Raw genomic sequence first — 135,929 nt, 5'->3', positions numbered from 1 at the left:
ACTGACTGAGTGCCACATAATACCCTAGTGGGGGTTGGGGAGCCACCTCCTGCTTCTGAAGTGTCATCTACAGCCTAGTTACACTTGCCTTAATTCTAAGTCTTGTAGATGTGGCACTTGTGATTCTCATAGCAGCACTATTAAGCGTGTGCTACATATGCTCATCTTGCAGAATGAAGACATAAGGGTTGAGTAACTTCCCAACTTTACCCAAATAGTCCATGGCAGAGCTGGGTCCAAACCCAGGTGATCATGGCTCCAGAGCCCATCACCCTTACCTACCCTGACATGGGCAGGAGATGATCCTGCAAACAAGGATGGAAGACAAAGATGGAAAGAAAAGAGGGGTGGGATGAGGAGAAACTCTACCCAGGACTAGAGCAGAGGTGGAAGTGGTTGTGGTAAGTTAAGAAACAACAGTCAACATTTACTCTGCAATTAATAACTGCCCAGTATTGTGCCAGGCACTTTACATGAATAAACACTTTCCTCTTCACAGTCACCTTGAGGACAAGGTATGACTTTTATTTCCATTTTCATTATGAGGAAATCAAGGCAGCATCAGGTCCACTGAATGCCTGTCTATTGCATTCCACATTTGGAAATGGCAGGAAATCTGTCACCATGGAGTCTTAACATTGTACAAATTGATGAGCATTCAATTCAAGGATTTTGTAATTCTTTGTTTCTACTTAAGACGTGGCACTAAATATCTTTGGTCACACCTCTGAGGCCAATTTGCCAGGGCCACCCAGTGAAAAAACTGCATTTGACTCTAGATGGGCACTTTGTGGAGGAGGTCAAGGCATTGGATCCCAGCCTGTTAGGCTGCATCTAAACCTAAAAGTAAGCACCTTTCAGAGGGAAGGGGACAATGAGTTAAACACCTGTTCCTTTGGAGTGAAGAGCCAGGTAGAATAGTGTTAAGGTAAGGTTGCAATAAATCACAGAGTTGATCTTAAAGCAGGAGATAGAAACTTTATTCACCAGCTGGCGGACCAGATCCACCAGCTGACAGGCCAAGGGGCAGGCTGCAAGTCTACACCCTTAGACCCTCTCCCAGTGTTTGAATACACCCTTTATAGTCCAAAACCATCTTAACTCCCTCTAATCATGTTAAAGCATAAGTTGCTATTGCTATGATTCAAACCATAAACAAATGTCATGATATCTAAAATCATAAGAAGAAAAGGAAGTGGGCCAAAATGTCCCTAGTTGAGTACAAATTAGAGAAGGGTCACTAACATCTAGCCAATCATTCTCTGACAGGGTACGTTGTCCAAGAAAAACGGGAACCAAAGACAGAACATGTTCACATTTATAAGAATTGCCATTTTGTGTTGTCAAACATGCTATGCTAAGCAACTGTTGATGGGTACAGAAGTGGGGCTTTCCATGGAAGAAGTATTTCTTATATGACGTGGAGTCTCAGAGCAAAATGGAGTCTGTTTGATCATTGCCCATACAGCCTGGCCCACAACAACAGAAGTACCTGGAACCAGAGTTTATTCCCTACCCCACCCACCCCACCTCCACCCAACTTCCCTTTCCCAGGTTCCACCAAATTTATTCCATTTGGGGGGGCTGGTTTGTGGCTCAGTGGTAGAGGGCTTGTCTTGCACGTGTGAGGCCCTAGGTTGTACCCTCAGTGCCACATAAAAAAAAAAATAAACATTCCATTGGAAGGAAGCACCTGATTTTTAAAGAGATGGGCTTGGGGGAGCAGCAGTCTGAGGCAGAATCGCTCTAATTATGTGCCCTTCAATGAGGTGATAGGTGAATAGAGGCCCTGGGGTTTTCAGTGTTGGTGCCCACCTGAGGATTTAGGCCACCAGGTAACTTGAAGGCAGGAGCGGGAGAGGCAGGTGAAGTGGCACAGAGTGTTGAAGAGGCCTGGTCCCGGAAGACCTGTGTCCTGGTCCCTAATACCTGCAGTCCCTCATGTTAGTCCTTGCAGTCATATTTAGACACAGGGATGCCTCCAAGCCACCCTGAAGTACCACTGACACCTTGTGGAAAGTCTTTGAACTTCTCTGTAAACTTCCCAGAAGGGCTGGCACAGTAACTAGCATCATGGTAACAAAACCATGCCTGTATTTGCTCTCTAGCCCCCCATTTAGCTCAGGAGGAGGCCTCATTTGTCATTAAATTTAGGTTCATTAATGTTCACGACCACATAAGGGGATAATTTCTTCACCACTTAACAGATAAGACACCCAAAAAGAAATAGTGGGGACCTACACACAGGGCCACGCAGAGTGGCAGACACATGACCAGTCAGGGTCCCTTTTTTCTCTCATACTACCTCCACAGCCTCTGTCTCAGGATGCAGGCTGAGCCTCTGTGCTAAGTGACAAATGGCTGGAACACACACATGTATGTGTATGCACCAGCACACACACACACACACACACACTCACATGTATGCACACACATGCAGGAACCACATACCTGCCCATAGGCTCACACATATGCATACATACACACATTCACAAACACGCATGCACTCAAGGCTTACACATTTATTTGTTGAACTTGAGTCTTTGAACTCTTCTCTCTGGGTGGCCTTGTGCCAGGCCCCAGAAACCTATTTTCTCCCCTAGGAAATATGACTTTTTCTCTCTAGCAAATTTGTGACCCAGAGCATGAAAGCCAATGCAAACTTTTGCCAGTAGCTGTCAAAATGGAAATGACTGATAACACTGTCATACAGCTTCCTTACCTTCAGGAGAAGCTGTGCAGCAGTGGTAAAAGACTGCCCTTCCCTCTGTGCTGGATCATCAAGGCTCCCCAGATCTTCATCAGCCCTGGGAGAGAGTGCAGAGTCCTAATCATCTTCCCCACAATGCAAGATCATTCAGAGCCCTCTGTAAGCCCTGGTCATGGGAGTATCCATCCTGCTTAACATAGTGTCAGGAACATAGCGAACACTGAAGAGACATTTGTGGGAGGCAGGCAGGCAGAACACCTGGGAGAAAAGCCCCCAAATCCAAGTGAGAGAAGAACAACAATGAAACTTTGGTGCCATACATCACAGAAGCTGAAGTCTAACCAGCAATGTCCCTGGACCAATGGCCACCATGGAAAACAGAGTTTTAAATACTGCACTCACACACATTGCAAGTATAACTGCCCAATATCTCACAATTCCTTCATCAGATGCATGTTTGGGAGGTTTTTATTCTCCTATCTGTGACTTGTGCTCCACACCATGATGTTTAATCTTACTTCAGGCCCAGAACCAACAAAGCCCAGTAATCATGGACTAAAACTGTGAGCTGGAATATATCTTTCCTCCATTAAGTTGATTTTCTCAGGTATTTTGACACAGCAACAGAAAGCTAACACAGTTCCCAACATCAAGATATGATAAATGTTTGAGGTGACTGTTATGCCAGTTAACCTGATTGGATGATCATAACATTTGAAAATATGACTGGGTCATTGTATACATGTTTTGAAATATCACACTGTTTCTCACTAATATGTACAACCACTATGATTCAATAAAAACCTAAAATTAGGGCTTGGGTTGTGGCTCAGTGGTAAAGCACTCACCTCGCATGTGTGAGACCCTGGGTTCAATCCTCAGCACCACGTAAAAATAAATAAATAAAGTAAAGGTATTGTGTCCAACTACAACTAAAAATAAACAAATTAATAGCCCTAAAATTATATATATCTATGTGTATACGTATATGCATATAGATATATATCTGCACGTATATTGATATATTCATATGTATCCTACGAACATACATATTCCTATTCAAATAACTTGTGTAGTTTCTGTCTCTTCATTAGACCCTGACTGTTCAAGCTCCCTATTAGTTTAGCAGAACAAGGAGATGCTGAGTACACCAGGAATGCAGCTGCTGGAGTCCCAGGTCTGGTATATAAAGCAGAATGTGGAAAGGGGTATTTGGAGCTGAGAGAAAATCACTATCTTGAGGGCTGATAATAGAGGATTGATAAGGATAATTCAGATGAACATGAGTTCGCAATCAGCAGAACCCTATTATAGAAAATTTCAGAATAAAATACTTCATGAGAAAAGAAAATGATCCTAAATGAGAGGTATGAGAATTACAGAAAATTTAGCAAAAATAATGATAAATATTGGGCTAAATATAAAAGAATATTGACTGCATGAAACAGTTCTATCTTATGAAGTCAACAACAACAACAAAAAAACATGAAGTCAGAAGGAGAGGTGAGGAATTTTATTAGTGAGCTATTTGTCACCGTGACCAAAATACCTATTAAGAACAACTTAAAGGAGGGAAATTTTATTTGGGGTCATTGTTTTGGAGGTTCTGTCATGATTTACTGACTGTAAAACAGAAATATCATGGCAGAAGGGTGCTGTGGAGAATAGCTGCTCAGCTCATGGCAGCCAGGAAACAGAGAGAGAGAGGGAGAGAAGAAAGGGCAGGGGCAAGATACAGTCCCCAAGGGCAGGTCCCCAGTGATCTACTACCTCCAACTAGGCCCCACCTACCTAGAGTTTCCCACCACTTCCCTATGGTACATTCAGCTATCGAAGGATTAATCCACTGTGGGGTCAGAGTCCTCGTGATTCATCCCTTCCCAAAAGTCCAACTCTAAACCTTTCTGCACTGGGGACATGAGTCTTTGGGGACATTTCAGATCCAAACATAACAGGAGAGGTTGATCAATGGGTCCTGAGTTACAATTAAGAGCAAGAAGCTCCAGTGTGCTATTGCCCAGTGAATGATATGAATAACAACAATGTACTGTATGTTTCAAAAAGCCACAAAAACGATATTGAAGTTTTCACCATGGGGCCTTTGGAAGGGGTTAGGTAGGACATCTATGATGAAATTAGTGTCCTCGTAAGAGGAGACATCAGAGAGTGCTCACACTCTCTGGCAGGTGAGGACATAGAGGCAAAGTAGCTGTCTACAAGCCAGAAAGAGAGTCCTCACCAGACATGGAATTATCTGCACTTTGTTTGCAGGATTCTAACTTTTATAAATGTGAGAAAATATGTGTGGGTTGCTTAAGTCCCAGACTGTGGTATGTTGTCCTGGAGCCTGAGCAGACTAAGACAGAGGCAAAGAAAGTGAAGGCCCTCATGTTATCCCAAAGAAAAGACAGGGCCTTTATCCAGGCAGGACGTCTCATACATCACAGAAGTGGCAGTATGTGTTCCAGTTGGTTCATGTGTGAGCTACACTGGCTATTAACAAACATTTTTAATTGCCCCAGAGTAAATAATTGATTAACTTTAGACTTTGATAAATTAAGTTTCATACTGTAATTTTTAAAGATTTTTTTTAAAGAAGCATTATACTGTCGATACAGATGTTTTATGGGAATTTATATAGATGTCAGTACTCAAAAGCTGCATGCCAGTGGTCTGCAAAATAAAATGTGTTGAAAACCTCTGAGTAAAAAAAAAAGAAGCATTGTATAAGGTCCTGATTTTTTGAAAGAAGAATTTGCATGGATTTTTAAAAAAGGTAAGAAAGGAAGAAAATGATGAAGCAAAGAGAAAGCACAACCTAAATTGTTATCTGAGAACAAAATATATTTCATATTAAACTTGAATATTTCCCATGAAAACATAAAAGCTGTCAGAATGAAGAACAAATCTGAATCATTGTTAACAAGAGAAAATATCTAAAACATATGGACACAGAGTGTTGAAAGTACCAGAAAAGAAAAACACACCAAGACAATGTTAATTAAGAGAAAGAGGGTGCATTAATAACATTAGACAAAATAGATTTAAGGCAGGGAAAGTACTAGAAAGAAACTAATGTCATCATGATAAAAGGTTATCCACCAGAAATATGTACTAATTAGGTTAAAAGAACAGACTTCAGACAGCCTAGATGTTCAAATCCCAGCTTTGCTTGTAGTATTTGATATCTTCAACAAATTCCTTACATGTAAAAAAGGAAAATGATAGTACATACTTTTTAGGCTGGTTGTCAGGATATAACTGAGTTAATGCGTATTGAAGCTTATCAGAACAATGCCTGGTATGTGTACACAGTGAGCATTTCATAAATTAGACCCAGTAAATATTGGCATGGATGTTATGGCTTGAATCTTGAATGTTCCCCAAAGGCCTATGTGCTAAAGGCCTGGTTGTCAGTCTGTGTTGCTTTTGGGAATTGGTGGAACTTTTAGGAGGTGTGGCCTAGTGGGAGGAAGTTAAGTTACTGGAGGGAATGGCCCTGAAGGGGATTGTGGAACCCTGTTCCTTCTTTCTTTTTAATTCCTGGCCTACATCAGGTGAGCAGTTCCTCTACCCATGTTACAATCATGATGTGCCTCCTTGCTATAGGTTCAGAATAATGAGAGCAAGTTACCTTGGATTAAAACCTCTGACACCACGAGCCAAAATAAAGCTTTCCTTCTCATAAGACTTAGGTATTTTGTTTCAGTAACTGAAAGCTGATTGACACAGTAAGCATTATAATTAGGGTTTAGTATGTATATATAGCATATACATCATATAAATAGGTCATTAATTAACAAGACTAATAACAGGCAACAAAATATGTGAGGCAAAGGTTGACAGAATATACATGTGAAAAAATACTTGTCAAAATTCTTAATGTGTGTGCATGTGTTTGGATACATTCTTTTAGTGATTTAAAAAAAATCAGTAAGGATTTAAAAGATAGCAATACAAAAAAAAAAAAAAACAAGACCCTTAATAAATACACTGATATAAAACAGTACATCCAAAAATTCCACTTACACTATTTTCTAAAATTGGCCATATACTGGATCTTAAAGTAAATCTCATCAAATTTCATACAACACATGTTTGAAATGATGTCAAGCATGTTATTCACTGCAATAAAGCTAGAAATCAAAAATAAAGACATAAGCAGAAAATTCTCATATTTGGAAAGTAAGAACATGCTTCTGAATAAATAATTCACAGATGCAAATTAGAAACTATCTTGAACTGAATATTAATTAAAACACTGCGTGTTACAACTTACAGAATTCAATTAAGCAGAAATTTTTGAAGGTTATAGCCATAAAAAGTCTATACTTGAAGAGAAAAAGAAAAATTAAAAATAATGAACCAAGCCTCCATCTCATAAAACTAGACAAAGAATGGAAAAAAAAACCTGAAGAAGGAAATAATAAAATTCTGAACAGAAATAAATTAAATTTAAAACAAATATAATAGAAATCAACAAAGCCAAAACTTTTTTTGGCAAAAAAAAAAAAAACTAATAAAATTGAGAAGCTTCCAGTAAGACTGATTAGGGAGAAAGAGAAGAAACAAACCTTTTTCAGTAATGAAACAAACAGAGGTCACTAGAGTTATTGCTGGCATTGAAAAAGATAATTAGAAGGTATTATGAACAACTCCCCTGCTCCTGCCAAAATTTGGAAGAAATAACTGAGCAATTTATAAATAATAGAAATTTATGTCTCGAAGTTCCGGAGGCTGGAAAGTTCAAGCATGATTTGGTGCCATCAAGGGCTGCTCTTTGCTCCACAGTTGGGGCCTTGTTTCTGGGTCCTCTTATGACTGAAGATACAGATGCTGTAGCCTCATGAGGCAGAGGGGAGAAGGCAGCTCCCCTCAACCTTATCTATAAGAACTAATCCTATTCAGCCCTCAGGACTCAATCACTCCCCCACAGGCCCCACCTAAACATTGCCGAAATCCAGATAGGTTTCAACTAAATTTTGGAGACCCATCACAAGCCATCTAATGTCTAGAGAACTGTAACTTACCAGAAATGAGTCAAGAAGAAATCGAAAACCTGAGGTGTCCTACAATACTAAAGAAATCCAATCAGCATCAAAAAAACCTTTCTACAAAGAAAAGTCTGAACTTAGAGGGCTTCACTCTTGAGTTCCTCCAAACCTTAAATTTAGAACTTCAAAATCTGATAATAATTTAAGAAAGGAAAATTGTAGACTAATCTCATACATGGGCATAAATACAAAATTTCTAAGAAAAATATTAACAAAATAATGCAGTCTGTAGTTGACAGATTAAGGGGAAAGATCATATGAACATGTAAGTAAACACAGAGCTACAAAATTCAACATCTATTTATGATTAAAAAAACATAAGGGAACTTTATTAACATTATGAAGGTTTTAAAATAAAGAGTAGAAAAGAAGAAACATTTCAAAAGATATAGAATTATTCACCATACATATATGAGTGTGGATACATGTACATGAGTATGTAAAGAATATTTAACATAAAAGAATATAGACATTTTTTTAAAAAAAATGTGTTTGAACATATCCCAGGCAAATATAAACCAAGGGAAAACTGTACATCATTTTAGTATCAAGATAATTTTAAGCCCAAAATTTGAAAAATCAGAAATAAGAGAATATTATTTTTTAAAAGAAAATTAAAAATTGAGTTAGAGATTTTAATATATTCTTTTTGTAACTGTTAATCAAGCAAGCAAATAATAACCAAAGGCATGGAATAATATGCCTAATAAGCTCATTTAATTAAATATTAGAGAAAAACATCCATTGCCTTCAAGTACACACAAAACATTCACAAATATGGTTTGTATATAAAACTAGGAAGTAAGGCTCAATATATTCAAAGGATCAACACTATTGAATATGTTCCCCAAATGTACATGTGTTGGAAACTTAATCCTCAAGTTCACATGTGAATGGCTTTTGGAGAGGTGAGACCTTTAGGAAGGTGAGGCCATGAGGGTGGGTCACAATGTTGCATTAGTGCCTTTATAAGAAGAGGAAGAGAGGCCTGAGCTAGCATGTGTGTTGTCTCACATAGAGTACCCTGAACCATGTTATGATGCTCCAAGAAGGCCCTCGCTGGACAGCAGCAGCATGCTCTTGGACTTCCAGCCTCCAGAACTGGAAACCAAATGAACGTCTGTTCTTTATAAAGAACTTCTCCAGAATTTCCTTATGGCAACAGAAAACAGACTAAGATACCAGGCTAAACACTTGCTGGGTATGTCCACTGAGCAATCCACTTAAACTGGTGGACTTAGCAAGGCAAATGGCCCTTCTCAATGTTAGTGGGCATTGTCTAATAGGATGAAGGCATGAGTAGAGAAAAAGGAGAAAGGTGCCCTCTTTGCTTCTTGCCTGCTTGTTTGCACGGGGATATAGAACTCACTTCATCTTCTCCTGCCCTTGGGACTGGAATTATACTATATTCCTATGTCTCCAGCTTGCAGACAGCAGAACATGGGGCTTCTCGGTCTCCATAAAATTGTATGTCCTAATTCCTTGTATAAACCTATAGATAGATAGATGATAGACATGGAGATATAGATATGTAGATATATTGTCTGTGTCTCTGGAGAACCCTTAGTAATACAGCCCCCATGGGGAGACAGGATATGATGGTGAGCAGGAACTATGTCTTTCATCTCTATATTACCATGTTGAGTAAATTAAAGAAACTTTTTACATTTAAAAGTAATTAGAAAACCATTCAGATAAGTAAACATTCACAAGGTTAAAGGTACTGAAAAGGCCTTCAGGAGAGATTTTCCTTCAGTCTTGTCCCCTGAGATACATAGGTGGCCTCCCTTGAGGTTACATGCCACAGAATGACATTTTGGTCATTGTTTGTGTGTGCAACAGAAGTTCCAAAAGAGTCCAGTGGAGCCGAAAAGTCCCCATTGCCTAGTGACATTGCTACCATCATGATGTCCCAGAGCAAGATTTTCTTCATGTATTTGTGGTCATGCAGAGGTAAACACACCAACTTTGCTGCCAGTCTTTAAAAAGTGTAGAATATACATCTATGACCATAATACTTGATAATCATGAGTGATAGTATTACTGTTCTAAGTATTTGATAACCTAAACCTTTTATCATTATTTTAGAATATACTACTTCTACTTTTAAAAAAATGTTACTGAAAACAATATTTATCATCCACAGAACTCTACTGAGCAACAATACTTCACACCTTGTGTCTTGATTGCATTCAGAGGTTATGTCTTGGTCTTATGATTGACCTAGAACACCTAGGTTTGTGTAAATGCACCCTAGGATATTCACACAACAAAGATATTACATAATAACACAATTTTCAGAATATATCTCTGGTTACTATATTCTTTAAAAAAACAAAGAGCATATAAACATATTTTCCACTCCTTTTTTTCACTTTAAAACTATATCCTGAGCCAGGTTATGGGGATGCATGCCTGTAATCCCAATGACTAAGGAGGCTAAGGTAGGAGGATCGAGTTCAAAACCAGCCTCAGCAATTTATCAAGGTCCTGAGCAACTTGGCAAGATGCTGTCTCAAAATAAAAAAAATAAAAAGGGCTGGGGAAGTGGTTCAGTGGTTAAGCACCCCTGGATTCAATCCCTGATACCAATAAAGTAAAATAAAATAAATCCTGAAGATCATGCTGATTAATTGCAAACCTCCTTGTTCTTTTTACAATTGCAATCCCACTGTGTAGAGTATGATTTAATCAATATTCTGCTGCTAGAACAGTGGAATGTTTCCAGTCTTGTTATTTCAAATAATGCTGACGTGAATGTCATTTTGTGCTTGTGCAAATACATATCTGTTGCAGTTAACCACACTTATTTCTGCTCATGGATCTTCCACTTCCACCAGCAGAACTTAGTGAGCTGAGTGGTCTCTGACCCTGAAGTTGGTTACCACTGGTTTAGCAGGGGATGCTGGCTGGCTCCCCAGCCAAGACCTTAGCTGGCAGGAGACCCTCATATGTGACTAAATTATGGTGGCCTTTGCTTCCTAGACAGGCAAGGGCTGCAGTGCAGAAATGGCATTCCAAAAGGAGAAGCTTCCTCTTCTTTCAGGGTTTCAGCTGTTCAGCAAGCAGTTCAAAAGGTTTCCAGGAGAGGGAAACAGAGTCCACGTCTTGATAAGGAGAAACAAGATTCTGGAAGAGAATGTAAGTCCAAGAATACTGCTGTCACCATTTTGGAACAATCCAGTCCACCTCGGGTATATTTCTAGAAATGAAATTGTGTGGTCTTGGATAAGTACAGTTTTAATGTTAATAGAGGTTTCCTAAACTGCCCTCCAATTAAATTGTACCAATTCACTTCCAACAGCAACATATGAGAAATGCGAATTCGTTTAATGAAGGCGCAGAGGAGGATTGGACAGAGAGGACTGGGCGAGGGAACAAGTTGAATGACTAATTATGAAGCTGTTCTTCTGAGGACGCACTTCCGTCACCTGGACACGGGAGGGCAATGTTGCCCTACGGAAGCGCAGGGAGTCCCTCCTCTGAAAGGCTTGAAGCACTTCAGTGACTTTGGAGGGGAAGGAAGAAAAAAACAAAAGAAACTCCCCAACATCCGAGTTAGGGATCATTATCCCTAACTTGGATGCCTTAATATACTATTAAAGGGAAGGCAGAAATGGCAGCTTACCGTTTCTTTTGCTTTTGACAGTGGGCCCTTGCCCCTTGGATAAAATCCTTTTTTTGGGAAACCACAGGCGACCTGTCGGTCAAGCAGCAGCCGGGAGGCCCTGCTGCAATTCTTCCAAAGGTAGGTTTCCAAAGGGTTTTAGTTTTAAGCCCATGAATGCCCACACTCCACCGCAGCCCTGGGAAAACCAGAGAAGCTGGCTGCTCTGCAGGGGGAGAGGAGGTGGGTCCGGTGGTCTTTGAGTGGCAGCCCCTTTTCCATCAGCCCCTGCCGCACTCCCAAAGCTGGACCAACTCCTCCTCCCTGTCCTGGGAGGTCAGAGGAGCCTGAGTGGGACATCCCAGGGGTGGGGGAAGGGATCAAGCAAGATTTCCCCATCCTCAGGGCTCCCACCTGGCTGACCCATGGAGCGTCTCTGTCCACTGCTGCCTGTCTCTTGACAGCCTGTTCTCCAACACTTCACTCTCCTATGCTCCAGGTATTCCCCCAGGGGGTTCAGAGGTGCCTGTCAGAGCAAAGCAGGGCACTTCCACAGTGCAACTTAATGGCAGGAGGATTCCATCCTGCACCATTTCTAAAAGATCAAGTGAGAAGGACCGATATCCCCGACCTGTCTTTGTCTGGGATGTTGGAAGTCAACCATTGCGATCAGGGTGAAACTCCTAGAAGGACCAAAAGTCAGGCCAGGGCAGCAACACCACACTCTGGAAGCTGAACAATCGGTTTTGAGGCCAGATTTGGAGCAGGATGGCCTCTTGAGCTAGCTCGGCAGCCTGACATTGAAAGAGGCTATGTGGTCCCCTTCTTGGAGTACACCACTTCTGGGATTCCAGTGGGGTCTCAGCCTGTCACCTTCAATGCAGCAGCATAGCTCAGAGTTTCCAGGCAGCTGCAGCAAAGCAGCTAAGGTCTCAGGCTGACACCAACTTCCTTCTTCAGAGTCCAGACAGATGGGATGGCATGGGGTGGGGACTGAGCACAGGAGCTCTTGTCTGGCATCAGGAAGTCCTGGCTTGGAATCTCAATTCTCTGACCCTGGGCAAATGACTTGTCCCCTGTTTTCTGCCTGTAAGATGGATGAGAGTTGCCATTTCATTGAAATGGTTTCTGTGCTCAATGAGATAGAAAATGCATAAGTCATAGCCAGGTGCTGGGCCTAGCAGGATAGCATGTGGCTACTATCCACACTCTTCTGGCCCTTTTCTGACTTCACAGCCCATAGCTAGAACACTACCCTGCAAAACACTCCTTCTTCCACACAAGGCACACAAGCGAGCATTTTGGTCACACTCCCTGCAGACTTACCCTCTGGGGGCCACAGATCTCCTTCCAGCAGCCCCATCGACACTTCTTTTCCTGCCCTGCTATGCATACATCTGAAAGCCCCTGGGGACGCAGTGATGCAGTGATCAATTTTAATGTTCCATGTGTCCCTCCAGGGCAGTATTTGAAGATCCAGCATACAGTGATCTGTACTTATAGGGCCCAATCACCAAGCCAAGACATGCTGGATTGCAGGGGACTCTGGCTTGTTCCCTCATCCCCGGGTGAGGCCCCAGACCCCAGAAAGGTGGGCTGGTCCCCATTTCCTCACCCGGGCTATACTTGTCACTGCTCCCTGAAAATATCCACTGAGGAGCTAAGTACAGGAAACCCCACCCCCTGTTCTCTCCAGTCCTGGAGGGAGACATTTGTCCTAACCTACTTTCACAATCTCTTCCTTCCAAAGGCCTCAGAACAAACAGGCTGCTCCCTTTCAGCACATGGCTGGGAATGAGTCCAGCAGGAGATGGGGAGGGGGCAGGCTCTAGCTTCAGTCTGCTTGGCCACCAACTCCCTGTAACATCCTGGGCCACCAGGGTGAACACAGATGAGGGCCTTTTTCAGAGCGAGGTCGAGGGCCCATCAGGGTGTAAATGAGTCTCTGCCATTTGTCTTAGCAGAGGGCAGATAATCAAGAACAATTATTCCATTTCCCATTTTAAATCAATGAGCTGAATGGGAAAGCCAATCCCTGGGTCGGGCCCCTTCAGTACCTTTCAGTTGGTGCCCAGGGAAGCAGGGTCAGGAACAGTCTGATTGCACTTGAAGGAGAGAAAAACTCCCCTTTCCACCGCCCTGCTCAGTGTGTCAGACCATAGCCAGCCCCCAACAAAAGCATCTTTGTGAAATGCCTGACCCAGAGAAAATCAATGCAGGCCTCTGTTTCATTTAATGTGTCCTTTGATGCTGCTGTCCCAGTAGGGGCCAAGGGCTGGAGTTCCTGCCACTGTTATTCATTGCCTCTCCCATCTCCATGGCTTGCTGCAAGAGGGAACTTTCATGCAGTCGGGAGCTGACTGCATGTGGAGGGAGATCCATGAAATGAATAGAAGAGGGAAGAAGTCAGGGGGAAGGAAATATGGGCCAGGATAGAAGACAAAGAAGGCGTAAGAGTGTTGTGGTCAGGGAGTTCATGAGAGAAGCCCTGGGAGACTGGAAAATGGTACTGACTTGCAACTGTCTGTCTGAGGCACACCAGCCAATATTTCTGCTGCAAGAACCACAGTGATAGAAATAGAGTAGAGAATAATGATCCAGTTAGGGAAGACCCATCCAGTGATTGACACTGATGGGCCCAGCCCTTGGGCAAAGGTCACAACTCTTTTCCCCAGGTAGGATGACCAGAGATGAAATGACTTCCTAAATGATCTGTCCCAGGTCTGCTATGGTTTGAAATGTATTCCCCAAAGAGCTTGTGTTGGAAATGTAATCTCCAATAGAATAGTGTTGAGGTGAGTAAGCTATGAGGGCAGAATGAATGGATTATTGCTGTTATCCATAATGGCAGTGATCTCATTAATTGTAGGAGCTGGTTTATTACAAAAGGTAATAAAAAAAAAGTTCAGGCCCTTTTTAAATCTCTCATCATCCCTTTGTCCTTCTGCCTTCCACCATGGGATGATGCAGCAAGTAGGTCTTCACCAAATGTCTGCACTCTGATGTTGGACTTTGTGGCGCCTAAAACTGTAAGCCAGTACATTTTCTGTTCATGATAAATACCCCATCTCGGGTATCTCATAATAGCTGCACAAAATTAATTAAGAAAAGGACCATGAACTCTCCCATGTGTTTTGTGAAGCCAAGACTCATCAAAAACAAAACAAAACAAAAAACCCAAAATAAAAAACAAACAAACAAAAAAAACCCAAAACATATGAGAAGCATGAGTTGTTTTGAAAAAGTATTAAATTGGAAAACCAGATGTGGCATTAGAATGGCAGTTCTGCACCCCTGCACCTGAGGTCTGAAGGTGAAAATGAACAAGTCATTAGCTCAACCATGTGGGGAAGGCCCTGTCTTCCACCAAGCAGGAAGCCGAGCTCTGGACAGTCTGATGGACCCGGGGGGAGTGGGGATGCTGGACCAGCCCCAAGTCCATATGGCACCATCAGTCATCTGACCCACATCTCAGGTCACACCACTGGTGGCACCCTTGGGCTCCTATTATTGAACAGCAGAGTCTCTTGAACTTCAGAGCACCTAATAAGTATCACTCTGGGGTAGTGGATACACTGTGACTGCCAGGGTCCCATGTGCAAGGTTTTGACTAATAATTTTGAGATGGGGCTCAGAATTCTGCATTTTAACCCATATCCCAGGTAATTTTGATGTAGGGGTTGTGCAAACCAGCCTTGGAGAAAACTCAAGTTTCAGCTTAGCAAAGAGGACCTGGCTCCTTCCCTGGTATTCAGCAGCATCTCAGCTCAAACACAACATTATAACCACTTCAGGGAAGGTTTGGTCCTTTAGTTATTTTCTAGGGTTTCTGTACCCCCAAAGTTGCACCAGAATAGAAATGGAAGGCTTGGGAGGAGAGAATATGGAGCTACACACTGATAACTCAGGAGAGTTGAAGGATGGCAGGAGCCATGGTGATGTGCAGAGACCATAAGGACCACTGGCCAGAGTGAGGATGAAGCCTGTGTAATGATCGATGTGCAGGTGGAGGGAGGCTTATAGAGTGACATGGTGAGCCACTCAGAAATGGGGAAAAGAGGGACACAGGGTTGCTAGAGCTGTGACCTCATTCAAATGCAACACAGTGAACTGCATTGATACAGAATGGTTGCCAACAACATGAGTGCCCCCAGATGGGGAACAATCCAGGGGCCTTGATGGCAAATTGTCTAGGGTGATTCACTATGCTACTTTCTGACCTAGACCTCAGCACACATCTCACTAAAACTAAATTGCACCAAATCAATGCCCAAGTCTTTGAAATGAGCTGAGGGTGAATGATCAAGATCCTCGTATCTGGACTGTCAAAGGGTTGAAGGTGCATTTTGAGCCACTGTCACATACATCACAAATGGCACTGTCTTGTAATGCCAAAGGCATTCACACTTTTAGGACATGTATGCAACATATGCTTAAACTGTTTGGCTTCTATTTGAATTGGTTTTAGGCCAGCACAGCTGAAGCACATCTTAGAATATTAAATACTTTAAATGCCACTTTGTGGTAAGTGCCACTCTCAACCGGCATATTTTCTTAATTTTTCCTCATGGTAAATCATCTATCAACCTACCACCCCTAGCAAATCATAGTGCTGTATTTGAAGCTAATTATTCAAATCCCAGGTGCACAGGGTAAATGCAGTAGGGAACTTAAAAGGCTACATATGCAAATATTCACAGGACAGCCCTATTGTGTTTGGCAAATATATGTTACAGGTGTCAGCTATGGGGCAGGGGGAGTGGGGGAAGAGTATGCTTTGAAGGAAAATCTCTTTAGCACTGAAGTCCCTATTGGGATCCCTCTACAAGTTACCTATACATTCCAAATTAAATATAGCATCTCAAGCTTTGACACACCTGTTAGCACTCTTTTCAGAATACAAAAGTATATAGTATGAGGTGCTGCAACCATGTGAATTCTTTCTACTCTAAAGCTAAAAGAATCATGTAGCAAGGACATCACATAGTGCTTTTCAAGCTTTTAGGTAGTGGAACCCTTTTTGCAAATTAACCCTAATAAGAAAATTTAAGTATTTTAGGGGTGAGGGTAGTGTAGCTCAGTGCTAGAGCACCTACCTAACATGCATGGTTCTGAGTTCCATCCCCTAACAGTTTCAAAAGAAAAGAAAAAGAAAAAAAAAGGGAAGTATTTTATTTGTATAACTTATGTTCCTGAATCTAAATTTATAGCACTCAGTGAAAATATTAATGATTATTCAGTGAACATAAAAATTGAGACTGGAGTTAAGGCTGACACTTTTTAAAAATGTCTCAACTCTCTAATTATTAACATACATGGTTTTACTTGCATGTATCAGAAAACATTCTGATTCACAGAAATAAGGAGATACAAACAGCAAGTGTTTCACAGTTCACCATGCTACCCTTGGATACCACTTAATTAAGATCTTATAAGCTTTATTTGGGGTCCTTGCAGAAACAAGAGCACCTGGCAGAAAAATTAAACTGCTAGTTATCTTTTATGATTTGTATTCAACACCAGCCTGCATTTTAAAATTTACATTTAAAAGTAAACATTGCATACAGTATATATGAAATGAGCTTTCTGGGACTGAGGTCTAATCTATTCCAAACCAACTCTCTACAGTTATAAACTGAACAAAATATACTTCATAACTATTGGTGGTATTAAATAGAAGTAAAAATAGACACTAGAGGGGAGTTGATGCTTGGAAGAAGGAATATCTTTGGGTGTGTTTCCAGATTTGGGTTGCTTTTTGACTGAAGGCAAATCTCATTCTGCCAAGCAAGATGGCTAAGCTTGAATAGAAAATCTTCAGTCTTTCTGGCTTAACCCACATTTTGCTGGCTTAAAAACTAACAACAAAACAAACAACCAAAAATAAACAGGACCAAGTTTGGAGGGACTAGAGCAGATATAAAGTGATAGAGGACCTCAGAAAAGAGAACCATAAGGGGGGATCCAAAAGTTCTGTGTACAACTCTTCCAAGGCCAAATCCTAGCAGCTTAAGACTAAAAGTACTTGAAAACTTTCTGCTGCTATCCCTAGCAGAGTGTATAAGGACAAAGAGGTCAGTGCTTAATTCTGGCCATGTTAACTGACTTCCTTAAAGAAAAATGAGCATGTTTCAAAGGAATATAACAGAATCCAGGGTCTCTAAAATGCATCTAAATTCTAAACATAGCCCCAAACTACTAGGCATGCACTCAAGAGAAGAACCAATAAACATATTGAACCTAAAAATGACCAAATGTTGGAATTATCAGGCAATAATTTTAAAAGAGATAGCCTGTGCTGAAAGATGTAAAGGAAAATAAGTTTATAATAAATGAACAAGTAGGAAATCTCAGCAGAGAATTTAAAAAAAAAAAAACCAATAAGAAATCCTAGAGTAGAAAAAGAACAATGTTTGAAATAACAAATTTACTAGATGTGCTTAAGATCAAATTGTAGGGCTAGAGATATAGTTCAGTTGGTGGAGAGCTTGCCCTGCATGCACAAGGCCCTGGGTTCAATCCCCAGCACCATTAAAAAAAAGGAATAAATTGTAGATAATAGTCAGTGAGCCTAAAGAAATATTAATAAAAATTACCCAATCTGCAGAACACAGAGAAAACAATTAAATTGAAAGTGCCTCAAGTACTTGAGCCAATATCAAAAGGTTTAACAAACATGAAACAGGAATATAAGGAGAGGACAGAAAGAATGGGACACAAATTTGAATTAAAAATGTCCAAATATCTCCTAAATTTTATGTAAGACACACTGATTTACAGATTACAGTTCAGTGAACCTCAAGCAGACCCGCCCTCCCTCCCCCCAAACACACAAACCACATTTATAGATGTGGAACAATACTGCTAGTATATAGCAGGGGAAAAAAATCTAGTTACTATAAAACTCAACATAACACCCAACACAACAAGCAATTTCACTGTTAGTACTGTATTTCACATCATAATCATTACCACTGCATTAACATGTATTTATAAGTATTCTTTGTATCCTAATCTTGCACCCAAAATTGTGAAGTGATAAATCATTTTAAAGTAATTCTAGCACAATTTTTTTTGAAAGCTTCACATAATGGTCACATTTCACTTTTTTGAAAAAAAAAGTGACAATTACATGGTATAATATATTTATCCAAGATATATGATGGGGAGGTCCAGAAAAGACTTATATCTTACCCAAGAGAACAGATAAACCCATTGTGTTCCTACACTAGAATATGACTAAGTGATAAAAATTATAACTATTTATACAAGTAAAACATGAATATCAAAAACATTATCATTCAAAGCATCCAAATGCAAAAGAGTACATGCCACTTTTTCCTCTACATGAAAATCTAAAGCAGGCTAAATTAATCTACAGTAAAAAAATTCAGTCGGTTGTCCTGACACCGGAGATGGATAACCAGCTTCAAAAGGGTATGAAGGAGTTTGCTGAGGCCACAGTAATACTGTGCATCTCGATTTGCATTATGTAACTATGCACTGCTAACATTCACTGAATGGTATATATGAAGATGTGTTCATTTTACTCTGAAGTATGTTCTACTAAAACATATTAAATAAAAACATTAAAATCTAATATAATGATATGTACACTGAAGTGTTCAGGGGCAAACTGTAAGTTACCTTGAAATGCATAAAAAATGAGATGAATAGGGCTGGGGATATTGCTCAGTTGGTAGAGTGCTTGCCTCACATGCACAAGGTCCTGAGTTCAATCCCATGAGATGAATAGATATGAACAGATGGAAGTTTATTGAACATCCTTCTAGTAGGTTTCAATTTTTGCACAATAAAATGTTGGGTAAAGAAGAATGTTAAGTAATTCTTGAAGGCCCACTGTGAAACAGGAGGACCAGTTTGAAAATATAAGAGTTAAGAGACCGAAGAGCTTTGAGCAACTAGCAATGCAAGCAAGGGCCTTTTCCCATCTTTAATATGAGGCAGCTGGACTAGCACTAAGATGTCTTCTAAATATATGAACACAATATACCTAAGATCCTTTCTATATATGAGTATTGTCTAAAGCATCAAGATATTGAGATTAATGAAAAGTCAACAGGCTATACATAGATTCTCTGTACATTTCAGTTATGGTAGACATATTACTGTGGCAGCATTCATTGGCTTAACTAAGGGGCAGGAGAGGTTCCCACCATCTCGTTTCTGTCCCTCTTGTGGTACCTTCTTCCTCTGGGTCCTTCCATCTCACTCATATTTTAATATTTTTGCATGATCACCATACATTGTCCTTTCCTCCTTAAGGAAAGTAAATGCCATCCCTCTATTGAGAAACTCCTTTCCCTTCTCTTTGCCCCTAACTTCTGCTCATTCGTAAGTCTTAGCTTCCATTGGTCCACAGACTAGACTTCGTCCACTTTCTACCTCACTCCCAATTAGAGTACATGTAAAGTGATCGACATTATTTATTTGGCAATATGGAATGTCCTTATGATATACTTCAACTTAAGATTTTTTTATTTAACCTTATGTTGGTGCAAAAAAAATCCTCATTAAGTAGAAATCATCATCGTTCAAAATTTGTATTTGGATCTTTTCCCAGGCTAGTAATATGTAGTCCAATTCCCTCTCTTGATGCTGGCCATGGCAGTGACTGCAGCTTCTGGCCTGCCTTGCAATCACAGCAGGCAAGAACTGATAGCCTATAGTATGCTGTGTTGCTAAACTGGGACGTGCAGTAGTTTGGATGTATTAATGCATTTTCAACTTAAGACATTTTCAATTTATGATGGGTTTACTGGCATATAACCTCACTGTAAGTCAGGGAGCATTCACAATTTTGTGACTATGCTTCTCATGAGACAAGAAGCTCCACAAAGGCAGGGACTGGCCTGCTCACTCTTCCCCAGCAAGGGACCTGCAGATGATAGTAACAGCTCCCATTCACTGAGTGTGCTAGATGTCAGGCACTCTTCTGAGTGCTTTTACAGATTCATGCATTTCAACTCCTATTAGTCCCTCAAATATTTGTTGAAGCCTTTGATTTTGTTCTAGAAATGACAATTATTCAAAAACTATTTGTTAATATTGAATGCCAGGCACTGCATGCAATAAACAGAACAGAGTAAATCAGAGTTCTCTGCCTTCTTCACTGAGCTCGGTCTGATGGGCCATACACCCAAATAAAGAGAAAGTCATGTCAAATAACAAGTCCCAATACAGAGAGGATATACGAGGTATGTGGTAAAATACTCCATGTTCTTAAAATTTGCACACAATTTACCTTTTGTTTAAAAAGTAACTTGGAAATCCATCCATTATCTTATCACTTAACAAGGAGTTGCTCATTGCCTAGTTAACTGGGCACTGTGCTGGGGCTCTCAGATGCAAGACAAATAAGGATGACACAAAGCACACAGTCTGGTGGGAGGTTACACAAAGAACTAACAATATCATGTGACGTGTTAGGGCAAACATATCTACTGCTTGCATCATCAGTCCAAGGCAGTTGTTACAAAGAATTAAGTTCCAGTCTGTCTTTCCTAACAAGACAAAACATACCTACCCAATCTGGATTCTCATTACTCCCAACATGAAATTCCTTCCCCAGGTTGAGTTTCATATCATGCATGGTCCCCTAGTTTTCCTCATATGTGAAATAGAATGCCCATCTTAAAAGATTTTAAGGGGTAAACAATGAATATTCACAAGCAATGGATACTACAGGGTACTAGTCATTATTATCATCAGACCAAATGTGGCCAAGACCCTCGTTGCCCCAGCCTTTAACGTCTGATCATGTTGCTTCTGTTCCCAGAATGGCTTCTTCTAACTATACTAGTGCTTCCTTGTAGTACTCACAGAATTCAATCTGGACTTACAGTCACACAAAAATTATGCAGAAATTTAAGTGGAATCATTGTAGAATGTTCTGTTATCTGATAATGAACATGCTACATAAATATCTTATACAACTTCCAACTTCCTCCTAAGAGTCAAACATACAACAGAACTTTGTAGGGTTAAAAGTGTAATTTTATTTAGATGTTACTTGTACATAATCTATAGTAAGATATACAAACAGATAAAAATTGTTTGACAGGATCTTTTTAATACCACTTTAAATTCAATTTACAACAGCATTGGTAATACTGCAAGATGACAGATACTCTGCTTCATAAAACAAAAATTACTTGCTACTCTGGCTGATACATTCCCACTAGTCTGTAATGGATTAAAATGTATCATGTATTTTAGTCCCAAATCATTACAAAAATGTTACAACCTAGCCACTTGGTGCTCATAAAAGATTTCGATGTGCTAAAAATTTACTGAAATGAAAACATTAATTTTCTAATAGGATCCTATGTAAAGAAAATCAGAAGTGTACCAAATCTTATGGTTTGGGGCTAACAATGCAAAAATCATTTGCCTGCTGTTCAGCCACATCATGCTTGTGCAGTGACATGTGGATTCGGGCATCTTTCCAACCTGTCTGCCTGAGTCTGTGCCATGAGGAAAATGCTTATGAGATATTCAACTTAACACACATGGAGCAATACAACTGGGGAGAATTTAAAATAATCTTAAAATTATAACTATAATTTAAAATGTAAAATTTATAGAAATAAAATATACTGTTAAATGATTTTCTCCATTTGTTTTGGTAAATACTTTTTAAAAATGGAAATGGAAAATTCAAACTCTTCACTTTGTTCTTTGTAGGGAATACCATATTAGAAGATTTAAATTTAGACCAAACCAGATTTGTTGAAGATACTCTAAAATAATCTAGACTGGATTTTAGTCATTTTCCATTCTCTTATAGGTAATAGAACACAAGAGGGCAAAAGCTTTCTCACTAGTCATAAAAACAAATTAAAAATAACTTTTTTATTTAAACTACAGGAAGACAACTAGTAATTAATAGGCTCATGAATATTTATGAATAAAGTGCCACTAATTTTATTGTAGTAGGATATAAATAGAAGAAATTCTGAAGTGAATAGTAGCTGACGGTGCTCCCTCCATCCAGAGAGGAGAATGGCCAGAAAACAAAGAAGCATTGCTAAATCCAGGTTTCTGATTATACAGAATACTCCTAACTCAACAGTAACAATGAAGGCAAACTATTACAATAAACAAAAAATAAGACTAAAACTGGTAAAAGTACCAAGAGTAATGCCAACACAGTAGTCTGCATTGGAAAAAAAGAGAAATTTAGAAATTCACTAATAGTTACTAATATTAAAAAAAAAATCATAGTGACAGCCAGGTAGGGCCTGCTCTGGAGGCACACCCCAAGCAGCTGTGCAGCAGAGAGGACTTGAATGCACAGCCAAAGGAGAGCCTTGGAAAGTGGGTATAGACACGAGACTTTGCAGTTTCAAAATCTATGTGACCAAAACCCAGTGTGCAGGCAGGCATCATACAACAACTGCCCCAAGTTAAGAGGTATCCACACAGAGACACAGGGTGATGTGGGCAGCTGGCTGATTTCCCCAGAATTCGTGAACAAAAATCATTTGTTACAACATTCTCCCATCAACTCACACATCTCAGCCGCAGCTCAAGATTCTTTCCTTTGTTGGAGCTGAGTTCCTAGCACCTGCAACCTATTGGAAGTACTGCAGATAGGCACAACTCCACAGCAAGTGAAGGACCTTAGCATATTTTTCATATCTACAACCCAAGCCTGGGACAATTATTTATTCTAAACAAGCATTTGTCCTTATCTAGAATTACAAAGTAGAAGCTGTCATTCTTGAGTCTCCCTGGTAGTATGCCTGAGCCAGGTCTATGGGATCACCATGTGGAAAGGGGAATAGGGTGAGTGGAGGTGAAAGCAAGGTGCTTTGCCACCACTAGGGATCAAATCAAGGTAATCTTGTGAGGTACATTTTTTAAAATTTAATGTGCTAACAACAATATGAAAGAAGAGAACTGTGTGCTTCTAGGACAGGGCAAAGGCCCTGCATGGGGCTAACCCCCAATCTGCCACAGCACCGTGAGAAGTAAATAGCTGTCACTATTTTTCACTTAAATGTAAGCTTTTAATATTCTGACCAAATGGAGTGGGTTGCCTTTGCACGCAGGGCCACATGTGGTAGCTCTGTCTAGCTGGGGGCTATACTCCTAGATGGCTCACAGCTGTTCTGGCTGCCTGGTGCCCAAGCCATCAGGGCTAGCCAATATTTTAAGTGTGAACCCAATGTCCCTAAAAGGGAAAAGGACCTTGTGTTCATTTGCATTACAACTGAGCCGCTGAAACTTCATACAAAAATCACCAACAAGCATTTATTAAGTGAATATCCATAGGAAACCAGCCTGAAAAGGGCCCTTCCAATTTCACATTTGACAAGTGCATGAAAAGGCAATGAAATTATTCAGTAGAACATTTGAATTCACTCAGTAGCTACCAAATCAAGAAACTGAATGCAGAAACATTTGATTCTCCTGTTGTTAGACCTTTCCCTCTACAACCAACTTCTTCTGAAACACATAGTAAAAATGAAAAAAAAAAAAGGCAAAAGAGTGTCACTTACTGATTGGAAGACATCACTCTTGACACAGTCATTAATCTTGCCAAGACCTAACACCAGGCAGCTCACAGACACACAGCAAGTCTACAGAATCTTAATGATCAATAAGGGTAAAGTAAATATTTTCATGGCTAAGAGGGAAGCAAGATGCTGTTTTCAGAACAATGCAATAGTTACAGCATATCTCCTTGTGTGCAGCACGATGTGCTATATTTAGTGGCACTTAAGTATTACACAGTAAATACTGAAAAAACCCAGAAATTTTGGATGTGAAGAAGCAATATCACATTATTAATACAAAAGGTGCTAAGCTACAGGATTATAATATCACTATTTGGGTGCTGAAACCATCTGAAATCCCCAGTGAACTTCCACACACACTGTACTGGTGGTCCACCTGCCACCGTCCCTGTATGGCCTTAGTCAGACCAGTCGTTCTTGTCAAACTCAGAGTCGTCATCGGAGTCGCTGTACTCTACAGTAATGCGTCTGGACAGGATTGTGGCCACGTCGTTTCCAACAGGCTCCCGCTTGGCCTCTTGCTCACGTTGCTCCTGAACCTTTTTCAGCTGAATTCCTAGAGACACGACATAGGGGTGAGAATTAAAATGTTCTGACGCTCCAAAAGGAAAGAAAACTGAACAGGGCTACTGGACTTGGTTTTTCTAAGTTTAAGGACAAAAGGTTTTAGAAATTTGAGGGGAGAAAAGAGTGTGCAAAGTCCATTTTAAGAAGATTAGTTGTGACTAAGGTGCACATGAACACCTCAATGGAAAGTTCTAGAGCCACACTGTTTCATATGCCTGCCACTAGTCTCTTCTCAATTCTTTATCATGATATGCACACCTGACAACTACAAAACAACTCCTAATATTTAAAAAAAATTCAAACAAGCATCCTTTGACTCCAAAAAATCATTTAATGTGTAGAGCTATCATTTGAAGGCAACAAGGTTGAAGTTTGCTAGAGACCTAAAGAAATCTCTCTATAAGGAACGCTGTGTATGTGGGGTGCTCCACTTACCCATCCTGATGGCAGCAAGGAGGTCACTTCGAGCATCACTTATCGGGGGCTGTGCAGGCTCAGGACGCTTTGCCTCAGCTACAGGGGGGCCATGCATTGGGGAGGATGAAAGAGAAGAGCCGGGGCCAGGAGGGCCTGGTGGGGGAGGTGGTGGACCTGGAGGCGGTGGTGCTGTGATGAGGAGCCCAGCTGAGGGCGGATAAGGAGGAGCTGCATATGTGGAACCAGCTGATGCAGGAAAGGAGGGCTGCATGGGGATCTGGAGAGGGCTGACAAAAGCAGTTTGTGCTGAAGGAATCATGGGTGGAGGTGGAGGAGGAGGTGGTCCTGAAGGGTTGTAATACTCAATTATCTGTGCCGGGAGCATCCTAATAAAGAGATGAAACAGAGTCACCAATGTAACAATAAAGGGCCATGTCCCCGAGTTCTAATATGCCTAATCAAAGAAGTTCCCCCAGACACAATGCCCCCTACCAGCCAGACTTCAGTCACTGCAGAATGCACATGCCCACTCTGTGGTTCTGTCATTTTACAGTCCTACCTTATTCATTATGATGAATGCAAGACTTATTGAAACACACACACATACACACACAAACACACAATCATTGAAGAGGAAAGCAACTTCTGTGAATACTAAAATAATGTAGTTGCTGCAGAAGAGCAATGGCATCCTTCATCCTGGGCATCTCAAAGGGCTTAGAAACTTGTCTCCTGAGGGCTGCGTGGCCAACCAGATGAGGAAAATCCTATATTCTCTAGCCCAGTTCCATGGAAGCCCTGGGACCACAGCACCCAGTAGCGTGTCAAAGGCTTTGAAAAGTTCTAAGCCAAGAAATCAGCTGATTTCTGCTCAGTCAAGGGTTTTCCCAGTCAACTGGACCACAGGCCCTCTCTGTGCCTGAAAGCAGCACTCTGGGAATCCTGGTTCCACCAGGGCACAAAAAGAATAGCCAAGTCTGTGTGGTCTCCCCTTTGAGGGCTGAGAACGTACATTTAGAAAGTGACACCAGTGCTCTGCGTAAAGAACACACATTACAGAAGCATATATTCAACTTCTCTGGGTACTGACTCTGAGGGCTAAGATAAAAACAGAGCTAAAGAAACCCTATTAAAGTCAAGGAGGGAGCTTGATTTGATGAACATGTGAAAAGGAAGATCTTTTTAAAGAGGTATTAGAATTCTAACCCAGACAGAAAAGGAGAGGGCCTGGGGGAAGAACAATCTAAGGGCCCAGAGGTCAAGAAAGTTTATAGAGCCAAGTGTGAGAAGTGATGTTACAGGATTCAGTCATCCGTGATAAGCATTCTCTATGGTTCACCCAGGACCTGTAGCGAAATTTGAGTATTTGAACAGTTTCACAAAACAGCATGTCATCCTTTATCAACGCCTGATTTAAAGATCCTTTCAAACACATGTAAGTATGTATGCAAAGAGAACACATATACAGGAACACAGCTGTCAACCTGGAATTTAGCTGTAATAAGGTAGGGTCAGTAGCACACCTACTTTATTTAACAGAGTAGGACACCACTGAAGTGTCTACATCCAATTAGTCTTGACTATATTCTGGTATCTAAAATATCGAGGTTAAAATTCTTCCACAATACATTAAGATTCAAATGCAAAAACAAGTAGCAACTAAAGTACAAGAAATACTGATTTACCCATAATCTGCTGGAGCCATTGGTGCAGAGGCCTGGGACCCCTCTGGGGCCTGGAGTGGTGGTGGTGGTGGCGGCTGCTGAGGTCTGTTTAGGGCCATGTGCCTCACCGAGGCAGAGGGGGGCCGGTACTCGTGTTCAGGGGCCTGGTTTGCAGCCCCATGTGATGGAGCATCACCAGCAGTGTAGGAAGGGGTGACCGGCTGGGGATGCAGAGAATGGTTGGGTGTAGCCGGATAAGAGTAATCTGTAACATCTGATGCATGGGATCTGACATTGGAGAAAAAGGAATGAAAGAAATTTAAATTGTTTAAAAAATTTCCCTTATCAGGCAGAAGCATATATATGAATAACAACATTGCCAAGGCACAGAAATCAGAAATTTATTTCTTTAACTATCAACTAGGTCTAGTCCCATGAGAGCTTCCAAGCAACAACATAATTACTATCTTAGCGGCAAGCCCCAGTGTTACATGGATTCAGATTCACAGCTTTGAAGTGAATAAGTCAGACAGACCAGCAAGCAGGAACCAGCAGAGCCTCATTTTCACAGTATTTCATGTACTTCTTTTCTAAGAGACAAGACTACAAGATGAATCTCATTTCATTTAGAAACAGCATCTCAGACAGGATTTCGGTGGCAATGAAACTGACAGTATGTAATTAGAAAATACAAAATGGCAGGTGAACTGGGTAAATATTAACAATAAGAACAGAAAGAGAAATGCAGAATGTAACAAAGTGAACCATGTTTTTCATAACAGAAGCAATTATTTAACCCAAAGAGAAAGAAGCAATGTGGTACACTATGGAAAGGCCTTCTTGCTTTCTTTGAACACATAGTCCAGTGTAAAACTCTGAAAATGGAAATCACATATTAGTGAGAAGAGTTCAGAAAAATGCCAGGTGCTGGATGCTGGCTAAGCCCCAGAAGGAGAGGATGGACTTGAATATATGGCAGCAGCTTGGCCACAGGCATTAGTAACAGTCACACACTCCTGGCCTGGGTTACTGGACACGTGTGAGTAGGGACTGCACATCCTCTCATGACACTGAAGCAGGGGGTGGCCTGAAACTGGGAATCCAAAGAAAGAAAATGACAAACCCTCTGGGCATCCTGTCCTCTTTCGTGCTCCCTGCCTGTTCCAGTTTCCTTGCGTCACTCATAAATTCAATGCCCATTTTCCTTCTCTCCCACTCTTCTTTTCTTGTTCTGACTTTTCTCACATGTACTTGCTGGTTCCTGTTAGGATTCAGCTTGTGTTTCTCTCTCTGAAGGAAACAGGCAAACACATTGGGAATGTGAAGGAAAGAGGGAAGACGATACAAGCTGAATTTCCATCTCTAGGATTTTAGAAAGAAGCTTCTGCTAACTGGAATTCTGTGTGGCATAGAAAAACTTGCTAAATCAAAAAGTCTGCCCCAGCTTTCCTTCCCTAATTGCGGTATAATAATAACCAACAACTCATTTTCCTTCCTTAATTGCAGTATGAATTCTAGATTATGGTGTGCACCTGAGGATGTCTTCTGAACTCTGCAAACTTCAAGCAAATGCATTAAAAATATTTTTAATGGGAGAGGAATCTGGCCTATATTTAGACTTAGTACATTTAAAAAACATAAATACCTAAAATTCTGGGGTCATTGATGATTCATGCTAAGGAACTGTGTCAGTGCACCATTTTTTTTTTTTAAAGGAAATAGTCATCCAGAAAAAAAAAAAAATGGAGTGTAAGTGCTTCTTATGAGATGCATGGCAAGAAATTGTAAATGTTGTGGCATAATTGAAAGTGCTATTCTGGTAAAGTTGTTTTGCAATGTAGAGCCAAATGAAGCCAAGAAAAGGGGGTTAACCAGATGGACAGACATAAAAGCAGAAGAAACAAATGTTTGAAGGAGAAATGAGAGCAGAAGATTTCTACAGGGCAGGACTTCGGTGAAGAATGGCTACTGCAAGGACAAGATGAGAGGAGCAGAAGGGATTGGTCAGCTGAAGAGTGAAAGATCAGGGAACAGGGAGATGATAGTAGCCTGGAGGAATAGGAGACTAACTCAGGTGGGAAGGTGGAAGTTGGCTAGGAGCTATGATGTCAATGTGGAGGTGAGTCGGGTGGTCCTGAAGCTCTCTGATCATCAGTAACCATCTGCTGCAGAAAAGAAAACTGATGGGTGAAGACAATAAAGAAACAGGACGAAGTCAGTCCAGCATGGTGGGAAAATCCAATAAATTTCCAGGGTTTTTAAGGTACACAGGGTCAGAGCACCAATAACAGGGCCCAGAATTGATGAGAGAAAACAAGGATGTTACACATGGAGGTGTAATGCTTCCTGAGTACACTGAAAGAAAGGAAAGAAAGCTGGTTATCAGGAGTGCAAGCATTTCATCAATGCTCATATCTTAAATTCATACTTAGAAATAAAACATGTCTGACAATGTTCAGAGAGAGGGCAAAAACTTAAGATCAGCTTATGTGAACTAGGCTAAAGTATATCAGTTACATTAATGGCTCATACACATCATGAAACTTGATATTAAATTATCTTCAATATCTTAATACATTGATGAGGATACAGCCATTAAAAAGTCATGTTTCTAAATAACACTTAAGACATAAAATATCATTTTTTAAAAGCTAAAAAATGGTGATTCCAATTTTGTAAAAGAAAAAAAAATATGCACCAGGACAAAAGAAGACTAAGGAGAGACACACCAAAATGGAAACAGTGCTTTTTCTGGCTGAGGAATTATGGTTATTTATAATTTTAATATCTTTTCCAAAATTTCCAGGTATAATCAGTGTATCTCATTTCATAATAAGGAAAAAGTTTAACACTCAGTAAAATAAAAATATAAAACTTTTAAAATTAATTTAAGAGATATATTCCAAGTTCAATGATGAATTATATAACTTATTTATCTCTTAGTAAATAATGTATACAAAAAGTGAGAGGCCATGGGAAATAGTATGAGACAAAACGAAATTCTGAAGAAATAAAATGAACAATTCTATTTGCTTTTTGAAAAATAAGAGAAAGAAGACTTATCTAAGCAACACAAATACAAAGTCAGATACTAAATAATTCAAATAACCATCAGCTTTGTGCCCAACAAAGAATAATCATCTTTGGAATAATCTCATCTCAGATGCTAGAATGAGTATCAATCAATCAACTGAGATTTTTAAAAAAATTCATCAGTTTTCTATTTGCATCTGTTAAAAAAGATTATATGTGGGAAAAAACAAAGTATTAATTCTTCATGAATAAATAATAACAACTGTATTATTTGGGAAAAGAAAAATGCAAACTGACATCAGTGGGAGATATTAAATTCACATATTCTTCCCTACCCCAAAGAACTAGAAGCAGAACTATAGCATCATTTTAACTTTTGACAGAAATAAACACATAAATATTTAAATATAAGGCTAGAAGTCAGTGAAAGCTCCAACAATTCTCTAATATTTAATAGATGTCAGCTGTAAAAGCTACATGCCTATAGTCCCCGAAGACTTAGGAAGCTGAGGCAGGAGGATCTCAAGTTCAAAGCCAGATTCAGCAACTTAATGTGGGCTTAAGCGACTTCATTTCTCAAAATAAAATATATAAAAAAGGGCTCATCTAAATGATTTGGTACTGGGTTTAATTCCCAGGACCAAAAACAGGGGAGAGAGAGAGAAAGAGAGGGAGAGGGAGGGGGAGGGGGAGAGAAGAGGGGGACCTCAATCTTTCCTCACATCCTACCAATGAAACACAGATCTACTTCAGTAGGAATATTTATGCCACTCTATCTACCAAATAAATCTCGGCAGCAAATATTCAGTTAGCACCTTCTACATGTTAAAGTCTGCTAAGACAAGCCACAAAGATAAAAAGAAGAAGAAAAAGGACACAGATAAAACACAAGATCCAGGTTACTGCTGTTTTTTGATATATTCCTGAATCACATAAGAATTTTCTATTCAAAACTTTAAATGTTGATGACTTTGAGAGTCTATGCAAATGGAAAACTACAACTTAACAAAACCAGAAGGAAGAAATTAAGTCAGAAGGTTAAAATTGGCTAATCAGTTTTTATCATCTCTTCCAATGACTCTCTTTTGTGACAAATGTGACCTACTAATTCACACCTGAAAGAAACATTTGTTCTTAATCACTAACATTTTAAAATAAACTCCACCAGAAATTTTCTCCTGAAATTAGAATATACAAAATTAGTTATCTAAAGTAAGAAATCATTTTTTCTTCATCATTCTTCCAGAGGATTATCAAAATGCTCAAGAAGGTATTCCTGAGTCACAGCAATTACCACTTGCTGATCAGTTTTAGATAACAAGTTACCAAAGGAAATTCAAAACTCAAAGCCAAAAATAAAGGACTAAGTAATTATTAAAGTAAAATTGAAGTCATTGGCAGTTACTCCAAATTTTGAATTAATGTTAACTATCTCTAGATTAACTGAAGAGTAAGTTTAAATCAAAGAGATTTTTTTAAAAATCAGATAAAGCAACCCAATTTAAATTAATACTGCCTTAAGGTAATAATAATCAAAATATACATAAGTAAGTTTTAAGGAGAGTTCTGAAACATATTGTGTGTCATATAAACCCCAAACTGCTGGTATATTTCCAATTGTAACAAAACCAGGTAGCATACAGTGGCCCCAAGCATGGGGTAGGGGGCTGTGACACACACACACCTAGTGTCTGGGGACAGAGATCCCTCGGAAGATGCTCCGTGGTGCACACTCTGAGACAACCTGTTGTCGGGTCTAAGCTCTTTGTCATATGCCATCATATTCCACTCCTGGTGCCTGTTTCTGGCTTTTCTAACCTTTTTAACCTCACAGGTGGTGCCATCTATACGCTTTTGCTCCTGACGTCCAGGAAAAGAAAGAAAGCATGCCAAGACAGAAGGGAAAGGAAAACAGCAGGTTAAATGCAGTTACAATGCATAGGAAACAAGCTTGGCGCACACACAAGAGACATTCACATTTTGATTACCCTACTGTTAGGAAAATTCTAAAGCATCATACTTGTTCCCAACAGACTCAACAGAAAGTAACTGAGACTTAGTTCTTTAATCTAAATTTAAAAAAAATGTTACTGTGCTACAACTGCTAGAGTTGCTTACTATGATTTTTGGTAAAGAATGTGCACTTCACTAGGCTGGTAGCCTGTTTTAAATGTACCACACACATAAAATACTGGCAATACCCTTCAGAAAAATCACTTCCCACAACTAAACAAGTTCGCTTAGATTGTTAACATGCAATTATCTTTCAAAGAAAACAATTCAGAATTTTCTATTCCCAATTCCTAAAAGATTAATATAGAATATTTAACACTGAAACTAGCTTAACACAAAACAAAATAAAAACTTACCTGCCCATAGAGTCATTCTTGCTCAATCCCTACCTGACAGCAAAATGTACTGAATAAACACTTAAGTCCTATGCAGGTCCTTCTTCAAGTGGCGAGGACAGTTACTCCTATGGATATATCTATGAGTTCCTGCTGCTTCCCTCATAAGATTATATGATCTTTAAGGACAAGAACTATGTGCTCTTACCTCCTATGCTTCCCTCTTAGGGACCTCAACATAATGAGTACACACTCAATAAATACTGGCTAAATGATCAAATCCATGCTTTAAGAATGAGCTTCTAGAGCTTACTGCATCCCAGGCACTGGGCCAGGCTCGACTGACACAAATGGCAAAGAAAGAAAGAACAATAAGGGTCTCTGCTCTCAAGGAGCTTGCAGTCCAGCAAGAAAGCCTACAAGATGACACAAATAAATGTATCATTATAAAATATGATAAAATATAAATGTATGTATATTTTTAAAACGTATTTTATATAAAATGCATATTACATATACATATTTTATATTTACATACTTATATTTTGATATATACAGGTATTTATATGTTTAAATATATGTACATATATCTCTAACACCTTCTAGTCTGAAAGACAGGAGGTGTCCTGCTGGGACTTAGGGATCAGATTTGCAGCATGAGTAGACATTAATTCTACAGACATCATGGGCCACTGCACAGCAAAAGAGGCCACTGAGGAGGAGTGAGAGCTCTGCATTAGGAGAAAAAAAAAGAAGCTAAACTGAAATCTCCAAAAAATGAGAAGGCAGGGGCTGACTTGAGGAGGCATTTGAAAAGACCTCTACATTGTGGAGAACAGATTAAAAAGAAATACAGGAGCATGGGTTAGAAAGCTACTAAGGTGGCTGAAGTTAGATGATGGCAGGTGGCTCAAGTTAGAGAACTGGGTTATTTTTAGTGTTATTCAAGGATCCTAAGTTCAAAGCTAGCCTCAGCAACTTAGTGAGATCCTGTCTCAAAACAAAAAGTAAAAAGGGCCAGAGGTGTGGCTCAGTGGTTGAGCACCCCTGAGTTCAGTCCCTGGGAGGGGGATGGGGGGGACCAAAAAATTTTGGCAATGTAGTGGCATAGTATATACACATGAATTTCACAGAAGATACAGAAATGGCAAAGAAGAATATGAAAAGATGTATACTATAGGTGATAGGGAATGGGCGCTCATTCAACAAAATAGTATTTGGGACTGGGGACCTGTTAGTACAAACTAGTTCTTCTGTCTTTTAAGGGTCAGGGGCAATACGATAGCATCTTTCAAATCTCAAAACTAACATTCTTTTCATTAACATCAATTTGACTTCTACAAATTTAAAGAAATACCTGCACATGGATAGTGGATTACTCACTGGAGTATTTTTAAATTAAAGCAACAATTTAGAAACTTTTTACATTTGTTAATATAGTAATGAGTCAATAACTGATAGAGCATTTATATTTCATAATACTACACAACTATTGAGAATAAAGTACATTTTTAACAATGTCAATGGTGTGTACAAATCATGTAGCACAATTTTATGTACACAGAATACTATTAAATGTGTATGCATGTATTTATATGTGCTTACAAGATTTGAAAAATGCACACCAAACTGTAAACGGTAGTTAGCTCCTCTCAGGAAAGGGAATGCCTTTATTTCCTTCAGTGCTAGTTGAGCATTTTATAGCCAGCATATATTGTCTACATATTAAAATAAAAAGTATGTGTGTGGGGGGGTTTCAATGTTATTCCAATGAGGAACCACTGTGTTAAAATAATTAATAACTATTACTCTTATTTTTTAAGAGATATATGCTGAAATATTCAGGAATTAAGTGTGTTACTTTCTTCAAATGTCTTAAATTCTACCTCAGATGCATGCAAGATGGACACACACAAACATACACACTCACACAAGAATCAACCACAAATATTAACAACACTGGCCTACAATAAAATCCTGTTTCCTACTCCAGGATACTCTTATTTCTGCCTAGCAGGTCCCTTGATTCTAAAATACACTGGCCTCATCTGCCCTCTGCCCCTCCATACTATCTATGCCTCACCCATACCCTTACTCTGCAAAGCTATCTATTCTTTAGACCTCAGCTTGAGTAACACTTCCTTACAAAGGTCTTCCTTGACACTCCTCTGCATGTATGCTGCCACCTTACTTGTCATCTCACCCACAAAACTCTGTACTTTATAATACTTGGCAGCAGTGTAACTATCTACAGATATGGTGGCCCATACTTGTAATCTCAGTAGCTCTGAAGCCTGAGGCAGGAGGATCCAAAATACAAAGCCAGACTCAGCAACTTAGTGAGACCCTCTCTCAAAACAAAAAATAAAAAGGGCTGGGGACGTGGCTTGGTGGTTAAGCACCCCTGAGTTCAATCCCTGGTATAAACAAACAAACAAATAAAACAACTTCATATTTGGCCAGGAATGGTGGTGCATGCCTGTAATCCCAACAATCTGAGAGGCTGAGACAGGAGGATCACAAGTTCAAAGACAGCTTCAACAATTTAACAAGAATCTGTCTCAAAATAAAAAAAAAAATTTAAAAAGGGGGCTGGGGGTATATTAATGCCCCTCTGGGTTTAATCCCTGGTACCCTCAAAAAAAAAAAAAAAAAAAAACAAAAAACAAAACACTTCATATTTATTTACAGAATTTTTTAGGATTTAAAAGTATCAAAAGTAGAGGAAACTTGAAATACAGAAACAATGGATTGTTTTTATTCCCAAATTTTCTAAATTAGTTTCTTCCTTCAAGTTTGTCAAAAGAAAATAGAACATGACTTGGTGTCTAAAGTCCTTGGAAATGAAGGCTACCATGCTTCATTTTCTTTTTATTCCACTGTGAAGCACTTTGGCATTGACACTGTTGAACTTCTCTCTCTGTATGAGCTCCAGGCTCATGACAGCATAAGGCCAGGGATCCTCACTGTGTTGTAAACCAGGTGTGTGACAGTCTTGTTTTCTCCATCACTGCTTTCCCAGCATTTAACAAAAATGATTACATAAATGAATGAATCAGGAATTTTGATCAGAATTGTATGTGTTTGAGGAATATAAATGAGAAAAAATAACTAATGAAATGACAAATGATTTTGAAGACACAATAATCATACATAAAAGATGATTTTCCCTTCAAAATAAAAAGGTCACAAAATTAAATATTCTTCCCCAAAGAATCATTGAGAAGGTAAACTGCCTTTTAAAAGGACAGAAAGTTTTAAAAGAAGGTACTCTCAAAAGTCCTAGGGTTTTGCCCAGTTACTGTCAAAAAGTATAGGGATTGAGATAAACACATACTTGTTTCTTTTCCATTTATTCTTTGGTTGAATACTTTGAAGAACTTCAGCAGTTCTTTCAAAATTCCCAATTAAATCTTTCTAAGCCATGAGCAAAATTTATTGTAATTGAGTATTCAAATAATTCACAGCTTTTGCATCTTTTTCCAGAGTCCAGTTTCTTTACTTTCCTCCTTTTCCCCCTGCTCTCTCCCTCTGTTCTTTTGTAGTACTGGGGCTGGTACCCAAGACCTCCACATGCTAGGGAAGCACTCTACCACTGAACTACATCCTCAGCTCCATATCTTCTCTTTTTTAAAATCCTGTTTTAAAACCTCAAATTCTTCTTTCTCCAACTGAACAAATATACCTAAATGTGCCAAAACCTAAAGGCCAATCCACAGAATGCTAAATGTTTCTCCTAAATAATGCACTGTAATATTTGTCAACAAAACTGGGTGGTCACTTTTTTTAATTGATTTTTTTTAAACATAAATGACAGTGAAATGCTTTACAATTCTTATTATACATCACTTTTAAACACAGGTTACATATAAAAATATTAGCAAAATCTTGTCCTCAAAGAAGTACTCTTCTAGGTGGCTTAGTCTGAGTTCTGGGCCCCAAAGGGGTAATTTTCAAAGCAGAAGTTCCTTAACTTGAGCAAGCAGAATTATGCTTGCATGACTGCCTATAAGGCAGGTGTTTCTCAACATTCTGACTTGCAATTCTCTTGCCTATGGCTACCCACAAACAGAAGCTCATTTTCAGTAAATACCATCCCTGAACCCAGATTACACATGCTTCCCAGTCCACTACGCACATTTCACCAAGGTGTCACATTTATGACACCAAAAAAGTTAAATAGACAGAAGTACATCCTTGTATCTGATATGGAAGGCTGACTGCTTTATGAAAAATTGAGGGATCAGAAGGAGAGAAGCTATAAAACATGGTTACCAAGAAAACTGAAATTTTAGTCACTACTATTATTAAAGCAAAGCCAGTGCTGGAGAATAAATCAGTAGTTATTGAAAAATAGTATGACTGTGTTAAATTGAATTGTCAGGATCTTCTTTACCCTCTATAAAAACCTTGAGTACTAAATCAAACAACTCAACCATTTAAATAAAGCACTTAGTGATTTACTTACTTCTAAACAAGAATCCCAAATCCATAGTGATATGCAGCTTTCCCACAGTGGGATTACTTACCTTTTGACGCTGTTTCTCTTTTCTTTTGTCTTCTGTATCCTGTAGCATTTTTTCTTTCCATAGGTCAAAGAAATAGGAAGGATCAGTATAGAACTTCAGCCCATCCTTCTTATCATCTCTACGAATCAATGTATTATAAGTAAGGGGAAAAAGATTATTAGATACTTTCATATGCATGTTAATGTGAATTTAATTTTAACTCATGGCATTGTAACATTTGCAGAGGACATCTTAATGTGAATTTAATTTTAACTCATGGCATTGTAACATTTGCAGAGGACATCTTAACTATCCTATACTTTTTAATTCTCTAAATTTCCTTTTGAAAAAATGTGGAAAAATGTACAAACAGCAACTTGTTCCAGAATAACAAAAGTATTCCTGCACACTCAGAATTAAGAATAGAAAATTGCTCTGTAAAAATCAAAATGAAGCTCATGAATACTGAGTGTTAATATTTCAGTAAATATTTTGTTTATTCCAACAAGGAGGTATACGCAGGGATGAATGGACTCTTATACAGATACATTTACTTCTACTCTGAGCTTCAATATTATTAGAATAAAAACTATAAAGTGCTGTCTCTTCTTCTTAACCAGGTTGCCCAATATCTGAAATTCAATCAGCAAAGAAAATTTTCATGGGATATAACTGTAACTAGGAAAAAAAGCAATAAACTATATATTTTCAAAGCAAGTTCATTCACTTGTGGTCATTTTAGTGTCAAGTACGTCTTCAAATACTGTGGTTTTAGGAATATTTCAAAGGCCTCATAAAAAATTACTCACTTATCATGCAACCAAGAACAATGTAGCCAATATGAATCCAAAGTGTAATATAAATCAATAGGAATGTTCAAAAAAATCATGATGCAAAGTAAACTCTCTATAACACTAACATTTTTAAAAAGCATGTGGCCTGTAGACTTCCCAAGAGGAAGCAGTACATTCATACTTCATACTAATATTTCAGTAAGTCATTTAAGGTACTGAGATGCAAAATCAGTTAAATGAGTATAGACAGGAAAGAGCTTATGCCCAAGAAAAGAAAGCTAACACAGGAAGAAAAAAGGGAAAACGTCTATCCTTAAAGTTCCTGCTACGTCATCTCTTGCAGGCTTCTCGCTATAAAATGCTAAGGCCCATATTCCTACCATGGCTATTCTAGTCACTGTGTCTGAAGATCACTAACAAACCAGTGCAACTCTTTCTATATATACTTTAACCTTGGATTATTTAACATCCTTCCTTTCTTCTAGTTTCCCAATTTGTAAGCAGCTTGCATGATAGAGATTTTATTAGTAACATAATTGTGAAAAAGCAAATTTGGTTCCCTAAGACACTAAGGCCTTGAAGGAAAACTGAGGAACTTGCTAAAAAGTTAAAGATGTCTAAAATGCACATTCTTGCTTTTAAAAATGCAGTTAATACTCTAATAAAGATAGAAGCTCAATGAAGTAAACAAATGCCAATCCTGACTTAAGACTAAAAGCAGATATGTCTAATGTTTATCATCATCTAACCACTTTTCATCATGTCACAGTGACACATTTAATTCAAATGCATAATTTTATGTTTTATGTATCTCAATTATTGTTTTATGAATGAAAGGTAGATTTGGGCTGCCACTGCTAATCTTAAAACACATTATTAAAAAACCAAAGACATGCTTTATTTTCCAAAAGACTGAATTTGTACACATTATATATATTATGTACATTATAATAATATATAAAATCATTTTATGCAATTAAAATTTAAATCACTACAAATATTTAATCGTGATATTGATTAGTCAAATACATGTGGTTCACTGGATATTACTTTTATTTTTTATTTATTTTATTTCCTTTAACACAGAATTTTTAGTGAGCTTCCTTAATAATATCAGGTAGGAGAATTCTAATAAGCAAGCCCTCACACTACAGTGTTTATAGTGCGGCTGCCAGCACTAAATAAAACTGAAATTGTCCTGGAAAAACATTTATCAAATGAAAGAAGTCACAAGGGGCTGGGGTTATAGCTCAGTGGAAGAGGACTTGCCTAGCATGTGTGAGGCACTGGGTTTGATACTTAGCACCACATAAAAATAAACAAATAAAGGCATTCTGCCCATCTTAACTACAAAAAATAATTTTAAAAAAATGAAAGCAGTGACAAAAATACTAGGTGTGATGGTTTAGATATCAGGTGTCCCCCAAAAGCTCATGTGTGAAACAATGCAAGAATGTTTAGGGTTATGGGAGACATAACCTAATCGTGGATTAATCCATTGGCATGGATTAACTAGGCAGTAACTGTAGGCAAGTAGGTGACTGGAAGACGTAGGTCACTGGGAGTGTACCTTTGGGGTTTATATTTTGTCCTTGGTGAGTACAGTTCTCTCTCTTTCCTGGTTTCCATGTCCCTCCACCATGCCATTATGCCATGATGTTCTGCTTCATCTTGGGCCCAGAGCTATGCAGTTGGCTTACCATGGATTAAACCTCAGAAATCATGAGCCAAAGTAAAAGTTTCCTCCACTTAAGTTTTTTCTGTCCAGTCTTTTGGTCACAGAAATGCAAAAGTTGATCAATACACCAGGATTACCATGCTTTTATTCATATGTATCATATATTTTTAAAATTTGTGCCCTATAATCTCCAGCAAGCATACTTGTTCCATTTTTATACAAACTTCTTAGGGGGGAATCCTGCTCATCTCCCATCAGTTTATAGGGAGCGCTTACATTTGTTTTGAGAGAATCTTTTCTGTCTATGCAGGAAAAAAGGGACTCAGTTTCAACTGCCCTATCCTGATAGAGCTGTGATAAAAGGTATCTCCAAGCCTTGTTGAGCTCATAAAGGATGGAAAATGAGACTGGGGAAACTCTAATCTCTCCCTGAGGAGGGCCCTGCAGACAGGAATGTCAAGGCAGTGACACATACAAAGAACACACAGTATTCTCCAAGGGCCTTGTGGGAGCATCAGCTGGCAGCACTGACTCTAGGGCCACTGATTTCCACAATGTGTGCTGGGCAGAGGTGAAATAAGTGGCCTCCAAAGAGGAGAGTGTTGTAGTTTGAACCCAGAATGTCCCCCAGTGTCTTGTGTTTCCAATATAGCAGTATTCAGAGGTGGGGTTTTTGAGAAGTGACTGGATCATGAGGGGTCTGACCACATAGGTGGACTAATCCACTGATGGTTAAATGAACTTTTGGGAGGTGGTACCTAGTTGGAGGAAGCGGGTCATTGTGGGTGTGCCCTAAAAGGTTTTATCTTCCCCCTAGTCCCTTCCTTTCTCTCTTTGCTTCCTGGTATCCTGGTATTCCTCGGCCATGCCCATCCACCACAATCCTCTGCCTCACTTCAGGTCCAACGAAATGGAAGGCTGATCATGGACTCAAACCTCTGAAACCATGAGCCGAAATAAATCTTTTCTCCTCCAACTTGTTCTTATCAAGTATTGTGGTCACTACAACAAAAAGCTGACTAACACAGAGAACAAAGATGGACAGAGGAAGAAGCCTTTAAAATTTTTCTGTCCTTTTTCTTAGAAATTTGTTCCTTATAATGTATTTTACCATTTTAACAATAACAGAAAGTTAATTTTGTGACTCTATTTTCACCCTTAAAAACCCCTAACACTGTAGCATACATTTTTCTGAATTAATAATAAATGTCTCTGCAGTGCTAAAGCACTGAGACAGATATTTTGCTGCATTATAAATAAACTGTGCTGCTCCTTTTGAACTGGCTTTGAACATAAGTAAACACAAGATAATCACACATAAAGCCATTATATAAAATGCCCACCTCTACTTAAAAGATTCAAGTCTAAGAGTTAAAATCAGAGTTCAAACTTCTCCTGGTAAGTGATATGTATCCTGAAATACCAGAACTTTAGTAATCCAGCACCAGGGACTAATTTCAACAGCATTATTGTTTTCAAAGTTTGAAAGAATTCTTTTAACCCAAATGAGATATCCAGGATACATCCAGTACATAAGTGTGTTTCCAACACTGTCTAACTCTCCATCCACAATGACTAAAAACACTTTGAGGATGTGGGAAGCCATACCTGTAAGGTGTGAAACCACCTGCTGATCTTGAACTGTAGAACTTTTGAAAGCTTTTTTCATGTTGATGTCCTGTAGTGACACTGTTTAGAGAAAAGTCCCCCAAATTAAATTATATACGGAGATATATATATATATATAATATAATATATATATATAAAATTATATAGAATTTTTAACCATTTAGGAATAAGTATCAATTGACCCACTATAGTAAACATCTCCTGTAATAACCAAATGATGGGTTTTTAAATTGTTCATTTAAAACCATGCTTAAAGAAAATGACCATCCCTCCTCGCTTAGAGGTAACAGTTTTCTCTAAAATATGGTCAAATTATGGCTTTTCTTCCTCTGTAGAGATCAAATTTTTCACTGGACCTAAGTAGTAGAGCTTCAGATTCTTTAAACAGTCCTTCTCAGAAACCACATGGGAATATAGTTATGAGTATAAAAGGCATGTAAATACATAGATTTCGGCATCCTAGGGGAAAACCTCAGTTAATAATAGTTTAAGTATAATACCTTATACTTGTGCAAAAATCGCACAAGTGTAAATAATACATTAAGCTTTTACAACACTGACATTAAGGAAAGACAACAAAAGTTTCTTAACATAAAGTCCTAGAAACTGAGTAGCTTGACTTATGAAACAAAACTATACAAAGGAGCCAAAATATCAGTGCTAGATATATTTCTTTCTTGTGTCTGTACAGCATTTACATTTTATTTGTTCACTCATCTGACCCTGATATAAACTTTTTGTGGAGAGTACACTGGTCCTATTAACCCACCAGCTTGGCCACTGAAACTAATTCAGGTTGTTATGTGACACTTACAACATCTTCCAGCCTTCACCCCCCCCCCAGAAAAAAAAAAGGTGAGCTATATTTCCTATATTTCAGTCAAATATCTCTTCCACTCTCATATCCATATCAAGGAAAATAATAAGGTAAAATCCTAATTGAAAAGGGATTGTAAAGACATGACACATACACATACTATAAAATGTCATAAAATTTCATCTAGAGATTAACCTTTTCCAGCATAATGTTTATCATAATCATTTCAATTCAAAAAGCCAACATAAAAACCTAATAAAGTTGAATATTAGAAATCACCTGTGCTGGGCTGGAGCTCAGTGATAGAATACTGCCTGGCATGTGTTAGGCACTGGGTTCAATCCTCAGCACCACATAAAGATTAATAAATGAAATAAAGGTATTGTGTCCGTCTAAAGCTAAATTAAAAAAAAACAATCACCTGTGCTATCAATTTTAAAACTGAATAATTGATTTAAGATGTTATGAATTCCTTATCTCAACTGACAAAATTGCCATTTAAATTTTTATTTTTTAAAATATTTTTTATTAGTTGTTGATAGACCTTTATTTTATTTACTTATTTATATGAGGTGCTGAGAATCAAACCCAGTGCCTCACACATGCTAGGCAAGCACTCTACCACTTAGCCATAACCCCAGCCCTAAATTTTTATTTTTAACTAGAAAATAAAATTCAAAAATCTGATTTAAAAGAGCATGTTTTTAGCTTCCTATTGTTGGAAAAGTCAGAACATTCATAATGGATATTGATACTAATTTAATTTTACCTTTGAGCACGAACAAATATACTTTTTAAAATAATGAGGGATAAATTTCACAAATAAACTATGTTTTTTTAATTTACAGCTTATTTTTATTGATACTACTATAAATACAAAAATCAAATGCTGGGATCATTTTAAAACAGTGAGAGAAATTCTAAAATAATTTAGAAATTCTAAAATTATTTCATAACTTGAATGTTTTTCTCAAAGCAAATATGAATGGTGTATCTTGCAATTTTTTAGCAAATTTATTCCAGTCTAATCTCAGTCTTTCATTCAAAAAATACTGAAAATGAAATTTTTAAAATGGAATTACTGATGGTCTAAATTTTATTGCAACTGCCACAATTTTAGGAAATATAATCAAAATGATTTTCAGTTAACTTACATAGTGTTTGGTTAATGTTATTTTAAAACCTGAGCTTAAAGGCCTTTGGTAACTGCTATTTCTGAGATTAATAACATTTTTTAAATTGGCAGAATCACCAAGATTATCCATAAGCATCAACCCTAACAATTAGGCTAAAGGTTTTGCTCTTTGGCATGATACACCTATGACCCTCCCTCTTGGTTGGACTATCTCTTTGGATGGTTCTGTTTTAGGCAAGAATGTATTTTCAAAATAACTACCATTAACCTATATTAGGACTTCTACTACTGAATATATTTGAAGAAGCCTTTAGAACAAATACTATGTTTATATATAATTGTAGTACATATATATATATATATATTATATATATATTATTTATATATAATATATATATAAAATAGCAAATGCATGGTGTATGAGATAAACAAGATATGAATCTTCCCATCACTAATTAACCCAATGTTGTAGGGTTTTCCTCACTATTCTTCAAGGAAAAAGCAGTAATTACACTGCAATTAATTACTACCATCTTGTCAACATCACTTCTAGCTCACTGCTTTCATGCAATTACCTACCCTCTTCAACTGTGGAATCCAGCTGGGTAACTTTGACAGCAAGGCAATCAATTCTGTCTTGAAGAGAATTTGCTCTGATGTAGAAGTTGTTAGCCTCATTAAACAACTCACCAAATATGTCTTCAGCATGTTTGCCTGTAGAGGAGAAGAAATGGAGAAAGCCATCTGCTAAGGAGCTGTTGAGCTGCCCCTGCACAGCCACACCAGTGCTAATTAGTGTCAACACCCAGGGTCCTGTGCAAATGAGTGTAAAAATGAAGTATCACAGTCCACAGCCTTAGAACTTTGGGAATTTATTAGATATTTATATAATTGAAAAGTTGATGAAAAGTGGCAGAATTCTAAAATAGATAATACAGAATCTTCATCACTGCCTGAATGATCACTCAAGTTGTGTCCTGCTAAATGTGACTTCTTTAAGGAAGAAAAAAATTCTCATTTTGTATGTTTTAAGTATAAATACAATTTCAGGAACTAACCTTCCCTTTTACCCCTCAAAATAATTCAATAAATCATATTTGACCTTAAATTTACCTCATTCACAATGAGAAACATTAGATATTTGGTCCTGTTGTTTTTAAAAAAAAAATATTTTTAGTTTTAGATGGACACAATGCCTTTATTTTATTTTTTATGTGGTGCTTGCTGGGACCAAACTCAGTGCCTCTCACATGTTAGGCAGCGCTGCACTACTAAGCTATAACCCCAGCCCTGGTTGGCTCTTTACAATGGCATTAAGTTCTTCTAATTTATATTTGGAAATCTAGAGACAGTGATGTGTGATTTTACGCTCTCTAAAAATCAGTATTTTGAATTTTGAGTTAATTTTTTTTCTGTATGGTCAACTCTATGTTCCTTTGAGTGCTAGATATAACTCCCAACTTTTCTTAAAATGGATTTAATATTTCCGAAGATTTAACAAAGAGACATAAAATTTAGATCTACTTACACTGAATTTCCAAATCCCAATACCTTCCTTTACACATTCAACAAATATTTAATATCTGCCTATTTCATGTAAGGACTTAACTTCTATGACAGAGTTCTTTTTATTTTCTTTTTCCATCAATTTATCACTCAAATAACAACCCAAACATTCCAGAAGAAAACTTCAATGGAGCAAGCATAATACTAACATTTTCTTGGTGATTTACAGTTTACTGAGCACTCTCATAGCCAGTTTCTGTTCTCAGTGCTAAAATCCATCAGACTGTGAACTTCTGAAGAGCAAGAACCTTATCTGTCTGCTCAATGTTGCAGGCCCAGTCCTAGAGCAAGGCTTCCCACACACATACCCCTTCAACAAGTAAATGAGTGAGGCCCAGAGGCTATCAGGGAATTACTGTTTTTCATTTTCCAGGTAATCAAACTGAGGATCAGAAAAGTAATCTTTCTAAATCTCCTGACTGGCAAGTGGCAAAAGCAGATGAAACAAAATCATGGTCTACTAACTTTTAGATCTATGCTTTTATCATTTACTTCACTGAATCTACTTGGCCACAAAATACAAAAGAATATGGCAGATCCTCAAAACATTAAACATAGAATACCAGTATAATCCAGCAATTTCAGTTCTGGGTACATGTCCAAAACAAGTGAAAACAGGGACTTGAGAAATACTTGTACACTTAGGTTCATTGAAGTGTTAGTCACAACAACCAAGAGGTGGAAGCAACCCATATGACCATCAACAGGTGAAAGGATACACAAATGAAATATTCAGCATTCAAAAGGTAGAAATTCTGACACATGACACAACATGGATGAACCTTGATAACAAGGGAAATAGTCACAAAAAGATAAATACTGTGATTTTACTGAGATGAATTACTTAGAGAAGTTAAATTCTTACAAACAGAAAGTAGAATGGTACTTGCTAGGGGTTGGGGAAAGAAGAGAATGGGAGTTGTTTAATGGGAACAGAGTTCAGTTCTTCCACAAGATAAAAAAATTCTCAAGATCTACTGCACAATTTGAACATTCCCACAGTATTGAAGTGTACACCTAAAAATTAAGGTGGTAAATTTTGAGTTATGCATATTTTATCACTATTAAAAATGAAAATTTTGGCTGGGGTTGTGGCTCAGTAGTACAGCGCTTGCCTAGCATGTGTGAGGCCCTGGGTTTGATTCTCAGCACCGCATAAAAATAAATAAAATAAAGGTCCATTCACAACTAAAAAGTTTTTTAGATGAAAATTTTAAAAGTTTCAGAAGAAAATCATAAAAATTAAGGATTCTACACTGAAACAAACCTCTATTCCCCTCTTTACTCTGAATTGTTAACAGCCTCTTTCTCTATTTCTTCTGCAGTAATGATTCCAAATAACAACCCAAACATTATGTTTTTTTATCTCTTTTTTTATGTGGTGCTGAGGATCAAAGACAATGCCTCTCACGTGCTAGGTAAGCACTTCACCAATGAGCTACAACCCCAGCTCTTGTTTATTTAGTTTGATAGTAGGATATAAGGTGGTGAGAGAGATTTCAGTTATTTTTAAGATGACTAAAATCACAGCAGATTTGTTAGAAAAGAAAAAGCAGGTAAAGTGCTTAGATTTTGGGCTGTCATTGCATGCATTGTAATGCTAGTGATTTAGTGATTAGTTTAAGAAAGAGAGTGAAGGCAGTTGACAGTTGATGGGGGGGGCTTGCACAAAAGGCACAGATATGGTGGGAGGAAGCAAATGGGTTTAGGGACTGCAAGAACAATGTTGTATTGATAGAACAATTATCAAGCAGAAATTTGGTCATAGGACTTGCCAGATGATACTGAGTGGCTTATGTTCTATCCAAGTCCCTTTCCCCATTCTTCCTGGCATTTTTGCCCTACCACTCTATTAAACAGTTCTCCTGCCTCGGAAGACCACTTCCTTTTTAAGTCAAGGGCCAACTCTGGGCCTTATCTGGTCCATGGTTGCCATGTCCCCCTTTGCCAAGTCTGCTCACTTGCCTGCCTCACACCTAAATCCTATCTGTTGGCTCCTCCTCAGCTTCCTCCCCTGCCCAGACTAGAAACTTCTTCATATAAACCAATGGCTCAGGGTCTTGGGGGTTTACTTTTATTTAATAGAAGGTTTTTTTTTTTTGCTATTTGGCAAAAGAAAAAAAAAGTTATTTGTGCTTAAACCTAGTGTTTCAATATTTCCAAGAACTTTGCTCTTAAAAACTACTGACAGGGGCTGGGGCTATAGCTCAGTGGCAGAGCGCTTGACTAGCATGCATGAGGCACTAGGTTCGATCCTCAGCACCACATAAAAATAAACAAATAAAATAAAGGCATTATGTCCATCTGCAACTACCAAAAAAACATGGAAAAAAAACTACTGACAAAAATAGATCTCCATGTCAAATATTTCAATCTCCTCCCTTTCCTGTCAACATTCGCTTGGGTATCTAATCCAGTCTAATGGCTTCAAATACTCTCTCAGTGCTTATAACTCCTCACTTCTATTTCAAGGTGCACTCCGCCTGAAAGGCACACTCATATATTACACTTCTACTGAACAACATCACCTGGGTGTCTAATGAACAATCCAAACTCATGTTCCAGAACAGAATTCCTCATTTTCCTTCCCAAGCCTGCTCCTTTCATCATCTTCTATGCTTGAAAAGTGACAACTGCATCCTTCTTGTTACTCATGCCACAGCCTTAGGGGTCATCCTTGACTCATCTTGTTCTCTCCCATCTGTTGACTCTCCAGCAAACCCTCCCCAAGCATACTTTTGCAGAATAGACCCAGAACCTGACCATCCTGCACCACCTCCCTGAATCCCGCCCTGATCCAAGTCACACTCACCTTTCCCCTGGATATCACTTACTGCCAAGGAATTCACTTCCCATTATTCACCCAGACACATGCCTGCTTCAGATCACTTCCTATAGAGCAGCAGAGTCATCTTATCAACCTTAAGTTAGATCCTGGTTCTTTTCTGCATTCTTAAGTCCCTTCTGTTCCTTGCCATCTCACTTAGACTAGAAGCCAAAGACCAGGAAATGACATACAGTTCTCCATGATCTGGCTCCACTTACTCTCCTGGCCTCATCTCCCATACCCCTTTGCACGCACATTCCATTCCCATACACTGGCTTCCTCACTGCTTCTCAGACATGCCAGTGTACTCCTTCTCCCCAGTCTTTTGCATTTCCTATTCCTTCTGCCCAGGTCATTTCTGTTTAGCTCTCTCACTTCATCCAGCTGTATGTTCAAATGTCACCTTCTAAGTGAGACTTTTTAGCAACCCTAGCTAACTGTATCACCTCATCACATACATCATCACACCCCCTCCCTCATCTCCTCACTGCTGGAGTTTTCTCTTTAGTGCTTATTACCATGCAATCAAGTATGGTACTTTTATGTGTTCTCATAATTTATCATCTATCTTCCCCATTAAAACATATGATCCACAAAGACAAGAATTCTCCTCAGTTTTGTGCACTGCTCTGTCAATCCCCTGTGGCTACAGCACACCTTGATTATAGGTTTTCAGAAAATATTTTGGAATATATGAATAAAAATGCATTGACTGAGTCATCACCCGGTTAATTTAAAACTGACCCTTCAGGATGCAGACTAGGGTCTGTAAGAATAGATGTCCTCTCTGGGCTCCCACAATACTCTAATCCTACCTCAATCCCATGACTCTCATAACTCTAGTCTTTATTTCCCTAAGCTCTTTGAGGGCATTAGTTAAGCTTTTGAACTCTATATTGCTTTTGCCGAGCAAAAACTCTCTGTCACTGAGCAAAAACTCTCTGTCACTGAGCAAAAACAGTGATCTAAACCAGTGTCTTCTTGTTAACAAGTACACTGCCAGCTAATGTTCTCTGCTTGAAGTTTGGAAAATGCTGAGCTAAACAGATTAAACATGTTCCTATCCCTTAGGGCATCTCAAAATCTTTAACAGGCTAATATGTGTATGTGCTGGGAATCTCCAAGAGGATTCTAGCATACCATGCTTTCAAAGTGACCTGGCTTAGAAACACCTAGTCACATCTTTCAGAACTGCTGTTTTATAACACTCTCTTGGTAAATGCTGGGTGCCTTGCAGATGAGCACATGTTCTAAATGCTTTCGTATCCAGTGGTTAGTTCTTTATTTCTGAATATGTGACATAGTCAGGTGAAACTAATTTTTGTTTTCCTACTTGACAATTCATATTCATTACATATTTTATATAAATATATACATATATATTTCAGTGCAATCTCACAATCTCCTATCCTTTCCCCTTTAACTACACAGAAGACTAATTTAGAGGGAGAAAATAGATCTCCAAAAAGATGGGAGTGTATGTCACAGCCTCTTGCAAAAGTTATAGCAGCATTTGCAAAGCATTGTGACTATTATTGAGAAAAACTCTCTGTACTCTCTGCTAGATGCTATATAAGCAGAAAAGGATAAGTAACATGTGCCCTCTCCTATCAATGCATAGCTCTATTTGAAAAGCAAGCAATTGATACTATAGTTCCACTTGGAAGCTCTTGATTTACAGAGAAACACAGAAATTAAACACTTGTATAATTAATATTTTGCCAGCTGCTGAAAGCTGACAAGTGACTAAGAGGAAGGAAATGGAAGGAGTTGCATTTTTTGATGAACAAGAATAAAGTGTTGCAATTATAGTCTTCAGTTTTGCAAACAGCGACAGATTTTAAAAGCAGAATCCTAACTCACTCTTTCAATGGCAAGTCCATTAATAGTTAAACTAAAATAATTCTGGATTGAATTAGCAACCATACTGAGGGAAATGTAACTTACTCATTCATTACTGGCAAAGGTTACAATTCTGGACTTATTCATACCATATGAACTTGTTTCCAGCTTGAGAAATCTATGTTCCAATTACCCCCACATAAAAATGTTGCATGGATTTCAACAATATTCTTTCTAAGCATTTTATAAGAAGTTAATGAACACTGGTTATTAAACATACTCAGTTATTCAGCAAACACTCATCAAGCACACACTATGTGAGAGGCATTATCTCAGTGGACTGAAGAAACACAGCAGTGAACACAGTCAAAGTCTCATGAAGCACATATTACAGTTGGGGGAAACAGACAATTAAACAGAGAATGTGACAGCTGATAACTAACACCCTGAAGAAAACAGTAGGAGACTAGAGAGTGGTAGAAGATATTCTATAGGAGTATACAGGGGAAGAATCTTCCAGGCAGAAGACAGAAACATGCTTGGTATGTGTGAGCAATATCACAGAGGCCAATGTGGCTGGAAGCCAGTGAGTGGTGGAGAAGAAAAATAAATGCCCTCTCCTTTGAGGGGTGGGTGACTACAGTGGGAGTAAAGAGACCATCTGGGAGGATCCTGACTAGCAGGTGAGAGGTGATGGTGACTTAGACTAGAATAGTAGCAGTGAGACAGGCAGCAGGTGTACAGATTGGCAAATATTTTTAATATAACTGATATCATTTGCTATTGGATTGGATATCTGTTATAAGAGACAGAAGAGACAATCCAAAAGCAACTGGTAGAGTGCTCATTTGCTAAGACAGAGGGGTTGGGGAAAAGGAAAGGAAAAGAATGATAAATTTAGTTTTAGACAAGTTGAATCTGAGATGCCCATTAGAAATCCAAGATGCTATCAAATGGGTAGCTGTATATGTGAGTTTGAAGTCTAGGGGAGAGATCAGAAATGAACACGTACATTTGGAAGTCATAGCATAAAGATTGTATTTCAAGCCATGACACTGGAAGAGCTTGCCTAGTTGAATGGGAACAGGCAGAGAGGAATTTCAATGACTGACCTCTGGAGCACACCAACTTACAGGGGTTGGGAAGACCAACAAAGGAAAGTAATAACAAATAGCTGTAAGGCACAATAAACACCAAAGTGAGGTAGTCCAGAAGCCAGATGAAACAAGTCTCTTCAAAGGCAGGAAGTTATCAATAATCCATTGCTACTAACAGATTAAGTCATAGGACTGCAATTGATCGCTAGAGTCAGCAACTTGAAAGGCACTGATAATGTTGACAAGCACAGTTTCAAAAGAGTGGAAAGGATAAAACTTTAACTGGGACAAAGACAATAATGAAAGCAGAGATATTGGAGAAATAAATAGTTCTTTGAAGGACTATTGCAGTGAAAGGAAGCAAAAAATAGGACAACAGGGAGAGGACAATCTGGTTTAAGCTGAGAGATTTCCCTACATGTTGTATTTTATAGGAAGGATATATATAAGTGGGGGTTGGGGGAAGATGCAGAGAAGAAGGAAGGAAGGTAAACGTAGTCCTAGAGTGAGCACAAGGGGGTGGGATCCAGTGCTCAAGTGGAAGAGATGGTTTGGATAGGAGTAGGAACAAGTTATCATTTTAAAGGAGGGTGAGCAGGATACACCAGTACACAGCCCTCATAGTGGGTTGATATGTCAGAACACAGATGTCAAGATTTCCTGATTGCTTTTATTTTACCAATAAAATAATCAGAGTGGCCATCAGAGTGGGGTAGTACAGGATTAAGGAGAAGATATGAAATAAGCACTCTGATAAGAATACCAAAACTAAGAAATTATATCAGTATTGTTGAGCAACAATAAGAGTTCAAATGAACAAAGTACATATGATTTTAGATCTTTATTTTCAAATATAAGCATTTAAAGCTACAAATTTCTCTCTAAACATTTAGCTAAATCTCACAATACACTGATATTTTGTGTTTAATTACCACTAGAAATAATATCTAATTTCTGTTTTGAATTCTTTGTTGATCCAGTGAGTAAAAAGATACTGCTTGACTTTCTAATAATTGAGAATTATCTAAAACTATTATTATTATTCCATTATCATCACATTCTATATACTAATCTTTTTAAACTTATTCTTTTGCAGCCTAGCATATGTTCCATATTGGTGAAGTTCCATGGGAAATTAAAAGAATGTGCATTCCACAGTTTGGGAGTTCAGTATATACAGATCAACTAAGTTAGATTGGTTGGTAGTGTTCAAACCTTCTACATCATTCATTCATGCATGCAAGTATTTATTTCTTTATGGTCTACATGTGCTTTCAATTAGTGAGGGTTTCCCATTAAAATTTCCAACTAGGATTTTGGGCTTGTCTAGTTTTTCCCTTAGTTCTGTTTATTTTTATTCTATGTATCCTTGGAGTCCTCTTATTATACGCATATACATTTAAGACTGGTGTTCAGTGTTCCTGATTTTTACTGTGACAAAATGTCCTTCATCTCTTTTACAGTCTATCTTATCACCACCAAACCAGTTTTCTTATGCTTTATATTTACATGGCATATTTTTCTCATTATTTTCTTTAAGTTTCTATCTTTATTCTTAAAATACATATATTTTAGTCTTGCTGTTTTATTTAGACTGATAATCTCTGCCTTTTAAGAGGAGTGTCAAAATGTTTCTATTTAAAGAATGTATTGCCTATTGCTGGATTTAATTCTATCACCTGGGCATTTGTTTTCTATTTGTCCCTTCTGTTCCTTGTTCCTTCTTTCCTGCCTTCTTCTGGGGTAATAAAATAATTATTTTAGGATTCCATTTTATCTTTTTTATAAGTTATGCTTAATAGTTACTGGAAATTACAATATGCATCCTTAACTCATCACAATCAACTTTCAAATAATACAGTATTAACAAACAATATAAAATACTAGAGTATAATTCCATTCACTCCCTTGTACCTTCAGAGTTCTTATTATCACTTAGTTTCTTGTCACACAGATTATAAACTCCACAATAACTTTTAAACAATAGTCTCTTATATGTACAATAGACATAAATTTTAATAATATTTTTATTTCTTTCCATATTTACTTATTTTTTATGATACTGGGGATTGAACCCAGGGGCTCTTTACCACTAAGACACATCCCCAGCCTTTTTATATATTTTATTTAGAGAGGGTCTTACTGAGTTGCTTACAGTCTTGCTAAGTTGCTGAGGCTGGCTTTGAACTCGTGATCCTCCTGCCTTAGCCTGCTGAGCCACTGGGACTGTAGGTGTGTACCACCATACCCAGGTCCATTTTTACTTTTTTGGTAATCTTTATTCCTTCTTGCATTTCTATCTAGTATCATTTCCCTTTGGTCTAAAGAACTTTTTAAATATATTTTTTTGTAGTGAAGTTCTACTGGGAGACTAATTCTTTTCAGATTCTGTGTAAAATATGTCATCATTTTTTTTGTATTTTCAAAGGATATTTCATTGATTAGAGATTATAGAACATTTTTTCCCCTTCAAGACTTTATCCATTGTTTTCTGGTCTCAACTGTTTCTAAGGAAAAATCAGATGTCATTCTTAATACTGTTCCTCCTACCTTACTCAGCTTTTTTGCTGCTGTAACTAAAAGACCCAACCAGAACAACTTTAGAAGAGGACAAGTTTATTTGGGGGCTCACAATTTCAGAGGACTCAATTCTCAGATATCAGGCTCTATTCCTCAGGGCTCCAGGTGAGGTAGAACCATGGTGGAAGAGTGTAGTAGGGGGAAGCAGCTTTCATGATGATCAGGAACCAGAGAGAGGTCTCCTCTTGCCAGTTACAAATATCTACCCAAAGCCATGCCCCCAATTCCCACCTCCTCTACCCACACCCTGCCCCTTCAGTTACCACTCAGTTAATTCCTATCAGGGGATTAATTCATCATCATACAGTTTCCAACAGGTAAGCTTTGGGGGGGGCACCTCACATCCAAACTGTAACACCTCCCTATGTATAATATGCATCCTTCCTCTTGCTCCTTCCAATGTTTTTCTTTAACTTTGTTCTATGTTACTATGATGTGTTTTTTCTATAATTTATAAGTTCTGGAATTTGCCAAGATTCTTATATTTGTTGGTTGACAGATATCATCAGGAGTCAAGAATTATCATCCATTATTTTTTCTGCTTTATTCTTTCTCTCTTGTCTTCCATGGCTCCAATTGCATATGTACTAGACCAGTATTTTGGTGGCTCTAAGCTGATTTTTGTAAATTCACTTTCTGTTGGTGATCAGTCTGAACAATTTCTATTGGATTCTCTTCAATTTCACTGATCACTGTGCCGTCTGTTCCCATACCCATCAATTGAATTCTTTCTTTCTGATACAGTATTCTCCAGTCCAGCATTTTAAAAAATAATTTCATTTTCTCTGTTGAAATTCATATTTCCCCATACAAGTTGTCTGCTCACATGCTCTTCAATAAATTTTTTAATTTAGAATTTCCATTTCTATTGATTACTTTACCTCTCCTTAACCCTTAGCAAGTTGTCTACATTTTCTTTACAGCCCATAGCATAATGATCATAGTTATTTAAAATTCCAAGTCTGAAAATTCGAACTTCCCTGATTCTGATGCTTGGCTTTGTCTCTTCAAACTGTGTTTTTTGCCATTTAACATGCTTTGTAATTTTTTGATAAAAGCCAGACATGACACACTGGTAAACAAAACAAAACAAAACAAAATGGGAGTACACAGACCAGTGATATATTGGTAAGTTGTTGGGAAAGAGAAGTGCTCTACAGTCTATAGTTAGGTCTCAGTCTTCTAGTGAGCCTAGGCCCCTGGGTCTCACTTCTCTTCCCTCTCAGGTGAGACAAGAAGATTACAGGGGGCTGGAGTTGGTTATTTCTCTCCCCCAAAACTGTTAGGCTCTATCAAAACCTTGATCTGTTAGGCTGTATAAAAATAGCTTCTTCTGAGGGCTGGCATGCTAAGAAGAAAAAATGTTCTGGGCTTATTTCAAAATGGTTGCTTTTCCCCTTTCACTACTGAAGACTTGGGGTATTTTCTTTCAGCTTTTATCATGAGAACATGGTAAGGCTCCCAACAGTAAAACACACAGAACCACAAAAAAGGCTGCAAGACAGAGGAATCAGATCATATATAGGGGGAGACCAATTTGCATCTCAGAAAATTTCCCAAGCATGAAGAATGAATTAGAAAACCAAATACAAGAGGCTTACAGGACACCAAATGTACAAAGTTTCAACAAAACTAAACCAAGGCACATTATAATGAGCATAGCTAGCATACACAGCAAGGATAAAATCTTAAAAGCTTCGAGAGAGAGAGAGGAATCAGATCACATATAGGGGGAGATCAATTCATATCCCCTCTAAGAAGGCACTCATCTGCCTACACAGGCCTGTGCGGGACCCAGGCTCATAGTAAGCCCCGGTTCATCTCATAACCTGCAGACACCTGCCGAAGCCCAGCCTCTGGCACAGGACCACACGTTCTGACCAGCAGACTACAACAGGAGGGCAGACCCAGCCCAGATCTGCCCATACCAGCCTGCGAGGGACCTGGGTCCAGGATCCATACTGTAAGAAAGGAAGACACATAGAGAATATGAAAAAACAAGGGAGGAAAGTGCCCCAAACCAGGATACTACAATAACAGAACCCATGGACCACAAAGTTGATTAAATGTCAGAGAAGGAGTTCAGAATGTTCATAATTAAAATAATCTGTAAACTAAAGAATGACCTAAATGAGCAAATACAAGAAAAAAAATGATCACTCCAACAGGAGATAAGAGAACAAATATAGGTAGCAAAATATTACTTCAGGAAAGAGATAGAGACTCTGAAAAAAAAAAACAGTCAGACATCCTTGAAATGAAGACTACACTAAACCAAATAAACATTTCAATAGAAAGCATAACCAACAGACTAGATCACTTGGAAGAAAGAACATCAGATAATGAAGACAAAATATACAATCTGGAAAATAAAGTTGATCACACAGTGATGACAGAACATCCAAGAATTATGGGACAGCATCAAAAGACCAAATCTAAGAGTTCTTGGGACAGAGGAAGGCACAGAGTTTCAAACCAAAGGAATGCACAATCTCTTCAATGAGATAATATCAGAAAATTTCCCAAGCATGAAGAATGAATTGGAAAACCAAATACAAGAGGCTTATAGGACACCAAATGTACAAAGTTACAACAGATCTAAAGCAAGGCACATTATAATGAAAATGCCTAGCATACAGAGTAAGGATAGAATCTTAAAAGCTGCAAGAGAGAGGAGTCAGATCACATATAGGGGGAGACCGAAGCCCAGCCTCTGGCACAGGACCACACGTATTCAATTCAGGACCACCAATTCGTATCTCAGCAGATTTTTCAACCCAGACCCTCAAAGCCGGGAGATCATGGAACAACATATACCAAGCTCTGAAAGAAAATGGATGCCAACCAAGAATCTTATATCCAGCAAAACTAAGCTTTAGATTTGATGATGAAATAAAAACCTTCCACGATAAACAAAAGTTAAAAGAATTTACAACTAGAAAGCCTGCATTACAGAACATCCACAACAAAATATTCCAAGAAGAGGAAATGAAAAACAAGGATGAAAATCAGCAGAGGGAGGTATTACACTATATGAAAACCTAATCAGAGGAGAAACAAGACATGTTAAATACAAAAAACAGACCAAAATGGCTGTGAATATAAATCATGCCTCAATATTAACCCTGAATATTAATGGCCTAAACTCACCAATCAAAAGACATAGACTAGCAGATTGGATCAAAATAAAAAAAAAAAAGACCCAACAATATGCTGCCTTTAAGAGGCTCATCTCATAGGAAAAGACATCCACAGACTGAAGGAGAAGGGTTGGAAAAAACAATACCACTCACATGGACTGTGGAAGCAAGCAGGGGTTTCCATCCTCTTATCAAATAAAGTAGGTTTCAAGCTAAAGTTAATCAAAAGGGATAAAGAAGGACACTACATACTGTTCAAGGGAACCATACAGCAACAAGACTTAACAATTAAACATATATATATATCCCCCAAACAATGAAGCATAAGTTCAAACAAACAAACTCTTCTCAAGTTTAAGAGTCAAACAGACCCACACAATAATTTTGGGTGACTTTAAAACACCTCTTTCATGACTGGATAGATATTCCAAACAAAAGCTGAACAAAGAAACTATATACTCAATAATACAATCAATAACAGAGACTTACTTGACATATATATAGAATATTTCATCCTACAACAAGCAGATACACTTTCTTTTCAGCAGCACATGGGTCCTTCTCTAAAATAGACCATATATTATACCACAAAGCAACTCTTAGCAAATATAAAAAAGTAGAGATACTACCCTGCATTCTATCAGATCATAATGGAATGAAATTAGAAATCAATGATAAAATAAGAAATAAAAGCTACTCCAATACCTAGAGACTAAATAATATGCTATGGAATGCAGAAGACATCAAGGAGGAGATTAAACACAGGTACAACATATCGAAGTCTCTGGGACACTACGAAGGCAGTTCTAAGAGGAAAGTTCATTGCATGGAATTCATAGCTTAAAAGAAGAAAAAAGTCAACGAATAAATGACTTAACATTACATCTCAAAGCCCTACAAAAAAAAAAAAAAAACAAATCAACACCACAAGCAGTAGAAGATAGGAAATAATTAAAAACAGAGCTGAAATCAATGAAATTGAAACAAACAAACAAAAAAAAAACACTGAAAAAATGGACAGAACAAAAAGTTGGTTCTTTGAAAAATAAATAAAACTGACAGGCCCTTAGCCATTCTTATGAAGAGAAGAAGAGAAAAAACTCAAATTACTAACATATGTAATGAAAAAGGATATATCACAACAGACACTACAGAAATACAGAAGATAATTAGAAATTATTTCAAAAACTTGTACTACAATAAAATAGAAAATATTGAAGGCATTGACAAATTTCTAGATACATATGATTTGTTCAAATTGAATCAGGATGATATACACAATTTAAACAGATCAATTTCAAGCAAGAAAATACAAGATGCCATCCCAGAAGCGTACCAACCAAGAAAAGCCCAGGACCCAGTGGATACACGGCCAAGTTCTACAAGACCTTTAAAGAAGAACTAATACCAATGCTTTTCAATTTATTTCAGGAAATAGAAAAAGAGGCAGCACTTCCAAACTCATTCTATGAGGCCAATATTACCCTGATTCCAAAACCAGGCAAAGATACATCAAAAAAAAAAAAAAAAAGAAAACTTCATACCAATATCTCTAATGAATATAGATGCAAAAATTCTCAATAAAATTTGAATAAAAAAACATATCAAAGAGATAGTGCACCACGATCAAGTGGGATTCATCCCAGGGATGCAAGTGTGGTTCAACATGTGGAAATCAATAAACATAATTCATCACATCAAGAGACTTAAAGATAAGAATTATAGGATCATCTCAATAGAGACAGAAAAAGCATTTGACAAAATACAGCACCCCTTCATGTTCAAAACACTAGAAAAATTAAGGATAACAAGAGCATATCTCAATATCGTAAAGGCTACCTATGCTAAGCCCCAGGCCAAAATAATTCTAAATGGAGAAAAATTGAAGGCATCCCTCTAAAAACTGGAACAAGACAGGGATGCCCTCTTTCACCACTTCTATTTAATATAGGTCTTGAAACACTGGCCAGAGAAATCAGACAGATGAAAGAGATTAAAGTGATATACATATAAAAAGAAGAACTGAAATTAGCACTATTTGCTTATGATATGATTCTATACCTAGAAGACCCCCCCAAAAATTCCACCAGCAAACTTCTAAAACTAGTAAATGAACTCAATGAATTCAGCAAAGTAGCAGGATATAAAATCAACACCATAAGTCAAAGGCATTTCTGTATATCAGTGACAAATTCTCAGAAGGGAAACAAGGAAAACTGTTCCATTTATAATAGCCTTAAAAAATAAAAATATTTGGGAATTAACTTAATGAAAGATCTATACAATGAAAACTATAGAACCCTAAAAAAAGAAATCAAAAAAGACCTTAAAAGATGGAAAGATCTACCTTGCACTTGGATAGGACAAATTAATATTATCAAAATGACCATACTACCAAAAGCACTGTACAGATTTAATGCAATTCCAATCAAACCCTATGGCAGTCATGAAATTCATCTGGAAAAATAAGAGACCCAGAATAGCTAAAACAATCCTTAGCAGGAAGAGTGAAGCAGGTGGCATCACTGTACCAGACGTCAAACTATACTACAGAGCAATAGCAACAAAAACAGCACTGTATTGGCACCAATACAGACTGGTAAACCAATGGTACAGAATAGAGGACACAGAGACTAACCCGCAAAACTACAATACTTGGACAAAGGTACAAAAAACATGCATTGGAGAAAAGAGCCTCTTTAAGAAATGGTGCTAGGAAAACTGGAAATCCATATGCAACAAAATGAAATTAAACCCCTGTTGGGGTTTGAGTCTGCAGAGTTTAGCTCCCTCAGGCCTGACATTTTGCAAGAGCTGTGGCTGTGATTTAGGTCAGCTGAGACAAACCTCAGTTAGGAGGAGGAAAAGTTCACTTCCCCTTATCGCAAGTCACAAGTTCTGCAAGGTTTGGCCAAGAGGAAGAAGCTTCCTGCATACTGGACCTGGGAACAGTACATTCGGGGATTAGATAATGTCTACAAAGAACTTTGGGAGGAGAAGGCAGAGGATGGCCGCCGGCAGGAAGCAGCGATTCCAATGTCTCCACATTAACGGGATCAGAAAGACCCATTGGAACAGCGGCAGTCTACCTACTGAGGAACTTCTAGCAAAATTCCGTGAAGAGGGGACCTGCCAGGAATTGGTAGGTTTATTAGAAGTGTCAGTTTGTCCCAGACAAGTGGATCTTGGCCGGCCACGCGGGCGCGGAGGTCCAGTCCCGCCGCTTCAGAAAGCGGCTGGCGGCCCCGAGCGGCGCAGCCTGCCGGAACCCGCAGACCGCACCCGCCACCTCGAGGTCCCGGGAGGCCCCGCTCTCGCTCAGCGAACGGCCACTCCACCCGCCCGGATCTTAGCCACGCAGCCGCAGGTGCCCGGTTCTACAGGCAGCCCCCAGCGGCCCGGCACAGCGAGAAGTGTCCCCGCCTGGCCCAGAAGATAGCCCGTACCCTCCCGGCTCTACTAACAGCCCCGCCCACCTGGCGAACGGCTCCCCCCCCCCCGAGACAGCGTGAAGGGAATCTAACCAACCCTTCACGAAATAGCGAACTGGGAACTAAAACCAGAGATTGTGTCAGACCAGAGACAAGCCAGTTACACCCCTCCCTTCGGACACTCCAGCAAGGAGCCAGGGGCCCGCCATAGCAGAGAGGGGAAGTCACCAAAGATCGGCCAAAGAGATTCCTTCCCAGCGGAATCTACTTTAGCAGGTGTGTGACTCCCACCCACACCAGATACAAACAACCGGGAAACTTCAAAATCTCTCCGTGGGCGTGACCGTAAGGATCAAAGGACTCTCAACCCCCAACTCCCCCTACTGCCAGTGACGAGGGCGTGACTGTAGGGGCAGAGGGAAGCAGAGAAGACTCCCCAACCCCAACTCCCCCAACCGCGAACTGAGAGGGCATGACGGTAGGGGCGGAGGGAAACAGAGGACACTCCAGACCCCCAACTCCTCCTACCGCCAGCAGTGTGGTTGTGACTGTAGGGGCTGAGGGAAGTAGAGGGGGTCCTCGACCCCCAACTCCTATTACCACCAGCAGTGACACCAATGGTCTTAGCTGCCAGATTCCGAAGGTGGGCCCACCAAAGGGGTCCGGAAAAATTAAACAATTGACTCCCAGACTACAGCTCCACAGCACTGGGGCTTAGATGAATGACAGCGAGAGTGCTCAGTAGTTAGGGAAATAGAGCACTCGGTGGGGCTGAAAGTGTAACCAAATCCTTGGGGAACTGCCTCCAGTGAGCAGGACCTGGCTGGCTGGCAGGAGGAAGGGGAGGAGGGGCTGTAGAAGTGAAACAGCTCTGGACCAACAGGATTGAGAGACTCCCAGGAACCCCCTTACAGGGATTGCTGTTGACACATTGAGGGCAAAACTCAGCCCGGAGGGCACAGCTTTGCCTACAGGAAGAGAAGAAAATGGATATCTAAGACCCAATTTTATTTCCTATTTCATTTTAATTTTTTCTCTCCCTTTTCCCTCTCTCTCTCCCCTTCCAAGTTTTACTGCTCTTTCCATTCTCCTCTATGCTATCTATCTCCCTCTCCTTCTTTCTTTTCAAGAGCACCTACCTTCCCCTTCCCCCTAACTTTCATCCCAAGCATTACGTCCTCCATTTCGCATAACTGTCTAAATACAAATAGGTGTGCGCCCTCCCCCCGCGCCTGCAAGGTAGCCGGACCTGCAACCCACCAGCAGGTCAGGCCCAGCAACCTGGGAGTGGCAGAGCTGCCCCACGCGCCTGCAAGGTAGGCACACCTGCTACCAACCAGCAGAACAGGCCCAGCGGCCTGCTGATGTGGTAGGCACAGTGCCCGAATTGGAGGAGGAGCAGAGCCCCTGCCCGCACCTGCGCGGGAGACTTTGCAACTATACAAGAGTAATACAAATATATAGGGGGAAAATTCAACAACACAACAGTCTCAGTAAGCAGAAAGAAACGCCAACAGTATGAAGAGACAAGGAAAGAAAGGACCACAAGCAATGCAGGTCAACTCAACGTTACAAGAGGTAATATCTGCAGCAGATGGAATGTCAGATAAAGAATTCAGGAGATACATGCTTCAGATGATCTGGAGTCTCAAGGAAGACATTAGACAGCAAAATCAGACAATGAAAGATCTCTTCAACAATGAAATACATAAACAAATCCAGGAAGCAAAAGACCAACTATACAGGGAGATAGAAGTTATAAAGAACAAACAAACAGAAATCCTAGAAAGGCAGGAAGCAATAAACCAACTTAAAAACTCAATTGAGAATACTACCAGCAGAGTAGATCACTTAGAAGATAGAACATCAGACAATGAAGACAAAGTATTTCAACTTGAAAAGAACATAGACAGCTCAGCAAGTCTGCTAAGAAACCATGAGCAGAACATCCAAGAAATATGGGATAACATTAAAAGACCAAACTTAAGAATCATTGGGATACAGGAAGGCACAGAGCTCCAAACCAAAGGAATAAACAATCTATTCAATGAAATTATACGAGAAAACTTCCCAGACTTGAAGAATGAGACAGAATTCCAAATCCTAGAAGCCTACAGGACGCTGAATGTGCATAATCATAAGAGATCCACACCTAGAGACATTATAATGAAGATGCCCAACATACAGAATAAGGAGAGAATTTTAAAAGCTACAAGAGAAAGAAAACAGATTACATTTAGGGGTAAACCAATCAGGATAACAGCTGATCTCTCAACACAGACTTTGAAAGCTAGAAGATCCTGGAATAACATATTTCAAACACTGAAAGAAAATGGGTTCCAACCAAGAATTGTGTATCCAGCAAAATTGAGCTTCAAGATGGAAGATGAAATTAAAACCTTCCACGATAAACAAAAGTTAAAAGAATTTGCAGCTAGAAAACCATCTCTCCAAAAAATCCTCAGCAAAACATTACAGGAAGAGGAAATGGAAAATAACAATGAAAACCAACAGTGGGAGGCAGGACAGTAAAGGGGGGAAAATAATTAAAGAGGAAAACAAACCATATTCAGTAACATAAATAAACAAATATGGCTGGAAGGATAACCCATATCTCAATAATAACCCTAAATGTTAATGGCTTAAACTCACCAATTAAGAGACACAGGCTAGTAGAATGGATCACAAAACATGACCCAACAATATGCTGCCTACAGGAGACGCATTTGATAGGAAAAGACATACATAGACTGAAGGTGAAAGGTTGGGAAAAATCATATCACTCATATGGACTTCGGAAACAAGCAGGAGTGTCCATACTCATATCAAATAAAATAGATTTCAAGCCCAAGTTAATCAAAAGGGATAAAGAGGGACACTACATACTGCTCAAGGGAACCATACACCAACAAGACATAACAATCATAAATATATATGCCCCAAACAATGGTGCAGCTATGTTCATAAAACAAACTCTTTTCAAGTTCAAGAGTCTAATAGACCACCATACAATAATCATGGGAGACTTCAACACACCTCTCTCACCACTGGACAGATCTTCCAAACAAAAGTTGAATAAGGAAACTATAGAACTCAATAACACAATTAACAACCTAGACTTAATTGACATATATAGAATATACCACCCAACATCAAGCAGTTACACTTTTTTCTCAGCAGCACATGGATCCTTCTCAAAAATAGATCATATATTATGTCACAGGGCAACTCTTAGACAATATAAAGGAGTAGAGATAATACCATGCATCATATCTGACCATAATGGAATGAAACTGAAAATCAACAATAAAAGAAGGAAGGAAAAATCATGCATCACTTGGAGAATGAACAACAGGTTACTGAATGATCAATGGGTTATAGAAGACATTAAGGAGGAAATTAAAAAATTCTTAGAGATAAATGAAAACACAGACACAACATATCGGAATCTATGGGACACACTGAAATCAGTTCTAAGAGGAAAATTCATTGCATGGAGTTCATTCCTTAAAAAAAGAAAAAACCAACAAATAAATGATCTCATACTTCATCTCAAAATCCTAGAAAAAGAAGAGCAAAATAACAGCAAAAGAAGTAGAAGGCAAGAAATAATTAAAATCAGAGCTGAAATTAATGAAATCGAAACAAAAGAAACAATTGAAAAAATTGATAAAACTAAAAGTTGGTTCTTTGAAAAAATAAATAAGATCGACAGACCCTTAGCCATGCTAACGAAGAGAAGAATAGAGAGAACTCAAATTACTAGCATACAGGATGAAAAAGGCAATATCACAACAGACACTTCAGAAATACAGAAGATAATCAGAAATTATTTTAAATCCTTATACTCCAATAAAATAGAAGATAGTGAAGGCATCGATAAATTTCTTAAGTCATATGATCTGCCCAGATTGAGACAGGAGGATATAGACAACCTAAACAGACCAATATCAATTGAGGAAATAGAAGAAACTGCTAGGAGCCACAAACAAAATATAAATGGCACCTTTGGTTGTAAAGTGACGCCAACTAGCCACTGAGGTATTATTATGCTAAGATTTACATTCTTATGCAAATTGGGCTCCTGCTGTTCACCTTGGCTTGCTACAGGACTCTAGTTACCGGACTGCTGGAGAGTTCCCATTGGTTGGGGAAAGATAGTAGGAGGAAATTCCGGGGAAGGTCCGGGACCCTGGCTCCGGGAGGCGCGCGGTTCCGGCAGACGCCCGCGTGGGAGGACCGGGTTTGGCTTGCCTGCGGTGGCTTTTTCAAAATAAAGTTTTGTTCCTGCTTGACTGGCTCGTGATTCTGTGCCCAGCCAAGACTGCGGCATTTGGCGGCCCGCACGGGGAACGCCTGAAACTTAGAGGTGAGTAAAACTGCTCGCCCCTGAGGGAAGGCGACAGAATGGGTGAACATTTAGAAAAACAATGTGTTCTTGTTTTGATTTATTTTGTTTTCATTTCAAGCTCCCTAGCCCTAGAATTTTCTCAGGCGAACTGGGAAAAATGGTTGGCTCAAGGTTTGAAGTTATTCGGCCCTGAGAAAGAGAAAATTGATACAACCATTGTCTGTTCCGTTTTTGTTTCATTCTGTTTTGGCTTTGTTTTATCCTATCTTATTGGGTTACGTTACCTTTATAGTAGATTAGAATCCAGTAAAAAACAAACCGAAAAACTGCTAAGTAAATTGTTAGAGGTCCAGACTATGGTAGAAAAAACGCTAGGTCAAGCAAAAGAGAAGGTCTCTCAAGCTAGTCAGACAGAGGAAAATTTAAAGAAACCAAGCTTAGAGGAAAAGCAGCCAGCAGGTGGAGAATTACAACAGGAGGTTGCTACTAACTCCGTTCTATCACCAGAGGGCGTAACTCAACCAACAGCTCCATCTACCGCTGAGCGGCCCTCAACTCCCGTAGTTGATGGACGGAATTCTGAGGCAGGACCCCAAAGATTAGCATGCCCTGTACTTGAGCAGGCAGGAGGGCAACGAATTCACCATGCTTTAGATTTCAAAACAATAAAGCAATTAAAGGAGGCTGTAACGACCTATGGGCCGCAAGCTCCCTTCACAATAAGCATGGTCGAATCTGTTACCAACTTGGACATGACACCAGCAGATTGGGCTAACATGTGTCGATCTGTGCTAAATGGAGGACAATATTTATTATGGAAAGTTGCCAATGAGGAATTTTGCATGGAGACAGCTAGGCGAAATGCAGAAGCTGGTTATCCTCAAAGAAATATAGAAATGCTTTTGGGGAAGGGACCTTATGAGGGTCAAAGACAGCAAATTGAATATGACCCTGGCGTATACGCACAGATTGCTGTAGATGCAGTTAGGGCATGGAAAACTTTACAGGGGCATGGAGACTTACAAGGTCAATTATCTAAGGTAATACAAGGAACTAATGAACCTTACGCTGAATTTGTAGATAGACTTATTCAGTCAGCCTCTAGGATATTTGGTAATACAGAACAGGTAATGCCATTTATAAAACAACTGGCTTATGACCAAGCAAATCGTTGCTGCAGAGAGGTCATTAGACCATGGAGACATGAAGATTTAAACACATATATTAAATTATGTAGAGACATTAATGAACAAGGGCAAGTCTTAGCAGCAGTACAACAGGCTTTAGATGCCAGGCCAAAAACATGCTATAATTGTAATCAAACAGGACATTTTAAAAGGAGTTGCCCCATAAGAGGAGGGTTTAACAAAGCGGGGTATCAAAGGAATAGAATACCGGGTATTTGCCCACGATGCCATAGAGGGAAACATTGGGCTAATGAATGCCGTTCTCAAACCACCATAGAGGGTATTCCGTTATCAAAAAACGGACAAAGACCAAGTGTTTACCCACGATATCATGGAGAAAGGTATCAGGCTCCGTTGCCAAAAAACGGACTAGAGGGCCCAATGCCCCGGGGCCCAAAACCACAAATATATGGGGCAATGGAGGAACCCAACAGCACCATCAAGGTAGTGCCCAGGACGCATTATCCATTAAATCCCTCATCAGACAAACTAGAGGGAGCGCAGGGCTGGACATCTGCTCCTCTGCCAGAGCAGTACTAACTCCAGAGATGGGAGTTCAAATCATTCCCACAGGAGTAAAAGGACCTCTTCCCCAGGGAACAGTAGGCTTATTATTGGGACGCAGTTCTTCTACACTAAAAGGACTTACGATAAATTTTCCAGTCGTAATGTAGAAAGAGGTTCCAAGGGATTAGGCTCCACAGGTGTAGATTGGGCTATGCTGTCTTTGAATTTAGATTCTCGCCCAATGCTAAAATTAAATATACAAGGACATAACTTTAGTGGGCTGCTGGACACAGGAGCTGACCTTAGTGTCATCTCTCGTCAAGAATGGCCAAAACATTGGCCATTACAACAAGCCACTCAAACGCTTCGAGGCCTAGGAGTGGCGACTAATCCCCATAGAAGTGCTATGGTATTAGATTGGAGGGATCCTGAAGGATGTGAAGGAACTATACAGCCCTATGTATTGGATCATCTTCCCGTAAATTTATGGGGACGAGATGTCCTAGATCAATTAGGATTGACATTAACAAATAACATCAATCCTAATGCGCCCACTACTAGGGCTAAACAAGGCTTTAGGAAAGAAAAAAGATTAAGAGAACAAGAACAAGGTATAACAGCACCTATTCAAATAGATCAAGAAATAAATAGACACGAATTGGGTTTTCAGAAAGGGCCACTGAGACAATCAAAATTACTTGGAAATCAGAAAGACCAGTGTGGGTTCCTCAGTGGCCCCTGACTAAAGAAAAGATACAAGTAGCCCATGACTTGGTCAGACAACAATTAGCGGAAGGACATATACAACCTTCCGTATCTCCCCATAATACTCCCATTTTTGTCATTAAAAAGAAATCTGGTAAATGGAGATTATTACAAGATTTAAGAGCCATTAATAATGAGATGGTTATTATGGGACCTGCTCAATCAGGGATTCCTCAATTGTCTGCTTTACCAAAAACCTGGCATGTTTTAGCTATAGATATTAAAGATTGTTTCTTTTCAATTCCAATTCATCCCGAGGATAGTCCACATTTTGCATTTACTATCCCTGCACTGAATCATGAAGGTCCTGATCAGAGATATGAATGGAAAGTACTCCCTCAAGGGATGGCTAACAGCCCAACTATGTGTCAAATTTATGTTAATAAAGCAATCCAGCCACTTAGAAACCAAAATCCTGAACTACAAATATTTCACTATATGGATGATGTGTTATTGGCACATAAAGATAAAAACACATTACTAGAATGTTATGCCACACTTACAAACTTATTGAAAAATTATAATCTAGAGATAGCAATAGATAAAGTACAATTAAATCTTCCAATTAATTATTTAGGAGTTCTATTATCCTCAACCATGGTCCGTCCACCAAAAATTCAAATACGAGTAGATCAACTCAAATCACTTAATGACTTTCAAAAGTTATTGGGAGACATAAATTGGATAAGGCCTTATCTAGGCATACCAACAGGAGAGTTAGGACCTTTATTTGATATTCTAAAAGGTCCATCAGATCCAAATTCACCCCGCATGTTAACGCCTGAAGCAAGAAAAACATTAAAAATCATTGAAACGTATATGGAAAATATGCATTTGGATAGAATTGATATAAGTTTGCCTTTATTATTTATTGTACTACCAACAAAAAATATTCCTACAGGAGTATTTTGGCAGGAAGGTCCATTATTGTGGATACATTTATCTTATTCTCCTAACACTATTCTTACTAGATATCCTGAGGCTGTAGGACAATTAATACTCAAAGGAATAAAAGCAGCTAAGGGAGTATTTGGGATTTCTCCCAATAAAATTATCACTCCATATACTATGGATCAAATTGATGAGTTAGCTAATGAGTTAAATACTTGGGCAATAATCATGTGTAAAACTAGTGTTTCATTTGATAATCACTTACCATCTAATCCTTTGTTGTCTTTTTGGTCTAAGCATCCTGTAGTTTTTCCAAAAATGACAAGAAAAACCCCTATCATAAATGCTCCAAATATATTCACTGATGGGTCAAACAATGGTACAGCAGCAGTAGTTACTCCTGATCAAACTTTTACATTTTTAGTTCCCAAACAATCAGCTCAAAAGGTAGAGCTTAATGCAGTATTACAAGCTTTTATGATGTTTAAAGATTCTGTATTTAATTTATTTTCTGATAGTCAGTATGTAGTTAATGCTATAATATCCCTTGAAGATGCTGGTAGGATTTCACCTTCTTCTACTGTTTTCTCTTTGTTTTCTGCTATACAAAGTCTAATCTGGGACCGAAAAGATCCATTCTTTATAGGTCATATCAGGGCACATACAGGATTGCCTGGAGCCCTTAGTATGGGCAATGAACTAGCAGATAAATCTACACATGACATACATATTTTCTCTACAATAGAAGAAGCTATAAATTTTCATAAAAGGTTCCATGTCAATGCTAATACTTTACAAAAACGTTTTAAAATAACTAAAGAACAAGCCAGACATATAATAAAACAATGTCAAAATTGTGTGACATTTTTACCACAAGTTAATCTTGGAGTCAATCCTAGAGGACTGATACCTAACCATATTTGGCAGATGGACGTCACACACTTGCCAGAATTTGGAAAATTAAAATATTTACATGTTACAGTTGATACCTCTTCCGGATTTTTGATGGGCTCCCTTCATGCCGGAGAAAAAACTAAAGATGTTATAGCTCATTGCTTACAAAATTTTGCCACTGTGGGTGTTCCAAAACAGTTAAAAACGGACAACGGTCCTGGTTATACTTCCACCTCTTTTAAACAATTTTGCTCATCATTTGGTATTACTCACATAACAGGAATTCCATACAATCCACAAGGACAAGGCATAGTTGAAAGAGCTCATCAAACTATTAAAATGTACTTATTAAAACAAAAGGAGGGAATTGGAAAGGGGTATATATCCCCCAAAGATAAACTTAAAATAACCCTTTTTACTCTAAACTTTTTAAATTTAGATTCATCGGGACTTAGTGCTGCGGAAAGACACTTGTACCCCAAAAATGTACATAAGCCTAAGGTACTTTGGAAAGATATTCTAACAGGACAATGGAAAGGCCCCGATCCAGTCATAGTATGGAATCGGGGTGCTGTCTGTGTTTTCCCACAGGATGAACAGCAACCGATTTGGATTCCAGAGAGATTAACTAAAACAATTTCTACAGAAAAAGAAGATGATTTGACTCAAATTCATAACAGCTGACATCCAGAGCTGTGCCCAGCCAAGACTGCGGCAGAAACCATCAAAAGATTACCAACTAAGAAAAGCCCAGGACCGGATGGGTATACAGCAGAGTTTTACAAAACCTTTAAAGAGGAACTAATACCAATACTTTTCAAGCTATTTCAGGAAATAGAAAAAGAGGGAGAACTTCCAAATTCATTCTACGAGGCCAACATCACACTGATTCCTAAACCAGACAAAGATACTTCAAAGAAAGAAAACTACAGACCTATATCTCTAATGAACCTAGATGCAAAAATCCTCAATAAAATTCTGGCGAATCGGATACAAAATCATATCAAAAAAATTGTACACCATGATCAAGTAGGATTCATCCCTGGGATGCAAGGCTGGTTCAATATACGGAAATCAATAAATGTTATCCACCACATCAATAGACTTAAAAATAAGAACCATATGATCATCTCGATAGATGCGGAAAAAGCATTTGACAAAGTACAGCATCCCTTTTTGTTCAAAACTCTCGAAAAAATAGGGATAACAGGATCATACTCAACATTGTAAAAGCAATCTATGCTAAGCCCCAGGCTAGCATCATTCTGAATGGAGAAAAATTGAAGGCATTCCCTCTAAAATCTGGAACAAGACAGGGATGCCCTCTCTCACCACTTCTGTTCAACATAGTTCTCGAAACACTGGCCAGAGCAATTAGACAGACTAAAGAAATTAAAGGCATAAAAATAGGAAAAGAAGAACTTAAATTATCACTATTTGCAGATGACATGATTCTATACCTAGCAGACCCAAAAGGGTCTACAAAGAAACTATTAGAGCTAATAAATGAATTCAGCAAAGTGGCAGGATATAAAATCAACACGCATAAATCAAAGGCATTCCTGTATATCAGCGACAAACCCTCTGAAATGGAAATGAGGACAACCACTCCATTCACAATATCCTCAAAAACAATAAAATACTTGGGAATCAACCTAACAAAAGAGGTAAAAGACTTATACAATGAAAACTACAGAACCCTAAAGAGAGAAATTGAAGAAGATCTTAGAAGATGGAAAAATATACCCTGTTCATGGATAGGCAGAACTAACATCATCAAAATGGCGATATTACCAAAAGTTCTCTATAGGTTTAATGCAATGCCAATCAAAATACCAATGGCATTTCTAGTAGAAATAGAGAAAGCAATCATGAAATTCATATGGAAAAATAAAAGACCCAGAATAGCAAAAACAATGCTAAGCAGGAAGTGTGAATCAGGTGGTATAGCGATACAAGACTTCAAACTATACTACAGAGCAATAGTAACAAAAACAGCATGGTACTGGTACCAAAACAGGCGGGTGGACCAATGGTACAGAATAGAGGACACAGAAACCAACCCACAAAACTACAACTTTCTTATATTTGATAAAGGGGCTAAAAGCATGCAATGGAGGAAGGATAGCATCTTCAACAAATGGTGCTGGGAAAACTGGAAATCCATATGCAACAAAATGAAACTGAATCCCTTTCTCTCGCCATGCACAAAAGTTATCTCAAAATGGATCAAGGAGCTTGATATGAAACCAGAGACAAGGCATCTGATAGAAGAAAAAGTTGGCTACGACCTACACACTGTGGGGTCGGGCTCCAAATTCCTCAATAGGACACCCATAGCACAAGAATTAATATCTAGAATCAACAAAAGGGACTTGCTCAAACTAAAAAGTTTTTTCTCAGCAAAAGAAACAATAAGAGAGGTAAATAGGGAGCCTACATCATGGGAACAAATCTTTACTCCTCACACTTCAGATAGAGCCCTAATATCCAGAGTATAGAAAAAACTCAAAAAATTAGACAATAAGATAACAAATAACCCAATCAACAAATGGGCCAAGGACCTAAACAGATACTTTTCAGAGGAGGACATACAATCAATCAACAAGTACATGAAAAAATGCTCACCATCTCTAGCAGTCAGAGAAATGCAAATCAAAACCACCCTAAGATATCATCTCACTCCAGTAAGATTGGCAGCCATCATGAAGTCAAACAACAACAAGTGCTGGCGAGGATGTGGGGAAAAGGGTACACTTGTACACTGTTGGTGGGACTGCAAATTGGTGCAACCAATTTGGAAAGCAGTATGGAGATTTCTTGGAAAGCTGGGAATGGAACCACCATTTGATCCAGCTATTCCCCTTCTGGGTCTATTCCCTAAAGACCTAAAAACAGTATGCTACAGGGACACTGCTACATCGATGTTCATAGCAGTACAATTCACAATAGCAAGACTGTGGAAGCAACCTAGATGCCCTTCAGTAGACGAATGGATAAAAAAATGTGGCATTTATACACAATGGAGTATTACTCTGCATTAAAAAATGACAAAATTATAGAATTTGGAGGGAAATGGATGGCATTAGAGCAGATTATGCTAAGTGAAGCTAGCCAATCCCTAAAAAACAAATGCCAAATGTCTTTTTTGATATAAGGAGAGTAACTAAGAACAGAGTAGGGAAGAAGAGCATGAGAAGATGACTAACATTAAACAGGGATGAGAGGTGGGAGGGACAGGGAGAGAGAAGGGAAATTGCTTGGAAATGGAAGGAGAATCTTAGGGTTATACAAAATTACATACAAGAGGAAGTGAGGGGAAATGGAAAAATAATACAAGGGGGAGAAATGAATTACAGTAGAGGGGGTAGAAAGAGAAGAGGGGAGGGGAGGGGAGGGGAGGGGGGATAGTAGAGGATAGGAATGGCAGCAGAAGACAACAGACATGAGTATGTCAATATGTAAATCAGTGGAAGTGTAACTGATGTGACTCTGCAATCTGTATACAGGGTAAAAATGGGAGTTCATAACCCACTTGAATCAAAGTGTGAAATATGATATATCAAGAACTATGTAATGTTTTGAACAACCAATAAAAAAAAAAGAACTTTGGGAGGGTACTTATCAAATGAACAGGAACGATCTGAATTTAGCTCTGTGTACCTGCTGAGGCATGATATTTGGGCAATGTGGGTAAAGTGTTACTGAAGAATTGCTTGCTTTGTTAGAAGAAGAATATAAAAGGAACTTGCAAATAAACCTCAGCATGCAGTTGCAACTGCTGCCTTTGCTCTGCATCCCCTGTGTCCCGGTTATTTCGCGACCCTTACCCAGGGACCTGAACGCTCTAGACGTTCACAAACCCCTATCTCTCACCATGCACAAAACTCAACTCAAAATGGTCAAGGACCTAGGAATAAAACCAGAGACCCTGCGTGTATTGGAAGAAAAAGTAGGCCCTCATCTCTGTCATGTGGGATTAGGCCCCAACTTCCTTAAAAAGACTCCTATAGTACAAGAATTAAAACCAAGAATCAATAAATGGGATGGACTCAAACTAAAAAGTTTCTTCTTAGCAAAAGAAACAATCTGTAAGGTGAATAGAGAGCCTACATCTTGGTAACAAATTTTTACCCCTCACACATCAGATAGAGCACAATCTCTAGGGTATATAAAGAACTCAAAAAGCTAAACACCAAAAACAATCAATAAATGGGCCAAGGATCTGAAGAAACATTTCTCAGATGATACACAATCAACAAATATATAAAAAAATGTTCATCATTACTAGCAATTAGAGAAATGCAAATCAAAACTACTCTAAAATTTCGTCTCACTCCAGTCAGAATGGCAGCTATTATGAATACAAACAATAATAAGTGTCGGCGAGGATGTGGGGGGAAAAGGTATATTCATACACTGCTGTTGGGATTATAAATTGGTACAGTCATTATGGAAATCAGTATGGAGATTCCTTGGAAAATTGGAAATGGAATCACTAATTGACCCAGCTGTCCCTCTACTCGATCTATACCCAAAAGACTTAAAAACAGCATATTTTATTTATTTGTTTTTATGTGGTCTATCAACAACTAAAAAAATTTAAAAAAAAAAACGCATATTACAGGTACACAGCCACATCAATGTTTATAGCACCACAATTCACAATAGCTAAACTGTGGAACCAAACTAGATGCCCTTCAATGGATGAATGGAAAAAAAAATGTGGTATTTATACACAATGAAATATTACTCAGCAATAAAAGAGAATAAAATCATGGCATTTGCAGGTAAATGGATGGAGTTGGAGGAGATAATGCTAAATGAAGTTAGCCAATCCTAAAAAAACAAATGCCTAATGTTTTCTCTGATATAAGGAGACTGATTCATAGTGGGGTAGGGAGGGGGAACATGGGAGAAATAGACAAACTCCAGATAGGGCAGAGGGGTGAGAGGGGAATGGAGGGGGCATGGGGTTAGAAATGATGGTGGTATGTGATGGTCATCATTATCCAAAGTACATGTATGAAGACATGAATTGGTGTAAATACACTTTGTATACAACCAGAGATATAAAAAACTGTTCTCTGTATGTGTGATATGAATTGTAATCCATCCCGCTGTCATATATAAATTTAAAAAATTAATATTAAAAAAAAGACTGGGCACCCTGGGATCTTTTAAATCTCTCATTTGTCCTAAGTCTCCAACAACTCAACAATCACAGCACAGGCTTTTCAGCCTGGAATGGTCCTCCTTTGCTTCTATGTGTGAGTTTCTGCGTGATTCTCTGTATCTGCATCTCACTAATTTGGGGCATCAGTTTGTCCTTTGACCATAGTTCTCTGATGATCTAAGAAAGGTGTTTTTATTTTGTTCAGTTTTTTTCTTTTATTGGATAATAGGAGTGACTTCCAAGTCCCTTAAAAGCTAGACCAGAAACTGAAAGTTCCTTCAATATATTTTTCATTGTATATAAAATACATAAAACATTGTATATAAAATACATGTATATATTGTATATATGTCATATAACACTTTTAAAATTTTAATATTTATATATGCTTATATCCTTTTATTGATTTTTATATTTTTTTGGTACCAGGTACTAAATCCAGAGGTGCTTAACCCACTCACCCAAGTAGCTAGCCCTTTTTATTTATATTTAGAGACAGGAACTCCATAAGTTGCTTAGAGATGGCTTTGAACTTGCAATCCTCCTGCCTCAGCCTCCCATGCTGCTAAGATTGCAGGTATGCACCATGCTCAGAAAAGCTAAATATTTTAAAGTACATATCAGTTAATTCCAAAAAATGGGGTCATCTTTGGTTTCTGCTTCTTTTTCCCTTTTCTCTTTCTGTGTGTCTCTCACTCTCTTTTTATGGACAAAAGATGAAGAACAGAATATGAAAGATAAAGTAGAGAATGGTTATTCCCATAAAAGGGCATCCATTAAGGAAGAATACTAGTTTAGGATGCTCATAATTACAATCATACATCTGATGACAGTGGCTATAATAAAAAAATTTTTTTAAAAAGTAAACCTTAAAAATTTTCCCTCAAAGTTTTAGGCGATATGCTTTGATAAGAGTAAATCAAACCAATTAGAGGAACATCTATAAATCACTTGAGATACTTTACCATAAGCCTTGAAACTCATGAAATAGAAAGAATATAGATGACATAACCAGAGTGATCTCCAGGAATAAAAGTTCAGGTTTGGCTGACTCTCTAACTTGTGCTCTTAAGAACAATGCAGGATTAACACTTGTTTTATTGAAAATTATACAGGGAAAGGATAAGTTAAAAGTAACTTAATAATTATTTCTATAATGCCCCAAAGAAAGTATTTCCAATATTCCAGGTCAAATGGTGGATCAATAGATTTGACTAGTTCCCATATAATCCTACCTCTCTTAAGGCGAGGGGAACTCATCTTACACTGCCCTCCAATTCTATGGCTAATGGGTCTTTTTATCTTAAATAGGGTGAGAATCATTAATCTGAAAATCTGAAATGCCCAAAAACCTGAAATTTTCTGAATGCCAAATGATTCCACACATGAAAAAGTCCACAGCTGACTTCAAGTGATGGGTCATAATTGAAGTGTAAATGTACTAAAAATACCTGTATAAATGTATCTGCAAGTGATGTATATATGAAACATAAATGAAATTCCTGTTTAGACTTAGTGCTATTCCCAAGGTTACCTCATTATGAATAGGCAAATATTAAAAAATCTGAAATCTGAAATACTTCTGAATTCCCAAGGAAAATTCAACCTCTAGTCTCCTAAATATATGGTGTATCCTCCTTCCCTTCAATAACCTTCTACCTTATTCATGAGAAATGCCAACACTTATGTAAGTCTTGAAGCATTAGAACTTCAAAAATTCTTTTAAGATTTATAGGGACAGATGAAGACACAGAGATACAAACCAAAGGAATGCACAATCTTTTCAATGATATAATATCAGAAAATTCCCCAAATCTGAATAATGAAATGGAAAATCAACCGCAAGAGGCTTACAGGACCCCAAATGTACAAAATTAGAGCAGATCCACACCAAGGTACATTATAATGAGAACTGAATCAGGAGGGCATATACAAATTAAACAGATAAATTTCAAGAAATGAGATTGAAGATGCCATCAAAAGCCTACCAACAAAGAAAAGCCCAGGACCAGATGGATTCACAGCCAAGTTCTATAAGACCTTCAAAGAAGAATTAACACCAATGCTCCTCAAATCATTCCATGAAATAGAAAAGTAGGGAACTCTTCCAAACTCATTCCATTAGGCTAGTATCACCCTGATACCAAAACCAGACAAACACATATCAAGGAAAGAAAACTTCAGACCAATGTCCTGTACATAAATGCACAAATTCTCAATAAAATTCTGGAAAATTGTATACAAAAACACTCTAAAAAGATAGTGTACCATGATCAGGTGGGGTTCATCCCAGGGATGGAAGCTTGGTTCAACATATAGAAATCAATAACATAATTTATCACATCTATAGACTTAGAGAAAAGAATTATATCTCAATAGATTCAGAGAAAGCATTTGACAAAATACAGCACCCCTTCATGTTCAAAACACTAGAAAGACTAGAGATAGTAGGAACACATCTCAACATTGTAAAAGCTATCTATACTAAGCTCAAAGTCAACATCATTCCACATGGAGAAAAACTGAAAGCATTCCCTCTAAAAACTGAAACAAGATAGGGATGCCCACTTTTACTATTTTTAATCAATACAGTCCTTTAAATTCTAGCTAGAGCAATTAGACAGATGAAAGAAATTAAAAGGGATACAAATAGGAAAAGAAGAATTCAAACTATCACTATTTACAGATGACAATTCTATATTTAGAAGATCCAAAAAATTCCACCAGAAAACTTTTAAAACTAATAAATGAATTCAGCAAAGTATCAGAATATAAAATCAATACCCATAAATCAAGTGCACTTCTATTCATCAGTGGTTTCATCACTAAAAGAGAAATTTGGAAAACTATCCTAAGCACAATAGCCTTAAAAAATACTTGGGAAGAAATCTAACAAGAGGTGAAAGACCTTTAAAATGAAAACTACAGAACACTAAAGAAAGAAATTGAAGAAGACCTTAGAAGATGGAAAGATCTCCCATGTTCTTGAATTGAAAGAATTAATATTGTCAAAATGCCCATACTACCACAAACATTATACAGATTTACTGCAATTACGGTTAAAATCCCAAAAACATTTCTCATAGAAATAGAAAAAGCAATCATTAAATTAATTTGAAAAAAAAAAAAAAAAGAGACCCAGCATAGCCAAAGTAATCCCTGGCAAGAAGAGCGAAGCAGGAGGCATCAGAATAGCAGACCTTCAACTAAACTACAGAGATATAGTAATAAAAATGACATGGTATTGGCACCAAAATAGACGTATAGACCAATGGAACAGAATAGAAGACACAGAGACAAGCCCACATAAATACCATTATCTCGTACTAGACAAAGGTGCCGAAAACATACCTTGGCAAAAAGATCACCTCTGCCACAAATGGTGCTCGGAAAACTGGAAACCAATGCTCAGCAAAACGAAATTAAATCATTATCTCTTATCCTGCACAACGCTCAACTCAAAGTGTATCAAGGACCTAGGAATGAGACCAGAGACCCCTGCGCCTAATACAAGAAAAAGTAGATCCAAATCTTCATAATGTCAGATTGGGTCCTGATTTTCTTAACCAGACTCTTAAAGCACAAGAAATAAAATCAAGCATTAATAAATAGGATGGATTCAAAAGAAACAATGAATAATGTGAAGAGACAGCCCACAGAGTGGGAGAAAATCTTTACTACATGCACATCAGATAGAGCACTAATTTCCAGGATATATAAAGAACTCAAGAAACTTAACACCAAAAAGTAAATAACCCAATCAATAAATGGGCTAAGGTACTGAACACACACTTCTCAGAAGAAGATATACAATTGATCAACAAATATATGAAAAAATGTTCAATTTATCTATCAATCAGAAAAATGAAAATCAAAACTACTCAAAGATTTCATCTCACTCTGGTCAGAATGGCAATTATCAAGAATACAAGCAATAATAAGTGTTAGCGAGAATGTGGGGGAAAAGATACACTCATACATTGCTGTTGGGACTACAAATTGGTACAACCACTCTGGAAAGCAGTACAGAAATTCCTTAGAAAACTTAGAATGGAAGCACCATTTGACCAAGTTATCCCAGCCCTTGGTCTTTATCCAAATGACTTAAAATCAGCATACTACAGTGATGTGGTCACATCAATGTTCATAGTAGCTCAATTCATAATAGCTAAACTATGGAACCAACCTAGATGCCCTTCAACAGATGAACGGATAAAGCAACTGTGGTATATATACACAATGGAATATTACTCAGCCTGAAAGATGACTGAAATTATGGCTTTTGCAGGTAAATGTATGGAGCTGGAGAATATCGTGGTAAGCAAAATAAGCCAACCCCCCCCCAAAACAAAGGCTGAATGTTTTCTCTAATAAGCGGATGCTCATCCATAATGGGGGTGGAGCAGGTAGGGAAGAATGGAGGAACTCTGGATTGGCAGAGGGGAGTGAGCAGAAGGTAGGGGGCCTGTGGGTGGGAAAAAATGGTGAAGTATGATAGACATTATTACCCTATATTCAGGTATGATTATAGGACTGGTGTGACTCTGCACCATGTACAGCCAGAGGAATGGGAAGTTGTGTTCCATTTGTGTACAATGTGTCCTATATAAGTAATTAGAAGAATTTTTTTTTAAAAAACTTCATAAATTTTTGTTGTGCTTCTTACATCAACTTCTGTGCAGATATATCAATATCCTAACTTACCCTTACCCTTAGCCTTAACCTACACAGAAAAACACTTGTGATCTTTAACCTTTACAAAGTGTGTTTTATCCTTTTCCTCCCCCCACAAAAATCCTGTGGATAAAAACATCTAAGAAATGTATAAAGTGCATGCCTTCAAAATATTTAAACCTCTATTCTCAGTAGTACTGCACTTAATGGAATTAGGTCCAAATTTCAGATCCAAAAACAGAGCAAATGCATGAGAGTGCAAGCCCATGAAATCAAAGTACAAACCCTTAAGAAATAAGAGTGTGAGCCCTTAAAAAAGAATATTTATGTCAATTTAGCATTCAATTTGATATGAAATATATTCTGTACCTTCGGGAGAATTAATAAAAACAATTACTTTTTAAAGTATAGGAGAAGAAAATAGACTCCTTTCTCATTTATATAATTACACCAAACATGGAAATGAGGGAAAAATCGATTTTGCAATGATTACAAAAAAGAGAGACAAATTTAAAATTAATAGACTTATAGAATTTTAGGCAATTTTTGGAGATTCTTTTTGTTCATTATGAGAAGTCTGGATTATTAAGATACAAGACAAGTATATTAAAACATCATAAACAACCAAAACATATGCAGCTATTTTGTACAATAATTTATAAGTGCCCCTGCCTCTGACAAAGAAATAACTTCTATGTTCAAGAATAGAAAAAAAGACTAAATCATAAAGAATGACTTCATGGCATTTGTTAGTAAATTGATGAAACTGGAGATTATCATGACAAGTGAAATAAGCCAGTCCCAAAAGTCAAAGGTCAAATGTTTTCTCTGATAAGCAGGAGTTAATCCAACATAAAAAGGAGGCATAAAAAAAGAGAAGAGAATACCAGTTGAGCAGACAATGGTGAATGAAGGAAAGGGAGGAGGGATGGACAGGGAAAAACAAAGACGGTGAAATGAATCTGACCTAACATTCTTATTTATATATTTGAGTATACTGCAATGAATCTCACCAGCATATACATCCACTATACACAAATTACAAAAAAAAATCAGATTCCACAAAGTTTCATCAAATTCCTATTCTATTAAAAAACTGAACCAAGTAAAAACCCACAAGTGACAAAAGCAGAATAGTACACTAATAATATGATGCAAATGCAAAATAAATATTCTCATAAAATTGTTTTCAAAAATAAACAAATTAAAAAACCCCAAAATATCAACAATAGGGATTTTAGGTTAGGGGAATTATGAACTATTAGCAGGCTTTTCTGTTTGTTCTCTGTGATTTTGTATCTTAAAACAACAACAACATCATGCATTCGGTTTATAAAATGACTGAAATAAACTTCATTTGAAAACAAAAAAAAAGAGACAAAAATGTCTAAACAATATGGCATATCAATATAAGAATCTCCAGTTATTAAAAACTGTGTCTTAAGAGAATCAATAAAAAAATATATACTATATAGTGAATGGGCTACAATGCCATTTCTACCTTGATACCGTTTTTATAAAGATAAATGTATGTGTGTGTGCATATATAATACACACAGATAAAACATTATCAATAATTTTCTCTGATGATTGCAATTTATTCATCTTTTCCTTTGCATATTTTTATGTTAAATTTTCTATATCACCTTATTAATATCATCAAATATAACCAATAACTTTGTGTGGAGAGGGACATGCTAATTCTTACTCCTTTCTTGTTTTGTTTTTTGTACCAGGGACATACTGTATCCAGAGGTACTTTACCACTGAGCCATAGCCCAGCCCTTTCTTATATATTTTATTTTGAAACAAGGCCTCACTAACTTGCTTAGGGCCTTGCTAAATTGCTGAAGCTGGCTGTGAACATTTGATCCTCCTGCATCAGAGGAGCCGGAGGGAGGAGCCGCTGGGATTTGGCATGTGTGGCTCTTACTGCTTTCTTTGTGATATCATATTAAGAAGAGAAAGGGGAAGATAGCTATTATCTCAAGAACAAAGAAAAGTAATAAAAACCAACCTATGAGGTATAAAAAATTGTGCCAAGGATGACACAAATGTCCTATCTTCTTACCTCCTTTTTAAAGCAAAGTATATTAAAATTGCATTAGAATATCATTAAGAATTTGATTGCAATATACTATAATTTTAATTGAGCAACTAGCTGACAGGAGTAAGAGCACTCAGATTATTAATCAAGGAAATGATGAAAAAGCAATTCTGATTTAGTGTTAATTGCTGCACTAAACTGTCATTAATTGAAGAAAAAATATCAATATCCCCTAGATGGAAACCAAGTGACACACTATTAATCAAAATTACCAAAAATATAATAAAAAATACAAAGCAAGTGGCTTTTCTCCACCATACCATTTCTCTGATCTTTCATATTAGATAGTTTGAAATAATGAGAAAAATCTGAAAGCTAATAAAGACTAATTTTTTTTTTTATTTTGGTGGATGAAGTTCTGAAAGCCTCTGATCCTTTAACTGTAAGACTGCCAGGTTACAAATTTCCTCTCTTTCATTTCTACAACTATCCCTAAACTCAATACCAATAATCAGTATATTCTCATTGAGAAGATTTCAATTTTCTACAAATCCTATTAAGAATCCAATGCTTCCAAATTACTGAGCCTTGACATCAGGTGTCTGATTTGGATGTAATGGGAACATGGCAATATGTTTTTTAAAAACCCAGTTTTCCCAACAGGTGTGTAGTTAGTTACAGGGCTCACAGAGGACCAATTAGCATCCAGAACCAGATTCTTTTCTTGCCTTATGCAAAGTCATTTATATCTTCATGACTCTGAACTGTCCTAATAAATGTGATGAGAAGCAAAATAACCTGATGAATGAGGATGTCAACTGCTAGTCATCCTTATTGGAAAAGAGCAAAGAAATTCCTTCTGGAGTCCTGATCTGTTTTGTCTTCCTTAGAACTGCCAGACAATTTGTCACCCTGACTCTTTTGAAGCAAGCCATTCTCAGGTGGGCAGGACCATTCAGGCTCAAGGAAGGTCCTTAAGTTCCCCTAAACCCGGCCCCTAAGATGGCACAGAAGGACAAAGTCCAGCCTCTGTATATTGCTTGCAAGAAATCCAGATAACTCTATATCACCTATCACCACACCTGAAAATGAGTCTCTGCTGTGTGAGCGTAGATGCTGAAAGATGGGGGGCGAGGTGTTGTGGGGCACAGAAGTGAGACTTAACACAGTCCATTTTAATCTGGACCCACTGAATAACGGTTAGGTGCACAAGAAAATTTAAAGATTCTGTTTTGACTTTATCATAGGAATGAATAGTCAGCAAAAAAAAGACTTTTAATATTACAGATTCATGCATTCTTAAAACTTAAAATACCTCAATGATTATGAAAATAGAAAGTAACATGAAACATTCTTTTTTAATATTTATTTATTTTTAGTTGTAGTTGGGCACAATATCTTTATTTATTTATTTTTATGTGTGCTGAGGACTGAACCCAGGGCCTCACACGTGCTAGGTGAGCACTCTACCACTGAGCCACAACCTCAGCCCCAAAATATTCTTTTTTAAAATATTTTCTTATGCTTCCTAACAAACTTAGATCATAAAAAATTGTATATAACTTTCCATATATCCAGTAGCATATTTGTTCAGTGAGAAATCACAAAAACTAAGATTCACCTATGTAGATATTATTATGTTTTTTGTGTTTTCTTACAGGTTGTAATGACTGCATATCTATTTCCTATTTTAAAACCATACTGAAAATATACTTTATTTATAAAGTATAAACACATTAAAAATGTGTTTGACTTCTAGACAGGAAACAATTACTTCCTGTTTGTTGCACCTACAGAGGTACTAAGTGAATAAACACTAATAAATAAAGTACTGGGGTAAAGGCTGAGGTTGTGGCTCAGTGGTAGAGCACCTGACTAGCACATGTGAGGCATTGGGTTTGATTCTCAGCATCACATAAAAATAAATAAATAAAATAAAAGTATTGTGTCCATCTACAACCAACAAACAAATAAATAAATGGTAAATCTAATTTGCTATTCTATGACCAATTAATACCTCAGCATCTCAGTCAGTTCAGGCTATGATAAGAAAACCACAGACTGTCTGTGGTTTTAAATAGTTCTAGGGCTGAGAAGTGCAAGATCAGGGTTCTGGTGGATTCAATATCTGTTGGGTGCTCTTCTTTCTGCTTCAAGGGTGCACCCCTATTCTGAGTCCTCACATGGAGGGAACATGGGGTCTCTCTCAGGTCTTTTAAGTAAGGGCAATAATCTCATCTTCAGGATCTATCACCTTCCCACAAAGACCCTATTTCTAAATAAGACAACCCTGGAAATAAGATTTCAATATATGAATTTTGTGAACACATAAACAATCAGTCCACTACACTCAGTTTTTCTTACTTTTCTAGAATTTACACCTGGCATATACTCTTTCTATAAAGGGTTTTTGGGTTGCACGCCCTAGTTGCAGGCAGGGAACTTGAAGGGAACATTCACCCTGAGGACACCAAAAAACTGCACCTTGAATAGCAGTGAGAGGCCATCCTGGGAAAGTCTAGGGACCAGCTGCTCTCTCTGCCTTATGGGGCTCATGTTCTCTCTCATGTGCAGTTCTCTCTACCTGTCCTTCCTTTTGCCTTTTCCTGCCACTGACTTCCTCTGCTTTCTCCTAGGCTCAGGCCTGTACAACTTTGGCTTATAGATGGTCATGGCTTCTTTAGCCCTATATTACATTTCAGCAGTGGGACCTATAATAAACTAGCAAATTCATGTGCTTCTTCCTAGTTCAAATGTCCTAAAAGAATCTGACCAACCTAGCTCACTTTTTCAATCCAGACACACAGGTAACTAATTTGGTGGATAGCATCTCTTAGGCATACTCCAATCACCATCATTGGGGGGATTCCTAGCATCTTGTTTTAATGTTCCCCTAGTGATCCTGGTAGAGAGGCAGAGTTGGGGCCACTGAGAGTGTCTCACTAGGGACTGACTGTCCTTGAGGTAAATGTTTCTCACTGATGCAACCTTAAGGTACTGAGGATCGTATGAAATGCAACATGATTGAGGGTAAGTGGTATATGAGTTTCCTATAGCTGCTATATCAAATTACCACAGAGTGGCTTATAAGAGCACAAATTATAATCTCATATTTCTGAAGGTCTTCAATCTAAAATGGATTTCACAGTATTAAAACCAAGATATTGGTGAAGCTGTGTTTCATCTGGGGGCTGAGAGGGAGAATCCATCTCCTTATTTTCAGCAGCTTCTAGAAACTGTCTGCATTCATTGGCTTGTGGTCCTCTCCTTCATTTTCAAAGTCAGCAAAAGCCAGCTGAGCCTTTTTTCACAGCGCACACTTGGATACTGATTCTTCTATATCCTTGGTCTACATTCTAAAAAGTCCTGTGATTCCAATAGGCCCAAACAGATAATCCAAGGTAATCCCCTTCTCTTAAATTAGCTGCCTAACCTAATCCACCCTTGCACAGAACATAATACACCCACAGGTTCCACAGTTAAGGATACTGACATATTTGAATGGACTCTGCCCATTATGAAGTCCATGTACAACAAACACACTGGGTGGTCAGATTTGCTTACAGGAAGTTATGGCCGGGCAGGCACTATAAACAATCAATACAACACTATGCTGAATATTTTTATAGCATGACATGTAGATTACTCAAATTTTAACAGCTTGTTCATTTTAATCACTTTCACTTTGTCAACAGACATTTAAGCCATAAAAACAAAAGACTAAATAATTCCTGCAAATATATATGAATGTAAACAGAAATATTTCTACCATTCAATAATTTACAAGGAATTTTCCTGCAATTAATTATATTGATTTGTATATTTTATCCATAACTACTACTAAAAATCAATTATAATTAGTCTCCAGAAGAAATTTACTTTAAAATACATTTTAAGTAATTTCCAAGTTACTTTTTCCTTGGTCAATGAGTGCAGATCTACTAAAAATACACCAATAATAGCACAGTATAATACAATTCTTTAAAAGAAATATTTATCTGCAGCGTTTCTTCTTCAAAATAAATTTTTAAAACTCTTCCTATGCTTGAGACTACCAGTATGTGGAATTTCATGAAGGCCTTTCTGGTCATTAGCAGAGTTTTTGAAAAATTTAACTGTGAAAACCTGTCACCAGAAATGCTACCTCAACCCTCTCAACAGAAAAGGAGTGGGATGAAGTGAGAAAACAAGATCACGATATAAATGTAAGTTAGGCAAAAATAGTTCAACTTCAAAAAGCTTTGAAGGGAAAAGCATTTTTATGCATATTTGAGGAAATAGAATCTTTCTTGGGTTTTAAAAATTAACAGTCAAAACTAGAATAAAAAGTCTTTCCTTCCTTATGCCTGTATTTGCAATAAATCTACACATACAAAATAAATATGGTACATGTATAGTTAACTTATCAATATGGAAGCCAGTACCTGCATTTTAATTTTAAGTAGGTTAAAACCAGCAAATCTTACTGCTTTGGATTTTATTCTATGACTCATTTGGAACATAAGTCAATCAAAAATATTTATTGAGCACCTCATATGTACCAGAAATATTACGAGTATTAATTAGTTTTCAGTCTATTACATTTAAAAAAAAATGATTGCTCCCACTCAAGTTCAACAAAATAACTTACTAAAGTTAAAAAAATTAACACTATTTGAAAAAGCTTTAATAAATTAACACTATTTTGAGTCTACATGTTTGGTCTTACCTAATAATTTGTGAGCTGGTAATTGTAGCATTATATCTTCATTGTATAGTGATGGGTATCACAAGCCCAGTGGGCAAAACAATTAGTTACACACTGGAAAATGTGAAGGGAGAAGGGTTCTTTCCTTTACATCTGCAATAGCATAACTATTGAATTGAAATCAATTTGATAATGTAAAGTTAATAATGTGTCATCAGTAACCAGAAAAAAAAAAAAAAGAAATGACTTACTCAGACTGCTTAGCTGGCGTATGATTGCAGCAAGAGTACTGTTGGTTACACATTCAAGTTCACTGGTAATTCCTTCTGGCAGAGCTCCCCGGCATAAGTGCCAGGGTTCAATGCTCCTCTTCACTAAAGGCATGGCTCACAATCTGAAAATTAAAAAGATAATTTTTGAAAAGCTCATATTTATATTTTAAAAAATCTATAGAGTTTTAGTTCTTTTGAAAATTCAATTTGCCCTAGGAATTTCATTATCCTATTATTTCTACATGAGAGTATAGATAAAATGCAACATGCAGTGAATGTTTGATTATTTCAATTAATTTTATGGATTTCAGATATATGGATAGTATAATTCTCCTTTTCTAGAAAAATAATACATGCTAAATCTCCACCAAAGCATGAGACTGAATAGTGCATTTTTACCTCTTTCCCTCTATGATGACAAGATAGAAAAGTCAAGTCCACAAGTATGGCTATAGTTTGGAACCTAAACATCCCCTAAAATCCTGTGTGTTAACGTCTTAGTCCCTATGGGATGACATCGAGAGATGATGGAACCTTTAAGAGGTAAGGCCTAGTAAGAGGTCAATGATCTTTAAGGTCATTGGGGAAATCCCCTTAAAGGGGAGTGTGAGACCCTGACCCCTCCTATCTGTTTCCTGGAAATGAGCAAGCAGTTCAGCTCTACCACATGCTTCTGCCATGAATGGTGTTTTGCCAAAGGCAATAAAAAGCAACAGGGCCATGCAATCATGCACTGGAACCTCCAAAACTCTGAGCCAAATAGAACTTTATCCTTTAAAAGTTAATTATCTCGAATGGATAAAAAAAATGTGGCATTTATATGCCATGGAATATTACGCAGCACTAAAAAATGACAAAATCACGGAATTTGCAGGGAAATGGATGGCACTAGAGCAGATTATGCTTAGTGAAGCTAGCCAATCCCTAAAAAACAAATACCAAATGTCTTCTTTGATATAATGAGAACAACTAAGAGCAGAACAGTGAGGCTGAGCAGGAAGAAAAGACTAGCATTAAACAGAGACATGAGGCGGGAGGGAAAGGGAGAAAAAAAAAAGGGAAATCACATGGAAATGGAGGGAGACACTCATTGTTATACAAAATTATATATAAGAGTATACGAGGGGAATGGGATAACAAACATGGAGGGAAATGAATTTCAATAGATGGGGTAGAGAGAGAAGATGGGAGGGAAGGGGAGGGGGGATATTAGAGGATAGTAAAGGTAGCAGAATACAACAGTCACTAATAAGGCAGTATGTAAAAATGTGATGTGTAGCCGATGTGATTCTGCAATCTGTATTTGGGGTAAAAATGGGAGTTCATAACCCAATTGATTCTAATCTATGAAATATGATTTGTCATGAGCTTTGTAATGTTGTGAACATCCAATAAAAAAAAAATAAATAAAAAAAAAAATTTACATTATTTCCAGATTTTTACTATATAATTATTTATATTTTAAAGGAGAGCATATTACTTATATGATTTTTATTATATAAAGTTTATTATATAAAAGTTTCTAACATGGACACAAATAAAAACAATGGTATAATGATGCCAGTATATACCCAATTTTAAGAATCAACTTTAGCTATTATCATTCTATTGTAATTACATTTTAATAATACTTAAAAAGGCATAGGCTACTGAAGAATGATATTGACCAAAATTATATTGTTATATTGTGTTTTTGTATGAATCTGCAACAACAAATTCCACCATTATGTACAACCGTAATATACCAATAAAAATATGGAAAAAAGGCAAAAAAAAAAAAAAAAAAAGTTAATTATCTCTAGCACTTTGTTATAATGATAGGAAGCTGACTAACACAACCACTAAGAGGAGGAGAGGAGGAATAGTTATAAAACTACGGAGAAAGTATAACCAGATTATAAGATAGAAATGGCTTTATCTAGACTGCAAATAAGGGGTGGCAGAAAATAAGTCCACCAAGCTCCAGAACTTCCCTACCTTCCCTACTAAAGACTTAGGTATCTGTGAAACAGGAGTGGAGTGGAATAAAACAGGAGAAACAGCTTTTAAAAATCCATCTAAGAAATCCTTTTCCTGCTGGATATCCACAAGTAGCAGAATAAAATTTACCTCTATCTCTCACCCTGCACAAAACTCAAAGTGGATCAAGGACCTAGGCATTAGACCAGAGAACCCGGTGCCTAACAGAAGAATATGTAGGCCCAACACTATATCATGTCAGCTTAGGAACTTCATTCCTCAAGAACATGAAGAACAAGCCTACAGAATGGGAGAAAATCTTTACAATATGCACCTCAGATAGAGCATTAATCTCCAGGATATATGTAGAACTCAAAAAACTTAACACCAAAACCCTCCCCAAATAACCCAATCAATAAATGGGCTAAAGAACTGACCAGACACTTCTTAGAAGAATTTATAAGATCAATCAACAAATATATGAAAAAATGTTCAACATCTCTAGCAATCAAAGAAATGCAAATTGAAACTACAATGAAATTTCATCTCACTCCAGTCAACAGCAGTTATCAAGAATACAAGCAAAATAAATGTTGGAGAAGATATGGGGAAAAGGGTACACTTATACATTGCTAATAGGACTGCAAATTGGTACAACCACTCTGAAAAGCAGTAAGGAGATTCCTCAGAAAACATGACCCTGTTATCCCACTCCTCAGTATACACCCAAAGGTCTTAAAATCAACTTACTATAGTTTATAGCAGCTCAATTAACAACAGCTAAGCTAGGGAACCAACATAGATGCCCTTCAACAGATGAATGAATAAAGAAAATTTGTATATATACACAATGAAATATTACTCAGCTATAAAGAAGAATGGAATTACTGGCTTTTGCCGGTAAATGGATGGATCTGAGTGAAATAAGCCAATCCCAAAAAACCAAAGGTTGAATGTTTTCTTTTGGTATGTGGATTTAACACAAGTCAGGAGGGAGGGGAAGAACAGAAGTTCACTGATTTAGACAAAGGAGGAATGAAGGGAAGGAGGTATGACAGGAACATAAAAGACATAACTTTCCTATGTTCCTTTATGAATACACCACCAGTGAAACTCCACATCATGTATAAGCACAAGAATGGGATCCTAATTAGAATAAGTTATATATGTATAATGTGTCAAAATACACTCTACTGTCATGTGTATCTACAAGAAAAAAGAAATCCTTTTCCATTTCTGGGCTGACCCTCCTCCACTTATGGAAAAGCTGGATTAGAGAATGCAAACTTAGGACAGTAGGTATAGCTGGAAACAGTGGTAGGAAATGCACTGAAAACAGGAGTCTTAAATAGAAGTCTAGAGCTAGATGGCCCTCACTACCCCCCCACACCCACACGTGTGTGCAAGCGCGCACACACACCCACACACACACACACACACACACACACACAAACACATACACACAGAGCTCAGCTTCCTCCTCCACTGGTTCCCAGATCAGCAGCAGCCAGGATTTTACTCCCTACCCAAAGACTTGCTAGAACATTCCTCCCTGGGGAATGTTTGAAGAGAAAAGGTCTACAAACATGGGCATTGGAGAAGTGACTTCTACTGTAATTGCTGGCATCAGCTTTTAGTGCTTTGGAATCACAAAAACCAACCAACCAACAAACAAAAACAGGCACATAAGGAAAGACCAGTCCAACATGACAGGATTCCTTTTTCTCCTCTCTCCTCAAAAAGTACATTATAAATAAAATAAAATAAAACCTCAACTTTTAATTAAGGAGGTATATGGAATCTCAAGCCCTCTACTCAAACAACAAACCCACTCCTCATGTAACACCCAAATATCTGACTGGGATGTACTTTTTATTTTGCCAAGCTTATCCCACCACCCAACTTGCAGCAACAGAAACACAGAACAAAGGCCTAGTACCTGAATGACATGTGTTAGTGAACAAAGTAGCACTAAAATACCATAATTCTTGTTATAAATAAATTAATATCCTATTTGTTTAAGTGACCACAGCTGGTTTTCTGTTGTGTGAAATATAACCTATTTCCAGCTAGTACAATTACTGAATGACAAACTGCACTTAAGAGAACCTGGAATGTAGTAAGAACATAATCTTTGCTTTTCTTCCTCCTTTCTTCTTAACCTTTGCTTCATTCATTCAATAAATGAATTAAATACTGAGCACCTACTTCATAGCCAGTGGTGTGGAAAGTGATGTGGATGCAATGGTGAATGAATGTGGATAAGACACCTCCCACAAGGCACTGTACTCTAGCAGAAAGAAGAACTCTGAGCAAGTCACTGAGGTTCACTCACCTTCCACTTGATCAGTGCTATGAAGAGTAGCTTGGGGATTCTGAAACCATGTAGGGGTAGGGTGCTGATCTGTCTCAGGAGTCAGGGGCACACTCTCTTAGACTTAACTGAACTGAAACCTCAGGGACGCACATGGGTCAGTTCACAAAAGGGTCTGTGGCAGAGGGAACATGGGGAATGAAATTGAGGAGGGCAAAAGCAGCAGATTTTTCAAGGAAAAGTTCTGTTGAATCCCAATTCTTTATTTGATATTTTTTTCCTTATGTTGGCTGATAGGTGGTTGAACACAATAACCACATTTTCAGATTCCCACACCACTGGCTCATCCATTGAGAGGTGCATCACCATGGCTCATCACTTTACCTTTGTGTGCCTCAGCTGCCTCCCTGTAAAATGGGGGATAATAAAATTCCCCCCACTGACAATGGGGAGGTACCAACCTCTCAGCTACTATATGCATAAGTTACTTAGACTAGGGCCTGGTATACAGTAACACTTTTAAAAAGTGACTAATTATAGCAATTGTATCTTTTTTGTATAATAATTGTCTTTTGGGGGGATTGGGGAGATTGAACCCAGGGTCTCATGCATGCTAGGCAACACTCTACCACTGAGCTACATACATCCCCTAGCCTGTTGTATTTATCTTATATGTTGATTCTATAATGCTAATAATTCCATTTGTAATAATAAAACAAGAACTGTTTGTCATTTGTGGTTTGAGTGTAAAGTCTAACCTATAAGATAGTAACACACAAAAATCATTAAAGGAAGAAGAACACACACCCAAGGAAGGGTGCTGTGAAAATTCTAGATAGGGAGGTTTCTAAGTAAAAGTGTAAAAAAGATTTATTATGTGTTGTTACTGCTTTCTCAGAGATTTATTTCAAGTAATTGGACAATAATCTATCACAATAAAATAACCCAGAAAACTAGGATTCCTCATGAAAGATAAAAAAGAAGACCGATTATTATAAGCTTAATAAAACATAAAGCACAGCAAAGAAAAATAATGAACAGATCAATAGGGACCTAGTGCATGAAAACTAGAAGGAAATCAAGCAACAAAAAAGATGATTTCTGTTTAAGTCAGCTTTTTCACAGTTGTGACTAAAGGATCTGACCAGAACAGCTGTAGAGGAGGAAGAGTTTATTTGAGGGTTCACAGTTTCAGAGGTCTTAGTCCATAGAAGGCTGGCTCCATTCCTCTGAGCTCAAGGTGAGGCTGAACATCATGGCGGGAGAGGGTGGCAGAAGGAAGCGGCTCACATCACAGGGATCAGGATGTAGAAAGAGAGAAATTCCACTGTCTAGATACAAAATATATACCAAAGCCATGCACTAATTCCCACCGCCTCCAGCCCATGCTACAACTCAGTTACCACTCAGTTAATCCCTGACAGGGGATGAATTCACTGATTAGGTTAAGACTCTTACAACCCAATCATTTTTCCTTTGAATCTCTTGCATTCTCTCACATGTGAGCTTTTCAGGGACAACTCACATTGAAACCATAACAATGTCCATAAAGAAGCACAGAGCAATCAAAGCAGAGAAGGAGGTAGCATAAACCTTCTAAAGACAAAGCAGATGAGCTAATGAACCAGATGCCTGTTAAGAGTATGAACTTGGTCACAGTCTGCTTATAGCACTGGTTTACAAGACTGGCCCAGGTGTTCTTTATCCTCTAAACAATTTCTCAAAAAGATTTCATGATAGTTTGGTGTACTATGTTCTCCTCCTCCACGTTTATTCTGCCTTTATTCAGGATTAAATGTCTGCTGCCTCCTCCTATTTTTAAACCTCTGCACTGACCCAAAATGTACAGCTTCTCCCCAATTACCACTCCTATTTTTTGTAGACCTATAACTATTTGGAGATTTACACACTAATCACTCTGATGTCCTACTGACATCCCCAAAACAAGTTAAATACTCTCCTCCATTTTCTCCTGAGCTGAGTAGCTCCCCAATATCAAATATGCCAGTCATTTTGGCTTACTTGGGAGCTAGCTCAGGCTAATTCCCAAGTAGGGAATGTCTGTTCCTGTCATTCATCTCTACAAGTCCATGTCCTGTGATACTCACCTCACCACTTCCAAAGGCTTTTGTTTCTGCCTGTAAGACATCCCTTTCTCTATTCCACTGGACTGCTCACTAAACAGTATGGCAGTACTGGCAGGTTCACAGTATGCTTAGTAGAGCTGCTATGAGTGCTGACCTAAACACTTGCTCAAGATATTATTGGGGCACAAATGATAAAGTTCAGTCCCTTAATAGTTGTAGTAACTATGTCTTTTATCTTCTTTTTTCTGATACTTTCATATCTCAGTCTTGCTGACAGTGAAGAGAGAGCCTGCCCCTCCCAGAGTTACCAACTCCTAGAAACAGTAAATAACTGGCCCAACAGCAGACTTTGGTACAGGAGTACCCATGAGCACATACACATATATATTTCTTTTTGGCTTTCCCTTGGGGCACTCTGCCTATTGTTGTTCAGTATTTCAGCCTTGAATAATCCCAGCTTTCATTTCTTATTATACCTTTATTTGGAGATCCCATACATGGCTAAATACAAACAACAACAGAGAGGGGACATGCCATCTGTCTATAATTTTAGAAAATGGGTTTTGCAGCTCCTTTTTAAAGTTCCAATCACCTAGCAATGCTTTTTATGTCTTTCCCATTCAGTGTGAAAACTACTCTTGGAGTATTTTACATACACAGATGTATTTTTTCCCCAGACAGCCTTAATTTAATCTGACACTAATTCAGTTTTAAGTGAATTGAAGAGCAAAAACAAGGTAAAGAAAAAAATGTTGGGTCAGTCATTGCTCTTGAAAATACTTTGCAATGACAAACACAAACATGCAATAAACTATTCTAATTTTCACCAATGAACACTTGAGCATGCCTCTCCATTCCTTTATTAGAAGAACTATGATCCATCAAAATCATTATTCCAAGTCAGTCTATAAATATGAAACAAAGATTGCTAAAAAATGTTTAAGGATTATTAAAGTCTGCATAAGGTATTAGTATTAGGTCTGAAGTTTGTCCCACTTTTCTGGGAAATGTTTCAATTTAGTGAGAAACAATCTGGTTCACAAAACTGTGAACTAGATTCCAGACACATCTGAAACTGGGCCAGGGTCTTTCCCTGGGAATTTAGAAGTGGAACCACAATGTCCAGCGTGGTCTGGCTGCTTTCTTTAAAAGTGAAGATACACATCTCTAAGACCACATGAAATAGATTGATAAAGTTAGTCTGCTGTGAGAAATTAGAGTGAAATAACTGAGCAAATGGCAAAGACAAAAACAAGGACTCCCATGGCTTTGTGGAGTCTCCTTTTAGATCTCATGGCAAACTAGCAGAGAACGCTCCCGCTCAGTGTTCTCCCCTCTTCCTTCAAGGGACAGACTTGCATTGTGCTTCCTTTCAATTAAGCTTCCTCGGCCCCCACTCTATATTCTTTCTTTTGATTAAGAAGAACCCAATCCTTTCACCTGTGATTCCATCTTGGCATTTGTTTCTCTGACCCAGACAAACACAAATGACCCAAGAAATGATCTGAGGAAGTAGGTGGTAAGATGGGGACTTAAGACTTGCCCACATATTACTGTAGGTAAGAAGATGCTATTCTGACTGAGGGATGGGGGCCAAAAAGTCCATGGCACACTTCATGGTTCAATTGCTGTCAATTGCTGAAGAGTGAACTGTTGGTGACCTGGAAGGAGTATGTACCATTAGCAGGTACAACAGTGCAGACACTTGTTTGCAGAAGTTTCAGAGTTTTGACCTAAAATACAGCAAGGTTGAGTAGTAACTGCGAAACTGTACTGATACCCAGCATAAGGATAATGAGAGACTGTAAGCTAAGTGTAAGAACCATAGGGCATTCCTGGTGGGTACAAAGTAGTCCTATTAGTGACCTGTACTGGAAGGGCAGATACAATGGGGAACTGTGGGTTGAAGAAAGAGATGAACTGTGAGAGTAAGATGGAAATTCTGCATGCTAAGCCAAAGCAGGTGTATGCTGGCTGAGCCCTGGTAGAGAAAAACAGGCAGCCTGGAGACTAATATGAGGACGTCCAAAAGGATGCCCATGACACTAGTAAATCCAAACACCTGTCTACAACCCCCTCCAGGACTTTCTTGCCTTGCTCTTTAATGAGCTACAAGATGCAGCAGAAGCTTCTCCCCTACAAGGCAACAGGTGTCCCCTGAAGGCACTACTCACATCTCTTCTTCCTGTATGTCATATTCATAACCAAGGGACAAATCTCAGGATAACTCAGCTTGGGAAATGATGGGCAATGTAAGAAAGAAAGAGATTTATCAACATCATGTTGATGAGACAAGCCCATGGTGGCTGGTATGCTGAAGCCTTGGTGGTACATGGTTCCAGAGGTTGGCAAATAACACTATGAAGATTCAGGATCTGGCAACTATAGTAAAGTTTGAGGGACTAAGTACTCAGAAGCACATTGGGATACCTCCTATTAAACAAAAAACACATTGCTGCATCATGTACTCAGTACTACTAAGAAGAAAGCCCATTATCTGTTCTGGGAACAATACACCTGGCATTACTACTCTGGCCCACACACTGTCAGCTTTGAGTGGGACCTGGAGAGCGGCCCCTATAGCAGGTTCAGGCAGACAGGTGGGGGCTATATGATCCAGCAGATTCTGTATGGTGCAAAGGAGAGAAAAGACACAGTATGGAACTTGTGAACTCCACCAGGAGAATCATGATGCCACTGGGATTCTGCCATCCACTCAGAGAATTACAGGCCATTGAAAAAAAACAGTTGTATTATTAGGACCCCAGAGACCACAGAATACAAAGGATATAGGCATCCAAGGCTCTCCATAATTAACTGAGTTCTGTCAAGCTATTAATTTGAACCAGCAGAAATCTATCATGACATAAAAATGGAACATCTGTGATCAAAACAGAATAGAAATGTGGACCACAAGTAAGTCACATGACTACTGCTACTGTGCCCCTCTCCTACCCAGAGGGGTGGTATAGGCCCCACACATCTAGTTAGAAAAGTAAGAAAAGTCCAAGCTTGGTTTTCAGATGAGTGAGACTGGCATGTAGGTGCCTATCAAAAACAACTGGGGTACTAGTACAGCAGCATTCAGAAAGATTCTTGGAGACAATAAGGGAAAATCTGTACAACAGGTAGGGTGCTGTAGAGAGTAACTAATGTATCCACTTTGGTCCTACAGAGAAGTATTTGGAGCTGAAGACATGTATAGATGCCTGATCAGTGACCAATAGCCTAGTTGTGTGGCCAGGGGACTATGAGGTAGGAAATAGGAAACTTCATAAAAGGCAGGTGGGTCAAAATTTGAGAGTCTGACTAGTGTAAAGACTTCTATAGGACAAATTAATCCCCACTAAACAAAAACATAGACAAAATTTCCAACCTGAGTTTCACTGGTATCCTCAGAACTGACCTGATGGATTCACACACATAACATCTGACCCACCTTATAAAAGAAAAAGGTTGGGAGTGGGCTTGTGCTATGGTTTGGTAGGTGTGCCCCAAAGGCCCATACACTAAAGACCTATTGGGTAGTGGTGAAACCTTTAGGAAGTAGGGCTTAGTGGAAGAAGTCTGGTAACTAAGGGCATGCCTTTGAAGAGAATATTGGGACCTAACCCCTTCTTTTTGTTTCCTGGCTGTCATGAAGTGAGCAATTTCTTCTGATACATGCTCTTGCCATGATGTGCTGCCTCACAACAGGCCCCAAAACAATGGGTCAGCCAACCATGGACTGAAACTAAAAAACCATAAGCCAAAATAAACTTTTCTCCTTATCTCAGGTATTTGTTACAGTGATGGAAAGCTGACAGAAACCATCATGGTATGAGCCAATGTCCATAAGGCCTAAGACCATCCAGAAGCAAACTGGATCAATAAAAGCTGGGGATGCCTCAAGACACACTAAAATACCAGCTAAAAGGCACCCTGAAAGGATGGATGCAGTAATATGGCACTGTGTCCCCAAGAAGTGTAGATGGGTTTAGGAGCTGAGAGGTGGAAACAGGAGTGATCCCACTTGACATTAATGCCAAGAGCCCACCAGGGTACTCTGTGGTTCCCAGTCCAGCATTACTGGACTTTGCAGAATGGGGGTTCTCAAACATGGCTCATTCTTGTCGGGGAAAAAAGCAAAAGGGTCCCACTGAACTGTGAATTCTGGATGACACCATGACACTTGGACTCATTTTACCAAGGGACAGAAAATGAAAATGAGTCCGATAATGGCAGAGGAAATTGACTCTGACCAGCAAGAAGAGGCAGGGCTGCAATTACACAAAGGGGTAAGAAGCAGCAGGGAGGAACACAGATGTTTGGTTACCCTTACACACCCTGGAGTCTGCTCCTGAGAGGACTCAGATAACTTACTCCAGTACTTGCTGTGCTGTGTGTGAGTGTGTGTGTGTGGGGGGGTGTACTGCACATGTGGGCATATGAGATAGGGACTGCATTTGCTGATACTTCCTAAATGACCTAATAAATAATACACCCTTTCTCATGCTCTCTGTACCTCTTAAAAGAAGGCTTTCTCACAGAACAATTTTGTTTTCTTCTTCAGAGACTCTAGCACAGAGTTGAGTTTCTCATTTCTCCTTTAAAAACTTTTTTTTTTTCCGGGGGTGGGGTGCTTGTTTGTTTCTTACTATTTGGAGTCCCAGGCAGCAAATGGCCAAGTTATTTCTCTAGGTTGCTGAGCACATTTTTTCCTATTCAGCTTTCCTTTTAAAAATCCCAGCATTTATTCTGAGGACTCAGTACTAGCTCACTGCCTTAGGTTGCTCCAACACCCATTTCTGTATGACCCTACTTTCCAATCCCAGTTCAGTATGCATCCCTTCTACTCCTTTAGCTCCTAACACCTATGGTCAGATTGCTGTTTTTTCCTTAATTAATTAATTAATTTTAAATTTTGATTTGTTATATATGACAACAGAATGCATTACAACTTATATTACCCATATAGAGCACACTTTTTCATATCTCTGGTTGTACACAAAGTAGAGTCACATCCTTTGTGTCTTACATGTACTTAGGGTAATGATAAGCATCACATTCCACCATCTTTCCAACCCCTAATCCCCCTCCTTTCTCCTCCCTCCCCTTTCCCCCTTTGCCTTATCTAGACTTCATTTAATCCTCCTATCCCCACCCCCCAGCATATTATGGATCAGCATCCTGATTTTTTTTAAGAATGGCAATGTTTTAAAATATACTCAGATACACACATATATTTTGATATACTTTATCCAATATTCATGTATTTATAGTAACTTGAATAGCTAATTTTTATTGTAACTTGGGAGGAATCTGAAGAATTTCTAGCTTTGTTTCCTGCCATCTCTTCCTTACTGGAACAACCACCACAAGTTACAGTCTCATGAAATGTATTCTGAATGAAGAAATAGTGACACATATCAATAGTTGACTCAGTATAGGCAAAAAACCTAAAAGAAGAAAGGTAACAAACAAAGAATGAGAAAGATATTGAGGATATTAGTCACAAAAAATGTGGTAGACAGTGTTGAATATAAATCAGAAAATGTCTACTCAAAATACCCCCAATAAATCCCTCTGAGTAATATCACTTACACATCTATCTTCTTTATAGGTTATGGAGACACTCATATGAAAATGTATGCTAGGCTCGGCATCATAGTGCATGTTTGTAATGCCAGCTACTCAGGAAGCTGAAGCAGAAAGATCTCAAGTTTGAAGCCATGATATTCAGTCTCAAAATAAAAAATAGAAAGAAGTGGCAATGTAGCCCAATGGTAGAGTGCCTCTGGGTACAATCTCCAGTATTTTCCCTGATCCCGCACAAAAGAATATGTGTGCTGGGCCAAGAAAAATGTTCACTATAAGACACTGATATTGGGCTGGGGTTGTGGCTCAGTGGTAGAGCACGCCTGAGGCACTGGGCTCAATCCCAGCACCACATAAAAAATACTAAATAAAGGTATTGTGTCCATCTACAACTAAAAAACCAAACAAAAAAATTTTAAAAAGACACTGATGTTACTAATTTAATTAATATTATTCACTAATAAAACAAAATACTAATATTTTCCCTCTAATTCTTATTGCACAATTAAACCCAAATTTTTCCTTTAATGTTATGTGTTATGCAACTAACTGCCTAAAGATTGGCATTTCACTTCTCCAAGTGATACTCTTATAATTAAAGTCAGATGATTACAGAATAGGAAAAAAAAAAAACAATGTGCTTTCTACTTCTAAGTCAACTATCCTATCTCCCAATAATTCATTTATCCATTTTTTTTTCTTTTGGAACCAGGTATTGAACCCAGGGGCACTTAACTACTGAGCCACATCCCCAGTACTTTTTTGTATTTTATTTAGAGATAGGATCTTACAGAGTTGTCAAGGCCTCACTACTTTGTTGAGGCTAGCGTTGAATTTGCTATCTTCCTGCCTCATCCTCCTGAGCCACAGAGATTATAGGCATGTGACACTGCACCTGGCTATTTATCCTTTTTTTAAAATCCCAGTAGTGAAACTTTTCAATTCTATTATAGCATGACTTAATTGCAACTGTTTTTCCCTGAAAAGGTTAAAAAAAATCCAACATGTATCTAACATGTTTATAACAGTATGAAGTTCTCTAAATGTCCTTTTCCATGTCTACTCTTGTCCACAATGAACCATCCAGAAGATCCTGTGATATGTTGGTTCATCTTGGTAACCCAAATAATCAGTGATTTTTTACAAACATATTACTGTTGCTATCATTTTAATTTCATTGTGTTTAAAGGACATGCTTTGTATGATTTAAATTATTTTAAATCTGCTGAGATTTGCTTTATGGCCTAGAAAATCTTGATGAATTCCACATGCCCTTCAAGAGAATATGCATTCCGTTGTGCTGACAGTGTCATTGATTATCTTCTAGGTCCTTAATTCATCTTCAGGGTACATATTCTATGAATTATTAAGAGAATAGATGAAGATGTCAATAATAATTGTGTATTCATCAACTTCTCTAAGTTCTAGCAGTTTCTGTTTATGTATTCCAAGCTCTGTTTTTGAAGTATCCACACACTTAAGATTATGTGAAAGAACCCCACTATAATGAGGTGATGTCCCATTTACTCTGGTAGTAACTCCTATCCTGAAGTCTACTTTGATATTAATATAATCAGTCCTTTTGATTGGTGTTTGTAGTGTATAACTTTTTCTCTATTTTAATCTTATATTTCAATTAAGTTTAATTGAGATAGCAATCCAATATTCTAATCTCTGACTTTTATCTGGAGTACTTATGTCATTAACATTCAATGTACTTATTAATACAACTGAATTTGAACCTTTCATTTTGCTATTGGTTCTTTATTAAGGCCATCTGTTCTTTGTTCCAAAAGCTATTTTTCTGCTTTACTTATTTATTTGTTTTCATGATGTCACTTTAAGACTTTTCTTCACTTTTTTTTTCCCAAAGAGGCTCCTTAGAATTTAAAATCAACATTTTTAACTTGTCACGTCTACCCTCAAAGGATACTGAACTACTAGCATAATTTAAAAGAGTTTGGTGATTAATTTTATAAGCCAACTTGGTAGATTTAAGGGGTTCACACATGACTGATAAGCTATTACTTACTGGTGAATGTGTGTGAGGGTATATGGGGAGAGCAACACTGAAATCAGAACAGTTTAAGAAGATATGCCTTCACCAATTGTGGATGGTCATCATCCAATTCTTTGAGAGCTCAAATAAAACAAAAAGGTGAAAGAAGGTCAAATTCTCTCTTCTTGACATGAGACAGCCATCTTCTCCTGCCCTTGGACATTGAAGCTCCTGGCCCTCAGACCTTCAAACTACAAGACTTAGACCGACAACTGCCTTCTCACCTCAGGTTAGTTATGGGACTCCTTGGCTTGCATAAATCATGAGACAATTCTCATTATAAATAACCTTGTATCCTATTGGTTCTTTTGTTCTGGAGAATCCTTACTAATACACACATTATATTTCTATTTTCTCCCTCCATGTTTGGTATTATGCTACCATATATTTTACTTCTTATATTATAAACCCACAATAAATAGTTACTGGTTTTGAATAATTAATTACCATTTGAATTAATTAAACATAAGGGAAATTATTGATGTGGGACAGATGAGGCTGGATACCAGAGGAATTTTCAGGAAGCAGGTTTAATTACACTGTAGCAGTCCAGAGGGGCTAAGGCCTAAAATTCTCTGCACCCCAGGTCTGGAAATTCTTTTAGATTTATAGTCTATGGAGTGGTTACGTGACAGTGGGTGGCTATTTTCCAGTTACTCTTTGTCCTATATTTCAGGTCAGACAGAGGTTTCACAAGTTTTTGCCAAGGAAAACAGAGATAGGGGGCTGGGGCTGTAGCTTAGCAGCAGAGCACTTGCCTAGCATGCATAAGGCACTCGGTTTGATCCTCAGCATCATATAAAAATAAACAAATAAAATGAAGGCATTTTGTCCACCTACAACTACAAAAAAATTTTAAAAACGGAGATAGTAAATTTTTTTATAACAAACTCTCTTTGAGACAGAATCTGCATACCTTTTGTCTGCAAACCTGGCATTTATAAGAAAGAGGAAGCTTCAAACCACATTGAGCTCGCCACAGAACTCCTGTGAAATCCCACTGATACCCTTTGTAAGATATTGCTGACAAGAAGCTTAATTATGGTGGGGGTTCCAGCTGACCATGTGTGAAAATGCAAAGCAGGTATTAAAACTGATATTATGTCCAATATTTAAAACCAGTTTTTAATTGGGGGAACATCTAAATCCTTAATTAAAAAAAAACACAAATGAAGTGAAAGCTTTAAACTGGTACACACTGTTCACACCTATATTTCAAGTTTGGAAATGCATATTTGCAAGCAGCAATACAAAAGTATTCATGAAGAATGCATAATCTCTGAAAATTATGAAAACATCCCTGCTACCAATACATTTCTAAATACAAAACTGACTACCATATTTATTACTTCTGTGTAGTGAGAGAAGTTCATTTTCACAACAGATAAAATTCAGTCTTTAGGTGTGAATGGTATTAATGACAGTCTTTTTTTTTAATTTCTAACTTTTTTTTTAACCATCTCTCTCCCAAGAATTCCTTTCTGAGGTAAAAAGATGGGTGTGGGGGAGGGGGTAATAAAATGAAAAGTAAAAATCATAACTCTTGAAATAGTCTTATACCGAAAATACATAAGAGCTGTCAAAGCTCAATTTTAAAAACTACTTTTTAAGTGAGCAAAAGCTTTGAACAGATGCTTTTCCAAAGAGGACCCATAGGCGGCACATAAACATATGAAAGATGCTCAACACCAGTAATAGTCCTCACACAGAGAAAATCAAAGTCACAAGATATCACTGTATAACTATTAGAATAACCAAACTTAAAAATAATGACCATATCAAATATTGATGAGGATGTGTAGAAAATGGTACTCTCATGTGCCATGCAATCACTTTGGAAAAGTTTGTCCTCCCTGTGGACCTGCAATGGGGTCCTGACCATCTTCCTGCTCAGCAACCAGCTGTGGCAACAACTTGTGCCAGCAAGTGCAGAGGAAGGTAATGATCACAAGTCCCTCTGGCCCCACAGAGCATGTCTGTCCAGAACTGGACAAGTCCCAGTGCACCTGCCTCCAGCCCAGCTTGGACACTTGACTCTGCAAGGCAGCCCCCCCACCCTCCACAGTCTCCCTTCCAGCCAAACTGCTGCCACTAAGAGAGCTTCTGCTACCACTGCTAAGACCCAGCATATGAATCATAAAGGGATTTTCCTGCAGCCTCCAGGGATAACAGTAGTAAGCACCTCCATCATCTCTTGGGAGCCAAGAGCACATGAATAGATCACCATGTCAAGTACAACTCCTGGTACCCACAGCAAAGATCCGACTAAACAAGTGTAGAAATGTGTAACAACAGACTGTGTGCCTCTGTGAGACCATCTTTTTTGGCTATATAAGCTTCACTCACTACATCCTCAGGAAGCCAGTCCCAGAGCCCTATGCCATGTACTGTTTTCCTTGTGCTCAGAAAGCATAAGCCCCAGAAAAGCCTCTTTTGGGTGGTACTGCTTTGCCTTTTCTTCATTTCTGTCATTAACTGAGCAAAGACTCCTAGTCAGACTGGCACTGTATATACATTTCAAAGCTTATCAAATGGTACATTTTAAATAAGCACAGTTTATTGTAAATCAATTATGCCTCAATAAAAAGTCTTAAAATTCAATCAGTGGAGGTATTCCTGAGTGAAAATTAGAAGATAAATGTACATTTATTTAATTTTTCCATGCTAACATGAAGGCCAAGTAAAAAGGTTACTATTCGCCAGACACCACACTAGATATTATGATACAAAAAACAAACCTGAAAGATAAATTTAGCAATTAGGCACATCTCCAAGTGTACATACATGGGGCCACAGTTAAAGGATATGACAAGAACAATAAAAAGAAATGCTAACCAAATTCCTAACAAAAGTCTTCCTCTTTATACAGAATTCCCTCATCTGAAAAGAATTTGTTCTAACAATTTACAGAATATATGTCTTAAAACAGCCTGATCCCTAAACAGCTCCTCTGTAAGAGGCCTGGAAATCCAGCCCAGTGGTCAAATAAGCAGATGGTAATACAGGAAGAAGCCTCAAGATTCTTCAGGAGCTATAACTGCCTGGGGTAAGCCATTTAAGACCCTGATGAACCTCAAGTCCTTATTTAAAATATAGAAACAATAATTTATCTGGCTATCTGAAAGGGCTGCAATGAGATAAAACATCTAAAATCCCCCTAAAAGTTATAAAGTGGAATATAAATACTATATGGTATTCAAAAAATAAATGTTTGCCTTACAAATTAAAATTTTTAACTACCTTCCTTTTCTTATTAATAGCATAGGAAAAGGAAGAAGCTACTTATCAACATTATAATCAGTCTGTAATCATACTGTGAAGTATATGAAAAGCTCATAAGTGATTCACTACATTATTATTATTTACAATGTACACTAAATATTTGTCAGATTAATGCTTTTAAATAAAATCATTAGCTCCTTATTCAAGATATAATAAAAACACAACTTAAAAGCATTTTACAAACACAAAATTTAGCTAGAGCTGCATTATTTTTACAATTAAAATACATCAATAAATATTCTAATGCTAAAACCATTGAAAGTATTTTAACACTTGCTAGAGAGATCTGACTTTCTGAAAAATACTTACTTCAAAGAATTTGAAAAATTCCCAATTTTTATTAGATATTTAGATATTCGGACTTATAAAGCCCTATGACCTCTTCCAATCCAATTAATTCTCAAAAACATCTATTTTTTGTTTCTAATTAGGTAGTTAACCATAAAATTATAAGTCTTGTCATTAGCATTAACTCTTTTGGTTAAGAATGATATATTTATCACATATTTTTCTCTAACTTTTGGGTATCAATTACTTGAAAATGACATTGACTATGTAAATCACAAAAGAAAACCCAAAATGCCAAAAACCCAAAACCCAAAATAAATCTGAATTCCAAAGGAAAACAAAGAATTATAAAATACAAAATTGGACAGTTTGCCAAGTAGGTAAAGAAAACATTGTCGCCATACCCCAATTATGAAACTGAATTATAGGAGATGACTTTTCTTTCAATGGTAGGATTGAAATGAGGGCCTCAGGCATGCTAAGTACAAGCTCTACCACTGAACTACACCCCAACCCCCAAATCACCACTGTTGTTCATTAATGTTGGTCAAAAATTTACAATTTTATATGCATGGACAAAATAAAACAGGATAAGGTTAAAAAAGTAGTAAATTTGTGTAATTCACTTGGCAGTTCCCAGTGTGAATGCTACCAACCTTGAGTTTCTATTTTTTATAACAAAAAGCTTTATGATAGCATTATTTCTGGCAACTAAAACTGCACTCATGAAATAAAGTTTTTAAAATAGTTAAATGGTTATTTTAAATAAATATTCCTAATTCTCTAAGCCATCAAAAGCAGGAAGAGAAATACTAAACCATAAAATATCTCAAGTGTACAAACTATGTACTTCTTCTCAAACATCCAACTTTAGCATCCAATCAGCTCCATTCTTCTGAACAAATTCCACTGAATAACAGTGGGATCACCATCAAAAAGCATTAGTCAAGGGGGCTAACTATAGAAAATCAGTTAAAATATCAAAATCATAAAGCTAATGGTAATGAATTAGTTAAATAATGAAATAGGAGAACATTTCACATAAACATTTTATATACATTGTATCATTTATATCTCACTACAACTTTAGTCTCGTATTGCACCCATTTAACAGATAAAGAAACAAAATTCAAATAGGTTACCTAGCTTACCCAAATTAATGTAACTAGTAAATTAAAGAACCTATATTCAAAATCAGCTCTATCAAACATCAAAGTCTTATGCTGTTTCTGCAGCAAAGATCTTCTTGGAACAAAGGTAAGGTATATAATATGTCATTAAAAAAGTAAGTCATACCCAGGTGGGTGGCACACACCTGTAATCCTAATGGCTCAAGAAGCTGAGGTAGGAGGATTGTGAGTTCAAAGCCAGCCTCATCAATGTAGCAAGGCGCTAAGCAACTCAGTAAGACCCTGTCTCTAAATAAAATATTAAAAAGGACTGGGAATATGGTTCAGTGGTTACATGCCTCTGGGTTCAATTCCCAGTACCAAAAAAAGAAAAAAGAAAGTCACACAATTATTAAAACATGTATTTGTTTAAATTTCTAAGCATTCTACTCAGCTACAAAACCTTCATTAAATTTTAACTCATCTGAAGCTAAACGATGACTGTAATATATTTAACAAATTTGTTTGCCATCTTACAATTTAAGAGGACATTTTAACATTGTTTTAGCAATCCTCTTTAAGTTAAAAGCAAAAGCTATTTAATGGAATTTAAACCAATGCATACCTTTGAAGGACTATACACAATTTTCTCAGTTACATTAGCATAAAGAAGAAAATGCTAAATGAAACTTTTCCTCCAGATGATGCCCACTTTTAACTTTAAAGGAAATACCAATTTAAAACCACAGTGATAAAAATGTTGTAGTGCTTTTAGGACTTTCAGATTCAGATCAAAAGTCAGGAGGGAGCTGGGGATACAACTCAGTGGTAGAGATCTTGCCTCCCACAAGTGAGGCACTGGGTTCAATCCTCATGATCACATAAAAATAAATAAAATAAAGACAGATATTGTGTCCATTTTTTAAAAAAAAGTGGGAAGGGTCTGCTGGAGAGCAAGAATAAGCACAACTGACCCTCCCCAAAGGAACTTCCTTTCTGACTTGACTTTTTGCTAATGACAGACAAGCCCTGAGCTGGTGGAAGTGAACAACTACCCAGGTATTTGACTGACAACTGTCAAATCCTTGCCCTATTCATAACTGCAGCTGATGCTACCCTGGTACACAAACAGGCAGCAGCCCTAGGTTGGGTACAGATAGGGCCATACTGGGGTACAGATGGGTACAGATGGGGCCCCCAAGCCCAGGTGAACTAGTATCAATGGCCCCACTCCTGGATTCTCATCAGAGGGAGTTACTGGGACTTAGCACCAAAGCTTCTGCAAATGCAACAGGGCCTGTCCATCAAATGGAGGCATGACTAGCCATGAAAGCACAATCTAACCCAATTATGCAAGTGCCAGAAAAGCTGTCACAGCTCTCCTGGTTACCAGGGAAACCATCATGCCCCACTGGATCTGTTCCAATGAGAGCTACAGTAGCCCATCCTCTGGATTCTCACTGCCCTGGAAGGAGGACAGATGGTTGGCTTGGTAAGGTAGAGATTGGGGGCTGCTGCTTCATCTAACTGGGTTATAATGAATGCTGCCACTGCTCCTGAGGTCCCATCAGACTTTCAGCCCTGCCACTACTACATAAGCCATGGGGCTGTCAATCAAACAGCTACTTCTTCAGTGGTCCAACCCCACTGTCATCAGGATGGCTGCAGGCTCAGCTGTCCTGAAGAGGTTCCAGGAGATGTGGCTTCAGCTATAGCAGCTTCAGACAACTTACAGTTAGTCATCCAGGAGGTCTCCAACCTGTAGCCACTTTGGATGCCTCCACCCACCTTCAGCTGCCCCCATACTGGCAGAAAAGGAGCACCTCTCCAGCCCACAACAGCCAGAACAAGTGAGCCTAATATACCTGTGCAGGCTGGCCTGACTAAGCAGGTCAGCCAACAGGAGACTGTGCACGTGTGTTACCCTACCCCTATTTGGCTAAAAAGCAGACTTCCTCATCAGGCCAGTCTGAGACCTGCATCCTGTGTATGGACTCCCTATGCTGGAGTATAGTTTCCAATAAAGCCTTGTTGAGATGGTTCTACTACTGTGCATGATTTCGATTTGGGGTAAAAAATAGATTGAACTGCTTGCATTAAAAGCTGGTAACAAGGTCTACTAGCCCTATAGAATGCCTAACAGAGAGAGCTGCTTAAAGCTCTAGAGAGCAATGGAGAGCTGTGGAGGAGGTGAGAAAACACAGCTAGAAGCTGCTAGCTCTGATCACTAGATGTGCTCCCGTAAGCTGCCAGGGGATACTACCCTGGTTGCAAAGGCACTGCCAGGAGTGGCTGGGACAGCTATTAACACCTTGAGGATAAGATTACTCTAAGGGTAAAGGGATGCTGGCACTCAGAGCTGCTAACACTAAGGGAGATGCACTTTACCTTTTCATGATTTCCATCCAAACCAAGCAAAAGAACCCCTGACTGATTGGTAACTGTAGCATTCAGCATCAATTCCCAACTCCTTCTGTGTGCCTCCTTACATGAGACTTAAAGTCTAAATCAACATTTCCTAGACTTCCTTGCTAAGTGAATTGTGACTTTGATTTGTTATTTGTCTTTCCTTAACAGAATGCCATTTCTTTCTCTTGCTTTATTATATTAACAGTACTATATTGGATAGTAATGATAGTGACCACCCTTGCTTTGCACCTCATGTTAGGTGAAAGCATTAGTCTTTTACCAATAATTACAATATTAGCTACAGTTTTACATAGATCTCTTGATATATGAAGTTGAGAAAGCTCCTATTTTTAAGTTTGTGAGAGTTTGCCTTCTATTCCTATCTTTCTAAGCTTTATCATGAATGGATAATGAGTATTGTTATATGCCTTTTCCCTTGCATATATGAAGATGACCATACAGTTTTTTAAAATTCTGTTGTTCATTCTGTTAATATTTTGAACTACAATTTTCAAATACTGAACCAATCTTTCACTTATAAAATAAATGGCACTTACCCAGGATGGATTATCCTTTTCATATTAATGAAATTTAGCATTCAGGATGTTTTATTCATTACCAGAAGTTTGTAGTATATAACTAATGAGACCAAGCATTAAGGATGTTTTCTTTCATTATTGGTAATTTGGCAATCAACAAGATGGCCTTTAGGAAACTACCCAGCCTCTAGCTTATACAATGTGTAACACATAAATAATTTGTGACAGAATTAGCCTGAGGAAAAAATGATATCTGTTTTTGAGATCTGAAGAACTTAAAAACATTTCATGACTAGGCAAGAAGGATTAGATAGCAAGTATCTGGCCCACCCTCTATGGGAAGATACCTATAAAGCACCTGCAAAAAGCACCCTACATCAGCTTCTATAGAGATGGGCTTTGTGACAAGAGTCTTCTATCTTCTCCTTTAGCTGACTTTCAAAATAAATTTGCCTTCCTTGCCTTAACACTTTGTCTCTTGACTTAACTACCCTGCTGTTAGGTGAGCAGCTAGACTTAGTTTAGTAACATTAACTGTATTCAATTTACTAATATTTTATTAAATAACATCTTTTTTTGTATCAGGATAATACTGGTCTTTTAAAATAACATTATGTTCTCTCCCTTCCATTTTTTTGAAGAGTTTGTGCTTAACTAGTATCAAAGGTGGGCAGAATTCACCAGTTAAGCCATGTAACCTTAGAGCTTTCTTTGTAGGAGAGTTTTAAAGTACAAGTTCAACTTCCTTAATAGAGATTTATCCATGTTTTCTTAACAGCAATTTGGAAGTTTGTATCTTTTTTTTTTCTCCCAATAATTTTTAGTTGTACATGGACCTTTATTTTATTTATTTATATGTGGGGCTGAGAATCAAACTCGGTGCCTCACACATGTTAGGCAAGAGCTCTATCCAGAGGCACCACCCCAGCCCCTGGAAGTTTGTGTCTTTGATGGAATCTGCCCATTTATCTAAGTTATCGAATGCATTACAAGATAATATCCCTTTATTGTCCTTATAATATCTATAGAATCTGTAGTGATGTGTCACTTTCTTTTCTGGTAATAGGAATTTCTGTTTTCTGTTTCTTTGTTCCTTATTAGTCTGATTAGAGGCTTATCAATTTTACTCTGTATCAAATAACCAATTTGGTTTCACTACCTTTTTTAAAAAACTCCTCCTTTTTTAAATATAATTTTTTAGTTATAGATGAACACAATACCTTTATTTTATTTATTTTTATGTGGTGCTGAGGATCAAACGCAGGGCCTTGCATGTTCTAGGTGAGCGCTCTACCACTAAGCCACAATCCTAGCCCCTTATTTATTTTCATGTGGTACTGAGGATCGAACCCAGTACCTCACTCATGCTAGGAAAGTGGTCTACCACTGAGTTATAACCCCAGCCCCTCACTGAATTTTTTTAAATCCACATTTTTTGTTGTTGTTTTCCATTTCATTGACTTTACTCTCTGCCAGTTCCTTCCTCTTCTTTTTCTGGGTCTAATTTGTTCTTTAGTTTTTAGTTTCTTAAGGTAAAAGCTTAGATGACTGCTTCAAAACTTTTCTAATATAAGCATTTAACACTATAAATTTCACCTAAGAGTAGTCCTCTAGGTGTATCTCTCAGAGTTTGATATGCTGTGTTTTCATTTTCATTTTTTTTATTCCTTTATGACTTATTCTTTGGCCTATGAGTTTTCAGAATATGATGATTATTTTGAAATACCTGGGGATTTCCCAATTATCTGAATCTGATTTCTAGCTTAATTCTACTGTAGTAGAGAACATAGATATATTTCTTTAAAAAATACCTCTAAAGAGAAAGAAGAGAAATCAAACTCAATTTTCCTACATTAAATAACTATAACGACATGCCCAAATTAGAGTCATTCAGCTTCTTGTATGGCATCCTTTCTACTAACATGTTTTTTCTCAATTGTGTCTCAAAACAAAAGACTTGTTATTCGTTCCCTTCACTTTAAAAAGAAAAAAAACAAATAAAAGTATTCCACATGTAGCATCTCATTTGATTACTACAACTCTATATGTAGGCAAGACAAATGATATTATTTTGCACATGGAGAAGTTGGAGCTGAAGGGAATGACTTGCCCTACTATTCTCAAATGTCTCATTACTCCTCACTTATCTCTCAAAGATATTGCTCTCAAAGATGGAGCAATATAGCTGGGTGTGGATGTGCACACCTGTAATCCAGTTACTTGGGAGGTAAGGGTGAAGAATCCCAAGTCCAAAGCCAGCATCAGCAATTTATCAAAGCCCTAATCAACTTGATGAGACCTCATCTCAAAATAAAAAATAAGAAAAGGCTTGGGATGTGACTCAGTGATGAAGCGCCCCGGGTTCAATTACTGGTACAATAAATAAATAAAATAAATAAATACAGCAATATAGATCAATGAAATCCACAAATAATTTTTAAAAATCTCATTTTAGCTATAGTTGGAATTACCACAACCTCAGTTCAGAGTGAATTATAGTAAAATTGACTAGTTTGTTTTTAAATCTTGACATCTTGTTTTGTATGTGTGTGAGAGAGAGAGAGAGAGAGAGAGAGAGAGAGAGAGAGAAAATTTTTTGATATTTATTTTTTAGTTTTCGGCAGACACAACATCTTTGTTTGTATGTGGTGCTGAGGATCGAACTCGGGCCGCACGCATGCCAGGCGAGCGCGCTACCACTTGAGCCACATCCCCAGCCCAAATCTTGACTTCTTAAACAGATTTATTATTAGCAAGATTCAGACAACAAAGAATTGGCTAAACTGCAGAAAAGAAAAAGCAAACTAGCAAAGAACATAGGGAAGTAAATATGATCTCAGTTTACTAGGCCATAAAAAATTAACATGAAATAAATATATCAAGTTATATATTTTCTCTTTTAATGTCCTAATTATCGATTAGGATAAAAAGCTCTAAAATGTTATGTTATTATATTAAAATATGTTAAAATTGAATAGTAAATATTCAAAAACATTATGCTATCCTATTTCCAACAAAATTTCTAAACTATAATGTTATAGAAATGAAATGGCTTTAAAGGTAAAGACACACATTCTTACCATGTAATTGTTGACTTACAGGTTGCAGAGATTCCCTCAGTTAGCAGCACCACTTTGGCTCAGATATCAGTAGTAACAGCAACCAAAATTAAAACTAAAGGAAAAAAAATAAAAACAAAATTAAATGCCAATAGGCAAAAGCTTTCAAGTCTTCAAAAAAGCCTTAAATTAAAATTTCATATTTCAGTAATTTTAACAAGAGTCTTAATCCCAGAACCAGTTCTTTTCTAATTGGTTTAAGCAAGAAGCTGATATGGTATATGAATTCCCGTACAATTTCAACTCCCTATCCTGGAATAAACTCTGAAATTAACTTCAGGGACTCATAGTTAATAAGAGCTAAAGGTATATTATAGATACGTTCAACTGAACCACTCAATTCCTTTATTCAACCACAACATGCATTTTAGGGTTTGTTACTGCCTACAGAATCAATCAAATATTGATCACTGATGGAAGACCTGTACCTGATGAGAGCCTTTGTAGTAATGTTTCCCACAATAAGATTTAAACTTAATAAACACCTTAGGGATCATATCATAAATATTTAATAGTACACCTAAGGATAAAGTAGTAAAGATTTTATACCTGCTGAATGAACCCAAAAAAATATTTCCAGGATACTGGGTATTAGCAGCCAGGCTATGCAGCAATCTGGCAAATAATGTTTACCTATGTGCTATAGTATTAGGTAGTGAACCGTAAAATGCGGTTTCCTACTCAGAGTTATAGTTTACTTGGAATGAATACAAATAAGAAAAATTTAGTGAATAGGCATTAATTCACTCAGCAAAACTTTATCAAGCATCTTGTATAAGTCAGCCCCTTTAAACAAAATTGAGTAAGAAAATAACTGACAGGGGATTGGGGTTGTGGCTCAGCGGTAGAGTGCTTGCCTAGCATGTGCAAGGCACTGGCTTCAGTCCTCAGCACCACATAAAAATAAATAAATAAATAAAAGATATTTTTTAAAAAAGAAAACTGACAGATACATGCAAGCAATTTTAATGTTATAAGGTAGATGCAAAAAAGTGATAACATGACAGCCTAATAATAATGTATTGGAATATGTCAAATAGCTTCAGGGAATCTAAGGATAGAGAGGATTGAGGTTTGGGAAAGGCAGGCCAGGCAAGAAAAAGTAGAAACTGCCATTTCCATAGGGAGAAAAAAAAAGAGCCTAATACACTCCCGAGTCTACTAGAAATAATTATAAGAACATGTATGAATTATTTATTTCAATAGATTTTGAGAAGATAGTTCCGACTGCCACTATCCTTTCAAAAGTATCTTGATAATTCAGAATGAATATTTGTTCAATTCTACTCTGTTTTACACGTATCCTATTTTGCTTATTTAAAATCAAAAGCATCACACATCTTTCTTTCTCATTCTTAGGAGCAGCTGTACACCATGCTCTTGATTACACAGAGTAAAAGGAAAAAGTGAGCTTTTCCCTAGGTAATCTGCATTAAATCATCACCTTATTTATAAATACAGAATAATACACGGTCCTAGATTACTCAGGCCTCATTTGTCTTCCATTAATCAGCTGATCTGATTTGATGATTCTGAAAGTAACCAGCACTATAAGCCCTATTAAAACCTATTTTAGAGATGGTTTTATCTAGCTAATGTGGCTACAACTAGCTAATGGTGCCTAAGAGTGAGGAAAGTGTTCAATGCCGGCTATGTTTTCTGGATGTTTAGGAATTCTTCCATTATTACTTTTGTTGTTGTTGTTATTAATATTATTATTATTATTATTATCTAATAATAAATTAATATAATAATAAATAAATAATATTATTAGATTATTATTATTGTTATTGGATTGTTATTATTATTATTATTATTATTATTATTATTAGAATTATTACTTTTGTTATTAGCTATTATTTGGTAAATGCTTTAGTCAGGATCAATCATAATACTAATATTTCACATACATTTAACTTAAGTCTTGAGAGGCAAGTTCTTCCATTAAAAATGAAGAACTTGAGGAACAGAAGGTGATTTGCCCAGGATCACACAGCCAGGGGGAAAAAGAAGTGCCAGGACAAGTTTGTCCAACTAGAGTCACTGTTTTTAACTATACTGGGCTGTCTCCTTTTGGATAAATAAAGATGCTCCCCTCCCCTTTCTTATCCAGCTGCTAACATACCTAAGTCAGGCACCACAAAGGTCTTGAAGAATTTAACTTCCCTTTTTAAGTGTGTAGCCTCATTGCCAAGTGACAAGCATCAGTCCTTTGAAGTTATAGATCAAGGTTATAAAGTATGAAACACAACATCTCTACTAAGAGGTACAATACTGCCAGCTCAGAGGTGCACATTTCCATGAAACACCATCATTCCAATTCTGTTCACATCTGTGGTTTAATCTCTACATTGTGCTGGCAGTGCCCCCCTATGGAACAAGAACACACCTGCCCTGTAATTTCTAAATTGGTCTTGTGTTTGTGATGCTCTATCAGACAATAAGGCCCACCTCCCTTCTAGCTATTTGTTGATTAGAAGAATGAATGAAGGAACAAACTTATATTTAAGGAAACACTCCCTCAAAAATCCCACCAAAGATGTACTTATATTTTCTGCACAATGCTATCAACTAACCCTGACCTTAAATCATAATTTAGGGAACAACCATAGACCAAAGCCAAGCCAGGATAATACCACCTGATTAAAAAAAAAATTCTAAAAGTAAGGTGGAAGGACCAGACCGTTTGTAATAATAACATGAGTTCAGGAAATTTCAATTGCATTACAGACTATTCGCCTCCGAAGCATACAAATTACTTTCTGGTTATGTTTCTCTGCACAGTGACACAAAAGACAACTAAATTTTTCTCATAAAATATTTAATTTTGTTCTAGAAGGCATTTTATAAGGTCAATGATATTAAGGTTTTCCCTAGTAATAAGCCCATAGTCTTACTTATCCACTACATTTAGAGTCAATATGAAATAAAGAATCTTGTGATGTGAAAATGTTTAACCTGAGAATAGGTTGTGTCAAAAAGACTGTTAATCTACCGATATTCTCCTAATCTGATTGTATTTGGATTTGTTTACTATTTTAGTCCTTGCCATCTCTCTTAAGCCTCTGAATTTTCCAGAAATCAGAAGCTAGCACATACAGAGTTTACACAGGCTCTCTACAGAAAGACTGTTCCGTACTTCATTCCCTAGAACCACCTCTTTAACCAGGCTCAAATTCTACATTCTCTTCAAATCCTAACTATTCACACATTAAGTTCTATTTACTTACAAGACTCTCAAACTGTATAGAACATTTAGCCACTATGAACTTCAGAGAAACATATCTTATTAAAATGTTAAATACAAAATTTTGGTATAAAGCATATGAGTAGCACAAATAACAGCAATTCCCCCACCCCACCCCTCTCTGATTATCTTAGCTTCAACTTCCCATTCCAAGAACAGTCCTGCATCTTTACAGCAGAGCCACATGAAGACATGTAACAGACCCCACCACCACCCTAGTCAACACATACATAAACTTTTAAGAGGAAGTGAGGCAAAAACAATCTTAAGTAATAAGTTAAGGTCCTTGCCCTTAGAACCCTTTATTTAATTAGTGGCAAACAAACACAAATACAAATAAAATAAGTAACAGAAGGAACACCACTATCAATTAAAATAAAAATGTTAGCTGACATTTACTAAACCACTATGTGCACTTTTATTTTATTAATAAAACCACATAATTCTCCCAGTTTTGAGTATTTTATGCATTTAAAACTTGTCTATCACAGACCTAAATACAAGGGTCAACAACATTTTCTTCCTCTTTCATTTAAAGAACAATAAATGCCTAGGAAAGATGTGAAGAAAGGGCAATCAATTCCTGATGTAATATAACTCTGCAGAGATGTATTATGACTGCCTCATATCTTTGGGTTAACAGTTCCTGGACAGATAATCTAATAGCCCAGATAAAGTTCTGGGCACTGATTCATTCAAATGTTTAGTAGTGTTAAACAAAATTTATGGGAGATCATTATTTTGGACTGAGCTTCTACAGTAGGCTCCAGCTTATCAAACCAAATGAGAATCTGAGAACTGAGTCACTCATGCTAGGTGCCATGTGATCAAACTGAACTCTGAAATGTGCCAGTTTTCTAAATACAGATTCACAGAAACCAATCAAAAAAGGCCCAGTTTACTTGGGCTGGCACAATAAAATAAAGTTCCATCTGTTTTAACTCTATAAGGAAAGTAACTGAAGCAATCAACCCATTCTTCTGTTCTTATTTCTATAGTCTTCAACCCACTTTTGTCCATAAGACTGCCTCCTATGCTCAGCTCATGAAAACAGTCATTTTGTCTTTATACAATGAAATGTTGCCTGATTCTAGAATCACAAATAAAATCCAGTTAGATCTTTAAATTTGTTATAATTCTGCTCTTTGACACCGGCCTCCTACTATGCTGCAGAATGTAGCCATGACTCTCACAAAGATGAAGCTATGTACAGGAAGATACCACACAGACCTGAGAGTGTGAAGTGTGAGGTCAGGGACAGGCATGCAGAAACTGATTCCATCTGCAATAAACAAGAAAGATCTAAAATTTGCATGTAGAACAGTGACATCAAGAGACTGATTTCTGTCTTTTCAGATGCACAGATTATACAAAGTTAATGTAAAGCTAAATGCTCATCACCATGTAAATACAGTGCTATCAAGTGACAGATACAGAGCTTGCTCTTAAAATAGTGCTTGTATTGTCCATCCATCTTCAAGGAAATGCACAGGCCCATATATTTGACTGAAACAATGTCACATAGTGAAAGAGACTGAGAACCATACACCCCATGTACTGAGGCTCCCCTCCACAACAGCCCACCTACTTCTGCTTGAACACTGTGGAGGCAGAGGAAGTTCATGATCTGTAGCCACAGTCATTAAATGTCACTATCTGAAATAAGGCTTCCTTTGTACTCAGTGAAAGCCTACATCCTTATAACTTCAAACCAGCACTTCCTGGTCTCCCAGATTCTGTGGAACCCTACAACTTTACCAGTTTCCTGGGATCTGAGGCAGGACTGCCCAGTGGTCTCCAGCTGGTCCCATTAGATGCTGCTCAGAGCCACACTTACCACCCAGGCCTGCAGGAAAGGCCCTCACCCTTCTCAGTCTCCAGAGATGGGAGTTCAAATCATTCCCACAGGGGTAAAAGGACCTCTTCCCCAAGGAACAGTAGGCTTATTATTAGGACGCAGTTCTTCTACTCTAAAAGGACTTATGATAAGTCCTGGGGTAATTAATCCTGATTTTGAAGGGGAAATAAAAATTATAGCCAGTTCTCCAAGGGGTATATCAGTAATTTCACCAGGAGATAGAATAGCACAGTTATTAATAATACCCAGCCTGCATGATAAATTTTCCAGTAGTACTATAGAAAGAGGTTCCAGGGGATTAGGCTCCACAGGTGTAGATTGGGCTATGCTGTCTTTAAATTTAGATTCTCGCCCAATGCTAAAACTAAATATTCAAGGACATGAATTTAATGGGCTACTTGATACAGGTGCAGACCTTAGCATCATCTCTAGTCAAGAATGGCCAAAACATTGGCCGTTACAACAAGCCACTTAAATGCTTCAAGGCCTAGGAGTGGCAACTAATCCCCATAGAAGTGCAATGGTATTAGATTGGAATTATCCTGAAGGATGTGAAGGAACTATACAGCCATATGTATTGGATCATCTTCCTATAAATTTATGGGGACGAGATGTTCTAGATCAATTAGGATTAGCATTAAAAAATAACATCAATTCAAATGCACCCACTATTATGGCTAGACAAGGTTTTAGGAAAGGAAAAGGATTAGGAGAACAAGGACAAGGTATAGTGGCACCAATACAAATAGATCAAGGAACAGATAGACATGGATTGGGTTTTCAGAGGGGTTACTGAGACAATCAAAATTACTTGGAAATCAGAAAGGCCAGTATGGGTTCCTCAGTGGCCCCTGACTAAAGAAAAGATACAAGCAGCCCATGACCTGGTCAAACAACAATTAGCGGAGGGACATATACAACCTTCTGTATCTCCCCATAATACTCCCATTTTTGTCATCAAAAAGAAATCTGGTAAATGGAGATTATTGCAAGATTTAAGAGCCATTAATAATGAGATGGTTATCATGGGACCTGCTCAATCGGGGGGGGATTCCTCAATTGTCTGCTTTGCCAAAAACCTGGTATGTGTTAGTTATAGATATTAAAGATTGTTTTTTTTTTCAATTCCAATTCATCCTGAGGATAGTCCATGTTTTGCATTTACTGTCACTGCGCTGAATCATGAAGGTCCTGATCAGAGATATGAATGGAAAGTACTCCCTCAAGGGATGGCTAACAGCCCAACTATGTGTCAAATTTATGTTAACAAAGCAATCCAGCCACTTAGAAATCAAAATCCTGAACTACAAATATTTCACTATATGGACAATGTATTATTAGCACACAAAGATAAAAACAGATTGCTAGAATGTTATGCCACACTTACAAACTTATTAAAAAATTATAATCTAGAGATAGCAATAGATAAAGTACAATTAAATTTTCCAATTAATTATTTAGGAGTTCTATTATCCTCAATGGTCCGTCCACCAAAAATTCAAATATGAGTAGATCAACTTAAATCACTTAACGACTTTCAAAAGTTATTGGGAGACATAAATTGGATAAGGCCTTATCTAAGCATACCAACAGGAGAGTTAGGACCTTTATTTGATATTCTAAAAGGTCCATCGGATCCAAATTCACCCCGAATGTTAACACCTGAAGCAAGAATGACATTAAAATTCATTGAAACATATATGGAAAATATGCATTTGGATAGAATTGATATGTTTGCCTTTATTATTTATTGTACTACCAACAAAAAAATATTCCTACAGGAGTATTTTGGCAAGAAGGTCCATTATTATGGATACATTTATCTTATTCTCCTAACGCTATTCTTACTAGGTATCCTGAGGCTATAGGACAATTAATACTCAAAGGAATAAAAGCAGCAAAGGGAGTGTTTGGAATTTCTCCTAATAAAATCATCACTCCATATACTATGGATCAAATTAACGAGTTAGCTAATGAGTTAAATACTTGGGCAATAATTATGTGGAAATCTATTTGTTCATTTGATAACCACTTATCATCTAATCCTTTCTTGTCTTTTTGGTCCTTGCATCCTGTAGTTTTTCCAAAAATGACAAGAAAAACAAGTATCATGAATGCTCCAAATATATTTTCTGATGGATCAAATAATGGTACAGCAGCAGTAATTACCCCTGATCAAGCGTTTACATTTTTAGTACCCAAACAATCAGCTCAAAATGTAGAGCTTAATGCAGTATTACAAGTGTTTGTAATGTTTAAAGATTCTGTATTTTATTTATTTTCTGACAGTTTGTATATAGTTAATGCTATAAATTCCCTTGAAGATGCTGGTAGGATTTCCCCTTCCTCTACCTTTTTCTCTTTGTTTTCTGATATACAAAGTCTAATCTGGGACAGAAAAGATCCATTCTTTATAGGACATATCAGGGCACATACAGGATTGCCTGGAGCCCTTAGTTTGGGCAATGATTTAGCAGATAAAACAACACATGACATACATATTTTTTTCTGTACTAGAAGAAGCTACAAATTTTCACAAATCCTTCCATGTTAATAATAATACTTTACGAAAGCATTTTAAAATAACTAAGGAACAAGCTAGACATATAATAAAACAATGTCAAAATTGTGTGACCTTTTTACCACAAGTTAATCTTGGAATAAATCCTAGAGGACTGATACCTAATCATATATGGCAAATGGATGTCACACACTTGCCAGAATTTGGAAAATTAAAATATCTACATGTTACAGCTGATACTTCTTTCGGATATTTAATGGGCTCCCTTCATACCGGAGAAAAAACTAAAGATATTATATCTCATTGTTTAAAAAATTTTGCCACTGTGGGTGTTCCAAAACAGTTAAAAACAGATAATGGCCCTGGCTATACTTCTGCTTCTTTTAAACAATTTTGCTCATCATTTGGCATTACTCATATAACAGGAATCCCATACAATCCAGAGGGACAAGGCATAGTTGTAAGAGCACATCAAACTATTAAAATGTACTTACTAAAGCAAAAAGATATAAATCCCCCAAAGATAAACTTAACATAACCCTTTTTACTTTAAACTTTTTAAATTTGGATTCATCAGGACTTAGTGCTGTGGAAAGGCATATGTGTCCAAAAAATGTACATAAGCCAAAGGTACTTTGGAAGGATATTCTAACTGGACAATGGAAAGGTCCTGACCCAGTGGTTGTCTGGAGTCAGGGGTCTGTTTGTGTGTTTCCACAGGGAGAACAGCAGCCGATTTGGATTCCAGAGAGACTAACTAAAGCGATTTCTACAGACCAAAAAGAAGATGATTTGGCTCAAAATCCATAACAGCTGATATCCAGAACTCCAGCTTAGCTATCTTTACACCTGCGACAATGGTTCTCACACCTGGAGGCTAATGAATAATAGCACCATTAAGGCCTATTTCAAATGCAAAAAACCTTGAGGCTTACTTGTGGGAATACCTTCAAACCCATATGCAAGTTATAAGAAGAATTTTTCTATTTTATTTTTTGAGCTCATACAGACCTAGGTTAATGTTTTTCTGATCAGTTTTATTTTTTAATCAACTGTGGTGTTTTTAAACATTGCAATGGAGATTTCACCTGTGAAAAGCTACAAGGCCTTTACTATTGTGTTATGTGTGCACACTTGTGTTATGTGTTGTATGTCTGTATGTGCGTATGTCCATATATCAGGAGCGCTCACGAAAAAATTGGATCCAAATATCTTTTATTCACATGATTTAAATAGTTTAATTTAAATTGGGTATTGTTTTAATATGTGAACAAAAAAGGAGGTTAACAGATCTGTTTGTTTACTTCCACCTTTCATTTTCATTATATCTAATAATTCTGTTCAGAATAATGTACTAAATTGTTCAGAAAATTGTTTTCTTAATGCTTGCTGGAATGCTGCACAATTTTCTTTAGCCATTATTGCCAGAATTCCTACCTTAAGACAAAAATAGAAGAATTTCCAGTATTACTGAAAAACTAAATGAGACTTCGGAATTACAGCTACCATCATCACAGCTGTTGCTGTTTTGCGGCTGCCACTACAGCTTTTGCAATAGCTATTACACAAACTGTATAAACTGATGCATCAATGAATAATGTAACTCAACAAGTAATGCTCAATCAAACAGTTGATTTGCTTTGAGAAGAAACAGACATATTAATGGACTTCTCTGCTTTGAGCTGCTTACAGAACTCACCTGGAATGTGTATCACTTATATGCATTATGAACTAATACAACAAATTGTAATAGTACCAGGGTATCTTTGCTGACGGTGTCATCAGTGGTACAGTTTTTCCAGGGGTTTCTCACTTGCAGCCGTCAATGGCTTGATATCATGGCATTTTGTCTCCTCCTCCTTCTGCTTGTAACAGGTTGTTTATGGTGTGAAAACCACTATGGTTGTTATCCACAAGTATGGCTAAGTGTGTTGGGCCGGTAGTCAAAGATGGGTAAGATCCAATTACAATGGACCAACCTAAGACAGGAGGGTGACGATTTGAGGTCAGACCATCCAATGACGGGTAAGGACCATATGTAGTATTGGACAACCTAAAACAGGCACAGTCCCTAAGCCATATACTTGTTGTTTAATAAAACAAAAAGGAGGAGATGTTGGGGAAGCAAATCAAGTCAAGATGGTGTCTGGCACTTTGCCAGGAGGAGTGGTTTGTGAAGCAACACCAGCGAGCCATTAAGATGGTGAGGATTTCTTATTGGCTGATTGCTGTATCTAGATGATGTTAATTGAGTTAAGCTGTGTGTAATTAGTTAAGTATATATACCTCTGCTGACCAGCAGAGAAGGGGCTCCTGCTACCTCCAGTGCCCGCTACTTTGAGTTCTCGCTCAGTTCCCACTGAGTTCACTTGCAATAAAGTAGTTCCCGTTTCAACCTTCAAGTTGCTTGTCACCTCCCGGTTATTTGCCCAGCTGGACTGCAGCAACTTACTACATGATATGCTTAAGAGGTTTAAAAAAAAGGACAAATTCTCTGCCCTTGTGGTAAGGACATTTGGGTCAAGGAGGCAGAAAATAAACAGCACACCCATTTGTACATGCAACCAGTGACATAAGGACTGTTTCTGTCAAGTACAGGCCACACATTCAGTGGTGATTTAATGAGATTATATTACCTATGGAGTCACAGCTATTCCAGTTTGGGTAAGTATATTCCATGATGTTCACACAACACAAACACCTAATAACACATTTCTCAGAATATAGCCCCATCATTAATCAGTGGTGATACATGTACACACAGTGTGCATGTGTTTAATTTCAAACCAGGGTACCTTTTACAGAACAAATAGGACAATGATTTTTGGTTTGGAGTTTTTTTTTTTTTTAAAGAGAGAGTGAGAGAGGAGAGAGAGAGAGAGAGAGAGAGAGAGAGAGAGAGAGAGAATTTTTAAAATATTTATTTATTTTTTAGTTCTCGGCGGACACAACATCTTTGTTGGTATGTGGTGCTGAGGATCGAACCCGGGCCGCACGCACGCCAGGCGAGCGCGCTACCACTTGAGCCACATCCCCAGCCCTGGAGTTTTCTTTTTTCAGAGGGTGTTGGTGCTGTGGATAGAACTCAGGGCTTCAAGGATGCTAGGCAAGAAGTCACTGAGCTACATCCCCAGCCCTGGCAATGTGTGCTGAGTAGGGGAAGCCAGGAGAAGGTCTGAGAGATGCTGGTTGCAGGCAGAAGGTGATCAATCTCTGGGTAGGGGCTGATTAGAGCAAGACCGAATGTGGGGAGATGAAAAATAGTCAGGTGGGTGCAGCAGGGAGGACAAAGGATGAGCTGAGACCTGGGAGGTGGGCAGAGACCAGGTTGCCTGATAGAGACCCTGGTGTGAGTTTGAAATTTAGATGGAATAAGAACGACAGTAGTAGTAGTTGGGATTCTTACTACAAACAAGGAAAAACTCTGGTCCATTTAAGAAAAGCCATTGCCTGAAAAGATGTTAAAACTCACAAAACTGCCACAAAGGCTGACTGAATCAGCTTGAAAAATGTGCCATCAAGCGGGTGTGGTGGCCACACCTGTAATCCCAGCTCCTCAGAAGGCTGAGGCAGGAGGATGGTGAATTCAAGAACAACTTGTGCATCTAGAGATCCAGATGTCAGGTGGGTTAGGGTGGGGAAGTGCAGGGGGGTTAGGGGGGAGACAAGCAATCACCCAGGGAGGCTGGGCAGGATACACAGACTTGCCTCCCAGAACAAGAGCAGAAAGTCGCAGCTGTGGCACCAGAATCGATTCCAAAGGGTTGGCATGCACATCTCCTGGAGCCCAGAGACTCTACAAACACAGGATTGCTAAAAGTTTGGTGTCTCTGTGTTCAAGGTGCCTCTGGGGCATTTTAAGCATAACTACAACTACACTAGGCCAATCATGATGCACTGACTACTTGAGTCAATTATCCACTTTGTAGACAGTGAACAGAAGACGATGAAAAACAGCTATGAGTGCCCTTGTTCATATTCATATCTTAAATACCAAACCGGTGGTCACAGTGTTTTCTTATTCTATGACTAAACATTATGTCACACTTTAAAATGTTGCACGTTATAGAAAGAAGACAATTTATTTAGAACAGAAGCAGTCGCTTACCTATTGGATGGAAATGTGCTCTGGTAGGGACATCTGAGGACTCACTTCCATTGAGCTGGTTTCTCTACTGCTGAGTCTTTCTCTCTAGGGTTGTGACTTACCTTTGTGGCAACCAAGTACAAATTCAGACAAATATTTCTTTCAAACAATTTCTTCCAAAATGCTTAGTTCAGTTGGACTACACACCTGTAGTCCCACAACTGCTGGGGAGGCTGAGGCAGAGGATTACTTGAGCCCAGGAGTTCAAGGCCAGCCTGGGTAACAGAGAGAGAACTCCTCCCCAAAAGCAACACAACAGCAACCAACAAAACCCACTCTGTTCTGAGCCAAGAAAAGAGAGGAGAAAGGAAAGAGGTTGTATGCAGAATACATTTAGAAACGAACAACCAGGAGAGGCAATAACTCTAATGGGCACACTTGCTGTTTACTAAGGAAAGTCACAGAGATCAGTTGTAATCCTGGACTATTGAAAGGAGACCAACAGGTGGTAGTTAGAGGCCCCGTGAAAACAGCTTTAATTGGCATCAGGGTGATGACACCAGAAAGAGCCACCAGGTTATTTCTAGGAGTTGTACCTGCAGTGAAGTAGTAATAGGAAAATGATTAAGAGACCTATTTTATCTAAACAACAGTGAGTGGCATTTTTCATTTAGATGCTTTTTTTTTTTTTTGTAACTTCTAAACCAGAGGTCTTTCAATACTGGTTGTCCACAGAATCACCTAAGAAACTTTAAACAACACCAATAAAAACCAGCTGAACAAAAGAAACTATCTGGGGGAAACCCTGGGTCTAGGCAGCTGCATGAGCTCCCAGGACTGGGAATCACTACCCAAGCTTCATGCTCACTGACTGGGGAAAGTACAAGTTTTTAAATGCAAGAAGTTAGGCAACTTCCCTCTCTCTCTCTCTCTTTCTTTCTTTCCTTATTTATTTATTTTGTACTAGGGATGGACCCCAGGGGCACTTCACCTCTGAGCCACATCCCCAGTTCATTTTATTTTATTTTTTATTGATTATTTAAAACATTACATAGCTCATGATATATCATCTTTCATACATTTGACTCAAATTGGGTTTTGAACTCCCATTTTCACCCCAAATACAGATTGCAGAATCACATCTGTTACATATTCACATTTTTACATAATGCCATATTAGTGACTGTTGTATTCTGCTACCTTTCCTATCCCCTACTATCCCCCCTCCCCTCCCCTCCCCTCCCATATTCCCTCTCTACCTCCCCTGCTGTTGTTCAATTCTCTCCCTTTTTTTTCCCTCCCCCTTGCCCCTCATAACCTCTTATGATTTTATGTATCATTGAAGGTCTCCTACCATTTCCATATGCTTTCCCTTCTCTCTCCCTTTCTCTCCCCCCATTTGTCTTTGTTTACTGTAGTCTTTTCCTCATGCTCTTCCTTCCTGTTCTGTTCTTAGTTGCTCTCTTTATATCAAAGCAGACATTTGGCATTTGTTTTTTAGGGCTTGGCTAGCTTCGCTTAGCATAATCTGCTCTAATGCCATCCATTTCCCTGCAAATTCTAAGATTTTGTCATTTCTTAGTGCTGCATAATACTCCATTGTGTATAGATGCCACATTTTTTTATCCATTCATCTATTGAGGGGCATCTAGGTTGGTTCCACAGTCTAGCTATTGTGAATTGTGCCACTATAATCATTGATGCAGCCGTATCCCTATAGTGCACTCTTTTAAGGTCCTCAGGGAATAGTCCGAGAAGTGCAATAGCTGGGTCAAATGGTGGATCCATTCCCAGCTTTCCCAGGAATCTCCATACTGCTTTCCAAAAAAAATATGGAACGCTTCACGAATTTGCATGTCATCCTTGCGCAGGGGCCATGCTAATCTTCTCTGTATCGTTCCAATTTTAGTATATGTGCTGCCGAAGCGAGCACTTATTTTTAATTTTGAGATAGGGACTTGGTAAGTTTCCAAAGCTGGCCTCAAGCATTTGATCCTCCTGCCTCAGCCTCCCTCATTGCAGGGATTACAGACCTGTTTCACTATACCTGGAGAAGGTAGGTGATTTCTGTGTAAGGCTACCAAGGCCTTGCACATTACCTCTTCTTTATTTATCCAGGTCTACGCTCAAGAATTTTTAAGATCCATTTTTTTACTTACTCTCTTTTGGTGGGTAGGATAAAATGCCTCTATTTTTGTTGTTGTTGTTGTTGTTACAATTTTAAATTTTAATTTCATGTCCTGAAAAATGATTCAGCTTGAGAATTAAAAGAGTATGCTTTTCTTTATAATTCTTCCATAATCTCTGGGTCTTTAATAACATCTAGTTTGTAACTCAGCTCATTTTTTTTTGCTCTGTTATGGTATATAGAGTGATTCATAATTTACACAGAAGATATGAATTGTGAGTGACTAGGTAGCAGCTGGGACCCTACTGTGAACCGTGTGTCTGTCTTTAGACAGAGGGAGAGACAGCAGCCAGCACTTCCTGCTTTGTATGCACACACACACACACACACACACACACACACACACACATATACACACTTACCACTCAAGTTGCTGCTCTGGGCAGAGCCCCCGAGTGGGCAGACACATGCTCAGTGAGTTCGGGGACTTTGCACCAAACAATACACTTCTGAAACTTGAGCTTTACCATCAAAAGAAAAGGAAAGCCTCTCAGAGACAGCATGGACTGCCACTAGTTTGGGTAGTAAATGTACTTAAAGTCCCTATAAGGTCACCTCCAGAGAAGATTTTTTGATAGGTTTGGGTGGTATGCAGTTGGCCTGTGGACAAATGACTGAGAAACACCAGACAATGGGCAGGGCAGGGGCTTTCCACAGGAAGAGCGAGTTAAGAAAGCCGAATTCCTGACTTATAAAGGTTTTTTTGATGGGGTGTGTGAGACTTTATAGGGCTTTCTCTCCCCTCCCCACTGTCTTTCCCACCCCCAGTGCTTAGGATGTGGGGATGGAACTAGGGCCCTGTGCGAGCGAGGTAAGCCCTCTACAACCCAGCCACACCCCCAGCCTCTCTCCTTCTTTTTATCTTCCACCACCATTAATGGCTGCTTTCCTAGGATGCCTGGGTACTACATTTCCCAGGTCCCCTTGCCGCCAGGGTTCTAGGACTTTCATTCTGCCAAGGACAGGTACTCATGAGTTATTTGAAAAGCAAAGAAATGCAGAAGCCAGGAGCAGGGGTACTGTGAGGAGCGTAGACCCTCTGAGGCTCTGCTGCAGCCCCAGGCTTCCCGAGGAGGCACCCTGCTCTTGCTGTTAGGGGTGTAACCGCTGTGAGGGGTCCTGACCAGGAAACAAGGGGTTTCTCAAGGCAGTTTCCTGAGCTGGTCTCAGCTGCCATGATGAACCTGCTAACTAACACCTGCTTCCCTGCCTTTTGTTTCTTTAGTCTTTCCAGCATGTTTTCTTTTTTTTGGTGGGGGGCAGGTACCAGGGATTGAAATCAGGGGTGCTTAACCACTGAGCCATCCTCAGCCCTATGTTTGTTTGTTTGTTTGTTTATTTTGAAACAGGGTCTTACCAAGTTGCTTAGGGCCTCATTAAATTGCTTATGGACTTGCTGAATTGCTAAGGCAGGCTTTAGACTATGATCCTTCTGCCTCGGTTTCCCAAGCTGCTGGCTGATAGCCTCTGACACTTTTTTTGTTTGTTTGTTTTGGGAATCAGGGATTGAACCAGGGGCACTTAACCACAGAGACACATCGCCAGCTCTTTTTTTATATTTTATTAGAGAGATAGGGTCTTGCTGAGTTGCTTAGGGCCTCACTAAGTTGCTGAGGCTGGGTTTGAACTTGCCATCCTCCTGACTCAGCCTCCTGAGCCATTGGGATCACAAGTGTATGCCACCGTGCCTGGCTTCCAACAGTTTTTAAAGTATCTGATTCTGTAAGTGACATCCCTTCCTGTTTAAAACATCTAGAATGGTTACTGCTCTTTTTTATTGAGCACGAAGATTCTACCTCCAAAAGACACAATGAGGGGAATGGGGCCTACAAGGACTGGAGAGTAAGCTTGCCTATTGTTGGGGCAGGCCCCCCATGGCTGAAGTTAAGCTTCCTCGTTGAGACTTTGCTGTGTGATGTTTATAGTGTATAGCCAGGGCTGGAATCAGCTGTGTTATGTTATGGTTTCAAGGCCAGAAACACTCTGATTCAGCTTATAGACTCAAGGTCATAAACATTGACCTGTGAGCATGCGCCCCCTTATGTAATCTATTGGCAGCATGCCGCCTTTGGCATATAAAAAAGGCCTATGGAGAGGCTGGGGTTGTAGTTCAGTGGTAGAATGTTTGCCTGAAACATGTGAGGCATTGGGTTCAATCCTCAGCACCACATAAAAATAAATAAATAAACAAAGATATTGTGTCCATCTACACTAAAAAAAAACACATTTCTTAAAAAGGCCTATGGAAAAGATTTAGGGACAAAATAAGGGCTAAAAGACGGCTAAAATGGAACTGCCTCGGGGCTAAAGCTGAAGCTGGAGGCTGTTACTACCTCTGAATAAAGCGCGCCTACTACCCTAACTGCATGTTGCATCTTTCTCCACCTGCTGAGCCCCAACCTTGTTTACTGGGTTTGAGCCCCTGCATGTGACACCTATTTAGGCTGCACAAAAAGCTTAGAAAAAGAAAACTTCAAGCTCAGAGCTTGTAATTTTTGAGGCACAATCAGAAAACCAGAGTTCTTCAATAATTACCCTAAAAGAAACTCTTGCTTTTTTTTTTCTTTCATTTTTTTGAACTAGAGATTGAACCCAGGGATGCTTAACCACTAAGCCACATCCCCAGCCCTTTTTATATTTTATTTAGAGACAGAGTCTTGGCTAAATCGCTGAGGCTGACTTTGATCTCATGATCCTCCTGCCTCAACCTCCGGAGCCCCTGAGAACGGCAACCTTCTGTTTCTTGTAGCTGCAGAGCTAATACCTCTTCCAATAGCCCCTGCAGAAGACCTGAAAATTGAACCAGTGGATTATAGAAGTATGGAATATGTTGAATTCACTGCCTGCCGGTTGTTTGTAAACTTCGTGGATTTGATGAAGAAAGCAGGGACTCTGAATTGAGATGGGGCATTTGGGCACGTTTGGATGGATGTGGGTACTCCAAATTTCTCACTTTCACTAATTTTTTTTTTTTTAAAGATAGGATTTTTTTTTTTAAAGAGAGAGTGACAGGAGAGAGAGGGGAGAGAGAGAGAATTTTTAATATTTATTTTTTAGTTCTCGGCGGACACAACATCTTTGTTGGTATGTGGTGCTGAGGATCGAACCCGGGCCGCACGCATGCCAGGCGAGCACGCTACCGCTTGAGCCACATCCCCAGCCCTCACTAATTATTTTTTAACAGCTGTGGCAGCCTCTCCTCTCTCGTCTGGGGAGATGTATTCTCCCTTGTTTGAAGCCCTGAGTAATATCATCTCAGGTTGATGCATTTTAAGAGAATGTTCTCAAGATCTACTAAGCCCATCTCCTCATTTTTTCCAGACTATAGATGAGAATCAGCAACTCCCAAGGGTGGGCTCAAATGTTATCCACAGAGAGCAAGAAGTCTGTGAAATACTGGTGGGAACCTGGAACCATTCACAATCCTCTGAGTCCTTCCTGGAAAGCCCTGACGTTCTTGTGAGAGGGGTTCTCTCAGCCAAAAACCAACAATGCCCCTGGACACCTACCGGCCAAGCTGCAGGAAGGTCTGAGCCCAAAGATGTGCATGCCTTGGCTCTGGAGGGTCTTATGCTATCATGGGACTCTAGTACCTCCCTAGTTCTTAGTGGGATGGCTCCTTGATTTGTACTTTTCTTTTTGGCCCTCTTGGTCTCCTTGGAATCAAAAACTAGTCCAAGGGAGGATTTATCTTTCATGTTTTAATCTTTGATCTAATATTATCTGGAAAAATAATAAAGGTATTTCAAGCCAGGTACACTGGCACACACCTATAATCCTGGTGGCTCCAGAAGTTGAGGCAGGATGATTGCAAGTTGAAAGCCAGCCTCAGCAATTGTGCGAGGCCCTCAGCCACTTAGCAACACCCTGTCTTAAAAAAATAAAAAATAAAAAAACAAGCTGGGGATGTGGCTCTGTGGTTGAGCACTGCTAGGTTAAATCCCTGGTGGAGGGGTGGGTTTGGGGAGGTAATTCATAACCCACTTCAATCTAATGTATGAAATATGATATGTCAAGAGCTTTGTAATGTTGTGAACAACCAATAAAAAAAAGAGGTAATTCAATTTATGGAAAAAGAAGAGAGAGAATTTAAAGTAATATGCCAAGGGTTAGCAGTAGTTGCCCCGGGTTGGTAGAACTATGGATGATGTTTTTCTTGCTTCTTTACTCTTTTCTGTAACTTTCAAATTTCATACAATGGACATATATTACTTTGATCAGGTGGGAAGTTTAAAAATATTTTACTTCAGCTGAGCACTGTGGCATTTACCTGTAATCCCAGCAGACTCAGGAGGCTGAGGCAGGAGGATCACAAGTTCAAAGCCAGTCTCAACAACTTAGTAAGGCCCTGAGCAACTTAGGGAGACCCTGTCTCAAAATTTAAAAAAAAAAAATTGGAGCTGGGTTGTGGCTCAGAGGTAAGGTGCTTACCTGGCATATGTGAGGCCCTGAGTTCAATTCTCAGCACCACATATAAATAAATGAATAAAATAAAATAAAAAGGTCCATCAACATCTAGAAGCATATATAAAAATAATTTTAAAATAAATAATTTTTTAAAAAGACTGAGGATGTGGCTCAGGGGTTAAGCACCCCTGGGTTAAACCCCTAGTACCCCAAAAAAATTTAATTCAGAAAAATAGATCAAGAGCAATAAAAAAAGAAAAAGAAAAACTTTCTTATAACTACTAGGCAGTAGTGACAAAGAAATAATTCTAAAAAGATGTGGTTCACACATAAGTACAATAAGTAGATACAATACCCCATAAGTAGATTTTTTTTTTTTGTCAAATAAAAATATTTTTTTTTGTACCAGGGATTGAACCCAGGGGCATTTAACCATTGAGCCATATTCCCAGCCCTTTTTATTTTTTCTTTTGAGATAGGGCCTCACTAAGTCGCTTAGGGCCTCACTAAATTGCTGAGGCTGGCAGAGGTTGGTCTGAGAGAGAGAGAGTTATGGCTTTTGCAAGTGACTCAGACTGAAGACAGGAATTTAAATGATTTAGAAGACGTAGGGTTTTTTTGGTTTTGTTTTTTAAAAAAAGAGTACTAAAATTTTTTAAAGAGTACTAACATTTCCTATCTGATGTATTAAAAAAAATACTAAAATTTAAAGTAAGAATAATAGGTTTTTCAAGTGCCAGCTGAGCATTGTCTATAACATGCAGGTAGAGTAGGTACAGGCTTCCTGTCTCTTAGAGACAAAAGATTGGTTGACTCTTTTATAAATGGTGTCCAGTAAATCCATTTACATCCTCAGAATGGCAAAAACCTTTTTAATTATTACTCAAGATTAAAAATCTACAAAAGTAAAAAAAATAGCAATTTTCACTATATATAAAACAATCACTATAAGTGAAGTCAAAGAGAGAGAGAGAGAGAGAGGGAGAGAGAGAGAGAGAGAGAGAGAGAGAGAGAGAGAGAGAGAGAAAGGGCAAGCCAGAAAAAAAATTGTTGGAAACTATGCCACAGACACAGTACTATTCTAACATATACTAAGTTCTTAGAAATAGAAAAGGAAAATCCAAAAGAAAAACAGGCAAAGGACAGGAAGAGTTTACAGAAAAAGAGATACAAAGGGCCCTTGAAAGAATGAAAAAGTGCTCATCCTCTCCCATTATCAGAAAAAAGCAAATTAAAACAACTGAGATTTCACTTTTCACCTCTAAGTGTTGAAGAAATCAGTAACTTCAATGCATAGCTGATGGGATTACAAAGTGGTACTAACCCCATGAGGGATGCCTTATTAATACAGTATTTTGTCCTATTAAAAATGCATTTGAGGGCTGGGGTTGTGGCTCAGTGGTAGAACATTTGCCTAGCATGTATGAGGCACTGGGTTCAAAATCCTCAGCACTACCTATAAGTAAATGAATAAAATAAAGGTTCATTGATAAACTGAAAAAAAAATTCATTTGAAAGGCATTCTATGTAGTACACACCTGTAATCCTAACTATTGGGGAAGGAGAGGTAGGATTGCAAATTGGAGGCCAGCCTGGGCAACTTAATGAGACCCTGTCTCAAAACAAAATAAAAAGTGCTAGGGATGTAGCTTGTTGGTAGAGTGCTTACCTTGCATCCACAAGGCCAGGGATTCCCTCCCCACTACAGCAAAAATGCATTTGACCCTGCACCCCCATTTCTGAATATTAATCTTCAGATTCAGGTGTGTGCACACAAAAGGCTATATTTATAAACTAAAGAACTAAGACTTAAGACTAATAACCCAAATGATTATCCGTAAGGGTCTGGTTAAATGAACTGTGGCCCATTCACAAAAAGGAGTATAATGTGGCAATTAAAAAAGAACGCAGACACTGTCATTGTCCAGGATATATTGAAAACAATGAAAAGTTGGATACAGAGTATTGTAGATAATGTGCTACATTTTATGCATAAAAGAAGTGGTGGGTAAGTAAGAGCCTTTGCATTTATTTGTAAATGCACGAACATAGAAAAGACCAGCGAGAAACTAGTTACTTAGAGAGACAGTATACCTTGTTTATGTGTGTATGTATACTATTTTGAACCATGTAGGTGTATTAACCACTCAAGCAAGAGATAAATAAGTTTTAACATAAGTAATTAAGAAAACAAACAAAGCCAGGTGCTGTGGCACATACTTATAATCCCAGCGGCTTGGGAGGCTAAGGCAGGAGAATCACAAGTTCAAAGCCAGCCTCAGCAACTTAGCAAGGCCTTAAGCAACTCAGTGAGACCCTGTCTCTAAATAAAATACAAAATGGCTGGGGATGTGGCTCAGTGGAAGGAAGGAAGGAAGGAAGGAAGGAAGGAAGGAAGGAAGGAAGGAAGGAAAGCAGTGCTCACTGAGGGGCTCCAGAACAGATAAACTGTTATTTATGATTTGTTCTTTTGTTTTATTTTCAGTGCTGATGATCAAACCCAGGGCCTCAGGCATGCTAGGCAAGTGCTCTACCACTGAATATTGCCTGTGTTTTCAGGTACCAGGACACTGTATCATTCCCTTCCTGATGTGCCCATATTGAATAGTGACTTTATGAACTTTTTAAACGCTATTCTAATTATATGCAACCAAGTCTGTCTTTCTAGGCCAACACCAGGCATGAAATAAATGACACTTATTAAATATTATTTCCTTCTCTCTCTCTCTCTCTCTCTCTCTCTCTCTCTCTCTCTCTCTCTCTCTCTCTCTCTTCTCTCTCTTTTTGGTACCAAGATTGAACTCAGGGGCATTTCACTGAAACACATCTCCTACTCTTTTTTGGTGTATTATTTAGAGACAGGTGCTCACTACGTTGCTTAGTGCCTTGCTAAATTGCTGAGGCTGGCTTTGAACACATGATCCTCTGTCTCCTCCCAAGCGACTGGGATTACTGGCATATGCCGCCATGAGCCATCACACCGGGTTTATTTCCTTCTCTTAGAGGGTAGGGTTTATATTGTTTTTCCTCATGTCCTATGGGTTAGCTTGTAGCTGAGATCCAACATTTGACAAATGGTGGTTGAAACTGTGTATAAACAAACGAATGAATGAATGAATGAATGAGCGACTGACAAAGTGGTCCTACTTAATACACTTAACAATGTAAGGGAAAGTAAAGATAAAGAAAAAGTGATTGTTTCAGGTAAGTCTTGAGTTAAACTTCTACTAATAGCAAGGTACAAAATTCCCAAAACCTAGATCTACATTACAATTTTCATGTGTGCACAATCTGTCATTGATAAGACCATGATGTCATCATAGCCTGATAAACAGAATGACTTCTAATGGGAAGCCCTAAGAGATTCTACTTACTGCTACAGGTAAAATAGTTCCTTAAAAAGAGTAGTTACAAGGGACAGTTGACTTTGGTCCTCCTTGGATTCTGGTGGGCTGCCACAAACATAAGGCAAAACTGGAATTCCCTGACTGAAGCATAGCCAGACTGCATCTTTGTAGCAGCAGCTGGGTGGGAGAGGTGCTGCTGCCCAAAGGGGAAGTTCAGGTGACAATCTTCATTCTTGGGCAGGTAAGTGGTCCCAGGGCAGAAATTCAGGGACAAGAGATACTATATTGATATTCCCACACCTTGACTTTCCAAATCTAGTTTATACAAAAGTAAGATTTTTCAGTCATTTTAGTTTTGCTTCCATTTGCAAAATTTTCAAGACCATTTGTATTGACTTAAACTTTTAAAATTGTATCTGTTTATGATGCCTATATAAAGATTGTTCTAGGCTCTTGGTTATATTCATTATATGGAAATGAAAAGAAGAGAAATAATAAAATAAAAATGGAAATAAGAAATGAGTTACGATGAGTTAATAGGCACCAGGAGTCCCAGAGTTAGGTGTACACATTAGATTGTGCCTTCATAATTTCTCATGAAGATAGAAGGACCTGTGAGAGAGGTTTGGGTGCAGACTTACACCCATTTCTACACTGAGAGTAGCAAAGTTCCATTAACTCTGGCAATGAATTTAATGCAAATTCTGTGCACTTGCGTGTGTGTGTGTGTGTGTGTGTGTGTGTGTGTGTGTTGCTGGGTGTTGAACCTAAAGCCTTGTGCAGGCCAGCAAATCCTCAACACTGTGTGTTGTTTTGGTTTGTTTACTTGCTTGTATTTTGTGGTACAAAGCTGCTCAAAACCAGTTCCTTGTGCATGACAAGCACTCTACCCACTGCTGAGCTACACCTCCAGTCCCTAAAGGCTGAATTTGAATTACAACTCTTTTATGTACTTGTGTAACTTTGGGTATTGTCTTTGAAACTTAGTTTTTCTTTCCAAAAAATTGGGATGATTGAAAACTCACTGGCTCAAAGTGAGTGATGCTTGTGGCAGTAGCTATCCCAGATGTCCCACATAGGGCATTTGCTCCTTTCTCCTGCTAAGCATCCTTTCTTTCCTGCCTTAAACCTGTCCCTCTTTGATCCAGTCTCCAAACAATGCTCTCCAACTCTAAAAGTTAGCATGCATGAATCTCCTGGGGAGATTTGTTAAGATGCAGGTAGATATAAGTAGGTCTTAGTCGGGGTCTGAGATTCTGAAACTCCCCCAGACAACGCTGCTGCTGCTGTCCACTGGGAGTAGCAAAGTTCTATTAACTCTGGCAATGCATTTAATGCAAATTCTGTGTGTGTGTGTGTGTGTGTGTCTCTGTGTGTGTGTGTGTGTCTGTGTGTGTTGCTGAGCTTTGAACCTAAAGCCTTGTGCAGGTGAAGCAAATCCTCTATTACTGAGCTATACCTCCAGCCCCATGAATGCATATCCTTTATTTCCAGACTCACCACAGACACTTTAGGTTTCAGCAGTCAGCTCTACAGAGACACCTAAGTAGAGAAGCTCCAACACACACTTACTCTTTGGTCTCCCTAAGCAATTCCATCTCACTTCTAGAGCCTCTTGGTTACGGCAGATGGATGTTTCTTGTCTCATTTTTATCTTGCCTCAAGTTTTTTTTTTTTAAAGAAAGAGTGAGAGAGAGAGAGAGAGAGAGAGAGAGAGAGAGAGAGAGAGAGAATTTTTTTAATCTTTATTTTTTAGTTTTCGGCGGGCACAACATCTTTGTTTGTATGTGGTGCTGAGGATCGAACCCGGGCCGCACGCATGCCAGGCAAGCGCGCTACCACTTGAGCCACATCCCCAGCCCTCTTGCCTCAAGTTTTGAATATGATGCTTGACCTCCTTCCCATGATTTCAACCTTGGCTTTGTTAATGATTTAGGTTTGATACATATGATGCTGCACTTGGCTACTGTCCCCAAACCCTGTGTATGCAGGAACAGTTATGTTCTGAAAATTTAGACAATGGCTTCAGATTTCAGTGTAGGGTAATCTTCTTTGGTGTAAGATTGTACCTGGACAGTGACCTATCATCTGACCAGGGCTGCATATGCAAGCTGCCCAGAATGTTCTCTGAATTGTTTATGGCACAGCTGTGCAACATGTGGTTTGGACTTATGTATATTTCCACCCAATGATATTTCTTTTTCTTTTAAATAAAAGAAAGCAGAATGCAGTACTCAAGATAAGAAACTAGGCCAGTTGCCTGGATTTGCTCCTGGTTTGACACTTTCTAGCCCTGGGTGCCTTGGAAAAATTAATTGGTATAATGATTTGAATGTGTCCCTTCCAAAATTCAGGTTTTGCCAATGTGACAGAATTAAGAGGAGAGGCCACTAAAACATGATTAGGAAGGTCCCTCCCTCATGAATGGGATTGAGGCTTTTGTTTAAAAGACTCACTTGCGCTTCCCCTTTCTTCTGTATGAGGAAACAGTGTTCCTGCTCTCCAGAGGATAAGCCCTCCTCAGCAAACCAAATGTCGGTAACTTGTTCTCAGATTCCCTAGTATCTAAAATTTTGAGAAAACAAATTTCTGTTCTTTAAAACTTACCCAGTCTCAGGTATTTTTTATGAGAGCAGAAAATGAACTAAGACTCTGTGCCTCAGAGTTCACCTCTGTATTATTGAGATAACATACCAACTAAGAAGATTAAATTATGGGGTGGGGATATAGCTCAGTTGGTAGAGTGTTTGCCTTTTATGCACAAGTTCCTGGATTCAATCCCCAACACCAATAAAGAGGAGGAGGAGGAGGAGGAGGAGGAGGAAGAGGAGGAGGAGGAATAATAATTAAATGAAGTAATATTTGCAAAGCACAGTGCCTGGCACTTAGTGCTTGTACGTGATATGTTTTTGGTATGAGGGTCACAGGGGAACTACTTTTTGTACTTCTGAGAGCAGTTGTGTGAGATATAATTTTAGGAGCTTAGTTTTGATTGCTTATTGGCATTAATATCATATTGTTCAATAAAAAGATCCACTAGTTTGTCTATTGTCAGTCAGTCAAAGTGGCAGAACTTGGGTATCTCAGAAAGATTCACTACAGAGTAAAATCCCTGCATAAATTCCATAAAATCTGTTGCCCTCAGTTGTATGACCTCTGCTTGGGCTGTTTCTTATGAGCTCAGTTCTCATAATCACCAGGAAGTGGTACTGTGACCATGACAGTCTTCCTGCAGGGGGCAGTAAGGGTTCTGAAGGAAGGCTGGCCTTTTCCTGATTGAGTAAATGTGTTCCTTGGCTAGTGAGAGGCATTAGGGAGTGTCTGGGTGTAGTAAACACCCTTGTGGTAGAAGTGTCAGGAACTGCAGGAGGGTAGGAGTAGGGGGTAGACTGCAGGGAAGAAAGGTGATGCTGTATAGGTGTGATGCCTTCTGGGCTGCTGGGCATGAATGCACCCATGCACCTGAGCATCTGTATGGGATGGACCTGGGTGCTTCTACCAAGGCACGCAACGTCCCTGCAGCCCAACCATCAAATCCTGTGTCCTGCAGATATTCCTTTTAAGAGATCAGGATGTTTTCAAGGTTCATAGTCCCTTATAGGATTTGCCACTCTGACCATCCATAGCCATTACTATAAGCAAGTATAATCTGAGACCTGGTTGATCTCCAGAACTTGCAGCTTCTCTTATAAGATCTTCTCTTACTAGGACTCTCCAGGAAACAAGTTTAAATGTATTTTCTTCATTCTGTGCTTCTATAAATCTACTTTTTTTGTGGGGGTGGGAGGTTACTGAGGATTGAACCCAGGGGCATTTTACTACTTAGCCACATCCCTAGCTCTTTTTTATTTTTAATTTTGAGATAAGGTCTCACTAAATTTCTTATGGCCTCACTAAATTGCCGAGGCTGACCTTGAACTTGCAATCTTCCTGCCTCAGCCTCATGTGTCCCTGGGATTAAAGGCATGCACCACTGAGTCTGGCTCCTCTATAGATCTGTAGCCATTAGATTTGAGGTTTTTGCTTGTTTGCTTTTTATGACATGTAACAGAAATAAATTATGCCCCCAAATCACATTTCTTTATGTTATAAATCAAATTAGAAACATCACATGTCACAGTTTATATATCTTTTTTAAATTATTTTTTAGTTGTAGTTGGATAAAATACCTGTATTTTACTTATTTATTTGTATGTGGTGCTGAGGATCGAACCCAGGGCCTTGCATGTGCTAGGCGAGTTCTCTACCGCTGAGCCACAATCCCAGCCCCTATATATCTTTTTAATAACATCACATTTCTTTATTTTAAAAATAAAATCATATCCTAAGAAATCCTCCAAGATTGTGTTTAAAGAGAAATTTAGAGTCTACTTGCATTTATTAGTAAGAATTCCCAACTGATAAACTTATCAAACTAACAATAGAAAGAAGTTTTCATATTAGTTTAGTAAAGAGCTGGGTTGCACTCAACTAAAACACTCAGGGGTCACTCCAGGGGAACTGGGCTAACTGGGCCTCGCTAAATAACCACACAAGAGACAGAAATACCTTTTCCTTTGGGGGTGCTGTGACGGCGTCTCTGACCTTAAGGGTCCGCAGAAAGAGAGAGAGAGAGAGCCCATGTGTGCTGACCCCTTTTATTGATCAGAAGCTATTCAAATGAGGCAAGTGTTCAGATTTCAGGGGGCTGAGTCTAGCTTCATGTCTGCTGTCAGCAGGTTGACTGACACCTAGGTAGGACACACCCAAGGGCAGAGTAAGAGAAGGGGACACACAAAGAATGTTTCCATGGAACCTTCTATCCTAAACAGGGTAAGGGGTAATATTACAAAGGAACAGGTGAGCATAGCTTTAGGAAGGCACACCCATGCACGAAGACACAGTTGCTCACTTCCTAGAAGACTGGGGCTATCCAGATCACAGCATGACCACCGGATGCCACACTGTTCATCAGGGGAGTCAGACATGGTCACATGCTAGTAGGCCTCCCACAGTTAAGCATAGCCATCAGGAACATACAGAAATATCATATTTAATAGTAAGACAAGCCAGGTGACGTGGTGCACGCCTGTAATCCCAGTGGCTCAGGGAG

The 135,929-nt window shown here is 38.3% G+C and overlaps 1 protein-coding gene across 1 annotated transcript; it reads right to left on the bottom strand.

The window, feature by feature from the left end:
- Window positions 1-24,314: 24,314 nt before the first annotated feature.
- LOC308649900 (actin-binding protein WASF3-like) lies at window positions 24,315-84,552 on the bottom strand (the record flags this gene model as incomplete). The annotated part of the gene is made up of 8 exons (XM_081295787.1): window positions 24,315-24,472; window positions 24,919-25,286; window positions 26,586-26,852; window positions 31,282-31,457; window positions 36,475-36,638; window positions 40,534-40,614; window positions 43,086-43,220; window positions 84,420-84,552. The coding sequence occupies 8 exons, from the start codon at window positions 84,550-84,552 to the stop codon at window positions 24,315-24,317; spliced, it is 1,482 nt and encodes a 493-aa protein (XP_081151913.1).
- Window positions 84,553-135,929: the final 51,377 nt, after the last annotated feature.

Source organism: Spermophilus citellus (assembly GCF_964194105.1).
Source record: "Spermophilus citellus genome assembly, chromosome: 1".
NCBI lineage: Eukaryota > Metazoa > Chordata > Mammalia > Rodentia > Sciuridae > Spermophilus > Spermophilus citellus.
This window is presented reverse-complemented; position numbering and strand designations above follow the sequence as displayed.